Here is a 144,179-nt window from a genome sequence, read left to right on the forward strand (position 1 = left end):
CCAAGGACTTCGTGGAGAATTTGGTTACATTTCCCCCCTTTTTCATTATTTTTTAAATTCAAGCTGCGAACAATGGCCAATGACAAACCACATTGAAAAAAATTTACTTTTTACAGTTTGTTATTCTTTTGTTTCGAAAAACAAAAAAAGATAGTTAAAATACAAGTTAGGTTGCGCCGAACTCTCACCACCTCACATACATTATATTGTTTCAAAATTCAGGGAATCGCGTAATAAGCCATTTATGGGTAAAAGATAATAAATCATGGGGGATATATCAAAAATGGTACACACAAAAAAAAAAATGTTTGGGACATTTTTACGACAAACAAACTATTTTTATTATGAGTTTTTTCTTTTATTGTAAGCGTGTAACGTTTCAACATATAAAAAGTTAGCCATAAACGTAGAATTTTGTAATGTAGCTGACTTTGTTTGTTGTAAACCCTGTAGCAGCTTCGCCTACAGTTAAAGGACCTTTCTTTTGTTGTAGAACAAAAAATCTTTGATTGCAAAAGTGTTTCATTAGTCTCAAATGATTATTCCCTTGCCGGACCAAATAATATTCTCTTGTGTCTATCCTACTAGAGGGAAAGGTCGAGTTTTTGAACGTATAGACCAGTGATGGGCAAAAATACTCACACTATTGCACATTACTGTGTACGCACACAAGAAAATAATCGCAAGCAAGACCATAAGCTTGCACATAATTGCAAGCCAGTCAGGCCCATTGTGACACCCTATTAAGAAAAAGAAAAACAAGTTTTTTGCTTGTTTTTCTTTTAAGGGCGTTAAGATCGCCCTGGGCGAACTTTGGATACCCACCACCTCGGGTATATAAATATGTAAACCACCTTTCATCAAAATCCGGTGAAAATTGCACACCTTATGCCCCATAACAGTTATATCGAAATATGTTCCGATTTGAACAAAATACTAATAAGCACACTAGCTATATCTAAAAATAAACCGATCTGAACCATATACGACACGGATGTCGAAAAGCCTAACATAAGTCACTGTGTCAAAATCTAGTGAAATCGGATTATAAATCTGCCTTTTATGGGGATTATAAATCCGCTTTTAGACTTTCAATCAAGATATCAGTCTACATGGCAGCTATATCCAAATCTGGACCGATTTGAGCCAAGTTGCAGAAAAATGTCGAAGAGCCTAACACAAAGCACTGTCCCAAATTTCATCAAAATCGGACAATAAATGTGGCTTTTATGGGCCTAAAGCCCTAAATCGGAGAATCGGTCTATATGGCAGCTATATCCAAATCTGGACCGATCTGAGCCAAATTGACGAAAATGTCGAAGAGCCTTATTCAACTCATTGGCTTAAATTTCAGCAAAATCGGATAATAAATGTGGATTTTATGGGCCTAAGACCCTAAATCGGAGGATCGGTCTATATGGCAGCTATATCCAAATCTGAACCGATCGGAGCCAAATTGACGAAGAATGTTGAAGGGCATAACACAACTCACTGTCCCAAATTTCATCAAAATCGAATAATAAATGTGGCATTTATGGGCCTAAGACCCTAAATCGGCGGATTGGTCTATATGGCAGCTATATCCAAATCTGGACCGATCTGGGCCAAATTGACAAAGGATGTCAAGGGCTCAAGACAACTCACTGCCCCAATTTTCAGCAAAGTCAGATAATAAATGTGGCTTTTATGGGCCTAAGACTCTAAATCGGCGGATCGGTTTATATGGGGCCTATATCAAGATATAGTCCGATATAGCTCATCTTCGAACTGCTTGTGGACAAAAAAAGAAGCTGTGCAAGGTTTCAGCTCAATATCTCTATTTTTAAAGACTGTGGCGTGATTTCAACAGACAGACGGACGGACATCAAGATCATCTTAGATTTTTACGCTGATCAAGAATATATATACTTTATAGGGTTGGAAATGGATATTTCGATGTGTTGCAAACAGAATGACAAAATGAATATACCCCCACCCCTCAGTCTATTACCTGATATAGCTGCCATGTAATCCGATCTCCCGATTTGACTCTTTGAACTTCTAGATAGCGCAATTCTTATCCGATTTGGCTGAAATTTTGCAAGTAGAATTTTGTTTGTCAATAACTGTGCCTAGTATGGTTTAAATCGATTAATTACCTGATATAGCTGCCATATAAATCGTTTTCTAATTTGGCATTCAGAGCCTCTAGTGACCAAATTTATTACTCGATTTACCTGAAATTTTTGAGATGGTATTTTTCTATGACCTTTAACAGCCATGACAAGTACGGTCTATATCGCTCTATTACTTGTTAGAGCTCTAGTATATTTGAAAAGTCATTGAAGGACCATGTCCATACAATCCACAGAGAAAGATAGATAAGATTCGGCTTTTCCGAACTTGATGGGTTTGTTTAAGTTCACAATTTCAATACATTTTTCAATGGGAAACCATAGTGATTTCAGCAGGGCCGAACTTTGTGCGGTATAACTTCTTTTAACCCTGCTATACCGTTCATCCCCAATAAACTCACATGTCCCATTTTGTATGAGTTAGTACATAATAATGTGTTTCTTCAAAGTTCTTTAGTTCGCATTTTCATCACATGCCATGTCCAGCAAATTTTTTGAAATGTTTCTCTTAACTTGCCCTAGTTTTTCTGTCCTCCCGTTTTAAAGGCATGGCAAATTCCATTCATTGCGATGATGAAAACTTTTTTAATTCGTTACGAATATGTCGTGAGAGTTGGAGTCTGCATTTGTCCTTTTGCTGTAGAAAAATGCTTCTACATATAACACAAGAAACAAAACGCCATTGTTTTTGAAAGTCCGTTTTGTAAGTTTGTGAAAGAGTTTTTAGTAATCATATAACAAATATTTTCTTTATGGTCATTGAAACGAGGGTTGGTTTAGAATTTAAATCTAAACCGATGGCTACAATTTGAACAGACATCATCTCTGGTAATAAAAATAAATTTTTTCGGCGTAAAATTTCAATATGATAAAGGGAAAAGTACATAGTAGAGCTGGCAAAGTATCGGTAATCGCAAAATTCGATATATTCGATATTTCTAATAATAAATATCGATACTATCGCTAATTTCCCATCACCTACATATCAAATTAAAATGAGAAGTAAACAATTAAAAGCGTGCTAAGTTCGGCCGAGACGAATCTTATATACCCTCCACCATGGAGATCTTTGTCAAGTTCTTTGCGCCATATCTCTTTTTAGGCAAACCAAGCATAATGGATAATAATTGTTATGCTATTGGAGCTATATCAAGTTATAGTTCGATTCAAATTAATTGAATGTTGAATGTTGAAGATTGTAGTAGAAGCCATTGGATATTTTAGTCCATTCGGATAAGAATTGCGCCTTGACGCATAATCGGAAAATCGGTGTATAAGGAAGCAGTTTCAGGCTATAGATCGACTCAGACCATATTGGACACGTATGTTGAAGGTCATGGGAGAAGACCTTGTACAAAATCGGACAAGAATTGCGCCCTCTAGAGGCCTAAGAAGTCAATATCCCAGATCGGTTTTTATGACAGCTAAATCAGGTTATGTACCGATTTAAACCATACTTAGTATACTTGTTGCAATAACACAACAAAACACTATTTGCAAAATTTCAGTCAAATCGGATATGAATTGTTCTCTCTAGTGCAAAATCAGGCTAAATTAGACCGATTTCAACCATATTTAGCACATTTGTTGAAAGTCCTAACAAAACACCTCACGCAAAATTTCAGCCAAATCGGATGAAAATTGAGTCCTCTAGAGGATCAAGCAGTCAAGATCCATAATCGGTTTATATGGAGCTATAAAAGGTTACGGACCTATTTGAACCGTAGTCAGCACAGTTGTTGGAAGTCATAACAAAACACTTCATGCACAATTTCAGCCAAATCGGATAAGAATTGTGCTTTCTCAAGAAGTCAAGATCCAAGATTGGTTTACATGGCAGCTACATCAGTTTGTAAACCGATTTGAACCATATTTCGCACAGTTTGTGGAAGGCATAATAAAACGCTTAATGCAAAAATTTCAGCCAAATCGGATACAAATTGCACCCTCTAGAGGCCTAAGAAGTCAAGATCCCGGATAGTTTTATATGGCAACTATATCAGGTTATGTACCGATTTAAACCATACTAAGCATACTTGTTGTCATTACAGAACACTATAGGCAAAATGTCAGCCAAATCCGACTTTCCGACTGTTGGACCAAAAATGTTTTCCTTCCCTATTTTTGCATTAAAATCTCCCAGAACGATTTTAATATCATGGGCGGGGCAGCGGTCATATGCTCTCTCTAGGCGCTCGTAGAAAATATCCTTGGTCTGCTCGCCTTTGTCTTTCGTCGGGCCATGGGCACAAATAGGGCTGATGTTGAAGAATTTGGCTTTTATGCGGATTGTGGCTAGCCTCTCATCCACCGAAGTGAAGCTGGAGACAAGGTGTTTCAGTCTCCGACTAACCACAAATCCACAGCCAAATTCATGCCTCGTGTTATGGCAGCTATAGTATAGTTCGTCACCGTTTGGTGTTGCAGTGACGCCATTCCCAGTCCATCGCACTTCCTGTAAGGCGGTAATATCTGCCTTGTACTTCTCTAATACATCCGCCAGCGCGTATACTGAACCTTCTCTATAAAGAGGGCGGACATTCCTGGTGCAGATCCGCAAATCATGGTCCTTTTTTCGTTTGCGTGGTTCGTCAACGTTGGGGGGGTCCGTGGCGAGCCGCTTGCTCCATGATCCGACGCTCGCCGCCAGCCGCCCCTAACCTGGGAACAGACGATGATGTTGGCCATTGGTTATTTGAAGGCGCCAATAACTCGCCTTGTCATCTCGAGTATCATTGGCACTCAGTATTTAATTAAGAGCTAGTGCCACATGACTCCCCACTGCAACTCTCCTCTCGAAAATCGCTGACTGCCCGCGGCCGTATTTGCAGTTACTCCGCATAAAAACGGAGCTTTCAACCATCCGCAACCTGTGGACGCGCCTGATAGCTTTCAGCTAAGCTTCCCGTGGACACCACACAAGTCGGAGCTCAAAGTTAAAGCCTGTGTGGTGCTCATAGTTATCCCGTTTCGGCCGGGACTTAGCCCTTTCTCTCCTCATAAATCGCTTTAAACGGTTTTTATGTCTGCAAAATAGTTTCCAACTTGTCTCGGTGCTATTTTCAATAAAAGCCCTATAAGCCAATTCCCTATTTTGAGGTGTTACAAACGGAATGGCTAGATTAGTATAACCCCATCCTGTGGTGGCGGGTAAAAAACTAGAGATCGATATATATAGAAGCAATGTCTATGCACAGACCGAATAAAACCAAATTTAATAAAGTCAGTTGGAAGTCATAAGAGAAATCATTGCGCAAAATGTTGCCCAAATCGGATGAAAATAGCGCCCTCTATAGGCGCAATGTGTCTTATAGGATACATTCAGTGTCGGATCACTTATTTTTCTTAAATTTTTCAAAAAAATGTACTTGCCGATGGTATCGACAAGAAAAATATCAATCCATATTTAAACAAAAGATCGATAATATCGATAGTGCCATCGATATTTGCTAGCTCTACTACTTAGATTACAATTAAACATGTACAGATGGATAGACTGACTGTTATCCAAGCCTTTATATTTACCGCCAAATCGGACTATCGTTATAATTTTAGCCATATTGGATAAGAACTGTGACATACAAGTGGTCAATATGTCTATATTTTCTTGAGTAATTTGTACCATACTTGGCAAGCATGTTGATAGTCGCTACCATGCTGTAATGTTTTATTTTACTATAATTTTCATTCTGCCCTATTAATGTGTGGTGTCTTGCAGTCTTAACTGAACTTACATATACGAGTATGTGAAAGCATAAATTCGTATGAGTGAGTACGCTGACATGAAAGTCATCTAAGTCTGTGTTTGTGCATCCTGTTTCCGTAAACACATACATACACGCATCTTAGACGTCTTAGAGCTTATACTCGTACAGAGTTGATATTAAACCACAACATATGTTCTTCCTTTTGCTTAGTCATGCTTCACCAAGCCTTTTCTAACTTTACTACAAACGATGATGGCTATGAGGATGACGATGATGATGACGTTGCTACTGCTGCTGCCCATGGTTTGATGTTGGTCTTGTTATTGACGTCTCGGTCCTAATGCTCCTTTTCGTTTATGGTTACTATTATTCTTGTTATAATGCTCCTTGTTCTCTTAAAGATTTTGTGTTCAAGTGTACTGAAGTGTGAACGTATGCGTTTTCTCAGTAACATTTTAGTTTCATGTTGTTGCTTGCGCTTCACGTTGCTGATATGTTAGTTGGTCCTCATGCCTTTGTTGCCAGGGAAAATCCTGTGATGTTGAAGTAGTGGTAATGCTGTTGCTACTGTTTTCCATCGTCGTTGTGTTCCACACAGTAGTGCGGTTAGTATAGGATTTTTTTTTTCTATTCTTTGCGGTCTAAGTGTTTTCTTACTGACCAATAATGCTTATGGATACTTATTGGTTTTCATATGTAGTAGTTTTTGTTCTCTTTTTCCTTTACTCCTTCCGCTTGATTTCAAGCGTTTGAAGGAGTGGTTTTTTACTATGCCAAAGTTTAGATTCGTAAAATGTGGGTCAAAAATATTTTTAAATGGGTTTGCAATATTTCCTTATTCTCCCTTTTATGTTTTCCCTCTTTTGCTAGGAGTTTTGCCTGTTGCTTGTTGCCCACTTTAGAAAGTTACCCAAATAACAATGGAGCAAAATGGCAAAAGCTCTACATATTGAAAGTATAACAGCAAAATTTGGAAAGGATTTGAGTTGCATTAAAAGTTTTGTTATTTTCAATTTCAATCATTAAAGTTATCGTCAGATTTCGTGCAACCAAATTTAGTTTTGCGGAAAATTCCATTTCGACTACAATTTCAGTGTAAGTTGGGAGAAAATAGTGTGAGCATGGCATACTTTTGGGGTATGAATAAATCTAATGCTAGCATCTGGGCAAAATTTTAATACATATATAAAAATATTCTCACTTGGTTTAATTATCTAGAAATAAAAAGTTTTTAAATTAAATCTGAATTTTCTTATACACGCCATTGGTTGGGTGAAACTAAAGTCGTCATTCAATTTGTTCTCATCAAAATGTAGCCGTAAGACTCTGTAAAGTACATATTCTTCACGGTGATGATATCTAGTCATTTCTGTCTGTCTACAGCTAATTGCTCAAAATTGTGCACATATACTTAAAAAAAAAAAATACAAAATAGATCAAATGGTTCAAGGCTCCATATAGGTAGCTGGAATATGAATAGTTTTTCCGATTCGACTTCCTGATATTTGTAGGGCACAAATTCACTACGATGCACCACAACTATTCAGGCTATGGAAAACGAAAACTACATTGAATTTTTTAGGTCACTTCATAAAGTCATTTGATAATGGTAAATGTAGAGAAAACGGGGTTTTGTAGATTTTTCTTTGTTCCACAAAATATCTGTTCCCATAGTGAGACCTTATTCTGAAACGGAAACGGTTTGGTCTACACCGTATCTGAGACATTTGCGTAATGTTAAAAGTAGACTTTTCAGAAAATAAAGGAAATGCATTACTTCATTGAATTATACCAATTTTTGAAGAACGAGCGCTCTGTACAATACTGAGCATATCAGATGTTATGTTGATTATCTAGTCAGGATGAGGAATTGTCTTTACAGTAATCCCAATAGTTTTTATTAGTTTGTGAATTCTAAGAGGAAGGTTCGGGATTTCCCTAGTTGCATGAAGCTTGATTGTAGGAAATCGCTTAACGTTTCGCAAACTTGCAGCTATACCAAGTTGTCTTGCAATTCCATCTAAGCTTATGACATAAGTAGGTTAAATTATTCCAAAAGTTTATTCTTATATAGGATGAGGTGCTAAATGGTTTCAATTTATTGAAGAGTTCTAAGAATAGGCCGAAAGGTGTACCGGTGATATTTTTAAATCTTGTCACTAGCGGACATATTCAACGATTCACTATTTTCAGGATATTTTCCTCATTCCTGGAAGTCAAGTTTTATAACAGATGAATTTATGAGAATTATTGGGGTATTGCGAAATTAAGTTGATAGAACTGCTGGTTTCTCGAAGGATAACCCATCACGGCTTTGTAAGGCGGAGGTCTACTTTGACCAATCCATTGGAACTGAAGTGTCGTAGGTTTTGTAATTAGATTTCAAACAGATATAATTTACGTTGATTTAAATAAGGCTTGTAATACTGTTGGGCACTATTTATTACTGTTTGAACTTGATACGATAGGTTTAACTTCAGTTATCTTCTTATTTACAAGATCGTATACAGAAAGTTTACCTGAATCATATTCTTTCTAAGGATATAGATGCTTGTTCTGGTGTTCCACAGGGCAGCCATTTAGGTTCATTGCTTTTCGCTCTGTGCTTGAATGATCTTCCATCAGTTATTTAGTGTTCAAAGATTTTAATAATCGCAAATGATGTGAAACTGTTTTGTAATTTAGATTCTCCGGATCGGTCACTGTGCTTGCAGAGCTATCTGCACTCTCTGGAGGACTGGTGCAGTGTAAATGGCATGGCGCTTAATCTTAAGAAGTTATCTTATTGTCAGGGCTAAACCTGTTCCAGGTGACTATTATGTAGGTTCTTATGAATTGGATAACGTAGATTTCTTTACTAATCTTGGTGTTATTTTGAATGGAAGATAACGTTTTATTTTGCACTTTGAATCGAACGTCGTTGTTGGGTTTTATACAACGGTCACACCCTTATGTGACCAAGTGTTTGTTTGCCGGCATAGGCCGGCCTGCAGTGGAATACGTTTGTGTGATTTGGAACCCATTCTACAAGTGCTTTTTAGATAGGATTCAATTAGTACAGGTTCATTTTACCATGGAATTCTTCCTTCCTACGAAAACCGCTTGAAACTTATAGATTTACCAACGCTCGAAAGGAGACGCTGATGCTAAGAGTCGTAATTGTCGTGAAATTATTGCGTGTTCAGATTGATTCCCCATTCTTAACTGGCGAATAAAGTTTTAATATTCCTCTTCGAAATACTCGGCATTACATTCCTCTTAGATTATCATTAGTGAAATTTAATTACGAATTAAACAACCAGCTTCGCTCATTGTTTGATGCATATAACAAATTGTACGATAGTATATGCTTCACCGATCCTATATATGTAATAACAAATTATATCATTCGTCTGTAGAGAAAACTGTATATTTCATCATCCTTTCATTGTTGTTTAATGTCTATGTTGCTTTAGACAAACTGTGTACGAGTTTGTTGATCTAAATCTAGTGTTTAACTGGCTGTGAAATTTAGCCAGTATTACCCTAACCCTCCATAGTTCGAACATCCCTACGTAATTGTAGGTGGCCCCTATGGTGTGGTAACGAAGGATAACATAAAAAAATAGCCTCGTCTTCTCACGATCAGGTTCTTCTCATAAGATCTTCGTCATCCTAGCGATCGTTTCGGTTTTCCACTGAGTTACATGCGCGTCCACCCAAAAATCTTCGAGTCAACCAAGTTTATTGAGGGTAGTCCTCTAGTTTTCACTGCCAAATTGTCTGATCTTTCATTCCCCCTTACTCTGATATAGCCCAGCACCCAAACCAAGAGGATTGTGCCATCCTCACAGTGCGCGTTAATCACCTTCGCACAAACGGACACTGTTTGTGACCTTACCGTCTTTGTTGTTATCGCCCCGATGACCAGTTTACGTGCTTAAAGATATGCACACTCGACGTCCTTGCGATAACATTACATAATACGCATTCCGACCAGATCTCCGCCTGCAGGACCGTATTATAGTCAGGCAGTCGAAAATAGATCTCATAACCTGGGTTGTCCGATTCTCCCACTCTGTCCTTTAACTTATATATTATATATGAATAGTATTGATATTCCCATAAATAATTTCCCAAATGTAATATCCACCTTTATTAAAAAAAAAACGACAAAGGCCATGCGGACAGACGGACATTTCTAAGCTGAATCAAGAGAAATTTCGAACTACACATTTTAAGGTGAAGTTTGTGCTTTTATAACAATTTTCATATAAATGCGTACTTTGTTTTCCAATTTTATGCTAGAACTTAAAATACTTAACTGGATTCCTAAATCCAACTTTGGGCGTCTTAGTGGCACTGTTTATCGTTAACCGATCGTCATAATATTTCGTAGATTGCGTTTCACTTTTCCTCCTTATGAGATTGGACGGTCTAATGAATTTTGATTTCTTTTTCTATGAAAAACTTTTAATCAAGTTACTACAATCCATCCCAGGGTGGCTGAGTTAAAAAAATCCCTTTGGATGCTTTGCACATCAATTTGTGCACACGACATCCGTCTTTCCATTGCAGATTCAATTATTCTCAATACTTTGAAAGCGATTGCTTTTTATGTCAAATCATTCAGCAAATTTTTAAAATGCTTGTTTTACTTAAAACGTTAAAATATTCCTATTTTTAACGTTAATGTATATATTTTTAAGAAATTACTTGGTTGTCTTACGATGCCTTTCTGCCCATATTCCCCCTACAGACATTATCACGTTTATGCATTACACCCTCAGTGTCCCTGAAGCATAGAGTTACAACATGCAAATATTCTATATAACACAACTCGTGCATAAACCTTATCCCCGAAAAGTATTCAATAAAAACGTAACATCCTTAAAGTATGCAACATTAATGGCTTTGCAAAAAATCATAAACATTCCTGTAAATTCTAAAGAAGTACCAGTATACACAGGAATATTAAAATTGAAGCAATCTTCTCCCACGCACAACGATATCATTGTAATATTTTCAAACTCTTAAATATTCGCATCACACACTTGTTTCGCAAATATTTTATTAGAAATAATGCTTTTTTATTTGATTTCTTATGAGTTTTCTCAATTCCTTCAGGACAATTTGATTTTCCAGCAACACACAACAAAGCACACACAGTGGAGTATAATCTTATGTCATAACATCATAAAGTGTGTCATACATTAAATATGCATTAATATGATTATGGCTTTTTATGATCACTGTTCACGATTTCATTCGTTTTCATTTGTTTTAAGGTTTCTGGTTGGAATTTGCAAAACGCATAACCAAACGAGCCAAATGAAGAAAGCAAATATCAATTTTTGATGAAAATGGGCGATAATCTCGTATATGATGTGCAATGCATGTGAAAGAAAAGTATTATATATGTCCTTTCTCTTCTCTTGCCGCTTGCCGCATGACTAGTATCATGTTTGTTATTCCGCTGAAGCAGACCAAAACAATTTTCTTGGGGAGACACACAAATCAGAGGAGATAAGTATGGTGGTGCGTACGATGTTCATGCTGTTTTTGAGTTGGGCGGCGATGATATTTGCAGATAGCAAGCCAATGCATTTGAAATGCCAGCACTTGCTTCGATATTGGAATGACATCAATTGCTTGATTTTATGTCTTTCTTATAAGTATTTCTTGTATTTAAATATAAATTGGAAAATTTTTGGGCTTAAGAGCGTTTATTTTGTTTTTGGATTGGGATTTTGTTTATGCTTTGAGGGATTTCAAATGAGGTCCTTAGGATAAATCGTGATCTCATTAGAAACGTTTTTGTTTTTGGCAGTGACCCTGCAGCATGTTTTGTAGTTATTTGCCAGCCTAAAAGTAGGCTACTGTATGCATTGGCCCAATGAATGCCCGTTAAATATGCAATATGATGCCTAGACAAAACAAAATGCAATGAGAATTTTTATACGGAAATATATGCGAGTGATTTCAAAATTCGATTATCATATAAATTGGAATATTAAGGGTACCATGGGTATTAACTAAACGCATAGAGATGGAAGCAAAAATATTTTTGGAGGTTTATATTCAATTTCAATTTTTGTGGAAAGGCCCTCAAGGGAAATATTTGCCAAAGAATGTAGAACATATGGTTATAGTGTAGACATATCAAAACATGAGACCACAGTGGATTTTCTGCCATTCACATGCAGGTGAAAGCGTGCTTAGTTGGACAGGGCCGAATCCTATAAGCCCTCCACCATGGATCGCATTTGTCAAGTTCTTTGCCCGGTATCTCTTTATAGGCAAACAAAGGATAACGGATAAAAATTGCTATGCTATTGGAGCTGTATCAAGTAATGGACCGATTCGGACACACTTGATTATGATTTTGGAGACCATAGTAGAAGTCATTGTGCCAAAATCAAGAAGTCAAATCGGGGTGTCGATTTGTATGGTAGCTTTATCAGGTTATGGAGCGACCATATTTGGCACGTATGTTTATGTTGATAGACGAGGCCGTTGTATAAAATTTCAGCCGAATCGAGAGAAAGAGGCTCAAGAAGTATAATCGGGAGATCAGTTTATATGGGAGCTATATCAGGTTATAAACCGATTTCGACCATAATTAGTACAGTTGTTAGAAGTCGAAATAAAACACTTCATGCAAAACATGGACTGTTATAGCCCATTTACCAGCCCATTCCCAGCTGACCGATACTAACAAGAAGTATTTGTTCAAAATTTTAAGCGCCTAGCTTTACTCCTTCGAATGTTAGCGTGCTATATATACATATATATTCATATGTATTCTTTGTTAAAGTTCAGGTCATTATTTCGATGTGTTACAATCAGAATGACGAAATTAATATACAAATCGGGTAAGAAATGCGCATTCTAAAAGCTCAAGAAGTACATTCTGGTTCGGTTTATATGGGAGCTACATCATGTTATGGACATATTCAAACCATACTTAACACGACTGTTATGGAGGTTAAAGCATAAGTCATTGTGCGCAATTTCAGCTGAATCAAGTAAATATTGCGCACTATAGGGGCTCAGAAAGTACATTCGAAAGATCGGTTTATATGAAAGTAGATTAGGATATGGACGGATTCAAACCATACTTGGCATGAATATTGTACGAAATTTCAGCCAAATTGGGTAAGATTTTTGCCCTCCAGGAGCAAAGGAAGTCATATCGATGGATCGCTTTATATGGGAGCTATATCCAAAACTGAACCGATATGACCCATTCGCAATTCCCAATGAACTATTTCAATAAGAAGTATGTGTACAAAATAAGAAGTAGCTAGCATCACCGGTTTGACCGCAATCGTGATTTTCACAGACGAACGGACAAACGATCATGGCTAGATCGACTCATAATATCGAGTTGATCAAGAATATATACACTTTAGAGGGTTCCAGATCAATATTTCGAGGTGTTATAAACAGGATGAGTAGATAAGTATACACCCATCCAATACAGAAAAAAATAACTCTTAGAAAAAAAGTGAGACTTTGAAATTCTCAACGAATTTTAGCATTGCATCAAAGACATTATTTGTTGAAGTACGTAAGTAAGACTCTACAAGAGACTTCACAATCAAAATTAATGAAATTTTGTGGACTTTCAACAAATTCTTTAGTTGAGTTAGTTGTTAAAATAAGCGTACTACCATGTAGAGCACAAAAACACAAGTTCGAGTCAGCCGGTCGGCCAAACAAATTTTTATTTATTTTTTTGCTTTAGGTCGTTTGGATTCAAAATAAATTGTTGCAGGAAAATTAACAAATTTCGTACTCTTTTTTTAGACCAAATTTGTTGTTTCTCTAAATTTGTTTTATTTGTGTATGGTGGAAGGCTAAACAAGTAAAAGCGTGCTAAGTTCGGCCGGGCCGAGTCTTATATACCCTCCACCATGGATCAAATTTGTCGAGTTCTTTTCCCGGCATCTCTTCTTAGGCAAAAAAAGGATATAAGAAAAGATTTGCTCTGCTATTAGAGCGATATCAAGATATGGTCCGGTTTGGACCACAATTAAATTATATGTTGGAGACCTGTGTAAAATGTCAGCCAATTCGAATAAGAATTGCGCCCTTTGTGGGCTCAAGAAGTAAAATAGAGAGATCGATTTATATGGGAGCAGTATCGGCCTGTCGACCCATTCAGACCATAATAAACACGTATGTTAATGGCCATGAGAGAATCCGTCGTACAAAATTTCAGGCAAATCGGATAATAATTGCGACCTCTAGAGGCTCAAGAAGTCAAGATCCCAAATCGGTTTATATGGCAGCTATATCAGGTTATGAACCGACTTGTACTTTATTTGACATAGTTGTTGAAAGTAACAATAAAAAACGTCTTCCGAAATTTCAGCCAAATCGGATAGAAATTGGGCCCTCTAGAAGCTCAAGAAGTCAAGACCCAAGATCGGTTTATATGACAGTTATATAAGGTTATGAACCGATTTGAACCATACTTGCCACAGTTGTTGGATATCGTAACAAAACACGTCGTGCAAAATTTCATTCCAATCGGATAAGAATTGCGCCCTCTAGAGGCTCAAGAAGTCAAGACCCCAGATCGGTTTATATGGCAGCTATATCAGGTTATGAACCGATTTGAACCATACTTGGCACAGTTGTTGGATATCATAACAAAACACGTCGTGCAAAATTTCATTCTAATCGGATAAGAATTGCGCACTCTAGAGGCTCAAGAAATCAAGACCCAAGATCGGTTTATATGGCAGCTATATCAAAACATGGACCGATATGGCCCATTTACAATACCAACCGACCTACACTAATAAGAAGTATTTGTGCAAAATTTCAAGCGGCTAGCTTTACTCCTTCGGAAGTTAGCGTGCTTTCGACAGACAGACGGACGGACGGACGGACGGACGGACAGACGGACGGACATGGCTAGATCGACATAAAATTTCACGACGATCAAGAATATATATACTTTATGGGGTCTCAGACGAATATTTCGAGTAATTACAATCAGAATGACGAAATAAGGATACCCTCCATCTTATGGTGGAGGGTATAAAAACGATAAGAGATATGTATGTGAATATGTTGGATTAGAGCGTACAGAAATGTATTTTTACAACCCATACCATAGAAAAGAAGGTATATTGTCATATTATCATTACGTTTGCAGCACATCGATATATCCATTTCCGATCCCACAAAGTAATCGCCGTAAAATTCTAAGACGACATAGATGGCATGTAGACCCATCTCTCCATTAAGGCTCATAGGCTCATGAAAGCCGCATTTGTTGCTCGATTTCGCTGAAATTTGTAACAGTGAGTTGTTCTAGGGTCTGCAATGTCGGAACCGAATATATTTTGAATCGAATCATATAGACCTATCTGTGGGTTGGGGTCTTGATCCCATAACAGCCGCATTTATTGCCCGATTTCACTGATTTGGAACAGGGAGTTGCACTATGCTCCTCAATATGCGAACCGAATATGGTTCACATCGGACCATGTTTAGATATAGACCGATCTCACGATTTAGAGCCATAAGCTCATAAAAATCGCATTTGTTGTTCGATTTCTCAGAAATTTGGAATTGAGTTGTTCTCCTCAATGTACGAACCAATTATAGTTTGAATGAGACCATATTTAGGTTTAGAACGATATCTCGGTATGGGATCTTAAGCCCAAATAGACCGATCCCCGATTTAGGGTCTTTAACCTATAAAAGATGCATTTATTGCCCAATTTCACTGAAATTTGGAACCGTGAGTTGCACTAGGCTCCACAATGTCCAAACTGAATATGGTTCAAAGCGCACCATGTTTAAATATAGCTGCTGTTTAGATAAAAGTCGAATTTTATGCTCGATTTCGTTGAAATTTGGAACAGTGAGTTGTACCCCTCAAAGTTCCTCAATGTACAAATATGGTTTGAAAGGGACCATATTTAGGCATATAGATTGTTCTCTCGGTATGGGGTCTTAAGCCCATAACAGCCGCATTTACTGGCCGATTTTGCTGAAATTTAGAACCGTTACTTGGGCAAGACCCCCTGTTGTCCGAACCAAATGAGTTCCAGATCGGACGTAATTACAATATAGTTGCCATACAGACCCATCGCCCCGTTTAGGGTTTTAAGCTTATAAAAGCCGTATTAGTTGCTCGATTTCGCTGACATTTGCAATAGTAAGTTTCGCTAGGCCTCCCAATATCCAACAAATGCGGACAAATATGATTCCGTTCGGACAATAGTAAAATGCTACATAGACCGATCATCCTATTAAGGCTTTTTATCCCACAAATAGGGGATTTGTTACCGGATTTCGCTGAAATTTGAATAGTAAAAAGGAGACCCCTTTCCATTGAGCTTAAAACTTGAATCGGACTGCACTCGTTGATATGTGAGAAGTTTGCCCCAGTTCTTTAGTGGAATGTTCATGGGTAAAATTTGCATATATTGTCAGAACTTTACTTAAAACGCAACTACAATATGTTTTCTGTACAAAAAAGAAAGAAAAAGTTTAGGTATTTTAGCAATTTAAAGGTGATTTTTTAAGAGCTATAGAAAAGTTTTAAAAAAAAAAATCTAGAAAAATGCATGAAATCTTTATTTCCACCGATAGTACGGCCCATATTATATAGTGTTTGAAAATTATTTCATGCAAATGTTGACCATAACTGCGCCTCAAATGGTCCGCTAAGTCCAATTTTTCAGCCGGTATCTCACGGATATATGTTTCATTGTTGTCTTCCAATGCGACAATTGAAGCGTGTATAGACATGAGCTTTAACATTAAGCGCCTCACGATGGCGCTTACCATTCACAGTTACGTTACGATTTGCATCATCTTTGAAGAAGTACGGTCCAATGATACTACCAGCCCATAAACCGCACCAAACAGTGACTTTTTCTGGATGCATTGGTAGCTTTTGCAATGCTTTTGGCTGAATGTCACTCCAAAATCGACTATTCCACTATACCCATTGAGCCAAAAATGAGCTTCGTCATTAAATAGCCGCTTCAGTGGGTTGATTAAACTGACCATTAAATGGAAGAAGCGCTCGATGAACTTTCTTAAAAGAGCACGCATTTCGATAATAAAATTCAATAATTTGCAAGCGATGTTCGGTTGTAAGACGATTCATAGCTAAAGACAGTGAAACAAAACACGAAACGAATGTGAATTGTTTAAACCAGCGTTGCCAAAAAGATAATAGCTAGAAAATCACACTTTACATGCAAATTGCAAATTTGTCCATGAACATTCCTTTAAGGAGTAGGGGCAAACTTCTCACATGTCACTGAGTGCTGTCCGATTCAAATTTTAATCTCAATGATAGGGGGCCTCCTTTTTATATCCGATTTCGAACGGCGTGCCGCAATGCGACACCTCTTCAGACAGAAGTTTTAACATGGCATAGTACCTCACAAATGTCGCCAGCATTAGGGGAGGATACCCACCGCTGAAAATTCTTTCTGATGTTCTCGCCATCATTCGAAACCAGGCGTTCAGCGTCCTAGGCGGACATGCTAACCTCTGCGCTACGGTGGCCAACCACAATTAATATGTCCCTACTAAAAGCAAATCTCATACAAAATATCCTACTCTCGGAGTTAATCATATTTAGAGAAGAGAAATTCAGTCGCTGTGCTTTATATTAGCAATATTTTTGCCTGCTCCTAAACGCTAGAATTGTTGCCCAGTTTTAGTTAACCTTTATCTCGTACATTGTTCATTGATAATGGCCTGGAACCGACCGTGTAACATGCATTTAATATACTTTGTGATGTTTTTTTTTTTCTCAATATTTCAACATGATTCTTACTATTTGAAGTAGATTATAATCTTTTGTAACAAATTGCCAACCAATATCATAATTTTCTGCTAAAAAAAAGAAAATAACGAGCTCAACAGTTTGAAACTGCTTTTGTTTTTTTTTTGTATGGATACTTTTTTGGCCTCTCCCGCCCCATATACCATTTGATGTCTCATGAAAGAATGTTTCTTGCAAATCATGGTGGAAAATATTGCTCTATTTAAACATGGTGATAAGTTAACTCTGCCTCTTACCTTTCGCCAGCACCTATAGCAATACCACCACATCTCCATCAAGAGTTTGGTGAGTTTCGCAACCACGATAAGAGGTACTATGGGCTACCCAGAACCACTCTACACGTAGCACTTAAACAACATAAATGGGAACATAACTTTAGTTACTTTCTTGGCAACATCTAAAAAGTTTAGAAAAAAAGTAGAAACAAGTGGTGCCTCAAGAGAAAAAGAATGACGTACAGAGAACGCGGAAAAAATAACAAAAAAAACCTTCAAGAACTAGAGAAAGTATGCGAATAAAATGCCATTATCAACTAAAATAAACTAAAGATGGTATACACCGGCCCAAACACTCTGCAACACACATACAGAGCAGGGCATAGCCAGGATTCTCATACTTTCAACATTGTGAAGATACCAAGCAAAGCGAGTGGAGCGAGAGTGAGTATCGTCAGCACGAGTAAGTAGTAAATTTTCTACTTCAAATGCCATTAATAAAAATTTCAAAAGTAAGATAAATGATGCTTAAAATGGCAAATGCAAGTTGAGAACATAATTGAAATTATGACAAGAACCTACAGATTGTCAATGACTGAATGAATAAAAGTATAATACTACTGCTCACAAAATTTGTGTGTGTGTGGGTGCTGGGTACTCCTTAAGAGCAAATGCTTTGCCAAAGAAGTTGTTACACCCATGGCAAATTATTGCTGAAAGCTACCAAAGCTCATAGATATGTGCCTCCATAGAGGACAGCAGTGATGGGCAAAGTAAAAAAAAACATAAATTCTGGGAAATTTGAGATTACATTTCTTCATTGTCATAGCTCGCTCATGGCATTTTACAATAATGATGACTCAGTACTGAGCACTAACATTTCATTTTGTTCTCTGCTATGTTATTCTTCATCCTTCACTAAATCAACATCTCAGTACCTGTTCACTGGAAATGGTTGTGCAAGGTAAGAGTAGAAGATGATAGTAATAGCACCTACCTAGGAATTCAGTTGAATTACTGTCACTTACATCAGACAGTGGGTTACGTTGTATAAAAAGTCGCCTTAACACCTGTGCCAATTACATTCCAAATGGGACGATATTTGGCTATAGGAGATATAAAATCCAATCTCCAGATGGAACTTCTAGAGTTCATTTAATGCTTATTTTACCCAATTTCGTTTAAATGTGGCGCAGTGGGTTGTGCTTAACCCCTCTACGCCAATTTATTGTATTCGAACTCTTATATAAAGCTATCTCCGACTTGAACTTCCTTAAACCCAAGATGGCCCCATTATCATTGGCTGAAATTTGGTACACCGTCTTCAGTGGTGACTGTAAACATCCTTGGATAGTATAATCTTAACTCGTATCTAAATCCCCTCTTTGGATAAATGTTTTACGACCCTACGAGAGGGCACAGTTCTTATTCGATTTGGCAAAAATTTTATGATGACTTCTTCGATGAACTCCAAGATATTTATAAAGTACTAGCATACTCCAGCTTCCTTCGCTGCCCCCGATGGTAAGCCCAATGTCAAGGTGTAACTGTATCTCAATCTAATCCGTAAAGAATGTAACATTTTGTAAGCTTGAGTGCCCAAAAGGCTACCATTGAATCTTTAGTTCTTAGCGACGGAAGAAGAAAAACAATTAGACTACTCTTTGCATGAATACAGGCTCTGTGTCTCCCATTCGCCGTACCCTTGAGTAGTTTAAATCCCGGAATTCTTAGTCCACGAACCATTCATTTCTTCCCACACTTATGGCTGCTGCATAAGAGCCACGTCAAATGCCCCTGACATCAGGAGGACCTTAAGTGCCGCCGAAGCGACCAACAATGGTATAGATTTATCTGTGAAAACCGGACCAAAATCAGGATTGCGTTCCTCATCTTCTGATTCCGCCGGGAGTTCATCCTCACAAGATTCGTTAGATCTTGTCATGATGACCTTCTGTACGCATCCAGGGGCAGGTGGAAAAGAAGCGCAACCACTCTTCCTTTGGACACTGAACACTTGCGGTGTAGACGATTCCTCCTTAGATGCTTCACCAGCTGCTGCTGTCGAAGTACTTTTTGAGTTCCGTCCTTCCCCTCTGGCGCAAACCTTGAGCTCAGTTCAACCGGATGAGCCACCCACGCGGGGCTTATTTGGTCCCATTTCGAAGCCATCCCCCCTGTCACGATTGTGGCAGTGGGAACTTTCTGTCTCCTGCAATTCGCCAAACGTAAGTGATATGGTCGAGTGTGGCCTTCGGGCAAGTGTTCAGCAGCAACTGCTGAGTCGTCTCCTGATTTCCCAACCCCGCCGTTTTTATAGACCTTCAGTTTGAACTTGTAGAATCCGTAGGATACAACCCCTTCAGACTAGTTGAGGTCTGCGAGACAGCCGGAGTTGAGTACGAATACTGCATGTCTCCGGCCACCATCAGCCTCATTTAAGTATCGATTCGGGATCAAAGGGTATTCCATGGTATCCAAGCATTCACCATTGGTCGAGAAGGAATATCTTCCTTCTTCACTAAATCTAGTGTGCACAACGATACCCTTCAATTGAGCGTTGACCTCCGAAGGCAATTAGTTTGTATCGGCCCAATACCAGCCTGCATCGTCACAAACTGGAAGAGACCCAGGAAATGCCGCCAGGAAATAGGAGTATACTAATGACAGTTCATTGACTTTCCCACTCCAATTATTCTCCTAGGTATGCAGCCCTGTTCTTCTCCCTTGTCAACAACTGCCATAACCAAACTGTCCCTAGCGACATTAGCAAAGGTTGTGGGACCCATCTTGCTATTGTTAGCCCTAGTTCTTTTAGGCATGGGATGACCTCCAGGTGACCGCAGCCTTTTGGCTGACTCCGGTGTCGTTTCCGAATCTAGAGCGATGCGTATTCTATTATTCCAACCGCTTAAAGACCGTGTTGGTTTGCCGGGGAAAGCCGATGGCCTAGACAAATTACAGGCATGCAAAGAAGGAATAGGTTCGGCCTTGTCCTTTAGACTCGAACCAGTTGTCTTCGTCAAAAGCCCCTGCTGACCAGTCGTCTTTCGGCTAGTGGAACCTGGAGCAGCCGCTCCACCAGTCGAGGTTTTAATAGCAGACAGCATGCTACGGCTTGACACCAAAACCGCAGATGTTGGGTCTTTGGAGTCCATTCTAAGCCTGCTCCCGGGCTCTAGATAGGCCGCTCCACTGGAAACAGACGCAGATCATCAACCTCCAAATGGATACCTCTATCGCAGCTATCCTTGGGTGAATTAGCCACTGTAAGGGTATTTATTGACCAATCTTCCCAAAACTTCATACAAGGCTTTACTTTACGACTTCCTCAGTGTCTATGAAACTTGCTTGAAATCGGTTCAGATTTACATATAGCTCCCATATATGTTCGCCCGATTTGCAGTAATAATGCAATGAAATGGTCATTTGTTAACCGATTCTCTCAAAATTTGGCAGGAAGGGTTTTCTTATGACTCTCGACATTGCTTGTGAATTTCATGGAATTCGGTTAAGATAAAGATATAGTTCTCATATGTATATATCGCCCGATGCTCGAAATCGATTCAGAATAAGATATAATTAATTTGTAATTTGCAACTATAATCTGGTACCAAAATGTACGAATTTTGAAAAAATAATTTAGTCACCCATGTACCAAAAGATACGAATTTTGAAAAAAAAATATTTCATCACCCATCATATATATATTTCCTAATTGTAACTATACGCTAAATTTCAGAGCTCTAGCTCTATCAGTAAACAAAATACCAAATGCTGTGCTAAACGTACGTTTTCTGTCGTTTCGAGAACAGCTCACATTTTTTCCCAGAATTTGGAAATTATAGCTCTATCCGTTTACCTTGTTCAAAGATTCCCCATTTCGTACATTTTTGGTTCCTAAATGGATAAATTTCCAAAAACTCATATAATCACCCAACTTTTATTGCTATAGTGTACCTAAGTACCAAAGTTCAAAGCAATAGCTGAATTCGTAAAGAGGGTACCAAATAGTACCAATTGCGGCACTATTCGTACTATTTCTCCCACTTTTGGTACTATTTTGCGAAACTTTTTTCACCAAGTCTTATTTTTTCGAGACGTCTTTAACCCAAGACGCCCAAAATTTGTTCTACTAGTCCTTTCCGTTCGCTCTCTAGAAACATTCACTATTTCGTACTATTCGGTACTTTCTAGTATGAATATCACAAATTTCCGCCTACGATCTAAGACGCACATTCATGCCAAGTTTCATGGTTCTAGCTTTAGCCGTTTGGGCTGGGCGTCTGTCAGTCACGGAGCTCTTTTATATATATAGAAGAAGAAGATAATCTGAATGGGTCAATAACCTGATATAATGTTATAGGAGTTGTCTCCCAATTATATTTCTTGGGCTTCTGCAAAACGAAATTCCAAAATACGTTGCAATTTGAATAGTTAAGAACCTATATTATCATTTTTATACCCTCCACCATAAGATGGGGGGTATACTAATTTCGTCATTCTGTTTGTAACTACTCGAAATATTCGTCTGAGACCCCATAAAGTATATATATTCTTGATCGTCGCGACATTTTATGTCGATCTAGCCATGTCCGTCCGTCTGTCCGTCCGTCCGTCCGTCCGTCCGTCCGTCCGTCCGTCCGTCCGTCTGTCTGTCGAAAGCACGCTAACTTCCGAAGGAGTAAAGCTAGCCGCTTGAAATTTTGCACAAATACTTCTTATTAGTGTAGGTCGGTTGGTATTGTAAATGGGCCATATCGGTCCATGTTTTGATATAGCTGCCATATAAACCGATCTTGGGTCTTGACTTCTTGAGCCTCTAGAGTGCGCAATTCTTATCCGATCAGAATGAAATTTTGCACGACGTGTTTTGTTATGATATCCAACAACTGTGCCAAGTATGGTTCAAATCGGTCCATAACCTGACATAGCTGCCATATAAACCGATCTTGGGTCTTGACTTCTTGAGCCTCTAGCGTGCGCAATTCTTATCCGATCAGAATGAAATTTTGCACGACGTGTTTTGTTATGACTTCCAACAACTGTGCCAAGTATGGTTCAAATCGGTCCATAACCTGATATAGCTGCCATATAAACCGATCTTGGGTCTTGACTTCTTGAGCCTCTAGAGTGCGCAATTCTTATCCGATTGAAATGAAATTTTGCACGACGTGTTTTGTTATTATATCCAACATCTGTGCCAAGTATGGTTCAAATCGGCCCATAACTTGATATAGCTGCCATATAAACCGATCTTGGGTCTTGACTTCTTGAGCCTCTAGAGGGCGCAATTCTTATCCGAATGGAATGAAATTTTGCACGACGTGTTTTGTTATGATACCCAACAACTGTGCCAAGTATGGTTTAAATCGGTCCATAACCTGATATAGCTGCCATATAAACCGATCTTGGGTCTTGATTTCTTCAGCCTCTAGAGGGCACAATTCTTATCCGATTTGAATGAATTTTTGCACCAAGTATTTCGTTATGATATCCAACAACTGTGCCTAGTATGGTTCAAATCGGTCCATAACCTGATATAGCTGTCATATAAACAGATCTGGTGATTTGACTTCTTGAGCTTCTAGAGGGCACAATTCCTATCCGATTTGGCTGAAATTTTGCATGACGTATTTTATTTTTACTTTCAACAACTGTGTCAAATAAGGTTCAAATCGGTTCATAACCTGATATAGCTGCCATATAAACCGATCTAGGATCTTGACTTCTTGACTCCTAGAGGTCGCAATTATTATCCGATATGCCTGAAATTTTGTACGACGGATCCTCTCATGACCATCAACAAACGTGTTTATTATGGTCTGAATCGGTCTATAGCCCTACACAGATCCCATATAAATCGTTCTCTCTATTTTATTTCGTGAGCCCCAATGGGCGCAATTCTTATACGAATTGGCTGAAATTTTACACAGGTCTCCAACATATAATTTAATTGTGGTCCGAACCGGACCATATCTTGATATCGTTTTAATAGCAAAGCAAGTCTTTTCTTATATCCTTTTTTGCCTAAGAAGAGATGCCGGGAAAAGAACTCGGCAAATGCGATCCATGGTGGAGGGTATATAAGATTCGGCCCGGCCGAACTTAGCACGCTTTTACTTGTTCGATTTGCTCCCTTCAAAATTATCCTTATTTGATACTTCAAATGATCATCTTTGGCTCGTTGTTTTTCGCACTGTACCTTGTGTGAAAGGTTTCGACTTGACTTCTACCATCTTTCTTAGACATCTACAAAAGCCAAGCACAAACAATGCATTCAGCTTTATAAATATTCTTGCTTTCTGTAAGTCATTCTGTGGTAGGTATAAACTTGAGGATTTGTCATCATCATTCCACTTGTCGTCCTTGTCATCGCTATGACCATTATTGTATAATCACTGGATCCTCCTTTTGTATATTTCCTGTACTCCTATGGCACACAGTCTGTCACTGGTAGAGTGTGCAGTTACTTACTTTACTTACCTAACTCATGGTTTGCTATTATTAATGTTGTTTTTGTGCGAAATCACTGGAATATGTAGGAAAAGGTTGTCATTATAGAGACACTTAAAAGTGAAGTGAAATTTTCTTCTCAGGTTTTCAAATCTCTTTCTGGTAATAATAGTTTGTCTCGTTTGCAATTTGTGCCTTGTGTTATTTTATGAAAGGATTTATTGAAAAGTATTGCGTCTCTAGGAAACCATAGTAAGAAAAGGATTATAAAAATGATTTTTTTAATGTGGTCGGTTCGTAATTGGGTTCTAATTTTATATCATTTTTTTCAGAGAGATCGATGAAGCTATAGAATTTATTATATTCAACAAAGGGTCGACGTAAAGGGTCGTTGATTGTATAGTATGATGTAAAATAATTTATTTCAAGCAGCTAATAATTACCCGATGATCTTAAGGGAAGATTTATGTTAATTCTATTCAAAATGAAATCGGAGATTATTTTGCCTTGCATTATATTGAGAAAGAAAGTTATATTTAGCATTATTCGACGGCTTAATAATGTCGGTAATTTCCTTAAATTTAATCTGCACTTATACGACGGAGAACCGCAAGATCCCAGCTTCGCCCCTAGAGGCAAAATAACAGAAATTGTTTCTGTATATACTCAGTCGCATTTGACTGAGTGGAATAGACTGGATCTCATATTCCAAAGTAAAACGTACAAATAAAATATATAATTGTGTCGTTACTAAGGGATCTGAAAAATCTTTACTTCAATGTTTGATAAATCCCAGACTTCTATATGATTTATTCTTAATTAAAGAAATATGTTTTCTGAAATCTAACCCTTGGTCCAGTAGAATACACAAATCATGAATAGAGTCCACATTCTCCACCATAAAATCATTCAAATAATAGCTTGTATCAATCTTCCTCAGCCGAAAGAACGGCATATGTTTACATCCCTAACCAGATAGTATTGCACCATTTATACAATGGATGGTGGCTGAACTGTTTAAGACCGGTGGCGACACGCTGCATCAGCTCGTCTGCGTCGTTGTTTGGAGTATTTTGATTGGAATCCCAGCATTCTATGTCCCGTACACAAGAAAGGGCAGAATATAGTATGCGCCAAGTATATAGGAATAAGTCCCCTCCCCATTGCAATCAAGATCCTATCGAGCGTGCTGTGTAAAAGATAAAAGTTGTTTGGCATTGAACGTTTCGGAGGAGAGTGGTTCAGCGAGCGTGGTCTTGCAAAGTCGTATCTGTTTTGCAGGGATACCAAACTCACCGTAGCGTAGAGGTTAGCATGTCCGCTTATAACGTTCAACACCTAGGTGCGAATCCTGGCGAGACCATCAGAAAAAATTGTCAGTGGTGGTTTTCTTCTCCTAATGCTGATAACATTTGTGAGGTACTATGCCATGTAAAACTTCTCTCCAAAGAGGTGTCGCACTGCGACACGCCGTTCGGACTTGGCTATAAAAAGGAGGCCTCTTATCATTGAGATCGTACTGCACTCATTGATATGTGAGAAGTTTGCTCCATAGTGGAACAGGGGATTTACGGTTCAAATCGGTCTATAACCTGATATAGCTTTCATATAAATCGATCTCCCGATTTGACCTCTTGAGCTCCTGGAAGCAACAATTTTTGTCCGATTTGGCTTAATTTGCACGTGATTTTCTATTATGACTTCCAAAAACGTGAGCCAAGTACGGTCCAAATCGGTCTATAACCTGATATAGCTTCCGTATTAACCGATCTCCCGATTTGAATTCTGGAAGCCGCAATTTTTGTCCGATATGGTTGAAATTTTGTACGTGATGTTCTATTATGACTTTCAACAAGTGTGTCAAGTACGGTTCAAATCGGTCTATAACCTGATATAGCTCCCATATAAACCGATCTCCCGATTTGACTTCTTGAGCCCCGGGAAGCCGCAATTTTTGTCCGATTTGGCTGAAATTCTGCACGTGATGTTCTATTATGAGTTCCAAAAACATGTGCCAAGTACGGTCCAAATCGGTCTGTAACCTGATATAGCTTCCGTATAAATCGATCTCCCGATTTGAATTCTTGGGTCCCTGAAAGCCGCAATTTTTGTCCGATTTGGTTGAAATTTTGCACATGATGTTCTATTATGACTTTCAACAAGTGTGTCAAGTACGGTTCAAATCGGTCTATAACCTGATTTAGCTCCCATATAAACCGATTTCTCGATTCCAACAAGTGTGTCAAGTACGGTCCAAATCGGTCTATAATCGATTTGAATTCTTGAGCCACTGGAAGCAACAATTTTTGTCCGATTTGGCTGAAATTTTGGACGTGGTGTTATTCTATGACTTCCAACAAGTGTGTCAAGTATGGTCCAATAATATAGCTTCCAAATAAACCGATCTCCCGATTCCAACAAGTGTGTCAAGTACGGTCCAAATCGGTCTATAACCTAATATAGCTTCCAAATAAACCGATCTCCCGATTTGACTTTTTGAGCTACTGGAAGCCAAAATGTTTTGTCCGATTTGGCTTAAATTTTGCATGTAATGTTCTTTTATGAACGTTACATGTCAAGTATGATCTAAATCGGTCTTTAACCTGATATAGCTCCTATATAAACCGATCTCCAGATTTGCCTTCTTGACTTTTTGACTATTAAAACAAACAGCACTTTGTCTCGCTTGCTTTAAAATTTACTCTGACGGAGAAATCTACCCATCTGTAATCCGCCTCCTGTATCCAATCTCATTGCGACCTGGCCTATGGTCGAATGAATATGAATGACAGAGATTATTGTCATCCGCAAATGTGTAGATTGTATTCGAAGTCTGACTCAGTTGTCAATGAATATAAGAAAAAGAGAGGGAGAAAGGGCAGAGGCTTTGTTACACCTGTTGTTAATTTGTATTTACCACAAGAGAACCAATCTACTACAACTCGAATAGTACGATTCTCTAGAAAGATCGATGTAAATCGGGCGAACTTATTACCGACACCAAATGCGATAAGCTTTACTAGGAGTGAACCGTGTCAGACTCTATCAAATGCTTTGCCACGACTTTACTCTCACTAAACTGGTGCATAGATTGATTTCACCATTCCGACAGAAATGCAATCAGGTGCCCGTGGAGCGATTTCTGCGGACCTCATATTGTCGGCCAGTAAGAAGGTCATTGGACTCTAAATACATTACAAGATGGTGGTTGACCATGGTCTCCATAACCTTGGAAAGCGCGGAGCATATCGCGATTATTTATAATCCACTATGTCTATAGCTATATCCAAATATGGGCCGATTTGGATCAGCCTATGGGCGAAAGAATATGAATGACAGAGATTACTTTCATCCGAAAATGAGAATGAATGAGGATTCGAAGTCTGACTCAGTTGATCGTCAATGAAAATAAGAAAAAGAGAGACAGAAGAGGCAGAGGCTTGTGTTAAACCTGCGGTTAATTTGTATTCATCAGTAATTGGATTCATCTAGAAAGATCGATGTAAATCCAGTGCCACGACCTGACTCTCACCAAAACGGGTGTATAGATAGACATCACCGTTTCGGCAGAAATGCTATCAGGTCGCCCGTGGAGCTATTTCTGCGGACCTTATATTGTCGGCCAGTAAGAAGGCTATTGGACTGTAAATACATCACAAGATGGTGGTTAACCATGCTCTCCATAATTTTGGAAGGCGCGGAGCATATCGTCATTATTAATAATCCATTATGTGTATAGCTATATCCAAATATGGACCGATTGGGATCATATTCGGTTTAGATGCCGATATCCTAGTTTCAAATTTCAGCCAAAACTGGTACCAAATGCGCCTGTAATGGGATTAAGACCCCAAATTGGCTGATTGGTCTATATGACAGCTATATCTAAATGGAGCCCGATCTGGACTATATTCGGTTTGGATATCGGGATGCTCAATACATCTCAATGTTTCAAATTTCAGCGAAATAGGGTAATAAATGCGACTGTTATGCCTTTAAGCACTATATCAGAAGATCGGTGCATATAGTCCGATGGGGGCCATATTTGCCATGGATGTCAAGAGGTCTAATAGAACTCACTGGTTCATCAAAATCGATTAATAAATGCGCTTTTTATCAGCTTAAAGCCCCAAAATCGGTAGATCGGTCGATATGGCAGCTATGTCTAATTAAAGTCGTATGACGATTATACTCGGTCCGCGTATTGAGAGGCCTAGTGCAATTCACTTTCTCAAATTTCAGCGAATTCGGGTTTGATATGCACCTGTTATGGCCTTAAGAACCTATGTCTGGAAATCGGTCTATATGGCTGTTATATATAAATATAGTTCGAACCAGTCCATATTTGGTATGGATGTCAAGGGCTCTAACAGAACCCACTGTTCCGAATTTCAAGTCTATAAAAAGACTTTTATAGGCTTGAGACCCAAAATCGCCATATCGGTCTATTTGGCAGCTATATCCAAATATAGTCCGTTATGAACCCTATTCGTTTTGGATTTCGAGAGTTCTAATAACACTTTCTGTTTCAAATTTTAGCGAAATCGGGTTAGAATTGCGCATGTTATGGCCTTAAGACCATATACCGGCAGATCGTTCTATAATGCAGATATACATTGTCCGAACGGGACAATGGCAGGTATGTCGAGAGGCTTAGATGAACCCACCGAAGAACCTGCATATGGAAGAAATACCAATTTGTGCCAAATTTCAGCTCAATATCTCAATTTTTGAAAATTGTAGCCTGATTACTATACTAGGATACCAACACGAAAAGACGGACGGATAAACAGACGGGCAGGCACTCCGACATAATTAAATCGCTTTAGAATTTTACGACGATCAAGAATATATATGCTTTGTTGGATCGGAAATTTATATTGTGATGTGTGCCAACGGAATGACTAAATGAATAAACCCCTAGAAAAATGCGTATTTAAAAGGTTTTTATTTTGTCAGAGCAGATTTTGAGATTGAAAACCGCTCCACTCCCGCTCCGCTCCGGGTTCAAGAAATGTCGCTCCCGCTCCGGCAAAATTAGGTCTGCTCAGCTCCGCTCCACGTTTCACTTCGAATCCCTGGTTACTACGAAAGTCAACGAATATGAAAGAAATTGCAAAATTAAAACACATAAAATGTAATTCAAAAATGCAAATTTTGCCCATGAACAGGGGCAAACTTCTTACAGATCAATGAGTGCAGTCCGATTCAAGTTTAAGCTCAATGATAAGGGGTCTCTTTTTTATAGCCGAGTCTGAACAGTACGACACCTCTTTGGAGAGAAGTTTTACATGGGAGAGATGTTTTCACAGCACCTCACAAAGTCGCCAGCATTAGGAGCGGATAACCACCGCTGAAATTTCAGCGTTCAGCGTCATAGGCGGACATGCTAACCTTTGCGCTACGGTGGCCTATAATTCTACATTATGAAATTTTTTAATTTTGTAATATGTTATATCCAAAACATTGTGGGTGATCTACTCCCTGCTCATCTTTATCCAATAGCTTTCTCTTATATTAAACTATCCCAAATACTATTCAATTTGAATGAAAAATCAATTAAAAGATTTCTACGACATTATAAATAAAAAAAACTTCCATGCTCTTTTAACATTCATCACTAATGGTATTTTAACAAATTTTTCTTCTACAAATTCCTCAAACTTATGAAATATCCCTTGGGAGTTTTAGCCCAGTTAATGCTTAGAAATGTGATTATTGCTAAATTCTTTGCCAAAAATTCTGCGAAATATTCTTCTACGATGGATGGGCTCAAAGCAGTTGCTTAAATGGATGGGACATCCTCCTTAACAGACCACATTCTACGGTCGTCTCCTCCCTCCATTTTCTTTAATAAATTTTGACCATTAAAACTTTTTTGTATTCACAAACAACATTTCCCCATTGATTTTATGGCATCTAAAGCGATTGAAATATTTTAACAATTCTAGACATTTTATATGTGACCCCTCCAACCAATCTGAAGAGCATTCTGAAGGGCATCACATATGATAAGAAATGCTTGGTTTTTTTTTGCAATATTTATTTAAAAATTTCAACATGGATTTTTCTTGGGGACAAAGTATTTGTAAGTTAAAACTACAATTTGAGACAACATTTGGTGGCTATGATGTCATATAAAGATTTTCATTGCAATATGTGGACCACAACATAGCAAGCAAGTGGTCCCAAAAGAACCTTCTCGGTGGGGGTTGGAGAGCATCCCCCTTTTCTTGCTGCGGAGAGCTGACAAGAAAAATAAAAACGTACATCATCGAAGCCAATATGATATTGATAAGTATCGCTTACTGTTGATTATCACTTCAGTGATGATACCCATACCCCCACATGCCAGCTCACACTTTGGGGTCGGTGGGGAGAAGGGGGGCTTAGGCCTTGACGTTTGTGTTCTACTTCTTTGGGGGTTGCTACCAAGGAATGAAAACGAAAGCCCGGAAGCCGGAAATGCATGATGTTCTTTATTTGATACGCATTAAAGTGACATATTTAAACATTTTTTGCGGCTTATGGTGCAAATAAGCAAGCGTAGCAAACACGAGGGTGGCTGCCATGACAAAACTTAAAGCTTTTGTGGGACTTTGCCTTTGATGGTAGCGATGCTGCTTCTTAAGGAGGGTTGCATTTTCCTCGAATGGCCTGTATCTTGTTTAGCTTTCATGCAACCCCCCTTTGGCATGGATGTTTCTAATAATGCCGATGGCCTTGGCTTTTTGTTGTGTTTTTTTTTCTTTCATGGTCTTGGATTTTCATTATTAGAAGATGTTAAAGAAAAATGGTTGGGGGGAGTTGGAGGCTTATAACCACTGTATATAATGAATTGGATTTTGATATCTAAATTAAATCTGCGAGTTGTAGACGCAGACAAAAGGAAACTTTCTTCGAACTCTGATAGATGAAAAGGAGTTCTAAGCCAACAATAGAGTTAACAAATTTTTGCAGAGTACAACCTAAGCCCCCTGACCAGTTTCTGTAGTGTGAAGAATAGAATGTTGGTTCAACTTCATGAGGTATAGAAACATAGAGTTTTAGGAACTTTTACGCAAACAGTACCCAAAATATCACATACTCATATGTCCTTGCAGAATTGCCTGGGCCTCTGCAAGCCTGTGACGATGCAGGATGCTTTCGGGTATCAACACTCATTTGAGGTGTATCGTGATGCGCTCTAAAATAATCGGTGAGATGTGGCCAGGGACAACACTGGATTGTGTCAAGAAGGAAGATATTCCTTCTCGATCCATGGCACATGGATATCAAGGATTCCCTCAGAACCTGAATCCATACTTGGGAGACTAAGGTACTGTAATCTCAATTTTTTTAACCAGCGACTGGAAGTTTTAATGAGGGTAATGGCGATCGGAGACATGCAGTATCTATATAAAACTGCGATTGTTTCGGAAACTTCCACAAGTCTGAAGGAGTCGTTTCATATCGATTCAACATGTTGAAGCTGAAGGTCTACAGAAGCAGTGGGGTTGGGGAAACAGGAGACGACTCAGCAGTTATTGTTGAACACTTGTCTGAGGAACTATTGACTACACCTCTGAAGTCTGGAGAATTGCAGGGGCCTGAAAATCCCCCTGTCACGATCAGAAGAGGGAAGGCGACGAGACGAGATTGACAAGCCTTGTGTGGGTGGGTAATCCGGTAGGATTGGGCTCAAAGTATGTACCAGCGCGGAAAGACGGAACTAAAAAGTATATCGACAGCAGCAGCTACTGAAGCATCTAAGGAGGAATCATCCACACCGCAAGTGTCCAATGTCCTGCTTTCTCAACTGCCCCTGGATGAGTAAGGGAATCATGACAAGATCGAGCGAATCTTATAGGGATGAACTTCAGTAGGATTCAGAAGACGAGGGTAACGCAACTGTGATATAAAATCAGCATCCTGTCTAAGGGCCGGTTTTTTCACATAAATCACCATCTTTGTAAGACCGCTTCAGCGGCACTAAAGGTCCTTCTGATGGCAGGATATGGCATACCTTAATGGGATGCCATACCTCCATGGGTGTTTGGAGGTATGGTTCCTGGGCAAAGAATTCCTGGTTTTAAACTATTCAAGGCTACGGGACATTTGACGTTGTTCCATGGACGTATGGAGGAATGGTTAGCGGACTATTCAAGGATACGAAGAATGAAAGACACAGAGACTGTATTCATGTGAAGAGTAGCCTTAATGTTTTTCTTCTTCCGTCCCTAATCCCTGAAGTTTCAGTCGCAGCCAGTCCTTGATGACTTGCCCGTAGACTAAGGAAGGTCCTATACACGAAATTTATTACTGTGGGATATACTCAGAAGTCAGAGAATGTATAGACAATGTCTAGTGAGGAAACACTAGAACTACTCGCCGACAAACATTTCCCGTAAAACTCTTCCACGAACAACGTTCTCACTGATATGCAATTGTCGGAAATAGGGGAAATTGTATCTGACCCTAAAATGCTTTGGGCGATGAAAAATTTGGACTACTTTAAATAGCCAGGCCCTTATGATGTATCACCGATTGAACTGAAAGCTGTGATGATCGCTGTGTCCGATAGAGTGGTGTCTTGGCTTAAGGAGATATACTCTGCTTGTATCAGCATGTCGGCCATGTTCATTCCAAGCTAGGATAGACCTTCCCACAACGGCGAAAGTCTGTCATCTTTTATGCAAAAGACTCTAGCGAGTTCGAAAGAAACATATTTTTGGGCAAAAATCCCTGATGATCGCCTCTCGCGGCAACAGCATCAGAAGGGCAAGTCCCCTGAAAGTTGGGGTGGTTTAAACCGCGTTTAATACACTGAATGCATATTGCAGTTGCCGCACCTTTAATGCTCTATGGTGTTCTGGTCTGGTGAATAGCGATTCACGAGTCCACTTTCTGTTCAATACTGAGCCGGATTCAAAGGATAATTGTGCATCACAGCCACATTGAAGGCTACACCATCTGATGCATTAAATTTAATGTTCTACTTTTTTGGCCATGCGGAAAAACTTTTTCTTTGCTCGGGCGGCTATAGATACTCTGCTATACTTGATACAAAGCCCGCAGCTTCTGCCAATGTGGATTACAAGTTACCTGAGCCGCTCTTTGATAAAAAGTACTGTACCCCTATTCCTCATAGAAAAGATTGCAACAACAATATTCCTGATGATATAAGTTGTATAGACTTCTTTTTTAATAGACCTCTGAAGAACTAGCACCGGCCATAACGAGAAGGATTCCCGACCACTATAGTTTGTATCAAGCAAAAATCCTAGCAATTTAAGAAGTGGTGGAATGGCTAAGATATAATGTCGTAACGACGGTTGGCATGAATATTTTCTCATTTAGGAATTCAAGAACTGCCCTCGACTGTCGACGTGATTGCGAGACTGGGAACTTCCTTACACATTCCAGAGGAACTGGAATCTGTGGGTATGCCTCTAGCGACATGTTAGCTTAGTCTTCAGGATCAGGTCTGAAGGAGAACGAATGGCAGATGATCACAAAGTGTGGGTTGTGAACACTCCAAAATTATGTGGCACAATCTGCTGTCACTGGCTAGAACAGATCACTCAGTCAATGTGTCCTTCATGACAGGCCACCAACAGGAACTAGAAGGAATATTCCTTCCTAAGAAAGATGCCTTAGAAACTAATAGGCATCTTCCCCCTCCTGTTCCTATGGCATCGCAATGCACCGAAACGTGTATGTGTGTCTGATGGCAGCATGACATTAAAACCTAACCTATATGAACGATCCATAGACCAAATCCGAGTCCTTGATAAAGCCGAACTTTAGATATGCCGTTCTGCTAGCACTTACTGGCCATTTCAGAATGAGGTCGATTAATCAGAGTAGATTGCAATGCACGTACGTCGCAGTATATTCTAAAGCCTTATGAATGATTTGCTGACTCTCTACAATCGTCCCTATCGATCGATGCTATGGATATTGAGCAGTTAAACGCTCTTGAAATTCTGGTTATAAACGTGCAAAGTGATGGTATGAAGTGACGAATGAGGCATCCAAGTGTTTGGGCTTTCTTTAGCTATTAAGCTTTCTTTGGCTATAGCTATGTGTGCAGGTAGAGGTTTCTGATCGTATGCCTAAGATAACTGTTGCCAGCGGAACAGTCTTGGTTTAACGCAACGCTGGTATTGCCATCTGGTAGTCTACACGGATGGATCAGAGCCAGAGGATAGAATAGGTCTGGTCGTCTTCATTGCGGACCCAGATATTGAGCTCTATATGCGGCTTCCTGACCATAACACGGTCCTGCAGGCGGACTTGGAAGGATTGACTTGGAGCTTCAGGAAAATCAAGAACATTTAAGCTGTATAGGGTTTCAGGTTCATATTTCAATGTATTACAAGCGCAATGACTTAATTAGAACACTAACCATCCTATGATGGTATTGACAAGTGTGGTACTCAGATCGTCCCGATGAACCATTTGTGAATCGCATCAAGCGTTTTTAACCACGTTTAATAATTAAAAGATTATTAAAAATTGTAATTTGAATTCTAATTTCATCTCTACCACAATGCACCCTAAAAAGCTTAACCACGAAAAGTATGCAATACATTTCAAGCTTATGGTATATTTATTTTTTGAATTTTTTTTCCATAGAAGCTCTAATCATCATTTCATGTTATTCTGTGAACATTTATAATTATTTTTTTAGTTGAAACCGCAATCATGGTTACCTCAATACATGTTTTCAATATTTCGTTATGGGTTTTCTAACAACAACCACTTTTTGTTGTTGAGGTTGGAAATAAAATTAAAAACAATTTTACTAAAATGTACCAAGTAGGTCAAAAGTCAAATAAATATTACAATTCTATGAATCTCATTGTAATACATTTTTATACCCACCACCGTAGGATAGGGGGTATATTCATTTAGTCATACCGTTTGCAACACATCGAAATAACAATTTCCGACCCTGCAAAGTAAGATATATACTTTGTTTCGGATCGTCGTAAAATTCTAAGACGGTTGAACGATGTCCGTGTGTCTGCCTGTCCGTCCGTCTGTTGTAATCACTCTACAGCCTTCAAAAATTGAGATATTGAGCTGAAATTTGCATATTTGGTTAAGTTCTTGAACGGGCCAAATGGGAACATATTTGGATTTAGCTACTATATAGACCGATCTGCCGATAACGGGTCTAGGCCCCCAGGCATCTGACCCAAGTATGGTTCAGATAGGACTATATTTAGATATAGCTGTGATATAGACCGATTTCCCGACAAAGGGTCTGAAACCTATAAAGGCTTTATTTATTACCCGATTTCGCTGAAATTTGAAACAGTGAGTAGGTAAAGACCTCCCAAAATCCTACCTAAATATGGTTCAGATCGGACTATATTTAGATATAGCTGCCATATAGACCGATCTGTCGAAAAGGGTCTGAAACCCATAAAAGCTTTATTTATTACTAGATTTCGCTAAAATTTGAAGCAGTGGGTTATTTTAAGCCTCCCGACATACGACTTAGATATAGTTCAGATCGGACTATATTTAGATATAACTGCCATGTTGAACGATCTCCCGATTAAGGGTCTGAAGCCCATAAAAGCTTTACTTATTACTAGATTTCGCTGAAATTTTAAGCAGTGGGTTATTTTGAGCCTCCCGACATCCGACTTAGATATGGTTCAGATCGGACTATATTTAGATATAGCTGCCATATAGACTGATCTGCCGATAAGGGTTCTGAAGCCCATAAAAGCTTTATTTATTACCCGATTTCGCTGAAATCTGAAACGTTTAGAAGTTTTAGGTCTCGCAATATAGGACCCATATATGGTTCAGATCGGACTTAATTTAGATATAGCTGCCAAATAGACCGATCTTCCGATTAAGGGCCTGAAGACTTTATTTTTTAACCGCTTCCGCAGAAATTTGAAACAGTGGGTTATTTCAAGTCTGCTGACATTGGCCTAAATATCGTATAGATCGGACTATATTTAGATATAGCTGCCATATAGACGATCTCCCCGATTAAGGGTCTCAAGCCCATAAAAGGTTTATTTTTGAACCGATTTCGCTGAAATTCGAAAAAGTGAATAGTTTTACGCCTCCCGATATCCGACCCAAATATGGTTCAGATCGGACTATATTTATATATAGCTGTCATATAGACCGATCTGCTGATAAATAGTCTGAAGCCCATAAAAGCTTTATTTTTCATTTGATTTCGCTGAAATTTATATCAGTGAGTAGTTATTTTAAAAATCGGACTGTATTTATATATAGCTGTCATATAGACCGATATGCTGGTTAAGGTTCTTAAGTTCATAAAATCTTTATTTATTACCCGATTTTGTTGAAATTTGAAATACAAAATGTCGGTGCCGAATTTGGGTGCTTAAGTTATCCAATTTTCACCGGATTTAGACAAGGCGGTGGGTATCATATATACCCGAGGTGGTGGATATCCAAAGTTCGGCCCTGCCGAACTTAATGACTTTTTACTTGTTTTTATGTAAAATAGCTTTGGCTATTTTTAGAACAAAATCCAATTTGTTCAAGGGCGAGTAAAACAAATATTAAATATTTCTGTGCCAGTGTTTGAGAGACGGGACAACTCTGCAAAATAAGTTGCTAGTGTTGCCTGGAAAATTCTTATGAAATCAAAATAAACACTGCAAAACACTTGTCTATCACAAAAAGCTGTTTCTCATAGTAGGCTATCTTTCAAGTTGCAGTCACTCTTATAGTTATAAGAAGGGAGCAGGAAAAAAGGCACACAAACATAGAGCAATTTCATAGGAAGTCAGTTAAGTGACTGTTTGTTAGGGTGGAAACCAAAAGTTACTGGAAAAGAAATACTTCCAGTTATTACAAAAAGTATAACAAACAACATTATTGTAACCTTTTGTATTTCTTATTTGTTGTTAAATTGTAACACTTCTTTAAGAATTTCTCTTAACTTTTCGCGAAATATCTACAAGTTGCCAAAGGTTTGAAATACACCCTAATGCTATTACTTGAGCCTGTCTGCCTGAAAACCTAGCCATTGCGCTATGAATGCTATTACTTCCGTTTAAACACATTATACATATGTGCAACACTACCACTTCCGCCGGAAGTCGAAAACGAAACACGACAAAAATAGAATACAACAAACATTCAAACCACAAAATTCTTTGTACGCCTGTATCGCAGATGACCAGTCTGAAGAAAATTTCTTTTCTTTTCAGTGAGTAATAAAGCGGTTGGCGGTAAGGCGGTTGTGGGAGATATTTATCTCGCAAATACCCTCCCCTCGTCAAAAAGGATTTTGGCGGTTGTAGGTCGTTCAAATGACAAGACCTGAGGGAGAAGAGAAAATTTAACGAACTTGTGTCGGGATATGTGTAAAGATTCTGCAAGAAATGACATTTCATCGTCTCTGTCATTTAACGAAATTGAACTTGTCAAGAAGTGAATGTGCATTATTTGCCATATTCAATACAATTGATGTATATACACTGCCAACTAAGCAAACATTGGGGTGTAACGGAAAAGCTTGTGTTTTGTACCTTCCATTTAAATTTACGAAATATTAATGCAAGAGGTCGGTTCTTTATAGAAGGTGAGGTAAGAAATTTCTTGGGTTACCTGCATTCTTTTAAAGATTTTTTCTAACCCTTCACTAAAGGATGGAATATATAGGGTAGCTGACACGAAGTGTTACCAATTCAAACGGCAACATTTGATTTGTGTGGAAAATATTTTTTATTGATTCTAATGAAAAATATGTGTGTAAATAATCTAAATTTCAGAATCTGCCGGCATTCATACTAGAATATTTGTACACACTCCTCCGAAGGACAACACATCGAAATATTCATTTCCCACCCTATAAAATATATATATTCTCGATCTAGCCATGTCCGGCTTTCCGTCTGCCTGTTGAAATCACGCTACAGACTTTAAAAATAGAGCTGAAACTTTGCACCGCTTCTTTTTTATACCCGGCAACGATTGATGGGGGCATATTCTCAGATTTTTCTTTCTTTGTACAGTTTTTTTTTTTATTTTGCCCATAGGGAGGTTAAGTTCAAAATTGGGACTATATCTTGATATAGCCCCATATAAATCGATCAGCCGATTAAAGGTCTTAGGGCCATAAAGGGTACATTTATTTTCCGATTTTGCTGAAACTTGGCACATCGAGTTGTGTTAGGCCTGTCGACATCCTTGTTCAATAAGGCCCAAATCGGTCCAGATTTAGATATAGCTTCTATGTAGACCGATCCCTCGATTTAAGGTCTTGAGCCCATAAAAGACGCATTTGTTGTCTGATTTTGCCAAAATTTGGGACTTTGAATGTGCTAGGGCCTTTGATATTCCTCTTCAATTTGACCCAGATCGGAAATTTGCCACAATGTGTTGCGTTATGCTCCTCGACATTCGTATCGATTATGGTAAATATCTGGTTATATTTGGATATAGCTGCCATACAGACCGATCTCCCTATTAAAAGTCTTGGACCTATAAAAGGCGCATTTATTATCCGATTTCGCTGAATTTTGGCATATCTTAGGCTTTTCGACATCCGTGCCCTATGTGGTTCCGAGCTGTGTATATATTTGCATATCGCTGTCATATATATCCAATTCCGTTGTACCAACTTGAACAGTGAATTTTATTTATTAGACCACTCGACGTCCGTAGTGAGTTCGGTCCAAATCGGACCATATTTCGATATTAGTGCTATGGGTTCATTAAAGATGCATTTTACCCTGATGATGACGAAAGGTATTAAACATATATATCCATATTGCCTTTTTACTACTTTAGACCTTATCTTACTCGCTAAATGGCCCAAGTAGATAAGTCCATCGGATTATCATCTAGCGAATTGGTTAGGGTTATTTTGGGATTTTGTGAATTGTGCAATTGGGAAAATTATTCCGCCAGAGAACATGATGTGTGAAAATCTAAGTTTGTGCAAACAATGCCGCACAGTAACACCTTTGCTGCAAGTTGAGCCCTTGTTATACCCTACACAACTACTGTGATATACGGTTGTTGTTGTACCCATATGTCTATATGTGGAGGTGGCGATGAGGAAGCTCGTTCGGGTCCAAAGAATCGATCGCTGCGGGAGCATTATGACCATTGGTTATTTAAAGGCGCCAACAACTCGCCTTGTCATATCGAGCATCATAGGCACTCTGTATTTATGCAAGAGCAGGCGCCACCCGACCTCTCACTGAAACTCTCCGCTCCATACCGCAGATTATCTGCCACTGCAATTGCAGTTACTCCGTATGGAGCATTCCACTATTCGCAACCTGTGCACGTGCCCGGAAGTTCGCAGCTAAGCTTCTCATGATAACAATGAACACCACGCAGATCGGATTTTAAAACTTAGTGTAGTTTTTTCTAACACCCAGAAGAAAGAGAGAAGAACTATACCGATCGGCTCAGAATCTGTCTGTCCGTCTGTCTGTCTTTCCATGTTATACACAATTTATCATGGCAATTTTCATCCGATGGTCTTCAAATTTGATAGAGGTTTTTTTTGGCCTAGAGATGAAGCCTATTGAAATTGGAAGAAATCGATTCAGATTAGGATATAGCCCTCATATATATGTTCGTTCGATTTTGATTAATACTGCAATACTAATTAATTTCCATGAACATTTTATTAAGGAACAGGGGATACTTCTCTCATATCAATGAGTGCAGTCCGATTAATGTTTAAGTTCAATGATAAGGGGCCTCCTTTTTCATGCCGAGTCCTAATGTAGTGAGGGCATAACCACCGCTGATAAAAAATGTTGTTCTGATGTTCGCGCTCGGATTTGAACCCAGGCGCTCAGCGTCATAGGCGGTTATGCTAGCCTCTGCACCACGGTGACCTCCAATATTGCAATAGTGGCTTCATTTGTCAACCGATTCTCAAGAAATAGGGCTTTTGTTGTGACTTTTGACATTACTGATGAATTTGATAGAAATCTGTTCAACTTTAAACCATACGTATAAAATCGGTATTTTCACTTTTACAGCGTTTATCACCTTTCTTCTGAATTGATTTTCTCAAAATTTTGTACAATGTCTTATTTTTGTACTTTTATTATGTGTACGGATTTTGGTATTAATCGGTTCAGATTTATATAAAGAGTTTGACCAATATCGCCATAATTTTGATATTTGTTAACTGATCCTCAAAAAATTCGCCATGAAAGCTTCTTTTATGTCCCTTTTGATCACTGGTGAATTTCTTAGAAATCGGTTCAGATTTAGATATAGCTCCCATATATAAGTTTAGGGCCTTTACAAACGCATTTATAAACCGATCATCTCAAAAGTTTGCACAGCGGTTTCCTATATGACTACCACAATATGTACAGATTTAGGTCGAAATTCCACATTTACAATTAAAAAAAAAAACTATTTAATTTCGATGAGTTAGCCTGCATAGCGAGTGTGGTGGAGGGTATCAAAAGGTTGACTTTGTCCTACTTTACCCCGTCCTTGTTCTTATTGTTGGTGGTAGCTTGAGACTTAGATACTTTCTTATTTTGCTATGACAGTATATTTGTTCCACTTACCGAACTTAGTATAGATTTCCAGGCTACTCGATCTTCTGCGCTCCTTCTCCAATATATGTCACCTAGTTTCGAGATGTGTTTCTCTACCTGAACTTTCCATTGAAAGTGTGGTCTTCCCTTTTGGCTTTTACTTGTGATATCACAGACACAGGAGAGGAAGATGTCTTCTAGTTTCCACTATTGAACCAGCCGTAAAGCTTTAGAAAGCCTAATTACTTCCGGATGTTCATTTCCAGTAAGTTTTACAAGTCCTCAAAGGTATAGGAACCTGCCTGAAAGACAGGTTTCAATGTACTTTCTCGTACCAATTTCCCGCTTCGATGGAGTTGGTATTTGACCTCTGATTTCATCTAGTACCTGAAAGAAAAAAGATTTAGGTATCCTATTACTGCTTTGGGAAAATTCAGGGCATTGTCATAGGAAATGAAAACAATCCAGTGTATCGTTTATATCGTGACATCAACGGTATATATATTGCATTATAATGCCTATGCGAGACATGTGTTTACTTAGCTTATTGTGTCAAATTATGATCCCAATGATCGCATTTAAATGCGTCTTCACCATTGACAATAGAGCGTCTATGTTCTGCTTTGAGCGTTAGTGCCACAACAGTTATGTTTGGTCCAAGTTTTTTGTAGCGCTCGTTGAGACCATAAACCAGTAAGGAAAGGCAAAAGTCGGGCGGTGCCGACTTTATAATACACCTATCCTATAATTACAAATGTGGGAGCTGTATCTAATTCTGAACCAATTTTGACGGACCTCGGCGGATGTTTTCAGATAGGTTATTAGAATCCTCGTATCAAATTACGAGCAAAGTAAATATGTTCAAAATGTAATAACCACGGATGACAAATGACAACAAATTACCCAAAATATGACCAACATATATATGTTAATCAGATTTTACATAGAAATCTAAATCGATTTTGACCATACTTTTTATACTCTACACCACCAGTGTGGTACAGGGTATTATAGATTTGGGCATTTGTTTGCAACGCTAAGAAGGAGAAGAGCTAGACCCATTGATAAGTATACCGATCGACTCAGAATCACTTTCTGATTCGATTTAGCTATGTCCGTCAATCCGTCTGTCTATCCGTCTGTTTGTCCGTTTTTCTATGTTAATTTGTGTGCAAAGTAAAGGTCGCAATTTTCATTCGATCGGTTCAAAAATTGATACAGGCATGTTTTTCGGCCTAGAGACAAAGCCTATTAAAACCGAAAAAAATCGGTTCAGATTTGGACATAGCTCCCATATATATTTTCGTCCGATTTGCAGTAATAATGCAATAAAATGATCATTTGTTAACCGATTCTCTCGAAATTTGGCAGGAGGGATTTTCCTATGACTCTTGACATTACTGCTTGACATTTTATAGAAATCGGTTCAGATTTAGATTTAGCTCTCATATATATATCCGATTTTTACTCCTACGGCCACTGCAATCGCATTTATTGACCAATCTTCCCAAAACTTCGTACAACGCTTTGCTCAACGACTGTCACAGTATGTGAGAAGTTTGCTCGAAATCAATTCAGATTAAGATAGAGCTCCCATATATATGCTCATCCGATTTGCAGTAGTATTGCAATAAAATGGTCTTTTGCAAATCGATTCTCTCAAAATTTGGCAGAAAGGATTTCCTTTTGACTCTCGACACTGCTTGTGAATTTCATGGAATTCGGTTCAGATTTATATATAGCTCTCATATACATATATCGCCCGATTTTAACTTCTGGAGTCATAGTAAACGAATTTCATAGAAATCGGCCCAGATTTAGATATAGCTGTCATATATGTATATAGACTAATTTTCACCCCAAGAGCTACTGCAAGCGCATTGTTTGACCAATCTTGCCAAAATTTTGTACAAGGCTTTCCTCGACGACTACCACATTATCTGAGAAGTTTGCTCGAAATCGGTTCAGAATTAGATATAGCTCCTATATATATGTTCGTCAGATTTTGGGCAATTTTCGATAATGTTGTCATTTGCCAACCGTAGTTATAACAGTGTGAACATATTTGCTCGCCGAGGTTCATCAAAATTGGTTCAGAATTGGATATAACTGTACTTTTAGGGTAGGTGTAGGTCACCAGCCCGCCTTCTGTCCTTCCTTACTGGTTTTTTAGTTAATCTCAGAAGCCAATTTCATTTTGTCATTATGCATTCACCTTCGGCACATTCTAATATGTCGATATTCGTAAACACATACTGACTGAACATAGCCAAAGAAAATATATTGAGTGAGTTTTTTTTCCCCAACATTTATGATTTTTTCCAGCCTTGTTAGAGCTTCGAAACTGCTGTGCTTTTGCATCCTCTATCTTCCATTCCATTGAGATTGGTTTGATTTAATGTGAAAGTTTGCCCCAATTCACGATAGCAGCGGAATTGCTCACTTATAAATACACGGTGACGATACACGTTCATATTTCGCAGTTTTTCCGTCCGTTTCCAGTGGGATGATTGACATGTTGGTGATTGCTTGTCAGTTGCGTGTACTTGCAACTTGTCATATGTGACATGCGTGCTTTATTAGAGATTTCTTCTGCCACTGCTGCTGTGTAGTCAGTTGTTTTTTCCCCTTGCGATACTGGAAAAGCCTCATCCGAAAAAGAAAATTCATAGAAACGAGGAACTACCAATTTGTTGTTGTTGCTGCTCTTGCCAGCTTTGTTGGGAGTTTACATATAAAACAGCAAATAAAACTGTCAAAAAGTTGCTTTCAAATTATAACTTTACATTGATAGGATATGACAGCGGTAGAAATGATGAAAAGCATAGTTCACCACGATGAGGGTGGAGATGATGATGATAGAGATTGTAATGATTATAATTGAAATAATGTAAGTGATATTTATGATTGAATGGGTAATTTGAAAAATATATTCTGAGGGAAAATAAACCAATGAAAATCAGCGGAATGCTTCTTTTAAGTTTATCGATCTGACACATAGAAGAATATTTGGTTTTATGAAAATTATGAATAACTCGCCAATCGACTCCTTATAAAAGTGATAACTAATGGATAGATTGTACTAATGTACCGCCTGAACTGATTTTGTAAGTCTTTGTAAGTAACCAAAAGACGAAATTCTTATCCGAATAGCGTGGTGTTTATAACCAAGCCCGGCAAAGCAAGTTATGCGACACCAAAGGCCTATAGACATATAAGCCTTACGTCCTTTCTACTCAAAACCATGAAAGATACTGTGGACACGATGATAAAGAGTAAGAGATCCAGCGAATTGCTCAAATACAAACAGCATGCCTATGTCAAGGAAAGGTTGGTGGAGATTGCCCTGCACAGGGTTGTGCATAAAATAGAAGAATCCTTCGATGCCAAAACGTACACCCTGGCATCGAGGGGGCTTTTAACAATGTGCGGACCGACACACTGATCCAATCCTTAGACCAGTACCAGTCTAGGTGGATAAATTGTGTGTCCCATGGCATAAATATAAGGGAGAAAGTGGCACAATGCAAGCCACAGGGGAGCATTTTATGACCACCATAAATGACCTATTGCGGATGCTGATTGAGGAGGGATTTGAAGGGGGTAAGGTTCTGAACGAGCTATGCAGAAGGGCCGAAAGGGTCTTGCATATGGCATATGACTGGTCTAGACCCCAAGGTCTCAATGTTAACCCAGAGAAGATTGAAATATGCCTGAACAAAAAACCTTCGTTTTCCTCTTGTTCAGGCATATTTCAATCTTCTCTGGGTTAACATTGAGACCTTGGGGTCTAGACCAGTCATATGCCATATGCAAGACCCTTTCGGCCCTTCTGCATAGCTCGTTCAGAACCTTACCCCCTTCAAATCCCTCCTCAATCAGCATCCGCAATAGGTCATTTATGGTGGTCATAAAATGCTCCCCTGTGGCTTGCATTGTGCCACTTTCTCCCTTCGTTTATCGCCACTCTTATGGGTGACCACCATAAATAACCTTTAACGGATGCTAACGGAGGAGGGATTTGAACCTGTCTGCTATACAGACGATGTTATAATTCTTCTGAGTTGTAAGTATCCGAACCAGCTATGGAAAAGGGCCGAAAGGGTCTTGAATATGGCATATGACTAGGCTAGACCCAGAGGTCTCAATGTTAACCCAGAGAAGACTAAAATGTGCCTACTCACGAGGAAGACGAAACTGGGCCAATTCGACGCACCACATTTCTTCAATAGAACAATTTCGATATCTGACAAGGTTAAATATTTAGATGTGATCTTGGACAGGAAACTTAATTGGAAGTGTCACATTCCGGAGCGTACTGAGAAGGCTCACAGATGTTGGGCACTATGTAGACGGGCTCTAGGCTCGAAATGGCGCCTAAATCCTGAGATAGTCCACTGGCTCTACAAAAGCGTGATAAGACCAATAGACTGCTATGGAGAAAAAGTGCAACATAAGGACCATACAACAGGTTCTGAGAACATGTTGTCTTGGCATAGGCGGAACGATGAGGACCACGCCCACTAGGGCACTGGAGATTATTTTAGATATCCGACCCATTGACATACAGATTAAGTGTGAGACAGCCACTGCGGCTATGAGACTTAAGGCGATGGAAGAATGGATTGATGATGGGAGCAGGTCATATCATCGCGGTATAATCGAGGCGACGATAGGAAATCTGCAAGGAAGGGAAGAGGTTTCCGATCGGATATCTGAGATGAACCTTGTAGTCAAGTGCAAGGCACTACTGCTGGAAGATCGTGTTATACGGATGGATCAAAGCTAGAGGACAGAGTGGGTCTGGGGGTTTACATTGAGAACTCAGGGACTGATAACTGTTTTAGACTGCCTGACCATAATACGGAGATCCAGAAGATCACGGAATGCGTGAAGTGGTGTGGTGCTTATGCTAGGAGATCGAGTTTTAACATCTTCACCGACACTAAAATTGCCATAATTGCAATAACTACCAGGGCGGTAAGGTGACGAACAGTCTTGAAGTGTAAAAAGGCGATTAACATCTTCTTTTAGGTGCCGGGCCATAACGGAGTGAGGGGAAACGAAAGGGCAGACGATTTGGCGGTGAAGACCAGAGAACTGCCGTCAATAATCTTGGTTAACCCGAAGCCTTTCAGGTCGACGCAGTCCGAGTTAAGGGAGTGGGCGACGAATGCGTATGCAACCCTGTGGAACAGCGAAACGGTCGGTAGGACGGCGAAAATCCTATGGCGGGATCCAGATCGTGAGAAGACGAGGGCATTACTGAAAGAAAGTAAGAAGAAGGTCAGTATAGCTTTCGGTATCATAACGGGACACATAGGACTACGAGCTCACTTATGTAAAATCGGTGCGGCAAGTGCTAACATGTGTAGAGCATGCGGGGAAGATGATTGGACGTTGGAGCATTTCCTTCGTCATTGCCCGGCTTTCGCGTCTAACAGATACCGGCCCTTAGGTGAAGACACAATACCAGACATAAACCAACTAAGGGGAGTGCTATTGAAAACAATTAAGGTTTTTGTAAGTGGCACGGAATACCTAACTTAAAATTTTCTTTTTAGAGGTTACTTCATAGTTTTTAGAGCGCACAACAAGCCGATTATTGGTTTAGGTGTATGTCCATAGTGGTATGGGGCAGATTAATATCTGCATCCTCTTTTCAACCTAACTTAAACTAATCTGTCCGAATATTAAAACAAGTAAAAAGGCATTAAGTTCGGCCGGGCCGAACTTTGGATACCCATTACCTCGGGTATATATATAAAGTCCCTTTGGTCACAATCCGATGAAAATTGGATAACTTATGCCCCCAAATTCGGCACGGACATTGAGTGGTCTTATAAATGTAAGTCACTGTTGAATTTTTGTATTTCAAATTTCAATAAAATCGGGTAAAAAATAAATCATTTATGAACTTCAGACCCTTAACCGGCATATCGGTCTATATGACAGCTATATCTACATACAGTTCTATTTCTACCATATTTGGGTCGGATGGCGGGTGGCTTAAAACTATTCACTGTTTCAAATTTAAGTGAAATTGGATAAATAATAATGCTTTTATGGGCTTCAGACCCTTTATCGGGAGATCAGTCTATATGGAAGCTAAATCTAAATATAGTCCGATCCAAACCATATTTGGGGCGGATGTCGGGAGACCTAAAACTACCCACTGTTTCAAATCGGATAATAAATACGGCTTTTATTGGCTTCATACATGGTCCAATTTGGCCCGTCCAAGAACTTAACCAGCGTGCATCAAAAAGACGTATCTGTGCAAAATTTCAGCGCAATATCTTCATCTTTGAAGCCTTTAGAGTGATTACAACAGACGGACGGATGAACAGACGGATAGACGGACAGACACACGGACATCGTTAAATCGTCTTAGTATTTTACGACGATCCGAAATATATATACTTTGTAGGGTCGGAAATTGATGATGAATATACCCCCTATCCTACGGTGGTAGGTATAAAAACGCATGTGAACATCTCCTTTGATCTCCAATCATAATCTTCTGCGTACCTCGAAAAATTGTTCATGGAACTGGACTGTTAAGATTCAGCGCGGATGAATTTAGTATAGCTTAGGTTGAATGAGGATGATACCAGACATCCGGTTCCAAATGTGACCCATCGAAATTCCTCAATTGTTTTTCTCTCTACGATCTACGTAGATTAAATGCACACTCCACTGATTCTCTCGTACCACTCGTTCGATCTGGGTAGATTAACTGGCGCAGTCAATGATTGCTACACAATTCATCATTGTACCCTCTCGTACAACTTTGATGATAGAACAAAAGATTTTAACTGTGGAGACTGTTAAGATTCAGCGCGTATGAATTTAGTTTAGCTTAGGTTGAATGAGGATGATACCAGACATCCGGGTCCAAATGTGGCCCATCGAAATTCATCAATTGTTTTTCTCTCTCCGATCTACGTAGATTAACTGGCCACGCCACTGATTGCTGCACAATTCATCAATCTTCCCTCTCGTACCACTGCTTCAATCAGGGTAGATTAACTGGCGCAGTCCTTGATTGTCACACAATTCATCATTGAACCCTCTCGTACCACTTTGATGAGAGGACAAAAGATTTCAAACTTTTTGGATTCAGTGCTCTTAACTCCTCCAATGATGAATTTGGCGTTCGTTAACTTGTTTCAGTTATGTTTATATGAATTCAAACCAGAGCACCATAACTATATTTTATTTAACAATAAATGTATTTCCATTCAGTATCGTAAGTTGCAGTTGTGCTGCATTGAATATTTTAACGGATTTATATTTAATTCCAGCATTCTTCAGGGATTCATAACACTTATCACGAGAAAACATGTTACGCAAGTTTAACATGCAGTCCAAGCGTAAAAACTCATTAATGTGTATTAAGTGAACTACTTTTCGTTGGCCTATAATCGAAAATCGATTTATAAATGTAAATTTTATTTAATTGACATTTTCTGACGAGCTTTCACTTTGTTTTCAATATGAATGCGCATAATGAGGACTCATTTTATATTGAAGAATAGAACGTGTATTGCCATTCAATTTTCTCTTTCAATAATTAAAAGACCCTTTCAGATTTGCATTATCTGCATTGAATGGATTGACTCTTATTGTATTGCATTGTATTTTTATTGTAAATGCAGAAACCGACATGTTAATAGTAATGCCAGTTATTTCTCTTTGTGGATACAATTGTGATTTTATTTTTGTGCAGTAATCACAATATGGATTTACGGTATCGTTATTTAATTAAGTGAATCATCAATAGTCATTGATAAATTAATTAACAGAACATTTTCTCAAATCTAGAATGTAAACAAAGGATTGTGACTTGATCGATATGCGTTTAATTGTTAACAAGTATGAAATGAAACAAAAAAAAAAAATCACAATAATAATAAACAATAAGCAAAATCGGGAGATAGGCTTATATGGGAGCTGTATCAAGCTATTGAGAAGTCGTTGTACAAAATATCTGCCAAATCGGATGAGAATTGCGACCTCTAGAGGGTCAAGAAGTCAAGATCCCAGATCGGTTTATATGACAGCTATATCAGGTTATGTACCGATTTTCCCCATACTTAGCACAGTTATTGGAAGCCATAAAAAAAACCTCATGAAAAATTGCAGCCAGATCGTATGAGAATTGCGCGCTCTATTGGCTCAAGAAGTCAAGATCCAAGTTCGAATTATATGACAGCTAAACCAGATTATGAACCGATTTGAACCATACTTAACACAGTAGTTGGAGTTATAATAAAATTCTTCGTGCAAAATTCTAGCCAAATCGGATAAGAATTGCATCCTCTAGTGGCTCAAGAAGTCAAGACCCAAAATCGGTTTATATGTCAGTTATATCAAGCTATAAACCGATTTGAGTCATACTTAGCACAGTTATTGGAAGTGAAACCAAAACTCCACGTGCAAAATATCTGCCAAATCGGACGATAATTCCGCCTTCTAGAGGCAGAAGAAATCAAGACCGTATATGGCAGCTATATCAAAACCTCAACCGATATGGCCCATTTAAAATCCCAACCGACCTACACTAATAAAAAGTATCTGTGCAAAATTGTAAGCGGCTAGCTTTACTCCTTCGAAAGTTAGAGTGCTTTCGACAGACAGACGGACGGACAGAGGGACGGACATGGCTAGATCGACTTCAGATGACATGACGATCAAGAATATATATACTTTATGGGGTCTCAGACGCATATTTCGAGGTGTTACAAACAGAATGACGGGTATACACCCCCATCCTATGGTGGAGGGTATAAAAAAGTCGGTTACTTATATGTCCAATAAAATGTGATGTTCTACTTGGGTTTTAACATTCAGAGTAACACTAGTTTAAAGTTGTCTAGGTAATATAAACCATTTCAAGCATTAATTCCATTACAAGTACAAGGGTTAAGTAAACGGGAATGAGGAAACTTTTGCAACAAACCATATTGGCTTTTTGCATTTAAACTTTTTCCTAATAACTGCCCTTTACGAAAATACAAAGAAATGATTCTCTCTTAACTGCAGAAGTATACAAAGTCTTATAGCAAATAGAAAATTATTAAGAAAATTTTGGAAATTTTCGACAAAAATTCAAAACGTCTACTTTTTGCAAAATTCGACTTCGATAAAGTCGAAAAGTCGTCTTTTTGCAACAATAAGTAGAAAAATCGACTTTTGTTATTTTGATAAAAGGCGAAGAGTCTACAAGTCCACTTTTCGACCCAACTTGAGATCCTAAGTACGGTCTGGCCAAACTTTGGATACCCACCATCTCGAATACACACATTTACACCATTACGTCAAGTTTAGGGCAAAATACACTGTTTATACAACCTTAGCATCTTCACTCATAGAAAAAAGTCTGCTGAAAATAGCAAACACTGTCTGCTGAATATTAGTATTTAATTGTGCTGCTATTGCAGCAGTAGTTCTGCTATTACAGCAGTAGTTTTGCAAATTCAGAGCAGCAGGCTTACGGTAGAAAAATCTGCTGCTTAATTATGAAGAGTATATTAGAAGAAAATATAAAATACAAATATAAAAGTGTGTCTTAGTGCATGTGTTTATAATCACCAGTGAATGTATACTCTCCATAATCTAAGCCATGTCAGTCATGAACAAATTTAAAGAGCAAAAAAAAAAAAAATGCGAGCGAGCTCAGCCACATTTCGAACGGAAATATGTTTTCGCAAGCTCTAACAGTGGCCTTTCTTATAAGGTGTGGTAGTATCTGGAGGAATCCTTGGATTGCCTCCAGGAGCACTGCCCGTAATCCTGTCCAGGATTCTTTCAAACTATTTTTTTAAAGACAGGAATTTATATGTTTTAAAAATCAGTAACTGTGGGCTCTCTAACAAGCTATGGTAGTACCTTGGGGGATCTTCGGATTGCCTCCAGGAGCACAGCTTATAATCCTGTCCAGCGTTTTTTTTTTTGATTTTTTAAACAGGAATATAAGAAAACGAAATGATCGAATAAAAATATGTTTTGGGAAGCTCTAACTGGGGGCTTTCCAACAAGGGACTTTGATATTTTATTGGGCGGTCTTGGTTCAAAGCATATATACTAAGCTCCAGGTTGTGGTGTGCTTTTATACCCACAACCATAGGATGGGGGTATACTAATCTAGTCATTCCATTTGCAAACCTAAGACCCCATAATGTACTTACATTCTTGATCGTCTCGTCATTCTGAATCGATTTAGCCATGTCCGTCCGTCTGTCGATATCACGATAGAGGTCGAACGCATAAATCTAGCAGCTTGAAATTTTGCACAGCTACTTTCTATTGCTGTAGGTCGTTGGGGATTGGAAATCAGCTACATCGGTTCAGATTTAGATAAAGCTCCCATATAAACCGATTTCCAGATTAGACTTCTTGAGCACCTGTAAGTCACAATTTTTGTTCGATTTGGTTGAAATTTTGCACGTAGTGTTCCGTCGTGAATCCGTCAATCGGTCTATACCTGATTAGCTCCGATATTAACCAATCCCACGATTTGACTTCTTGAGCCCCTGGAAGCCGCAATTTTTATCCGATCTGGCTGAAATTTTGCATGTTGTTTTCTGTTATGACTTCTAAAAACTGTGCCAAGAACGGTTCAAATCGGTCTATAACCTGGTTAAGCTCCCATATGAACCGATCTCACGATTTGACTTGTTGAACCCCCTTCTTATCCCTTATCCTTTTTTGAGAGATATAGAGATATCGGGCAAAAAACTTTAAGTTATCATGTTTAATCATATATGTTATTTCATGGTTAAAAGCCAAAAGGCAAATACAGTAAATTTACAACTGGTCTCGTTAGATTCGCAATTTCACACACATCAATTGTGGCACTTTGCCATGAAGCTGCCTTGCCTTCGATGGTTCAATGGGTGTTTGAGAGTTTGGCTCTTTGCTATTACCATAGCGGTCTGCATATTACATCCACACACAGACAACTGATGATTTAAGTCCTCATGCCACCCGTTGATTACAAATGGATTTTCATAAACGTTTTCATTGTCTCATCACCATCAGATTCTTGGGCAAATCTTGCAGATATTCTCTAGTCATAATTTGCCCAAGCCGCCTGGGCTTGGTTGCTGATGATGACGATGAGAATGCTGTAAGACATACGATGCGGCTTGTAGCAATTAAACTATACCTGCCTTTCTGTCTGGCTGCCAGAGTACACATAACCGTCCATAGGCTTACTTTTCAAGGCAGTAGTTGTGAAGTAATGACCATGGATATGAAGCCCTTCCACTGATGAAAGCGCTCAATACCTCGGCCTCATGTGTGGTTGCTGTTATGACAGCACTGATTCCTAATGCTGCTGGTCCGTTGGTTAGTGCGAAGCCAAAAAGGTAGAGGTCAAGGATTACCATCTTTCATGGATGATGTGTCTCTGGCGAGACTTGTGCATAGGTTAATTCGGGATGCCTTAATTAAAGACTATGTTACTAATTGGATTATATTGGCCTTAGAGGGGTGAATTGATGAGGTACGACGATAATGCATGTTTATCATAAATAACTAGGAAATATATAGACGAAGGAAGCTATTTAAAGTTTTTACTATACAAGAGCTATAGACTCCTTTAAGGGTGAACAATTTCTTGATTTCATTTCAATATTTAAAGTGTCAATGTCTCCATTATAAAAGAAAAAGCTATGGCTGCTTAAAAATTCTAACCAAGCACAAAGTTGTTGTCATCAAGCTTTTGTTGTTCTACGTGTTTTAGCCATGTTGTTGTTCTTGCCTAGCCCCACTTTTAGTTGCAATCAACATCTATTATTTGGGCAAACATAAAGTTGAAGTTAGATTTGTCATCGAGGGGTATCATGGCCGCTGGCACATTGCATTATTTCTAATACGATTGGATTTGTACGCAAATTTGCTATCCTGATTTCGCTAAAATGGCATTGAGTGAGGTTACTACATGAATAGAATATTTAAAAATAGGAAAAATGTGCTAAGTTTGGCCGAGTCGAATCTTGGGAACCCACCACCATAGATTCTGCAAAAAATGTTCACATATCAACTATGTTGATTACCGAACTTCTGTCCAATCAGGCACAAATTGTAGATTTTAGGGGCCATAGTAAAAGTTGTTTCGGGAGATTGGTTTATATGGAAGCCATATCAGGTTATAGACCGATTTGGAACGAACTTGAAACAAAACACTACGTGCAAAGTTGCAGTGAAAAAAATAACAACCGCGACTTTCAGCTATATCCGGTTATTGACTTATTTGGACTTGACTTGACTATTTTGCACGATTGTTGAATGTCGTAACAAAACACTACGTGAAAAGTTTCAGCCAAATCGGATAACAAATGCGGCTTCCAGGGGCTCAGTAAGTCAAATCAGGAGATCAGTTTATAAGGGAGCTATATCCCAATCCGAACCGATATTGCTCATTTGCAATCCCCAAAGTCCTACTTTATGCGGATATCTTCATACGTTTGAAAGCTATGGTGATTTCGAAAGACAGATGGATGGGCGGTTATGTATAGACCCAGTCAAAATGGCGAGACGATCAAGTATATAAAGGGTGATTTTTAAGAGCTAAAGGAAAATTAAAGAAAAAAACACATGAAAATCAGAAAAATGAATGACATCTTTATTTGAATACAGTCCATATAATGAAGTTAATTTCACGCAAATGTTGACAGTGACTGCGCCTCAACTGGTCCATCCGCTTAGTCCAATTTTGGCATACCCTTTCTAACATTTCGGCCGGTATCTTATGAATAAATGCTTCAATGTTGTCTTCCAATGCGTCAATTGAAGCGGGCTTGCCGGTATAGATATGAGTTTTAACATAGCCCCACAAAAAATAGTCTAAAGGCGTTAAATCGAACGAGCGAGGTGGTCAATTGACGGATTCCGAACGCGAAATAAAATGTTCACCGAACTCGCCTCTCAATAAGTTCATTATTACGCGTGCTGTGTGGCATGTGGCGCCGTCTTGCTAAAACCACATGTCATGCAAGTCAAGCTTTTGCATTTTGGGCAAAAAAAGTTGAATATCATCTCACGATAGCGCTCACCATTTATAGTTACGTTACGATTCGCATCATCTTTGCAGAAGTACGGTCCAATGATGCCACCAGCCCATAAACCGCATCAAACTGTGACTTTCCGGATGCATTGGTAGCTCTTGCAAAATTCAATAATTTGTAAGCGTTTTTCTTTTGTAAGACAATTCAAGGTTAAATTATAGACCAAACTGAAAATGATTGACAGTGCAACAAAACACGAAACGTGCGTGAGCTGTTTAAAACAGTGTTGCCAAAAAGTTAATAGCTAAAAAATCACCCTTTATATACTTCATAGGGTTCCAGATCAATATTTCGATGTTTTATTAGTATACCCCCGCTCTGGTAGCCGAGTTGGTAGCGTGCTTGGATTACCAGTGCAGGGGTCGTGGGTTCGATTCCCGCCAGAAATCCTGGTCTGTTACTACTAAGGTATCACAATGGACTTAAAATTTTCTAAGTGAGTCTGTAAAGGACTGCCACTCTTAACTTAACCTACCCTAACCTAGTATACAAACATATTATGGTGATGGGTATGTAAAACAACAAGTAAAAGCGTGCTAAGTTCGGCCGGTCCGAATCTTAGGATCCCACCACCATGTATTCAGCTAAAATATGGGAGCTATGTCTGGTTATAAACTGATTTGGACCGTACTTGGCACAGACGTTGAGAGGTATAACAGAACACTGTGCGCAAAATTGAAGCCAACTCGGATAATAATGTAGGCTTCCAGGGGCTCAAGAAGTCAAATCGGTTTATATGGGGCTCAAAGAGTTAAATCGGGAAATCGGTTTATATGGGTCAGGTTCTGGACCGATTTGAACCCTATTTGGCACAGTTGTTGTAAATCACAACGGAACACTATGCGTAAAATTTCAGCCAAATATGAAAAAGTAGGCTTCCTGGAGCTCAAGAAGTCAAATCGGGAGATCGGTTTATATAGGAGGTATGTCAGGTTTATATGGGACCTATATCGGGTTCTTGGATAAAAATGTAGGCTTCCAAGGGTTCGAGAAGTCAAATAGCTCCCTATCGGTTTATATGGGAGCTATATCAGGTTCTTAGATGAAAATGTAGGCTTCCAGGGACTCAAGAAGTCAAATCGAGAAATCGGTTTATATGGAAGCTAAATCAGGTTCTTGATCAATTTAAACCGTACTTGACACATTTGTTGGAAAACACAACGGAATTTCAACCAAATCAAGAAATCAAATCGGGAGATCGGTTTAAATGGGAGTTGTATCAGGTTCATGACCGATTTGGACTGTACTTACCACAGTTGTTGGAAGTCATAAAAATGAAAAATTTATTAAACACAAATATTGGTCGAAACCCTATAAAGTTTGTATATATGTATATTCTTCACCATCTTGAGATTCCAAATCTGCATCGTATTGAGTTTCCGACCGCCTTCACTTCTGTCGAAATTACGATAGTTTGGGAACTAATGAAGTTAACCGCTTGAAGTTTTACACATCAACTTTTTATTGATGTAGGTCGTTGGGGATTGCAAATTGTCAAAATCGGTTCATATTGGGATATAAGGGTCGATTTCGTTGCTGTTATCTTTTTGGAATCACCGGCTTAAACAGCTCACGCACGTTTCGCGTCTTGTTTTACTGTCAAATGTCTTCAGTTTGGTTTATAATTTATCCATGAATCGTCTTATTATTGATTTCTATTTTAACTTCCATATAGAACACGTTCTTTCAACTTAACTTCTGAAGACCTTAGATTAGTTTGAAAAGGGGGTGCGGATATTAATCTGACCAATGCCTGGGCATACACATAAACCAGTATTCTTAAGGTCTTAGAATCTTTAAATTTCATCGAATTGAGCTGAAATTTCCAACATATACGTTTGATTAGTTCATATATAAACTATTCTCCCATTTCTTCTCTTGAGCCCATTGGATCTATAATTTCCATCTCATTCGGCTGAAATTTGATACACTTTTGCCCTCAAATGCTCACTCCAAATATCACCCAACAAGGCTGTACATGTTTTGAGCAGATTCCATGGTAGTGGTTACTCCAAGATTCAGCATGCCCAATCTTAGAATTTGTAGATTTTAACCATAAATGTGGTAACCCACTTTGTTTCTTATGCTCCAATCGTGTATTCATGCACATGCATGAATAGAAGAGGGTATTGCAGCCAAATACATGCAAGGATAAATAAATAAGGATATTTCTAGTTTTGAGAAAAAAAAAAAAAAACAAATCGCACAGTGGTTGCCAGAAGTTGGCACTCTTTTGATTTAGTTTTCTATACTTTTTCAATGGCTGATATACCATTCACCAAAGAATGGGGGTATATTAATGTCATTCCGTTTGCAACACCTAGAAATTTTGGTATAGGACTTTATGAGTAACTACCTACCTGTCTACCTCCCACCTATACACCTGCAGGAGAGCCGTTTGCAAAAGTTGGGGGTTTAGATCGCGTATCATGCAAAAAAATGCATGCATTGGATATATACTACACTTGTCAGACCTATAATGCTATATGGTGCTGTGTTATGGTGGACGGCGCTTCAAATGTTCACCTACTGCTCAATACTTAACCGGAGCCGAAGGATTGCTTGTTTGGGCATCACAGCCGCGCTGAGGACGACACCATCTGATGCACTGAATTTAATGCAACAACTTTTACCTCTGGCCATTGTGGCTACCCAAATTGCTGCGACCACTGGCGTGAGGTTAAAGGAGCTAAAGGATGGCTTGTTTGGGCATCACAGCCGCGCTGAGGACGACACCATCTGATGCACTGAATTTAATGCAACAACTTTTACCTCTGGCCATTGTGGCTACCCAAATTGCTGCGACCACTGGCGTGAGGTTAAGGGAGCTTTCTCATTAGTCATATGGCGGCTACGGACACTGTGTTATCCTTGATACAATATTCGATGTTCCAGGCAGTGTGGATTACGCTCTACCTGAGCCGCTTCTTGATAGAAACTACTGTACCACTATTCCTGATAGAACCGATTGGAACTACGATATCCCTGGTAACAGAAGTTATATAGACTTCTATACGGATGGTTTCAAACAAAAAGACCAGGTGGGCTTTGTGGTGTACTCTAAAGATCTAGAACTGGTCATATCGAAGAGGTTACCCAACCACTGCAGTGTGTATTAAGCAGAGATCCTTGCAATTAAGGAAGTGGTGGAATGGCTAAGATATAATGTCATTACGACGATTGGCATAAATAACTTCTTAGACAGCCAGACATATATCTCAGACAGCCAGGCAGCCATTTAATCCCTGGAGAACGTATTTCTGAACACAAAAACCGCCATCGACTGTCGCTGATCTCTCAACGAAATAGCTGAACAGTTCAAAATTCACCTGTTCTTGATGCTGGGCCACAGAGATATCACAGGAAATTGTAAAGCGGACGAGCTTGAGAGACTAGGAACTACCTTACACATTCCAGGGAAACTGGAATCTATGGATATGCCTCTAGTGATATGTAGCTAAGTTTTCAGGACCAGGCCCGAAGGATAACGAATGATAGATAGTCGCAAAGAGGGGGCTGCGAGCATTCCAAAACTGTGTGGCCTTATCTAGTCTTGAAGAGGTCTACCGCTTTGATGTCATTGGCTAGAACATACGTCTCACTCATTGTGTCCGTCATGACAGGTCACAGTCTAATCGGAAAACATGCTGACTGACTGAAGGTTGCCAGCAACGACTTTCGCAGAAGCTGAGGTCATCGAAGAAGAAGAGACTACAGAATACCTTCTGTGTGTGTGTCCCGTAGGGGCAAATCAGTCGATTTTTTCAGTTTTACTCTTCGAGAATTAAATATGAAGTATAACAGACCTTCTAGTCGATTAATGTTACGACTACTTTTCGAAGTACAAACCAGTAAGAAAAGGCAAAAGTTTAAACCACCGAGCCTCATACCTAGTATGAAACCTGGTCATCCAGGATTCTTCTTGCGCTGATTTCCTTTCTCGAATAGGACAACTATCTTCGAAAGACCCACTATTGCAGTCGTAAATTTTTTGACATTGTAGTCAATGTCTTCTATGCTTTGACCATACAAAGTATCTTGCCCAAGTCGTCCTCTGAGTAGTCTTACAAATTTTGTTCGGTTGGTTTTCAACTTATTCCGGATGCTTATGGGATGTGGCGCTGGCCGTGCTGTTGCAAACCTAATGGAGCGATGGTCCGAGAAGGAGTGCTGTACGGAGATTCTTCAGTCCTGAACCTCATCGGTTAGCATTTCCGAGCATATTGTCACATTTAAAAAAAAGGTAACCGTGTTCCCAATATTATGTATTATTATTAGGTCGTTAGTATTCAAGAATTCTGTCAGGGCTTGGCATCGCTTACTAATATTGGTACTATCCCACGAAATGAGGTAAGAGTTCGCAGATGTTGAGGTAGTTATAGTTCCAAACAAGAAATTGTACTAAGTTCGGCTGGGCCGAATCTATGTACCCTCCACCATGGATACCATTTTCAAGTTCTTTGCTCGATATCATTTTATAGGCAAACAAAGGATAATGTATAAGAATATATATGATAAGAGTTGGTGCTATATCGGGTTATGGATCAATTCGGGCTATACATGATTTGGTTGATGGAGACCATAGTAGAAGTAATTGTCCAAAATTTCAGGGCTTAAAATGTATAATCGGGAAATCGGTTTATATGGGACCTACACCAGATTATGGACCGATTCAGATTCAAAAAAGTAGTAGTAGTTTCCGCCAAATCAGTAAATTCAGCACGTATGTTGAAGGTCATAGGAAAAGCCATTGAGCAAAGTTTCAGCCAAATCGGACAATTGGGCCCTTGAGAGCCTCAAGAAGTTAAATCGGGAGATTAGTTTATATGGGAGCTATATCAGGTTATGGACCAAATTAGATAAAACCTAACTCTGTTGTTGGAAAACATAGCAAAACGCCAAGTGCAAAATTTCAGTCAGATCGGATAAAAATTGCGCCCTCTATCTAGATGCTCAAGAAGTCATGATCTGAGATCGGTTTATTTATTATAATTAAAAATTACAATAAACATTACAAAATTCAGCACTATCGAATAAAGCTGTCGGAGATAGGTTTATATTGCAGCTAACATGAACCGATTAAAGACCTTTCAGCTTATTATTTGTAGTGTGGTTACAATTGTTAGGGGATAGACGGACAGGCATGTGCTTGCAACATAATCGTTTTTATACTCACCCCCATCTTGGGGGTATACTAATTTAGTCATTCCGTTTGTAACACCTCGAAATAATGATCTAGGACCCATAAAGTATCCAAGTCCGTCCGTCTGTCGAAATCACGATAGTGGCCGAACGCGTACAGCTAGCCGCTTGAAATTTTGCACAAAATTGGACTAAGCAGATGGACCATTTTTCTGAATTTTATGTTTTTTTTTCAACTTTCCTATAGCTCTTAAAACACCACCCAAAGCATAGACAGGAAACTAACTATTTTGAAAACGGTCGATCTTTCAACTTCAGCCCACGATTTTAAAGTTTCTACTCCCTTTTCCTTTACCAGAAACCACTGTCTTTTGCCCTTCAAAACAAAATCAGATATGCAATCTATGGATAAAACTAAATTCCGTAATGTATGAATGATGTTATGTGGCAAAAGCAGAACTAAAGTTTGAAGCTGAATTTTCCACAGATTTGTGTGGAAATATCTACAAGTATGTGTGTAAAAATTTTGCGACTCTTTATTTTTTGCAACGATGCATGGTACATTTTTGGTTGGCTGGAAGTTTGGCTAGCTGCTTTCTTGTTATAGCCAAACCCGGATATAAGCATTTTGTTAACTACATGGTTTAAATACATGCATGAGGATATTTTAAGTTACAAAACGTGGTTTACCAAACCACAAAAGGATTTGCTTGCAATCGCCCATACACTCCAATGGGCCCATACCATTCACTAGTCCTCTTGCTTTTCGATGGCTTACTTGCTTTTTACGCTTATCTGAATAACAACAGCAACAAAGGGCCAACAACAACAACAACACATGAAGCTGAACTACATTAGCAGAAGTTTTACACTTTTGCAAATTCAGAAGGTCGCCCAGTCTCCGGAGACCCCCAAACGATTGCATGCGCTTTGTGGCTAAACCCCCCCCCCCCCCCCCAAAAAAAAAAAAGTATTCTCTAAAGTGATTTGTGATGTTTTGTTTGGGGAATTATGAGCCATAATGGAATGGTTGTGCGTTACGCCATTGTAATGTGTATATGTGTGTGTGTGTGAAAATGCCAAAAACTGAAACGATTAACATTTTGTTGGCTATTGGGTTTGAAATTGAATGGAGATATTTAATGCTTGCTGTATGACATATTCCAAAGGATTTAAATATTTGGGTGTCCAAATAAATGTTTAAGGGTGTCCTTAAAATTTGCGGAAGAAATGAGTAGGGAATATATTTTGATCCGACTTTTACCTGTAGATAAAGCGGCACGAAGGGTAGAATACAAAAAAGATGCTGATGCTAATGCAATGATCGGAGTTTCCAAGAGGTGCAAGTACATTAACTTCGTATTTTTCAGGATGGGAAGTTAAGAAAAGATCAAGAGTTGCCTTCGACACACGGAATATGTGTCGGATCATTCACTAGCTTGAACACCTCGGAATATTGATCTGCGACTGTGAATATTGATCTGCGACTGTTCTAGATCGTCTCGACATTCTGAGTCAATCTACTAGCCATGTCCATCCATGTCCGTCTATCGAAATTACGATAGCGATCGAACGCGTAAAGTTAGTCTCTTTAAATTTTGCACAAATTTTAGCAAATGGGCCACATCGGTTCAAATTTGAATATAGCCCCCATATAACCCGATTCTCCGATTTGACTTCTTAATCCCTTTGTAACCTAAATTTTTTATCCGATTTGGATGAAATTTGGAACAGAGACTTGTGTTATGACTTGCAACATCCGTGTCAAGTATGATCCGAATCAGTCTATAAATATATATATCCCCCATATAAACCTATCCCCGGAGTTGACTTCTAGAGCTCATAGAAGCCTCAATTTTCATATGATTTGGCTGAAATTTGGAGCAAGCACTTGAGTTATGACTTTCAAAATCCATGCTAAGCATGATCTGAATCGGTCTATAAACAGATATAGCCCCCATATAAACCGATCCGCCGGATTTGACTCTTCAGACCATAGAAACCTAAATGTTCACCTGATTTGGATGAAATTTGGTACAAAACCCTATTTTATAACATCAATGCCAAGTTTTATCCGAATCGGCCAATATGGCGATATAGGCCCTCCTAAGTACCAAAATAATGAAATTACAAATTCAATTAATAAGAGAACATTTTAAGCCAAATCCATGGTAGTTGTTACCCAAGATTCAGCCCGATCGAACTAAGCACGCTTTTACTTCCTCAATCTCTTCGCGTTTTTCTATTTATATAAAAATCTTCTTATTTTTAATTCTTACTCACGTTCCACATTTAATACAATTATTGCATAAGCTTTCTAGCAATCCTATTCGATTTATGTATACATTCACAAAATTTTAGGATTTATTAGCTTCTGTACAAATTATATGCTCAATTACAATTGCTAGTCGATTTTTATTTTTTTACTTAGACTGCAAATTCCGTATTTATCCTATTTCAATCAAAAATCAATTACCTTCCAACTTCTTACTAAGAGTAAACCACTGAATGTTGTTGTTGTTGTGGCTATTGTTCAAATAGTGGGTTTTGTTTGTTACCAGAAAATTGAAATAGGATTTCAAATGTGAAGCATGTCGACGACTAGAAATGAAATATAGGACAACAACAACATTTATGAAACCTAGGAAGAACTTTGTATCAGATTTGAAAAATAATATCTCTTCATAAAAACGGATTTGGTTTTTTTTTTGTTTTGATTAGGTTGATTTTCAAATTACAATAGAGCATTGGATGGAATAGAGTCAAGTCGACCATTTGAAGAACTACATCTATAAAACGAAATAAGTAAAAGCGTGCTAGGTTCGGCCGGGCCGAATCTTATATATCCTCCACCATGGATCGCATTTGTCGAGCCCTTGCCACGGCATCTCGTTTAAGGGAAACAAAGGAAAAAATAATATTGAATATTGAAGTCATTGGAACAATATCAACATTGGAACAATATCAAGTTATGGTTCATTTCGGACCATAATTGAATTGATACCATAGGAGAAGTCATTGTGTAAAATTTCAGCCAAATCTAGTAAGAATTGCGCACTTTAGTGGCTGAAGAAGTGAAATAGGGAGATAAGTTAATAGGGGAGCTGTATTAGGCTATAAACCGATTCATGCCATATTCGACACGTATGTTATGTTCTCATGATAGAAGCCGTTGTACAGAATTTCAGGCAAATCGGATAACAATTGCGCCCTCTAGTGGCTCAAGAAGTCAATATCACATATCGTGTTATATGGCAGCTATATCAGTTTATGGACCGATTTGAACCATTGTTAATACAGTTGTTTGAAGTCATAACAAAACACGTCATGCAATATTTCAGCCAAATCGAATAGGAATTGCTTCCTGTAGAGGCTCAAGAAGTCAAGACCCCAGATCGGTTTATATAGCGGCTATATCAGGTTATGGACCGATTTGAATTATTCTTAACATAGTTGCTGGAAGTCATAACAAAACACTTCGTACAAAATTTCAGCCAAATCGGATAGGAATTGCGCACTCTAGACGCTCAAGAAGTCAAGACCCCAGATAGGTTTATATGACAGCTATATCAGATAATGGACCCATTTCAACCATACTCAGCACAGTTGTTGGAAGTCATAATAAAACACCTCGTGCAAAATTTCAGCCAAATCGGATAAGAATTGTGCCCTCTAGGGGCTCAACAAATCAAGATCCCAGATCGGTTTATATGGCAGCTATAAAAACGTGGACCGATATAGCCCATTTCCAATCCCAACCGACCTATATTAATAAGAAGTATTTGTGCAAAATTTCAAGAGGCTAGCTTTACTCCTTCGAAAGTTAAAGTGCTTCGACAGACAGACAGACGTACATGGCTAGTTCGACTTAAAATGTCATGACGATCAAGAATATATATACTTTATGGGATCTTAGACGAATATTTCGAGTAGTTACAAACAGACCCCTATCCTATGGTAACTTTCTTTTATTTATTCAAATGTTTGCTAAGGCAATAGTTTTGGTCTGCCGAAAATGGGAGAGCGGACATGATTGTTGTTTCAGCAAACAAAGGCCTGCCGATTTCCGTCTGCTATTTTAACGAAAAAATTCAAAATTGTAAATACAAAATCTAAAATATTGAACAGGCAGCCTGCTGGTCTGAAATTGTAAACATTTTGCAATGATAGTAGAACTAATGGTATAATAGCTTAAAAATTAACTACCTAAAGTCAGCAGATAACGTCTGCTATTATCAGCAGACTTTTTTCTATGAGTGTAGAGTTTCATTGTTGTCATTTTTGAATCTTTCCTTTAGAAAAAGATTGTGCCCACAGTCTTTTTTTCCCCGCCATTTCTTTTTCCTTTGAAATGCATCAAACGAATGCCTAAAAATTAAAGGTCCTGTAGCAAAGTAGTGTTATAGGTTCATAAGCCTGCCACTCCAAAAATAGCAATTGCAGAAAAGCTATGATTTAATTATTGTTGTGCGGTAATCGATAAATACTCAAACATTTATACGGACTTAAGCTGTTTCTAGGACGTACTATTGTTCCAGTTCCCCAATGCTGCCGATCACTTGGCTTGTTGGCCAAAATTTTCTATTCTCTTAAGTATCTTAAGGTTTATTTTTTTATTCCCTTGTCGTTCGAGCAATGGGGGTATGTATGGCAGTGGGTGTATATTTAAGATACTTATTGTCAGTAGCCTACAGTTTTCAAGTTACTTTGAATGGAGGGGGGCAGACGCTTAGGCAGAGGCAAAGAGGAAAATAATGCTATTCTATGATAAAGAGCTAAACTAAGCCCAATGATGCTGATGCCGATGATGGTGACGATGATGATGATAATGCTGATGTCGAATCAACTTTTCCTGCTGTCGATTTTCAAACAATGAGGACAAGGAGAATGATTGTCAGGTCATCAGCTTTGCTGCTTGATATATTTCGGCTTCATTAAATTTTGAAGGCTGGTACAGTGGCAACCTGGGCCAATTGTTTGCAGCCAGCCACCCTCCCTCATCCAACTATCCATCATACGAAAAGTCATTCACTTGCATTGAAGTGTTCTTGGGCAGAAAGTGAAGAGATTTTGTGTTGTTAAGCACAAATCAATCGTACTTGATTGTCAGTTACCAACATACAAATCCACTTAATTGTCCAAAAGTCACAAACATCCAAGGCAACGCTAAAGGCTCTAACAGCCTAAAACTCTGCTCGCAGGCCTAGAATCATTATAACAACAATGGCAAAAATTGAAGTTTTAGTTGCCGTAACCATAATCTTTTGCTGAAACTATAAGAGTCTTAATTCGAAATTGTTAAAAGTAGGCGAAATGACTGAAGAAGTCTTGAAAAGCTCCTTGAGAGCATGTTTGTGGTGATGGCAGATTCAATAATTGGTCAAACTACGTGAGAGGCCACCAAAAGTTTGCCAAACTCATAGAGTACGAGGCTTTGAGGTAAAGAGGACTTCAAATGTCAAGCAAGAAGTAACAACACATACAAGCAAAAGCGCAAATTTATAGAAAATCATAGAATCATGATTTTTCATAGACCATTTTGATGATTCGTAAAAATTGGAAATTATTAAAAAAAAAATTAAAATTTGATTTTCGAGTCTGGTTTTGGCCAAAAATTTTGAACAATTTTATGACGATAATCGTCAGAAATTGCAAGGGGTACCTCCCTCCTATACAAAAGAAACTTGTAAGGCTTACAAAGAGAGGTGTAAGACTTTTAAAGAGAGGTGAAAGTAGGCTACGTTTTATAAAAAGGGGATTGATTACGCTCTACTCCTGTCGCAACTCCATATATAGGAGATGGAGGTTTTCGCCGTGAAAGGTAATTATTGCACAAAGTTTTGAGTCTATCGGATGAAAATTGTGCCCTCTAAAGGCGCAATGTATCTTCAAGGATACATTCATTGTCGGATCGGTTATTTTTGTTCAAATTAACTATGCCGATAGGAAAAATATCAATCGATACATAGACAAAAATTAAAATATCGATAGTGCCATCGATATTTTGCTAGCTCTATGTTAAATGCGGTTGTTTTGCCGATCTTTAATGGATGACTGTTGGAACATTGGACTGTTACCTTGCCCACCACAGGATGAACGAGAAGGTACAGGGTACTGCGGCTGTGCTGATCTCCAGAGCAAGGTGGAGTGCCTTTAGGGACCCCAAAATGCCATTCTTGATCTTTGTTATTTCCACCTGTGTGTTGGGTGTGTGGCAACAAAGATCGCTTCAAGACTGAGATATTGAGGTCAATGGCGTTCTTCTGTGCTCCTGGGAGATGGAGGTGAGTCGCGAGTCGGTTTTGACGTCTTTTTCGAGAATAGGGATTTCTGGGCTGAGTGTACACCACCATTTCTGGAACTTTCTTTATACCCCAATTGATTTAAATTCAATGGGAATCCGTGGCAGAAGCCTCTAAAGAATTCCTTGGGATCAGGGAATCATAGAGGCTCTTGGATGGGCAAAAAATGAATTTTTTCGTTAATACATGGTTTGGTCGTCTGGCCAATCAATTACAAACGGGTGTGAGTTCCTGGCAAGTCTTGTATTCCTGGTGAACATCCTAACGTCAGTGATAAGAAGGCGAATATCCCTGGAACACACGTCATGGAAATAACGATAGAGCAATACAATACTGCCCACATTCCGACGAAGTTCAAGAGAATTAATAGAGTTGGATACTCTACTGTCTCCAATTAACACCATCGCTCTCCATTGAACCCGGTGAAGTAGCTTCAAGGATGATTTTCGAGCTCCTGCCAATATATGAGAGATATATTCCATTCTCGGCCTGATGTAGGTAAGACAGATATTGAGAAGATCAATATATACCGATTTGGCGATTAAGGATCTTAAACGCATAAATACCAATACCAGATTTCGTTGAAATTTAAAACAGGAATTTTAAAAGGTTTCTCGGCATCTAAATCAAATATGGATATAACTTTGAATTTAATAATGAAGTTATAATAGAATAGCACTTCTGAATTTATCCAGGCTGGTGGGTATCTAAAGTTCAGCATGGCCAAACTGAATCCGCTTTTACTTATTCAAAATTATTATTTCACTTGTGTGTCATAATACCCGAATTCTATTTTTCCCTAATAACTTCCAAAAAATGTTTCTTGCCTTTGAAAAATTATGCCTATTTTCAAATTTCGTCACGTGCAAACTTAACAATTCATTGTGGCTCTTAATGTAAATCACTGACAAAAACAACGAATACATTGACATGACAACATCTCACTTGAATATGGGCAACAGGAACAGCAGATGACAAATCTTAAAAAATCACACCCACTCGCCTCGGGGAGGGTAATTGTAATAATCTCAACAAATAAATGTAATCATTTCATATTTAAGGCAAATCCTTGAGGTGTAACTAAAATGTGATGCCCAAACTCCCTGCACATGTTTCTGAATCAGAGTTTTTGGCAGGATGGCAGGACAACAGCACATATCCTTCTGTGAGAGTCTGTGTGCATCTCTTGGAGTATTGTCAAAGTCAAAAGTAAATGTTAAGTAATCAGAGCCTTAGCAATGTTTGCAACAACACATACATCCTGAACATACCCTTAAATTTTATTTGTGGACTCACCTCTACAAGAAGGGGGAAGTATACTTATCTCATCATTATGTTTGTCTAAATGATATGAAGTTTTCATATGGACCTATTTTTTTATAGTTTGGAATATCAATTTGGTTTTTTGTATCAATTTCCAATAACACAAAGTTCATAATCTCAATTGTCGTAAAGTTCTGTAACGAATTAAAGATGTCGTATGTCCATATGTCCGTCTGAACGTTTTAAAATTGGAATTATGACAAATCATGTAAAAATAGAGATAAAGTTAAAATCTTCCGTATCGACTCAAAAACGGCTGAACCGATTTCCTTGAAATTTTCACAGATTATGTAGGTTGGTCTGGAAGGAAACATAGGCTTTATAATTTTTTGATATCGGGAGGGGAGCGGACCCTCCCCCTTACCACCAAAGTTCAACCCAAAAGTAAAAGTTGACCGATCGGGACAATATGGGATTTAAATGAAAGGTATTCAAGAGTAGAGTACGAATTTCAGTTGGGTCCAAGTACCTGGGGGGCCGCCCCAAGCCCAAAACCCCTAAAAATAGAGTTACTTGACGATCATGACAATATGGGACTCGAATGAATGGTATTCGGGAGTAGATTACGAATATGCTCAGGAAGTGAAAAAAGACTTTATAATTTAATGATATCGGAAGGGGGCGGACCCTCCACCGTTACCCAAAAAACACCACCCAAAATCAAAAATGGACTGATAAGGACAATATGGTTATCAAATGAAAAGTATGCAGGAGTAGATAACGAACCTGACATACAAATTCATGTCGAAGTATAAGGGGTCACCACACCCCCACAAAAAACGTCCAAATGGGCACATTAGCCAATCACGGATATATGGGACTCGGTTTGTTTGTTCCGTATAGACTGAAAAACGGTCAAACCTATTTATTTCGAAATTTTTTCATATTGTGTAGGTTGGTCTGGAAAGAAACATAGGCTTTATACTTTTTCGGTATCGGAAGGGGGACGGACCCTCCCTCTCATGCCAAAAACACAACCCAAAATCAAAAGTGGACCCATCGGGACAATATAGGGGTCAAATGAAAGGTATTGGGGAGTAGAATATCAATATGTTATTAAAATTTCAGTCTTAGTACCCATCGGGCCGCCCTAACCCAAAAACTTCCCCAAACAGACATATTTGACGTTCATTTCAATATGGGGCTCAAATGAAAGGTATTCGGGAGTAGATTTCGAATCTGGCATACAAATTCAGAGCGAAGTATAGGGGGCCAGCCCTATATGATGCTTGGCTGAACCGATTTTCTTAAAATTTTCGTAGATTGTGAACGTATGTCTGGAAGGAAACATAGGCTATATAATTTTTAGATATCGGGTGGAGGCGAAAAAACCGATAAGGGGCGAATTCTCACACATCAATGAGTGTTTTCCGATTGAAGTTTAAACTCAATGATAAGGGACCTTTTTTATAGCCGAGTCCGAACGGCGTCCCGCAGTGCTACACCTCTTTGGGGAAAATGTTTTAAATGACCATGCATGGCATTCTGGCTCGCAAATGTCGCTAACATTAAGAGGGGATAAACACCGCTTTGCTCAATGTTCTCGCCAGGATTCGAACGCGTTCAGCGTCATAGGCTACAATGGCACGAATTCGATATCCGCATTTAGGGCGAAGTGTCCCCATCCTAAAAAGATATAAGAGAATTAAAGAAGGCGCAGCGGAGTGGGCTCGGTTCGGCTAGTTTAGAATAGAAATCCTTATATTTTATATTTTCAGTTTTGTTGAGGCCAAAATAATTCCTATCAGAATACAGCTGCCATATATAGCGATCTTCATATTTGAGTCTTTAACCCATTAAACGCTCACTTATTACCACTTAACCTAAACATTTCTATTCCAATACTTAGTTTGGCTATTCCAAGTGGTGTAGGGTACAAAATATTCATCTTCATCCGGCTCTTTCTCATACCTAACTTTTCTTTTTGTTTTGCGAAATCGCGAGGGTGAATTTTCTCTTGTGGGTGGGTGGATGTTAGTTTTAGTTATACTTTCAAATGTCACATGTGTATATGTGCGATTCCCCCCTCAAAGCTGCTGCCATTTGCAACGGTGTTAAGTTTGCAACGTGTCCTTCATTTATAAGGATTAGAATGGACGACAACACAACTTATAAACATACTTTTATAAGCCAAGAGGCAGACGAAGAGAAATGTCAAACAACAAATAAAAATTATTTGCACTAAATGCATTTCTAGGGCTGTGAGAATAATTGCCTGAAAAGCTTATGAGAAGTTCAAGACAGTTGGGGTGAGTTTCAGCAAAGGAAATGCACAAGGGTGGGTGCTTGGCCATGTTTTTGTTCTATTGCTTGCAGCCAACAACAAATGTAGAACATATCATAGCTCTAGCATCTGAAAGACTTAATACTTTATTTTCATTATTTTTTATGATTTTTATTACTTTGGCCTAAATGAGCAGGACACGCACACACACTCACCGACAATAAAACATAGATTTTCCATTATACCATCGTTGGTTTGTTATCAAAACATGACAAAGTAGATATTATTTATGGTAGTATGAGAAGAAAAATTAGAGCACTTTTGAAGTATACGAATAGGGTGTTTCTAAATGAAGCAAAAGTTTATGGTCGCAAGTAAACGAAACTAAGTTGACGGATTGCCCAAGTCATCAACTAATGCTTTAAGACAGATAAAGCTATGAATGCGAAATTCGAAATAAAAGAAATGTATCTAAATCCGCTTAAAACTAGACCATAAAACTATATTGATTAGCTCCCATATGAAAATAAGAAGTCCCAAATTTTGGATCTTTCGACTTTCTAATAATAATTTGATGGTATATTGGAAGCGGAGGCGATTTTTTTTTTTGAGTTTTTATATGGTAAACAAAATATTGCTACATGTGTGTTTTAGACATAAGATAGATGATGTTCCTCCTCTTCTTCCAGATTTAGAATTTAGAATAAGTTAAACAATTATTAATAAAATTTTTTCTATATTTTATACCCCTACAAAAGAACTTTTGGAAAATAATTGAGGATATAAACCGAGTATTAGATAAGAATATACATTAACCATATTAGAGTTTTAACTTAAAAAATTGGTTAAACTTAATATGAGGATGGCACGTGAGGAAGATGATGAGACATTGGAGCATTTCCTATATCATTGCCTAGCATTAGTGGCTAACAGACACCTGTACTTGGGTGGGGACACAATACCAGACATGAACAGTCTTAGGGAGTGTTATGGAAAACAATTAAGGATTTTGTAAGTAGCACGGAGTTCCTAACTTAAATTTTCTGTTTCGAGGTTAGTTTATAATATATAGAGCGCATAACAAGCCAAATACTGGCTTAGGTGTATAGCAATAGTGGCATGGGCGGATTAATACCCACACCTTCTTTTCAACCTAATCTAATGTGAGGATGACGGATTTTCTTATATTTTAAAGAAATATGCCCCGTGTTTTATAATTTTTATACCCTCCACCATAGGATGGGGGGTATAGTAATTTCGTCATTCTGTTTGTAACTACTCGAAATACTCGTCTGAGACCCCATAAAGTATATATATTCTTGATCGTCGCGACATTTTATGTCCATCTAGCCATGTCCGTCCGTCTGTCTGTCGAAAGCAAGCTAACTTCCGAAGGAGCAAAGCTAGCCGCTTGAAATTTTGCACAAATACTTCTTATTAGTGTAGGTCGTTTGGTATTGTAAATGGGCCATATCGTGTATTGTAATGGGCCATGTTTTGATATAGCTGCCATATAAACCGGTCTTGGGTCTTGACTTCTTGAGCCTCAAGAGTGCGCAATTCTTATCCGATTGGAATGAAATTTTGCACGACGTGTTTTGTTATGATATCCAACAACTGTGCCAAGTATGGTTCAAATCGGTCCATAACCTGATATAGCTGCCATATAAACCGATCTTGGGTCTTGACTTCTTGAGCCTCTAGAGTGCGAAATTCTTACCCGATTTGGCTGAAATTTAGCATGACGTATTTTATTCTTACTTTCAACAACTGTGTCAAATAAGGTTCAAATCGGTCCATAACCTGATATAGCTGCCATATTAACCGATCTGGGATCTTGACTTCTTGAGTCTCTAGAGGTCGCAATTATTATCCGATTTGCCTGAAATTTTGTACGACGGATTCTCTCATGACCATCAACATACGTGTTTATTATGGTCTGAATCGGGCTGTAGCCCGATAAAGCTCCCATATAAATCGATCTCTCTATTTTACTTCTTGAGCCCCCAAAGGGCGCAATTCTCGAATTGGTAGACATTTTACACAGGTCTCCAACATATAATTTAATTGTGGTCCAAACCGGACCATATCTTTATATCGCTCTAATAGCAGAGAAAATCTTTTCTTATATCGTTTTTTGCCTGAGAAGAAATGCCGGGAAAAGAACTCGACAAATGCGATCCATGGTGGAGGGTATATAAGATTCGGCCCGGCCGAACTTAGCACGCTTTTACTTGTTTTACTTAGGTTAGGTTACATTGAAAAGAGGGTGCAGATATTAATCTGCCCCATTTCACCATAGATTTACACTTAAGTCAGTAATCTGCTTGTTGTGCACTCTAAATACAAAAAACATAACCTCGAAAAAGAAAATTCTAAGTTAGGAACTCCGTGCTCCACTTCCCTAAATTGGTTCATGTATGGTATTGTGTCCCTACCTAAGTGCCGATGTCTGTTGGACACGAAAGCCGGGCAATGACATGTGAAATGCCCCAACGTCTCATCATCTTCCCCACAGGACCTACACATGATATCACTTGCCGCACCGATTTTGCATTTGTGAGCTCGTATCCCTATATGTCCCGTTATGACACCAAAAGCTATACTGACCTCCTTCTTACTTTCTTTCAGTAATAGCCTCGTACCCTCACGTTCAGGATCACCCCATAGGATGTTCGCCTTCTTACCAACTGTTTCGCTGTTCCACAGTTTTACATGCGCGTTCGTCTCCCACGCCCTTAACTCGGACTGCGTCGACCCGAAAGGCTTCGAGTTAACCAAGTTTATCAACAGCATTTCTCTGGCCTTCACTGTCAAATTGTCTGCCCTTTAATTCCCTCTTACTCCGTTATGGCCCGCCAGCCAAACGATGCGGATTTTGCCATCCTCAGAGAAGGCATTAATCTCCTCTTTACACTGCAAGACTGGTTGTGACCTTACCGTCCTGGTTGTTATTGCCCTTATGGTAATTTTACTGTCGATAAAGATGTTTATACTCGACGTGTTAGCACCACACCACTTCACGCATTCCGTGATCACCCGTTTCTCCGCCTGCAGGATCGTATTATGGTCAGGCAGTCTAAAACAGATCTCAGTCCTTGGGTTTTCAATGTAAACCCCCAGGCCCACTCTGTTCTATACTAGGGTTCCGTCAATCCAAGACTGTGCCGTTGGCAGCAGTGCCTCGCACTCGACTTCAAGATTAATTTCAGGCATCCGATCGGAAACTCCTCCTTTCCTTCTAGGTTTCCTAGGTTTCCTATCGTCGCCTCGATTATACCGCGATGGTGTGAGCTGCTCCCATCGTCCGATCGCCTTAAGTCTCACAGCCGCAATGGCTGCCTCCTACTTAATCTGTATCGCAATGGGTCGGATATCTAGAATAGTCTCCAGTGCTCTAGTGGGCGTGGTCTTCTTCTCAGATATTGTGGTAGTCGTCGCGGAAAGCGTTGTGCAAAATTTTGGCAAGATTGGACAATAAATGCGCTTGCAGTGGATCTAGAAGTGAGAATCGGGCAGTATGCACATATGACGGCTATATCTAAATCTAGACCGACTTCTATGAAATTCACTAGCAATATTAAGAGACATAAGGAAAATCCTTCCTGCCAAATTACGAGAGAATCGGTTAATAAATGACCAAACTCTATAGATATTTTGGTATTCTTCGAGGAAAGCGTTGTGCAAATTTTTGGAAAGATTGGTCAATTGGTCAATCATATAAACCAATTCCAGGAATAGACTTCTTGAGCCCCTACCCTCCAAACATTTGGGAGTTAATTTCTCACTCCCTCTCTGGAGTGACACTTTTTATGATTTAAAAACACAAAATACATTACCATCGGCATTCTATCATTCATGTTTCATTTTATAGTTTCATATCATCGACTGTTATTGGTGCAAATCTAAAAATAGGTTTTTTGTTGTTGCTTGTGACGTTAGCTCAAAAATCCCTACACATAAGTGAATGTATGGTTACATAGCCTTCTCTAATCAAGTAAGGCGTGTAGCACATTCGGCTATCTATCGGAAGTTGACTGTTCAAATCCCAGTCGGGATGAACCATTTCAAAAAAAATCTTCGATCATTAAGATCGACAAGAAAAATAAAATAAATAAAGAAATGAAATAAAAATAGAAATGGAAATATTTATAAAAATTATCTTCGCCCTAACAGCCGAAAAAAAACTCGGAAAAAAGAAAATTTACTCTTTACTTTAATTTTTTATGACGCACTTAATCGAATTTTTAACCTTTTTGTAAACCATGTTTAGTCTCTCGTTGGAATATATCGCCAAGTGGCACGTTTTCTCCCGTACCTGGACACTAACTAGACTTCCTTGAGTGCAGATTTAGTGACTCGTACGATAGAAAATGTTTGCAGGGTAGAAACCTAAATTATTGTTGTTGTAGCCACATATTCATGAGAAGGTGGCGATCCTCGTCCTGCTCCTGTAGTTGAGCAAGCTCGTTTCGTTCCAAAGAACAGAGGCCTCAATTTTCATGTAATTTGTCTTAAATTTGGCTTAAAGTCTTCTGCTGTGACTACATCCGTGTGAAGAATGTTCTGAATCGGTCTATATACTGATATAGCCCCCATATAAACCGATCCCAGGAATTGACTTGTTGAGCCCCCAGAAACCTAAATTGTTGTTATTGTAATCACATTTTCATGTCGATGTGGCGATCCTTGTCCTGCTCCTGTAGGTGAGCAAGCTGGTTCCGGTCCAAAGAAACGATGGCCGCAGGAACAGGGTGGCCATTGGTTATTTAAAGGCGCTAATAACTCGCCTTGTCATATTGAGCATCATAGGCACTCAGTATTTGTGCAAGAGCCGATGATGCCCGACCTCTCTCTCCGCTCGATATCGCTGATTGTCCACGACTGCCGTTGCAGCTTCTCCCTATGGAGCATTCCACTATCCGCAACCGATGGACGCGCCCTGTAGCTCGCATCTAAGCTTCTCGTGGCAACAGATCGGACTTTAATGTTCCAACCTGTGTGGTGCTCACGCCTATTCCGTGACCCTTCATTTAGCTGCAATTAGGCACCAAGACTTCTGTTCCGACTTTTAACATTCATGCCAAGTATGAACCTAATCTGTATATAAGTTTTTATAGCCCCCATAGATAGCCCCATTTATAACCCCAAATAGGTTCATAAATTTATAAAGCAATTCAAATGCAAATTTAACCATGAAAATTCCATAATGGAACAGAGGCAAACTTCTCACATATCATTGAGTGATGTCCGATTTAAGTTTAAGCTCAATGTCAATCAATAAGTTTAAGGTGAAATTTATTTAGCCTCCAAATTCGCATAACGAATTCCACCACAATAGGTTTATAAATAGATATTCAAATTCGCCAATGAACATTTCATTAAGGAACAGGGGAAAACTTCTTATGTATCAATGAGTGCTGTCCGATTCGAGTTGAAGCTCAATGATAGAGGGCCTCCTTTCCATAGCCGAGTCCGGACGGCGTGCCGCAGTGCGACATCTCTTTGTGGAGGAGTCTTTACATGGTTGCCATACCAAATGGTACAGTACCTCACAAATGTCGCCAGCATTAGGAGGGTATAACTACTGCTCAATATTTATACCCTACACCACTACTGTGGTACAGGATATTATAAGTTAGTGAATTAGTTTGTAACACTCAAAAGGAAGAGAGATAGACCCATTGATAAGTATACCGATCGACTTAGAATCACTTTATGATTCGATTTAGCTGTGTCCGTCTGTCTGTCCTTCTGTCCATATTAATTTCTGTACAAAGTACAGGTCGCAGTTTTCATCCGATCGTCTTAAATATTCGGCCTAGAGACGAAGCCTATTGAAATTGGAAAAAATCGGTCCAGATCTGGATATAGCTTCCATATATATGTTCGTCAGATTTTCAGCAATAATGCAATAAAATGGCCATTTGTTAACCGATTCTCTCGAAATTTGGCAGGAAGGATTTTTTACGAATGTCGACATTTCTGGTGACATTCATGGAAATCGGTTCATATTTAGATATAGCTCTCATACATATTGGGTTGCCCAAAAAGTAATTGCGGATTTTTCATATAGTCGGCATTGACAAATTTTTTCACAGCTTGTGACTCTGTAATTGCATTCTTTCTTCTGTCAGTTATCAGCTGTGACTTTTAGCTTGCTTTAGAAAAAAAGTGTAAAAAAGTATATTTGATTCAAGTTCATTCTAAGTTTTATTAAAACTGCATTTACTTTCTTTTGAAAAATCCGCAATTACTTTTTGGGCAACCCAATTTCCCGATTTCCACTCCTAGAGCCACTGCAAGCACATTTATTGATCAATCTTGCCAAAATATTGCACAACGCTTTGCTCAATGACTACCACAATATACTTAGAGTTTGGTCAAAATCGGTTCAGATTTAGATATAGCTCCCATATATATGTTCGTGCGATTTGCAGTAATATTGCAATAAAGTGGTCGAAATTCGGCGGGATAGATTTTCTCTTGACTCTCAATATTACTGGTGAATTTCATGGAAATCGGTTCAGTTTTAGATATAGCTCTCATATATTGGGTTGCCCAAAAAGTAATTGCGGATTTTTCATATAGTCGGCGTTGACAAATTTTTTCACAGCTTGTGACTCTGTAATTGCATTCTTTCTTCTGTCAGTTATCAGCTGTGACTTTTAGCTTGCTTTAGAAAAAAAAGTGTAAAAAAAGTATATTTGATTCAAGTTCATTCTTAGTATTATTAAAAATGCATTTACTTTCTTTTAAAAAATCTGCAATTACTTTTTGGGCAACCCAATTTCCCGATTTCCACTCCTAGAGCCACTGCAAGCACATTTATTGATCAATCTTGCCAAAATATTGCACAACGCTTTGCTCAATGACTACCACAATATACTTAGAGTTTGGTCAAAATCGGTTCAGATTTAGATATAGCTCCCATATATATGTTCGTGCGATTTGCAGTAATATTGCAATAAAGTGGTCGAAATTCGGCGGGGTAGATTTTCTCTTGACTCTCAATATTACTGGTGAATTTCATGGAAATCGGTTCAGTTTTAGATATAGCTCTCATATATTGGGTTGCCCAAAAAGTAATTGCGGATTTTTCATATAGTCGGCGTTGACAAATTTTTTCACATCTTGTGACTCTGTAATTGCATTCTTTCTTCTGTCAGTTATCAGCTGTTACTTTTAGCTTGCTTTAGAAAAAAAGTGTAAAAAAAGTATATCTGATTAAAGTTCATTCTAAGTTTTATTAAAAATGCATTTACTTTCTTTTAAAAAATCCGCAATTACTTTTTGGGCAACCCAATTTATATATCGCCCGATATTAACTTCTAGAGTCATTGCTAGCGCATTTATTGACCCAAAATTTTGCAAAACGCTCTCCTCGACGACTACCACAGTATCTGAGAAGTTTGCTCGAAATCGGTTCAGATTTAGGTATAGCTCTCATATATATGTTCCTCCGATTTAGAGAAATATTGCAAGAAAATTCTCATTTTTTAACAGATTCTCTCGAAATTTTGCAGGAAGGCTTTTCTTATGAATGTCGATATTACTGGTGAATTTCAAAGAAATCGGACCAGATTTAGATATAACTGTCATATATGTATGTTGCCAGATTTTCACCCTAAGAGCCACTGCAAGCGCATTGTTTGACCAATCTTGCCAAAATTTTGCACAGCGCTTTTCTCGACAACTACTACATTATTTAAGAAGTTCGCTTGAAAACGGTTCAAAATTAAATATAGCTCCCATATATACGTTCGTCAGATTTTGGGTAATTTGCCATAATGTTGCCATTTTTCAACCTAGTTTTTACAGTTTGAACATATTTGCCCGCCGAGGTCCATCAAAATTGGTTCAGAATTGGATATAGGTCTCACATTGTACTTATAGGGTAGGTGTAGGGTATTTTACAGTCAGCACCGCCCGACTTTTGCCCTTCCTTACTGGTTTTCTGATGTTCTCGCCAGGTTTCAAACACAGGCGTTCAGCGTCATAGACGTACATGCTAACCGTTGCGCTACGGTGGCCTCTTCTCTTAAAAACCGATACCGCGATATGACTTCTTGAGCTCATAGAGGCCTCAATCAATACACAATTAAATTGTTTCAAAAACAAACTGAGCGTATTTTTAGCAGAATCAATGGTGTCGGGTAGCCAATGTTCGGCCCGACCCGACTGAGCATACTTGTTATATTTTAGTAAACACTTTTGTTTGTAACATTTTGTACCCAATAACACTTTAATTGAAATATTTAAAAATTTACATAAATTCTTTCGGTGAAGAGTATTGTGTTCATATATTTGCTTTTTTGCCAAACCACAAATTATTTTGTGACATTGATGGCAAAATGAAAACCACAGACACATTACTTTGCCAATATATCCTTTTTAGTGTATACCGGAATGTGTTTGTGGGCTTACATACATATTACATACATATACAAATTATTTTGTTACACATACTTGGTCGCATATGACTATGAAGGACTCTGAGTGGCGTATGCAGACGCAAATACACGTTGCCAAGCAGACAAGTTAATTGGTCGTCGAGAGTGCCAACAACTTTTACTTATCATTTCACATTCTGCCAATTAGTATGCGGGTATAATTTCATTTTAACACTTTCGGAGAGTCTGAGGGAAAATTATTTATTTCCACGAACATCGGTAATTGTAACAAGAGAGGAAAATGAGCCTTCTCGGAATTTTATTACGCTAAGCAATCGGTGATTTTTAAATTCCACAGAAATTTTGTAATTGAAGAAATGGATGGATCAAGTAATGAATTATAAGGAAATGGCTTGATAAGAATTTAATTTTCATTATTAGCATTATCAGTGACAGTGACATTATGATATGTACACAAAAGTTTCCAATTAATTTAATTTCCTGTATGGTTTACATGCAATTTGCCCCGAAAGGGTTAAAGGAAAACTAAATTGGCTATGGGACACTCAAGCCAACTTGGAGCTGGCCCTTTTTCGCTTATGTAATTGGAGTGCAAATTCATGGGGAATGAGTGCGGCGTTTAAGGAGATAGTCTGTGGCAAGTGTGTCTGAAATTGTCGCTAATTTACGTTAACATCTTGCTTTGGTTCCACTCTAACAATTTTAATTGCATTCTAAAGGATACCACAAGGATGTATGAATGTTGAAAAAAAATCAAAAACATTATGTTTTGGCAGTCTATGTTGCTGCTTGTGCTGTTTGTTGTTGTTCTGTTTTTTGTGACATTCCAACTTTGCTGTGTGCCAAACTTTAGCCTTATTATCTTTCTTTTGTCTTCTGCTAACAAAACAAGAACATTGGAGCATGATTCCTGCTGCAAAGGAACTCTGCAAACTTGTACCATTTTAAATTAGCCTTTTCTTTTTTTTATTAGGGAGTTTGTTATATAGACCTGCTTCCCATTGGCTCATTGGATACGAGTTCTGGCATGGAGCTTCTTATGCTTGTTTCCTGTCACTGTCTCGGTTTCCGTCTCCTGGTATTTGTGTGCGTCTATGTGTCAAATACATTCTCTCTAAGCCATTCTCTTTGACTATTTTTTGCTTTTCATTATTAGTGTTCTTTTGTGGTTAATTAGCGTTTCCATTTTCGCACCATAAGGTTGTTGTCTTTATTCTTCCTGTTCGAGTCCTTCCATGGAGTCGTCCTATGCCTCGTTTTTGTCTGTGGTGTTTGGTATTCATTGTTTTATGGCTTTATTCCATTACCAGCCCGTAGTACGCTTTTGTGTAGTTTAGCGAAGCATCCTTTAAGTGTGAATAAGCTTTTCCATTTCCGTGCTTTTTGGTGGTGGCATAATAGTTGTGTTTCCTGTCTCTTTGTGTGAGTTTTCGTATTTGCAATGGAATAATTATTTTGGCATCATGCAAATCTTGAAATAATTGCCCAAAGGCTTGCCAATATTGCAAAGCGTCTGTGGAAATGCATCCCAATGATAGATAAAGATATGCTGAGATTTTGGAAAATATATAAGCCACGAAAGCTTCAAACAATTCAAAATCGTATTACAATTTGGCATCTATTGCATAAAAATGAAATATAACAAGTAAAAGCGTGCTTAGTTCGGCCGGGCCGAATCTTACATACCCTCCACCATGGATCGCATTTGCCAAGTTCTTTGCCCCATATATCTTCATAGGCAAACAAAGGATAATGGATAAGAATTGCTATGCTAATGGAGCTATACCAAGTTACAAACCGATTGGGACCATACTTGTTTTCCCTATAGGAGACCAAAGTAGAAGTCATAGTTTAATATTTCAACAAAATCGTATAAGAATTGCGCCCTCTATAGGCTAAAGAAGTATAAACGGGAGATCATTTTGCCCCCTCTATAGGCTCAAGAAGTATAAACGGGAGATCGATTTATATGGTAGCTGTATCAGGTTATGAACCGACCATACTTGACGCAGTTGTTGGAAGTCATAACAAAACACCTCCTGCAAAATTTAAGCCAAATCGGGTAATAATTGCGCCCTCTACCGGCTCAAGAAGTCAAGATCCGAGATTTGTTAATATGGGAGCTATATCAGGTAATTTACCGATTTGGACCATACTTGGCACATTTGTTGGAAGTTTAAACAAAACACTTTATGCTAGATTTCAGTCAAATCGGATGAGAATTGCGCCATCTAGTGGCTCATTAAGTCAATATCCAAGATCGGTTTACATGGCAGCTTATCAAAACATGGACCGATATGGCCCATTTAAAATACCAACCGACCTACACAAATAGGAAGAATTTGTGCAAAATTGCAAGCGCCTAGCTTTACTGCTTCGAAAGTTAGCGTGCTTTCGACAGACAGACGGATGGACGGACGGACATGGTTAGATCGACTTAAAATGTCATGACGATCAAGAATATATATACTTTATGGGGTCTTAGACGAATATTTCGAGGTGTTATAAACCGAAAGGCGAAATTAGTATACCCCAATCTATGGTGGAGGGTATAAAAATGCGCATTATTAGTTTGTTTAGCGGACTCTGCCCCCAACCTTCAAAAACGCCTGATCTCGGAAATGGCTGCATTGATTTAAGTGAAATTTTGTATGCCGCCTTATGGTACAAAACTGTGGGGTGAAATAACAGTGGGACACATGACCTACCCCAAAACCCACCCAAACGGACAGGTTTGCACATTGGGACAATATGGGTTTCAAATAAACTGTATTAAAGAGTTGAGAACAAACTTGATATAAAAATTCGACCTCACGTTTACCGAATGGGGCAATATGGGTATCAAATGAAAAGTAAGTGGAAGAGAAGGGTGATTTTTTGGCTATTATCTCTTTGGAAACACCAACTTAAACAGCTCACGTACGATTCGTGTTTTTGTTCTACTATCAAACATCTTTCGTTTGGTCTATAATTTAACCATGAATCGTCTTACAAACGAACAATGGTTGCAAATTATTCAACTTTATTATCAAAATGCGTACTTTGTTAAGAAAGTTCATCGCGCGCTTCTTCCATTTTAAGTCGAAGGTCCGGTTGGGCACAATGGGTAAATAAATTAGCAGAATTGTTGATTTTGGAGTGAAGATCAGCCAGAAGCATCAGAAGAGCTACCAATGCATCCAGAAAAAGTCACAGTTTGTTGCGGTTTATGGGCTGGTGGCATCATTGGACTTCTTCAAAGATGATGCGAATCGTAACGTAACTGTGAATGGCGAGCGCTGCCGTGAGATGATATCTAACTTTTTTTTGCCCAAAAAGCAAGAGCTTGGCTTGCATGACATGTGGTTTCAACAAGACGGTGTCACATGTCACACAGCACGCATAACAATGGACTTATTGAAAGGCGAGTTCGGTGAACATTTTATTTCACACTCGGGACCGGTCAATCGGCCACCTAGATCGTGCGATTTTACATCTTTAGAATATTTTTTTGTGGGGTTATGTTAAAGCTGATATCTATACAGGCAAGCCCGTTTCAATTGACGCGTTGGAAGACAGCATTTATTCTTGAGATACGGGCCGAAATGTTGGAAAGAGTATACCAAAATTAGACTAAGCGGATATATCATTAAATTATATGGACCGTAATATCGACTTAAATAAAGATTTCATGCATTTTTCTGAATTTTATGTGTTTTTTTTTTCTTTGAAAAACTTTAAACCATACTTAGCACAGTTGTTGAAAGTCATAAAAAAAACTTGATTAAAATTTTATCCAAATCGGATAACAATTGCGCTCTCTATTGGCTCCAGAAGTCAAATCGGGAGATCGGTTTATATAGCAGTCATATCAAAACATAGACCGATTTGGCCATTTACAGGCCCAACCGACCTACACTAATAGGAATTATTTGTGCAAAATTTCAAATGCCTTGGTTTATTCCTTCGAAAGTAAGCATGCTTTCGACAGATTGACGGACAGACGGATGGACATGGCTAAATCGACTGAGAATGGAAAGGCGATCAATAATATATACAGTGTGCCGGGTTTAAAATCAATTTTTGCTATAATTTAAAAACAGAATGATGATATCAGTATACCCACATCCTATGGTCGACGATAGATTAAGTTGAAAAGAGGGTGCGGACATATAACTAAGTCAGTAATCGGCTTATTGTTCGCTTTAAATGCTAAAAAGTATCCTCGAAAAAGAAAATCGAAGTGAGGAATTCCATGGTACTTACAAAACCCTAACCATACCACACCCCTTACTTGGTTCATGTCTGGTAATGTGTCCCGGTAAGTGCCGGTGGCTACTAGCCTTGAAAGCCGTGCAATGACATAGCAAATTCTACATCACCTCATTATATTCCTTAAATGCCATAGACATGCAATCACTTGCTGCACCTATTTTGCATAGGTGAGCCCGAAGTCCTATGTGTTCCGTTATGATACCGAAAGCTATAGTGATCTCCTTCTTACTTCCTTTCAGTAATAGCCACATCTTCTCATGATCTGTATCTCCCCATAGTGTTTTCGTTGTCCCATCGATCGCCCAGGTCCTTAACTCGGTCTGCGTCGACCAAAAAGGCTTCGGATTAACCAGGTTAATTGACGGCAGTTCTCTAGACTTCAATGCAAAATGATATGCGGAGTAAGGGGGTACTCCGCTTTGCCCCGTCACTCAAACAATGCGAATCATGCCATTCTCATAAAAGCCGTTAATCTCCTTTTTACACTGTTCGTGACCTTGCTGTTCTATTGCCCTGATAGCCAGGTAACACCACACAGGACCGTATTATAATGAGGCAATCGAAAGCAGATCTAAGTGCCTGGGTTCTCAATATAGAATACCAAGCCCACTCTGTCCTATAGATTTTATCCATTTGTGCAGCCTGAACTTCCAGATGGGAATACAAGAGTTCCGTCAATCCAAGACTTTCCAGGTTTCCCATCGTTTCCTCTATTATACCGCGATGATGTGGCCTGTTCCTACTCTCTATCCAAACTCCCATCACCTTTAGTCTTTTAGCTTTTGTGGCTACGTCACACTTAATCTGTATGTCAATGGACCGGATTTTTAGAATAGTCTCCAGCACCCTAGTTGGCGTGGTCTTCATAGCTCTGCCTTCATCTTCCTTGTGAACAGACAGATCTTAGTCTTCTCTGGGTTAACAATGACACCACTAGGTCTAGCTCAGTCGTGTGCCATCTGCTAAGCCCTTTCGGACCTTAGAAGTATTATAACATTGCTGCTTAGTAGTCGTGTTCCACTCTCTCCTCAGTCGGCATCCATAATAGATTATTTATGGTGGTCACCAATGGGAGTGGCCTACTCGTGCCACCTTCTCTCTTATATTTATGTCATAGGACTCATAAGAAAAAGGTGGTGTTTCTTAGCATATGTTATATCTAGTCCCTAAGGACCCGTTTCATCCGGTACTGGTCTAAGAATTGGATCTATTCCATTTTATGCAAAACCTCGGGTAGGGCAGTCTTCACCGATCTTCCCTTGACATAGGCATGTTGTTTGTATTTGAGCAGTTCGCGGGATGTCCTACTCTTTTACTTGGTATCCGCCATAAGTTCCATGGTTTTTGGTAGAAAGGAGGGTATAAAAAGGGAGAACTAGTTTCAGTGAGCCTTTGGTTTAAGGGTCGGAAAAATAAGTCAACACAATGAAATGAATTGGGGGTGCAAGGTCGGACGTTCTGGCACTGTACGGTAGCTGGACGCTAATGAGGTGCATATGCTACAGATTGCAATAACATACTCCAATCGACTGAACCTATTGCTTAAAGGCGGCACTCCTTGTACCTATTACTGCTAGGGGGTTGTTATGGTTGTGCTCACCAAAAAAACACAAACTTTATTAAACAAACATTAGAGAAGGTGATCTCTAATGTTTGTTTAATAAACAGGAATTCACGTTTTAAGATATTCATCCCCAACTTATATTTTATGTTCACTATCCAGCATTTCCAAAGTAACGCTTGATGAATACATTTTGTTATATCTCCCAACACTTGCACTCAACAGAACACTTCAAACGAAGTCATTTTCAACTAAAAGCACATTTGAATGTAAAGTACTTGAGACAAATGGAATAGACAAACGGAACGGTATAACTAAAAGACTCATGTGTGTGATATATTTTTCTCTAGATGATGCACAGTGAAAAATAGGTTTTAGTTTTGTTAGTGCATTAAACCATGTGGGATGACGAACCAACGCTGACGAATAACTAGTCAGCGTTGGTTAACAGCTGACAAATGCAGGCGAAACTTTCGTTTTTGACACACACAAACGAACCACTTAAGAAATTGTTTTATGGTGACTGATTTTCTCACCAGGATTGTTTGTGTAAAATGCCGCTGCCACTATATATAGTGTGATATACAAATCTGTTACTATTGTCAATAATTGGACTGTGACATTTTCTGAATGCATTTGTAGCTCTTGCAATGCTTCCGGCTGATTTTAACTCGAAAATCGATAATTCTGCTTATTTACGTACCCATTGAGCCAAAAATTGGCTTCATCCCTCAATGGAAGAAGCACGCGATGAAGTTTTTAATAGAGCACGCAAGCATTGTTCGGTTGTAAGACGATGCATGGTTAAATTATAGACCAAACTGAAGATGTTTGACAATGAAACAAAACACAAAACGTGCGTGAGCTGTTTAAACCAGTGTTTACAAAAAGAAAATAGCTAAAAACTCACCCTTTAATTTTTACTGCTTGGTTACTTACAGTGAGGAATCTTCTCTTAGCTCAATAATTAGGGATCTAATTTTGTTTACCTGCAAGTAAAAAAAAATAAAACGTTTGAGAAATTTTTGCGAGAAACAAAATACTTTTATTATGAAGTTTTTCTTTTGTTGTAACTATGTAACGATTCGCTTTAACATATCTAACGTTAGCCATAAGCATAGTATTATTGAAGGTAACTTTCTGTGTTTATTGCAAACTCATTAGCAGCTTCGTCCACGGTAAAAGGACCCTCTTTTAGTTGTAAAACAAAAAACTCTTTAATTGCAAAAGTGCTTCGATAGTCGCAAACGATTATTCGTGTGCCAGGCCAATAATTATTCTTTTGTGTCTTTCCTACTAGAGAGAAAGGGTGAGTATTTGAGCGTATAAATCCGTGGTTAGCAAAAATACTCATTCTATTGCACGTTTCTTTGTACGTACATAAGAAAATAATCCCAAGTAGAACCATAGGCTTGCAAATAATTGCAACTGTGTGCTCGTCACATTCTCACACTCAACATTTTAGCTTTCTTGTTTTGACTGAGCAAAGAGCAGTTGGAATGTTGAGCAGCTCGGTCGAGTGCGGATGTTAAACTCAGAAAGTGTCAGTAAAACAAGTAAGAGTGTGATAAGTTCGGCCGGGCTGAATCTTATATACTCTGCACCATGGATCGAATTGGTCGAGTTCTTTGCGCGGTATCTCTTTTTAGGAAAACAAAGAAAAATAATTAGGAACTGTTATGCTATTGAAGCTTTATCAAGTTACTGTCCGATTCGGACTATGAATGAATTGAATGCTGAACAAGGTAGAAGTCATTGTGTAATATTTCAGTCCACTCGGATAAGAATTGCGCCTTGTGGAGGCTCAAGAATCGGGATATCGGTTTATATGGGAGCCGTATTAAGCTATAGATCGATTCAGATCATATTTGAAACGTATGTTGAAGGTCATGGGCGAAGCAGTTGTACAAAATTCTTACCAAATCGGATGAGATTTGCGCCCTCAAGCGGCTCAAGAAGTCAAAATTCCAGATCGGTATGGCAGCTATACTAGGTTATCAACCGATTTGGACCATACTCCGTACAGTTGTTGGAAGTTATGCTATTGGATCTTTATTAAGTTATTGTCCGATTCGGACTATAAATAAATTTAATGTTGAACATTGTGGAAGTCATTGTGCAATATTTCAGTCCATTCGGATAAAATCGGGATATAGGTTTATATGGGAGCTGTATTAAGATATAGATCGATTCAGACCATATTGGAAACGTATGTTGAAGGTCATGGGAGAAGCTGATGTACAACATATCGGCCAAATCGGATGACAAGTCTATCCATATTAATTTGTGTACCAACCACAGGTCGCAGTTTTCATCCGATCGTCTTAAAATTTGGTACAGGTATATTTTTCGGTCTAGAGACGAAGCCTATTGGAAAAAATTGGTTCTGATTTAGATATAGTTTCAATATATATGTTCGTCTGATTTGCTGTTATAATGCAATAAAAAGGTCATTGCCATCCGATTCTCTTGAAATTTGGCAGGAAACATTTTTTAATGACTTTCGACACAACTGGAGAATTTGATAGAAATCGGTTCAGATTTAGATATAGCTCTCATATATATGTTCATCCGATTTGCAATAATAATGTAATAAAATGGTAATTTGTTAACCGATTCTCCCGAAACTTGGCAGGAATGATTTTCTAATGATTCGCGACATTACTGGGGTATCTCATAGATATCGTTTCAGACTTAGATATAGCTCTCATATATAAATATCGCCCGATTTTTATTCCTAGAGCCATTGCAAGCGCATTAATTGACCAATCTTCTCAAAACTTTGTACAACGCTTTCCTTGACGATTTCCAAGGTTCAGATTTAGATATATCTCTCATATATATGTTCGTCCGATTTGTAGTAATAGTGCAATAAAATGGTCATTTGTTAACCGATTCTCTTGAAATTTGGTAGGAAGGATTTTGTAATGACTCTCGAAATTACTTGTGAATTTCATAGAAATCGCTTCAGATTTAGATATAGCTCTCATATATATATATATATATATATCGGCCGATTTTCACTTCCATTGTCTCTGCAAGCCCATTTATTGACCAATCTTGCCAAAATTGTGTGCAGCGCTTTCCCCGACGATCCGACTAAGAAGTTTGATATAAATCGGTTCAGATTTAGATATATTGGGTTGCACAAAAAGTAATTGCGGATTTTTCATATAGTCGGCGTTGTCAAATTTTTTCACAGCTTGTGACTCTGTAATTGCTTTGCTTCTTCTGTCAGTTATCAGCTGTTACATTTTGCTTGCTTTAGAAAAAAGTGTAAAAAAAGTATATTTGATTAAATTTCATTCTAAGTTTTATTAAAAATGCATTTATTTTCTTTTAAAAAATCCGCAATTACTTTTTGGGCAACCCAATATATGTTCGTCAGATTTGCAACAATTTTGTCATTTGTCCCCCGTATTTATTACAGTTTTAACATATTTGCTCGAAATTTAATACGGATTGTTTAATAACCCATCTGAAAACATCCGCTGTGGTCCATCAAAATTGGTTAAGAATTAGATATAGCTCCCACTTTATATCTATAGTGTAGTATATTATTATAAAGTCGGAACCGCCCGACTTTTGCCTTTCTTTATTGGCTTTCTGATTTTTATACCCACCACCGAAGGATGGGGGTATATTCATTTTGTCATTCCGTTTGCAACACATCGAAATATCCATTTCCGACCCTATAAAGTATATATATTCTTGATCAGCGTAAAAATCTAAGACGATCTAGACATGTCCGTCCGTCTGTCCGTCTGTCTGTTGAAATCACGCTACAGCCTTTAAAAATTGAGATATTGAGCTGAAACTTTGCACAGATTCTTTTTTTGTTCATAAGCAGGTTAAGTTCGAAGATGGGCTATATCGGACTAGACCGATCGGCCGATTTAGGGTCTTAGGCCCATATTTTTTTTTTTTTTTATTTTTTTTTTTATTTATTTGATAAAAATGTAATGATAGTACAACAAGCATTACTTATAAATTACAGTACTATCCGATATATGTCAATAACTAATAGTTTCACAAAAATAATACTATTACATAGGTATTTAAGTATAAACAAAGAAATTAATGATTAAAGAATTATACAGAAGATAAATAATTATTAGTGTAATTTGATGTATATATTAATAAATGTGAGCTAATATTTAAAGGGTCAAAATTAAATTACTTCCTAAGTGAGATGATGTTTTAGCTTAAGTTTAAAGTTCTTTTCATTAGGACTATTTCTTAAATTGATTGGGAGGGCGTTCCAGAGACGAATGGTGTAAACAAAAAATTGTCTGTCACATACCAAGTAGTTACTTTGCAGTGGAACCATGCAATTGGTTCGTGAAGATCGTGAGATTTCCAACCGGTCGTAAAGATATTTGGGTTCATGTGTATAAATTAAGCGATGCATGAAAGTCAGTGCACGAAATTTCAAAAAATTTTCAAATTCCATCCCATAAAACTGTCTAGAAGCCGATGATATACTATCCGCACGTCTGATACTATAAACAAATCGTGTAATGTCATTCGAAACTACTTTTAATTTACGCTTATGGACGTAGTCACATTCTGCGTATATCTCACAACAATACAAAAGTTTAGGTAGTAAATAGGCATGAGCAATTGCGTGACGCACACTGAATGGAATATATTGGTGAATAGACCAAAGAGTCCGTAACATACCATAAATATGTCCTATAGCCAACTCAATATGCCTATTCCAGGACAGAGTATTGTCAAATAATACCCCTAAATTCCTTGCAGTCTGCACATACTCTATGGTCGTGTCACCTAAGGCAAGCCTAGGCAAAGACAATGTATCTATAGACTTTCTCGAGATAACAATGCACTTCGTCTTATCAGGATTCAACTTCAAGCCATTCTTGGTTGCCCAATCACTGATGGCAATTAACTGCAAATTAATCCACGCCACATATGACCTTGTATCACTCGTCCTGCAAGAGAAACACAATTGCACATCATCAGCGTATATGTGCATGTCATATCCATCAGGTATGCTTGCAATATCATTGACATATAATGAAAATAATAGTGGTCCCAGCACAGAACCCTGAGGAATACCACGAGTAAGCTCCAAGAAATCAGACATCATACCGTTAGAGTAAACAGCCTGTGTGCGCCTGTCCAGATATGATGCAATAAACCGAACTGCTGTGTCGTCAAAATTAAACAAGGTTGTAAGTTTAGATGCCAATATCGTGTGATCCACGGAATCGAATGCCTTAGAGTGGTCTAATAGGACAAGAAAGCTTACGTGGTTATCATTGATATTGCGTCTAAACATTTATTATCCGATTTTGCTGAAATTTGGGACAGTGAGTTGTGTTAGGCCCTCCCATGTCCTCTGTGAATTTGGCTCAGATCGGTCCAGATTTAGATATAGCTGCCATATAGACCGATCCTCCGATTTGGGGTCTTAGGCCCATAAAACACGCATTTATTGTCCGATGTCGCCGAAATTTGGGATAGTGAGTTAAGTTAAGCCCCTTGACATACTTCTGCATTATCGCACTGATCGGTCCAGATTTGGATATAGCTGCAATATAGACCGATCTCCCGGTTTTAGGTTTTGTGGCCATAAAAAGCGCATTTATTGTCCGATGTTGCCGAAATTTGGGACAAAGAGTTAAGTTAATTTCCACATATTTCTGCTATGGGACATAAGTTATGAGTTTTGCACGGGATTGTGACGAAAGGTGGTTTACATATATAGCCGAGGTGGTGAGTATCCAAAGTTCGGCCCGGCCGAACTTAACGCCTTTTTACTTGTTTTCTTATATATTTTAGTAGCCACTCCGCGTCACAGGTGAACATGATAAGCTGTGTGCCTCGGAGCCCTCTTAGTATGTAATTCAATTTTTATACACACCATGAATCGGCCCGTAAAATAATTTACCCCGCATGTAACCCTAATCCGGATTTGATTTCTTGAGCGCCAAGAAGCCTAAATTGTCACCCTATGAGGCTGAAATTTAGCACGGTGTGTTTTGTTTCGACTTTCAATAGCTGTGTCAAGTGCGGTCTAAATCGGTCTAAAACGACTGTGTCAAATGAGGTTTAAATCGATCTGTTAACTTATATAGTTCCCTTATAAACCGATCTCCCGATTAGTTTCTACGGGCCCAATAAGCTTGTGGCTGAATTGGCAGAAATATGGTACAAAGAGTTGAAGAAAAGCTTGAATTTTTAGCTGATTTAGCTGAAATTTGGCACATAGAGTATACACATGTCCTTCTACTATGTTCGTACTTGTTTCTATATTATTAATTTTCTCAGTGTGCATGAACGACATCTTGCGCTAAGATACATTATGCATCAGTTCCTGTGAAATGATATTAAGTCATGATATATGCAACTTCCTTCATTAATGTGGTATGGCTTAAGGTCCTGCCAGCACTCGCATTGAAATATAAATGACAACAACCAAAGACATCAGCAAATAATGCTCGTGCAATGGTCGTTTAATTAAAGCTTGAATATGTTATTATATTTACTTTTCATTAAGTGGCAACGTCAGAATGCATCAACAGAAAGAGAAAGGATCTCAGAGCATTTGTCCTTTTTCGTGTTTGCTGATGCCAAAGAAAATGACTACCAACGACGACGACAACGATTGACTTTGAATGGTAAATGGTAATGGCTGGTCTCATTGCACAAAGCTGTTTACAATACAACTGCAAAGTGTACGCCACCACTATTCATTAAGTACGCTGGAAAAGGGAATAATTAAATTAAAATAAACAATTTCGAAAAAAAAAACCTTTAGAAAAGACATTCAAAATTAAAATTTAATATGCAGAAAACTTAACTGAGTACTGTATGCGAGGAGCATGAGGCTGGAGTACCAAGTACATATTGGCTAGACGAAATGTTTTCAAAAACCTTAATTTATGTTCTTATTCTGCTCTTGATTAAATTTTAATAATGATTGTCACAAACCCCGACATTGCATTTTTTACAAAGTACAAGAATAAAAGGGCCGAACCGGGCCCACTCCGCTGCACTATGTTTAATTCTCTAATATATTTTTATGGTGGGGGCACTTTGCGCTGAACGTGGATATTGAATTCGTGCCACAGTAGCCTATGACGCTGAAGGCCTGCGGTGGTTATCCCCTCTCAATGCTAGAGGTACTATGTTTTAGTTTTGGTGACTGTGAGAGTGTAAAACAATTTCGAATGAATCGCATTATCAAACTCCGAGAATTTTTGGGTCATGAGAAATGCTTTTTAGAGGAGAGATGGCACCTTTTGGCAGACATTTCGCCTCAAATATGTATATCAATTTGAGCTCCATATTGACGTGGTGGGTAAATATGAACCGTTTGGGGGGGTGTTTTGGGGATGAGGCGTCCACCGGCTCTCTGCCCTGAAGAGAGATATCAAATTCGTTCTTTACTCCCAAATATCGTTGATTTGAACTCAATATTGCCATGGTCGGTAATGAAGTTCAGTTTAGGGGGTGCTTTAGGGCGTACTAATACTGTCCAAAATTGAATATCAAAATTCGTTTTCAACTCTCAAATATCTTTCATTTAAGTCCCACTTTGTCATAACGGGTTAATTAAGCTATTTGACGTATTTTTAGTAGGAAAAGCGTAACCTAGACTTAAGCGCAAAGTTTAATGCCATATTTGTAATCTACTCCTATCTACCTTTAATATGATTCCCATACAGGCATGGTCGGTTAATATGCCCATTTGGATGTATTTGGGGGTGAGGCGACCTCCGATTACTTGGACCTAATTTTTTTTATGTCACATTTGTTATCTACTGCCGAATACTTCTCATTTGCGTCCCATATTGACTTAAACGTCGAATATATCCGTTTAGGGAGCTTTTCTGCGGGGGAGGCCTACTGGGTACATAGACCCAAAATTTTATACGATATTCGTTTTCTAGTCTCCAATACCTTTCATTTGATATCCATATTATGCCTATCGGTCCAATTTTGGTTTTTGGTGGCGTTTTTCCGACATCTAAATGTTATAAGACCTATGTTTCCCTCCAGACAAACCTACACAACCTGTGAAATCGGTTCTGCCGTTTTTGATTCTACGGAACAAACACACAAAGAAACCGAGTCCCATATAGTTATTATGGGTCATATGCCCATTTGGAGCGTTTAAGGGGTGGGGTGACCCCCTTTACTTCGATCTGATTTTGTAAGCCAGATTAGTAATCCACTCCCAAGTTCCTTTCATTTGAGTCCCATATTTATTAACGTTCAATATGTCTGTTTGAGGGAGTTTTAGTCAAGATCGATCCACTTTTGATTATGGGTGGTGTTGTTGACATAAGGGGAAGGGTTCGTTCCCCTTCCAATATCAAAAAAATATATGGCCTATGTTTCCTTCCAGACCAACCCACACAATCTGTGAAAATTTCAAGGTAATCGGTTCAGCCGTTTTCGAGCTTATATGGAACAAATCAACAACCCGACAAACACAAATTGATTTTTATACCCCGCATCACTACTATGATACAGGGTATTATAACTTAGTGCATTTGTTTGTAACACCCTAAAAGAAGAAAGATAAGTATACCGATGGACTCAGAATCACTTTATGATTCGATGTCCGCCTGTCTATCTTTCTGTACGTCTGTTTGTCTGTCTATCCGTCCGTCCGTGTTAATTTGTGTACAAACTACAGGTCGCAATTATCATCCGATCGTCTTAAAATTTGGTACGGGCATGTTTTTCGACCAAGAGACAAAGCCCATTGAAATTGAAAAAATCGGTTCAGATTTAGATATACCTCTCTCAACCGTTCGTCCGATTTGCTGTAATAATGACATTACATCTCAACCATTTCACCACTTCTTTAATTGCAAGGATCTCCGCTTAATACACACTGCAGTGGTCGGGCAGCCTTCTCGATATGATCAATCCAAGTTCTTCAGAGCAGACCCCCAAAGCCCACTTGGCCATCTTGTTTGGAATCATCCGTATGTAACTTCTATTACCAGGGATATTGTAGTTCCAATGGGTTCTATCACGAATAGTGGTACAGTACTTTTTATTAAAAAGCGGCTCAGTTAGGGTGTAATCCATACTGCCTGGGATATCGGCCATTGTGTCAAGAATAATACAATGTCCGTAGATGCCACATCACAAAAGGGAAAGCACCCTTAGCCTCACAGCAATGGTTGCAGAAATTTGTATAGCCACGATGCGAAGAGGCATAAGGTGTAGCACTAAATTCAAAGCATCAGATGGTGTTGTCCTCAGTGCGGCTGTGATGCACAAACAAGCCATCCTTCGGATCCGGTTGAGTATTGAACAGTAGGTGGATGAACATTAGGTGGATTTTTGAAGCGCCGTTCACCCGATCACAACACCTTATTGCATAATAGGTCTGGTAACTGCAGTATATACCCAGTGCATGACTCGCCGTTTAAGCCCCCAACATTTGCCAATGGCTCTCTTGCAGGTGTATAGGCAAGAGTGGCCTTTCTTGCCCTTTCTAAAATGTTGGATTTGAAGTTAAATTTTCTGTCCAGCCAGACACCCAGGTATTTTTCGTTTTCAGTAAACGGAACATTCTCTACTTCCAAGGAGACAGGTGCCTTTGTAGGTAACTTGTATCTCCTGCTGAAAAGAAATTCTTCTGTCTTGCACTAATTTTCGCTTAGACCACTTTCGGTAGGCAAATTCGCTGTTGCACTTAGAGCTTCCTGAAGCATATCTCTAAGAGTGCTTGGAAATATTCCCTCAACCGCAGGAGCTACGTCATTAGTATACGCGACCACTTTTACATCTTTTTTATACCCTCCACCATAAGATGGGGGGTATACTAATTTCGTCATTCTGATTGTAACTACTCGAAATATTCGTCTGAGACCCCGTAAAGTATATATATTCTTGATCGTCGTGAAATTTTATGTCGATCTAGCTATGTCCGTCCGTCTGTCCGTCCGTCCGTCCGTCCGTCCGTCCGTCTGTCTGTCGAAAGCACGCTAACTTCCGAAGGAGTAAAGCTAGCCGCTTGAAATTTTGCACAAATACTTCTTATTAGTGTAGGTCGGTTGGTATTGTAAATGGGCCATATCGGTCCATGTTTTGATATAGCTGCCATATAAACCGATCTTGGGTCTTGACTTCTTGAGCCTCTGGAGTGCGCAATTCTTATGCGATTGAAATGAAATTTTGCACGACGTGTTTTGTTATGATATTCAACAACTGTGCCAAGTATGGTTCAAATCGGTTCATAACCTGATATAGCTGCCGTATAAACCGATTTTGGGTCTTGATTTCTTGAGCCTCTAGAGTGCGCAATTCTTATCCAATTTGAATGAATTTTGGCACGTAATATTTTGTTATGATATCCAACAACTGTGGTAAATATGGTTCAAATCGGTTCATAACCTGATATAGCTGTCATATAAACAGATCTGGGGACTTGACTTCTTGAGCTTCTAGAGGGCTCAATTTCTATCCGATTTGGCTGAAATTTCGCAAGACGTTTTTTATTGTTACTTTCAACAACTATGTCGAATAAAGTACAAGTCGGTTCATAACCTGATATAGCTGTCATATAAACCGATCTGGGATCTTGACTTCTTGAGCCTCTAGAGGTCGCAATTATTATCCGATTTGCCTGAAATTTTGTACGACGGATTCTCTCATGACCATTAACATACGTGTTTATTATGATCTTAATCGGTCTATAGCCCGATACAGCTCGCATATAAATCGATCTCCAGTTTACTTCTTGAGCCCCCTAAGGGCGCAATTATTATTCGAATTGGCTGACATTTTACACAGGTCTCCAACATGTAATTTAATTGTGGTCCAAGCCGGACCATATCTTGATATTGCTCTAATAGCAGAGCAAATCTTTTCTTATATCCATTTTTGCCTTAGAAGAGATGACGGGAAAAGAACTCGACAAATGCGATCCATGGTGGAGGGTATATAAGATTCGGCCCGGCCGAACTTAGCACGCTTTTACTTGTTTTTGTTAATGGCTACACTCCAGAGCAGAGGAGGCAGTACACCTTCATAAGATGTGGCTCTGCTGGCCCATCAATTAAGACCCAGCCCGCTCATGATTGACGTCGGTTTTGCATTAGTGAAAGCGCCCTCAATGTCAAGAAATGCTTCCATTGTGTATTGCTTGACAGCGAGAGAGCCTTCGATGTAGCCGACTAGGTCTAGAAAGGCTGTTTCAATGGACTTGCCTATATGTATGCTGTTGGCGAGACAGACGACCTCAAGGGATATTTGCCTGTTCCTGGTAATAAAGTTTGGCTTATTCCCTTTTGAAGAAATATCTTCCTTCTTGACTAAATATCGCCATGTGTTTTTAGGGCGCAACGATACATTTCAATGGGGCGTTCCCCAAAAGCAATTAGTTTGTATCGGCCCAATACCAGCCTGCATTGCCATCAACTGGAGGAGGCTGAGGCATTATCGCAAGGACGATAGACTTTTGATGATCCCACTCCAATTGTTCCTAGGTATGCAGCTCTGTTCTTCTGCCTTGTCGACAACTATCATTACCAAGCTGTTCTCAGCGACATTAGGGGATGTGATGTCCTCCAAGTGATCGTAGCCTTTTGGTGACCTGTGAAACGAATCTCCGAGCCCAATTAAGAAAGTCTCTCTCCTTATCGGTGAGGGGTTTAGCATCATTCGCACTAATCCTCTCAATAAACCTGAGAGCTAAATGCCTTTTTGATTCCAACCTCTTAATGATCCTATTGTTTTGCCGAGGGTGCCGTTGGCCTAGGCAAATTATACGCATGCGAAGATAAAGTAGGTTCGGCTTTGTTCTCAAGACTTGAACCAAATGTTGTTTGTCGTCTAGTGGGGCCTAGAGCAGCCGCTCCACCAGTCGATGTCTCAGTAGCCGACAACCAAACCTCGCGGAAATTCAAAACTATTGTTGGACTAACCCTTTGATATCCGAACTAGGATTGGTTAACTTCGGACAATATTAAGATATAGCTAATATATGCACCGATCTGGTGATTAAGGGTCTTATGCCCATAACAGCAGCATTTGTTGTCCGACTTCCTTGAAATTTCGAACAGTGTGGCGCATTGGGGCATCGAGATGCCTTAAAACCCCTCGATTTTCTTGCAAATATTATTCAAATTGAACTTGATGTGGATATAGCTGTCATATAAACCTATCTCGCGATTCAAGATCTTTTATATAATATTATCCGATATCGATAAGATTTCGAACAGGGAGTTGTTTTAGACATTAGTGCTGAGATCGGATTTTATTTGTCGCACCCTATTTAAGGCCTTCGGCTCCCAAATTTGGCCTAGATCGCACTATATTTAGTTGGAAATACCGATGCTCAAAAAAAATTTAAATTCACAAATGTTAACGAAATTGGAATAAAATAAATATCCATGGTAGTTGGTATCCTAAGTTAAGCAGGCTCGAACTTAATGTGTTTTTAGTTGTATTATATTGATCATTGACCATAAGATAGCAACATTTTTTAAATTCATTGGTTAACGAGAACTCTTCTGCAACTTACGTGGACGGTGCTTCACGTATCACAGGCCAAACTATTAATTTCCTGTCCTATTAGTTTCTAGACACTTCTGAATAGCAACTGCCCAATATTATAGTCACTGATAACTACCTACTTTTTTATGGTATAAAATACATTCTGCACTTTTTTTCTCCTTCTGCTGAGTTATAACGTTTTTCCAATTTCATTGTAATGTCATTTCGATTTCGTTTAATTGAACATTTTAAAAGCTTTGCCATATATCTTAGCATCTTTGCGAAAAGGATAGGGTGAGAGGAGGCAAAAGGCCACAGGACATGATGTTTAGAAAATGAATATGGTGATAAAATTTAATTGATGGTCATTGTTGTTATCTGCCAAACAAATAAATATATATTTTCCGTTTTTCTATTACATTGACCTCAACACAATAATTCTTTATTTACTGCACCATACCGAAGAGAAAGAGAGGGTGCGAGAAATAGGACATGACTTTGGCAAACCGCAAAAAGCCATAAAAAATTATTACTTCTTGCCAAACATTACAAAACTTTAGTCTACTTGTTAGAATTCCAATAATGTTTTCTTAACAAGAAAAACATGGCCACAAGGAGTAAATGTTTGCAAGAACCTTTTAAAAGACATTAATAGACATCAAGCAGAAGTAGGCACAAGCTTCTGTGGCCATCAGCATCAGTATCAGCATTATCATTGGTACTCCTTTGACTTACAAGTTTAGCAGGCAGCAGGTAGGCCACCTTGTGGCTGGTCTCCTAAAATTTTATGTGGTTGCCTCTATGAAAAACATTAGTTGTTTATTTGATTTCATTAACTAAATGTACACCTTAACCACCTTTGGGCCATCGCTAACCAGCCCCTTCTACATCCTTCTTTTGGGTTTCCAAGGAGTTTTGGCCAAAGGTTCGTTAAGACGTAAGTTACTCTATTAACTGTGATAATGTTCGTCTTCTTAGAGCGAACCTAGGAATTTCTGGTATGTTGCCTAGGCGCTTGTTTAGCATTTCATTTACTGTAGCCTATCTTAAGGAGACATTTCCCATTGCCGTGTAGATTTTATTGTAGTTCTTGTCTTGCGTTGCTGTTCTAATTTCTTTATCTCTTGGTTAATAACTGTTGCTCGAACTGTCCGTCTGCCTTCTTTGCGTTTTCTTGCTTGGTTAGGCTGGTTCCTTTGGTTTGTGTTTTTGTGGCATAACCATTATGGGCCAAATAGTTAAGGTTGATTTATGTCTCTATACATACAGGTAAGTTGGTCTAGCAAGAATGCCTTCGCTTTGTTGTTGTTGTTGTGGCAAAAGTTTTAATTTAATTTTTGCCAAAGTTGGCAAAAAATTTTTACCCCGAAAGCCAAAGCAATGACAACAACGTAATCAACCATCCCACAAAACTTTTTGCTACAGTAATGAACATAAAATCATTTAATTATTACAATCAAATTAACACACCAAAACTGTGTTAGTCGTAGCAGTAGCAGCAGCGGCAGTATCACAATCTGTAGTAGTAGTTGTAGTAGTAAACAAATATAAATTAGTTCAGTTTTTTTGTCTATTCTCAACTTCTGTAGGAGTTGCATTTGAAAAAAAAACATGTTTGTTGAAGCTTCATTAGTGATCGAATTAGTTATAATGATGTTTGATTATCAATCATTATTGCATATCATGTCTATGACAGCGAGTATTTTAAAATGCAGAAAAAAGATTATATTTGGGTCATAGATGTTCTTTTTAATGAAGTTCTCTAACCAGCATAGATAGTAGTATGTAAAAACAAGTCATTGATATCATTAGAATACATATATAGAGGATACATATTGGGTATTTGTCTACATGAAGTGGGGATTACTTTGGTAATACTTGCAGTGTGTCATATGTAGAGAGCGGATATATATGCACTTTTTGTTTATGGACCGATTTTGACCAAAATTTGTATCACATCTGATATATGCAAATAATATGCAAAAAATATGCAAAACATATGCAAAATGTACGAGTCAAAATAGATACGTTTAGAACATCAAATGATTTAATGGTTTGGGTTCTAAGTACTTTTGTGGGTATAAATGTCCTCTTTAAACCCATTTTCCTCCAATAGTATTCTAAGAACCTACTAGGTCCGAATTTATACCGGTCTGCGGAGTTAGGGACTCATAAACGCCACATTTATTATCCGATTTTCCCGACCAATATAAACCAATTCCCGATTTAGGGTCTTAGCTCTATAACAGCCACATTTATTATCCGATTTGGCACAACGAATTTCGTTAAGATTCAGATTGGTCTATATCTTAGTATAGCTCCCATATAGACCGACTTCCCGATTTAAGGTTTTAAGCCTTTAAAAGCCGTATTTATTACCCGATTTGGCTGAAATATGGCACAACGAGTTGTGTTAAGATCTCAGATATCTGTGCCGAATATGGTTCAGATCGGTTTATATCTTAGCATAGTTCTCATATAGACCGAACTCCCGATTTAGGGTCTTAGTCCCTTAAAAGCCGTATTTATTTCCCGATTTCGCTGAAAATTGGCTGAGTTTAGACTTTTGATATCTGTGTATAGCTCCCATAAACACTGATCTTGTTATTTAAGTTGATCAGATTTTCAAAAATTTGCCTTCCGCATTCAATGAAATTTGTCAACGCACTCTTACATTAATCATCGATGTGTCACCTTCAATTTATTCAACATTTTCATCATTCATGGTAAAGAACATGAACAAACAAAGTATGCAAATTACAAAAATTTACTACCGAAAAAGAGCGTCAACTTCTAATTGACAAAGCTCATTTTTGGCTCAATGGGTTCGACAATAAGTAAAATACGAGTTATAGGTCAGATGAAAAATCCACATATGCTTCACGAATCAATACTTCATCCACAAAAAATAACTGTTTGGTGGGGATTGCATGCCGGCGTCGTCATTTGACCATACTCTTTCGTCGACGATGTCAATCGTCACGTCACCGTGCATGGAAAAACGCTACCGCACCATGCTCCCTAATTATTTTCGGCATGAATTGGAAGATATGGACCTGGATGACATGCTGTTTCAACAGGACGGAGCCACAAGCCACACAGCATACGTTAGGTTAGGTTAGGTTAAAACCAGTAAGGAAGGGGAAAAGTCGGGCGGTGCCAACTGTATAATACCCTACACCTACCTTTTAAGTGAAGTGTGGGACCTATATCCAATTCTGAACCAATTTTGATGGACCTCGGCGAGCAAATATTTTCAAACAGTAAAAATTACGGTTGACAAATGACAACATTATGGCAAATTACCCAAAATCTGACGAACGTATATATGGGAGCTATATCAAATTCTGATCCGATTCCAAGCAAACTTCTCAGATAATGTGGTAGTCGCCGAGAAAAGCGTTGTGCAAAATGTTTGCAAGATTGGTCAATAAATGTGCTTGCAGTGGCTCTTAAAGTGAAAATCGCGCTATAAATATATATGACAGCTATATCTAAATCTAGGCCGATTTCTATGAAATTCACCAGTAATATTGAGAGTCATAAGAAAATCCTTCCTGCAAAATTTCGACAGAATCGAATAACAAATGTTCACTTTTCTGCAATATTTCTCAAAATCGGACGAACATATATATGAGAGCTATATCTGAATCTGAATCGATTTAGAGCAAATTCCTCAGATACTGTAGCAGTAGCCGAGGAAAGCGTTTTGCAAAATTTTAGCAAGATGGATCAATAAATGCGCTTGCTGTGACTCTAGAAGTTAAAATCGGGCAATAAATATATATGAGAGCTATATCTAAATCCGAATCGACATCCTTGACATTCACCAGTAATATCTAGAGTCATTAGAAAATCCTTCCTTCCAAATTTCGAGAGAATCGATTACCAAATGGCAATTTTATTGCAATATTAGTGGAAATCGGACGAACATATATATGGAAGCTATATCTAAATCTGAACCGATTTTGACAAAACTCTATTTATATTGTGGTAGTCATCGAGAAAATCGTTGAACGAAGTTTTGGGAAGATTGGTCAATAAATGCGCTTGCAGTGGCTCTAGGAGTGAAAATTGGGCGATCTCTATATATGAGAGCTATATCCAAATCTGGACCGATTTCCATGAAATTCACCAGTAATATCGAAAGTCATAAAAAATTTCTTCCTGCTAAATGAGCATTTTATTGCATTATTACTGAAAATTTAACGAACATATATATGGGAGCTATATCCAAATCTGAACCGATTTTTTTCCAATTTCAACAGGCTTCGTCTCTAGACCGAAGAACATGCCTGTACCAAATTTGAAGACGATCGGATGAAAACTGCGGCCTGTACTTTGTAAACAAATTAACATGGACAGACAGACAGACGGACGGACAAACAGACAGACAGACAGAAGGACAATAAGACAGACGGACATAGCTAAATCGAATCAGAAAGTGATTCTGAGTCGATCGGTATACTTATCAATGAGTCTATCTCTCTTCCTTTTGGGTGTTACAAAAAATTCACTAAGTTATAATACCCTGTACAACAGTACTGGTGTAGGGTGTAAAAATTTATTACCGAAATTCGGGGACGATTACCGCTACTTAAGACCGTTATCTTCAATTTGGACAAAGCTGATTTTTGGCTAAATGGGTTCGACAATAAGCTAGATATGCATTATTTGTCAGGCAAAAGTCCACATGGGCTTTAAGAATTAACACTTTATTTATGGTTGCCCAAAAAGTAATTGCGGATTTTTTAAAAGAAAGTAAATGCATTTTTAATACTACTTAGAATGAACTTTAATCAAATATACTTTTTTTTACACTTTTTTCCTAAAGCAAGCTAAAAGTAACAGCTGATAACTGACAGAAGAAAGAATGCAATTACAGAGTCACAAGCTGTAAACAATTTGTCAACGCCGACTATATGAAAAATCCGCAATTACTTTTTGGGCAACCCAATACAAAAAATATGCGGACTGCATGCCGTCGTCGTCATTGGACCATACTCCTTCGTCGACCATCCACGTTACCGTGAATGGACAACGCTACCGTTCCATGCTCACTGATTATTTTTGGCCCGACTTGCAAGATATGGAACTGGACGATATGTAGTTTCAACAGGACGGTGGCACAAGCCACACAGCACGCTTTACAATCGATTTATTGAAGAATAAGTTTGATGAGCGTGTTATCTCAAGAAATGGGCTAGTCGATTGGCTACCTAGTTGGCGCGATTTTACGTCTCTAGACTATTTTATTGGTCTATGCCAACAAGCCGACCACGCATAGTGGGATAGAGACAAACAAAAAACAAGTAAAAGCGATCTTGGGAACCCACCACCATTGATTCTGCTAAAAACGTATACAAACTAAATTTAGTTGAAAAGCATAATTTTATTCTACATACCAAACTTCTGTCAAACCAACAAAAAATAAAGCTTCTAGGAACCGAACAAGAACGGGCGAGAGACCAGTTTAAATGGGAGCTATATCAGGTTATAGACTGATTTAGACCATACTGGCGCAGTTGTTTGAAGTAATAGCAGAACAACGCATGCAAAATTTCAGCCACAGCGAACAAAAATTACGGCTTCCAGGGGCAAGAAGTCAAATCGGGAGATCGGTTTATATAGGAGCTATATCAGGTTATAGACCGATTTAGACTGTATTTGGCACAATTGTTAGAAGTCATAACGGACCACCAGATGCAGTGATGAAGTGGCTCAAGGAGTCAAATTGGGAGATCGGTTTATTTGGGAGCTATATCTAAATCTGAACCGGTATGGCCCATTCGCAGTTCCCAACGACCTTCATCAAGTGTTTGTGCAAAATTTCAAGCGGCTAGCGTTCGACCGCTATCGTGATTTCGACAGACGGACGGACATGGTTAGATCGACTCAGAACGGCGAGAAGATAAAGAATATATATACTTTATGGGGTCTTAGACGAATTCTTTGAGGTGTTACAAACAGACGAATAGAGTTAACTCTTTCAAAAGTGAAACGGTTAAAATCGACATGAAGAGATATCTTAACAATTCATTTGGAATGTTTGTTAATGAAAGTGTCCTTAAAAGATCAAAAATAAATTCTGCCGATTTTTTTTACAAAAATCCCCAAAATATACATTTCGTTAAAAGTTACTTACTTACTTAAATTGGCAATGACAGAACATTTGTGCCATTAGCAGAACGTAGAAAAGCGTTCCAAGCACCACAAATGCTTTCGTAAATCGCAAAATAAGAAGCCAATCTAGGCCAAAATTACAAAACATAAAAATTAAAAGTCGAATAATCACAAAAGAGGACTTTTTTGTAGAAAATTTTGAGCACTTAAAGAATTTTGAAAATCGGACCACAAATTTGGAAGACCGAAAATTTTTTCGAAATACCGAGGTGGCTAACTTTAGGGCCCTGTTAAGAGGCGCCAGGACTACCTAGATTCTTGACCTTATGCAAACGATCGCGATAACACAGCAGCTCCAACCATTTTAAATTTCAAAGAGTTATCTCTATCCAAATGACATACTTTTTTTACTGTTTTTTTTTATTCTATCCCACTGTGCGATGTGGACCAAACCTGTCTTGTTTAATGGAAGCCATTCGAAAGTTAGATTGCTCACGACAAAAAGATACATCTTCCAAATATGGTTCGATTTGAAAATCGGGAAGATATATTAAGATGAAGAGACCGCCGTAGCGCATAGACGTGAATATCAGAAAAAATTTTCAGCGGCTGCAGACCGAAGGGTTCTCTGTTTCTATTAAAATTGAAAAACAAAAACCCTTATATTTTTAGCTAGGCAGAAAATGTATTTGCTGTGTAACAGAAGTTGACTGGATTGATAAATTGCTATTTCATTTAACACCACACCAAAGTCATCAGTAAGATCTGTCATTCCCTTAAAAATGCTGACGACATATATGAGGTACTATGCGATTCATATAAGCCATTGAAAAAAACTTTTTCCCAAAGAGGTATCGAACTGCGGTACGCCGTTTGATCTCGGCCATCGTAAGGATGTTTCTTATCGTTGAGCTAAAACTTGAATCAGACAGCATTCACTAAAGTTTGAGAAGATTTCCCGATTCCTTAATGGATTCATTTCCAAATTTGAGCTCAAGATTCATGGAAAATTTTGAATGACTTCCATATAAGATATTCCTAACTAGATGAGGAAGTAGCAATTGCATTAATTTAAAATAACATAAGGCAAAGCATTTTATTTTTTACAACCATTATTTGCACCTGCTTTGTCCAAAAAAAGCAACTGTCTGATTGGCAATGGCAAAATCACTGCTGCCATAAATACATATTGCACTTGATACGGCTAATGAATGATGTCGAATTTATCACTCCTTGTTAAGCAATAGCGAAAGCAATGAAAAAATGATGTTCGCCTCCATGCACAAGAAGGCCAAGTTTTGGACGCATTGACATATGCGCTGTAAAGCTCTGCCCGCCAATAATAATTTATGACACTCATTAATATGTCTCGCAGCAATATTTTATAACCCCATTTGACTGTGTCCATAATTCCCCAATACCGCTTTAACATTTAACCAAGGGAAAATCCTAAAAAAAAGACGACCACAAAGGGGATGAAGAAAATCTTAAAGGCAAATGCCCAACAAAATTGCAATAAAAAGTCAAATAGTCAATAGACAGACAAAAAACTAGACCAACCCCCATAAAAGAGAATGAAATGGTTATACCCCAGTGGCCAGATAACCACGTTATCATGCGTTCATATTTTTTTACGATAGAAATCATTTGAAATTCTCCTCACAATTGCAAATGTGTCAAAACAATCTGGTTGTTGCAGATTTCACCAAATCTTTCAGGAAATATTTTCAGTTTTTTATGGTCTTTTGCCTTAGTAGACGAATATTGAACACGTCCGTACTTGAGATGCGGAAATTGCATATGACGGTCCCCGAGGAAGTATAAATTGGCAACAATGGTTGCTAAGCATGCTGTTAGCATATGTGGTCACTTGCTTCTGATCTCTGTTGTTTAACAACAATTAGTGACGGTGTTGTTATTAATTTGGTAAAAAAATATATAATTTGGTGCAACAATTAAAAACACATATGGCGAGAATGGCAACATGTTAAGGAATATATAAATGTTGGTATTTTCGTGGAAGGCATAACAAATCAACGAGTGTTGCACATTTATATGAGGGATAAAAATCTTCCAGATAGCAAAAGTTTTTTAATAATTTTCTATGAAGGCACATTAAATTTATTTTGTCTATAGCAATATGGTTTGATCATAACTCGTTGCAACAGATGCTGTCCACTTGGATAGTGATAGTGTGAGGAAGCTACAAATAGATCTGTAACAGCAGTGTTTAACTAATACTCATATGAAACTAATGAAATATTTGAAATTCCGCCGAGAAATGGTAAAAAAAAATCGTATATACTTATAACACGTAAATGAGAGCTGGTCCACCATGGACCGCATTTATCAAGTATTAGCCGAACCGCTGCGACTTCTTTAACTCCCTTATATCTTTTTAGGGGGGGACATTTCGCCCTGAATGCGGATATCGAATTCGTGCCATTGTAGCCTATGACGCTGAACGCGTTCGAGTCCTTGCGAGAACATCGGACGAAGCATTTTTATCCCCTCTTAATGTTGGCGACATTTGCGAAGTACCATTACATGCATGGTCATTTTAAAAAATTTCCCCAAGGAGGTGTCGCACTGCGGGAAGCCGTTCAGACTCGGTTATAAAAAAGGTCCCTCATCACTGAGTTTAAATTTGAATTGGAAAGCACTCATAGATGTGTGGGAATTTGCTCCTTCTCGGTTCCTGGTGGTAATGTTCTTCGTTAGGGTAATGTTATCATTATACATATATATATAAACATGGCAGCTATATATAAATCTGAACCGATTTCCATGAAATGCACCAGTAATGTTGCGAGACATAAGAAAATCCTTTCTGCCAAAATTCAAGACTATTGACCATTTTATTGCATTATTACTGCAAATCGGACGAACATATATATGGGAACTATATCCAAATCTGAACCGATTTTTTTCGAATTTCAATAGGCTTCGTTACTAGGTCGAAAAACATGCCATTACCAAATTTGAAGACGATCGGATGAAAATGGCGACCTGTACTTTTTACACAAATAAACATGGACAGACAGATATTCAGACGGAGAAACAGACAAGATAGCTTATAAAAATCGGAAAGTGCTTTTAAGTCGATCGGTATGCTTATCAATGGGTCTATCTCTCTTCCTTCTATGTGTTATAAATAAATACACTAATAAAAACACTAAGATATTACTATCCTGTACCACAGTAGTGGGGTTAGGTATAAAAAACCATTTAAAGAACTTGTCACATACGATCGACTGTGGCATGTGTGGTCCGTGGGTCCTATATACCCTCCTCCGGAGCGCTTGGCCACGAATTTTATACCCTCCACCATAGTATGGGGATATACACATTTCGTCATTCTGTTTGTAACTCCTCGTCTAAGAATATATATTCTTGATCGATCGTCTATATATATTCTTGATCGACATGACATTTTACGCTTTGACAGAAGTTTGGTATGTAGAATAAAACGATGTCCTTCAAGTAAATTCAGTTTTTAACAGAATCCATGGTGGTTGGTTCCCAAGATTTGGTCCGGCTGAACTTAGCTCGCATTTACTTGTTTCCAATTTCAATGGTCTTTGTTTATTCCAAAAAATATGACTGTGCCAAACATAAAGACGATCGGATAAAAATTGCGACCGTTACTTTGCACATACATTTTTATGGACAGATGGACGGACATAGCTAAATGTTATTAGAAAGTGATGAGTCGATCAGTATACTTATCAATAGATCTATTTCTTTTCCTTTTTGGTGTTACAAGCAAAATATTTCAACTCCGACTCCAGCAAAATTCTACGACTCCGCAGCCCTGGTCTAAGGCACGTGCATCTTTTTTTTTCAAACCCCCAACGTATAAAAAATTAATTTCTGTTAAAATAATTCCAACAATGCGATTCTCCTCAAAGGTCTCCTTTAAATGGAAATTTTCTTAAAGTTTTTTAATTAAAACAAATGCAAGGCAACAAGCCAAAAAAAAGGGGTTCCTTAATATCCTGGGCAAGGAAACAAACACTTGAAGCGTAAAACATAATTAAAAATATACAAGCATGCAATTTTAATCAATACTTTCAACTTAAGGAAGTGCAATGACAGCAAGAACACCGGCAGTAAACACCCTCCATGCACATAAGGAGGGCATGGCAACAACAAAAGATGGCAAAAAGTGCGTCATATTGCAAGGCATTGCATTTCATTAAATCCGTTTTCATTGTTGCTGACAATTCTGGGCAATAATAAAATGCATTAGTCCCCAGTCAGTCAAGCAGACAACCCCATTTCAGTTTTGAGTCCCTTTTATATGCAAACATGCCGCATTTCATACTCCTGGCAACATGCAACTGTGTGTGCTGCTCTTCAACTGCTACTCTTCTACCATCTTCAATTTCAACTTTAAAAACGAATGTGATGATGATGTATGGACTCATATTAGTAGTAAATGAAGTGCGTGCAATCCCATCTGGGTGAGCGAGAGAAAATAAAATGTGGCATGTGGCAAACGAAGACATACCAACATTTTATTCTTTAGAGGGTTCTGTAAGCTTAAAAAATTAAGCAAGAAAAAAAAATTTGCTCCTGAAATAACAATAGCTGATTTTGCATTGCTTGCACTAAGGCCTTCCATTTGCAGAGGGCCAAATTTGCACTCGGCTTCTTTGTTGTGCTGTTGCCTTCTTTGCAACACATTGCACTTTACGCATTAAAAGCACAATTCCCCAATTTCTTTTTATGAACGACCGAGCGACACATTTACTGTCACTGCAGCACAACATCAACATTTCCATAATACTTTCCATTCGTCCTTCAACAAAGCCAGTCAAAATATTGCCTGGTTTTTCTTCCAAGTCGTCCTTTTTTTAATTTTTTCATTTGCTTCTGTTTGCTCTGCGCAATTCGAGTTTTGTCCCCAATTGTTTGCGTTTGTGCATAATGCCATATGCATTTCAGTAGTCATCATTATCATCATTGGCAGCTGCAACTGGCTTCCCAAGATCTACTTTAGAGAGTTGAAACTCGTTTATATGGCATGGGATCTAAGTGAAAGAGTTCATTAACCACCAATCGATACCCTATATGAGGCATAGAGGCATATTCATTACTTGAGGTTAATAAATTATAATTTAAGATTAAAAATCTCCGATCTCTGAAACAAACAAATTCGATCTCTTGGAAGTTTAATGATAAAATCAACTCCAATCATCTACAAATGATTGAAAGTTCATGGAAAACTCATTCTTACTAAAATCTCTACATCAATACTTAGACTACGGATATCTGTGGATCATATACTGTAGAGGTATTGAAAGAACAGCGCAATACAATCCAAATTCCTATTATGATCGTGTGTAGAGTCCTTACTAACTCCAATCAATACTATCACCGTAGTAGCTCAAAGGAACAATTCAGATGCAATTGCAGAGCAGAGGGGCATGCAATAATTGAAACTACTTCATTCATTCCACAAGAACGGTAATCTGTAAGTATGTTACTAGCGATGTGTAATTCTTCGAGATAAACGCGGCAAGTCAACGAATGGCAGATGGTCACGAAGTGGGGGGACTGTGAACGCTCTAAGATTATGTGGTCCAATCTATATTTGAAAAATCTGCCGCTTTACTGTCGTTGGCTAGAACAGAAGTCTCATCGAGTTGGTCATGACAGTTCACTGTCTGTTTGACAAAAAAAGTTGAAAGACTGAAGGTTGCCAATAACTATTACTACAGAAGCTGTGAGGACTTTGAGGAAGAGAAAACTATATCATCTGTTGTGTGCCTTTCCTGCACTGGTAAGCGAAATAAGTTGCACTTTGGCTTCTTATTTTCGCGGCACAAATGTTTGCATGTTCGCCCTAGAAACCTAACGCCTGAGTTCTAATCTTGGCGAGAATATCCAGAGGTGGATATTATCCGTTTGCAAGGTATTATGTTAGATTAGACTACAAAGAGAGTGCGGATATTAATCCACCCCACTCCACTATGAACGTATACCTATCCCAGTAAACGGCTTGTTGTGAGCTCTTAATACTAAAAAACTAACCTCGAAACAGAAAATCTATATCAGGAATTTAGTGCCTCTTACAAAACCACTAATTGTTTTCCATATCACCCCCCTAAGTTGGTTCATGGTATGGTATTGTGCCCCATCTTAGTAGTGGTGTGGCGAAAGCAGGCAATGACGAGGGAATGCTCTAACATCTCATCATCTTTCCCACATGCCCTACATATGCTATAACTTGCCGCACTAATTTTGGTTAAGTGAGCTCGTAGTTCTGTGTCTCCTTCTTCCCTTTAGTTACGGCCTCGTCTTCTCATGATCTGGATCTCCTCATATAATTTTCGGTATACTACCGATCATTTCGTCGTTATACAGTGTAATCTCGGACTGCGTCGAAAGCCTTCGGATTAACCAAGCCAATTGACGGCTGTCCTCTGGCCTTCACTAGCAAATCGTCTGCTCTTTCATTACCCCTTAATTCGCTATGGCCCGACACCCAACGATGTGGATTGTGTCATCCTTAGAGAAGACTTTAAACTCCTTCCTACACTCCAATAATGTTCGTGACCTTATTGTTCTGGTTTGTATTGCCCTGATGGCCAATTTACTGTCCTTAAAGATGTTAACGCTCCACCACACGACCTCACGCATATTGTTATCGCCCTGATTTCCGCCTGCAGGACTGTATTATTGTCAGGCACTCGAAAACAGATATCAGAGCCTCTCTGTCCTTTAGCTTTGATCCACATGTGCAGCATGAACTTCCAAATGGCAGTATCAGGGTCCCGTCAATCCAAGTGATCAACCATAGGAGCGAGGATAAAATGCCCCCTTGATATTTATGTCATGGGGCCCACAATGTTTGCACCTGTTCCTTAGTATGTGGTTTCTCCAGTCTGTAAGAACCCAGTTCACCCGGTTCGGTTCTAAAAATGTTGGTCCATACATTGTTTAAAAGGTTATTTATTTTAAACACAACTTCGTGCAGGGCAGTCTCCGCCGACTTTCCATTAACATAGGCATGCTGATTGTATTTGCACTGTTCGCTGGATGTCCCACTCTTTATCATGGTATGCGCAATACGATCCATGGTTTTGAATAGAAAGGACGTAAGGCTTAGAGGTCCGCAGGCCTATGGTGTCTCATAGCTTGCCTTGCCGGGCACACTTTCCTCCTGTCTGGCTTTCGGAATACATACCAGTCCTAGGCACATTGTGAAAATAGTGGCCACCCTATCTGGCCTGATAGTGGCATGCAATGGGCAATATTGGATCAGATTTGGATATGGCTCCAATATCAAAAGTCTTTGTCTCTAGGCCGAAAAACATGCCTGTACCAAATTTTAAGACGATCGAATGAAAACTGCGACCTGTACTTTGTACACAAATTAACATAGACAGACGAACAGATAGAAATACGGACAAAGCTAAATCGAATCAGAAGGTGATTCTAAGTCGATCGGTATACTTATCAATGGGTCTATCTTTCTTCCTACTGAGTGTTACAAACAAATTCACTAAGTTATAATACCTTGAACTACAGTAGTGGTATCGGGTATAAAAAAATTGTAAAAAATAAGCTATTTGAGAACGGATAGTGATGGCTCTTTGAAATTTATAATGGTTAAAGCTGAGGTGTATCAAGGCCGTAGGTGGTCGAAGTACCTTTTGACAGGTCACTAAGGATTGCAAAATAGAGATAACTTTTTGAAATTTGAGATGGATAGAAGCCCTAGATCTTCCTGGTGACTCTTTTTGGAACCTTAAGTTGGTCATCTTGGCATTTCAAAATATTGTTCAGGCTGCTAAATCTTTATTTGTGGCCTGATTTTCAAAGTTTTTTTGCTGGATAGTATCAAAAAATCCAGTTGAGGTATACAATAACTCCACTGGTTTCGGGGATATACGAGTTTTAATTTTTATTTCTTGAAGTTTTGGCCGAGATTGGCCACGTATTTGAAATTCCAAATCTATCGCACTTCCTGAATATCAACTGTAAACTTCTATAGTACAACCACCACTTTGTAAACTCCTCTTTGACTATAGAAAATTCGGGATGCAGTTTTGGAAATAGCGGCCCTAAAACCAGTTGTATGATTGTAAACCTTAGGCTAATCGTATTCGCATATCCTTGGTTTTGCCAAATAACCCAGGATGCTAACCCGACCCTTAACTTACAAACACTGTGTGCTGAGTGTTAGTAGTTAATGTTGCTGCTATTATAGCAGTAGTTCTGATACTACAGCAGTAGTTCAGCAGCCTTACTGTTAAAAAGCCTGTTAATTGCTAAAGATGACTGCTGCTTAATTATAATCAGGATGTTAGAAGAAAAAAAAAAAACATTAATGTAAATGTGAATCTCAGTGGATGTTTATAAACACCACTGAATGTATACTTTCCATAATCTTTTTCTTTTCTAGTAGCTTTACAAATTAGAATCATCTCTTCCAACAAAATTTCTAAAAAAAAATGCCTCAAGTAATCAAAACAAGTAGCAGGAAACCATAAAAGGTAGCATACACATTTTTTCCGCAGACTCATGTATTCGAAACGGCAGATTTAGTTTGCTGATTTGTTTGTTGACCTATGATTGCTGAAACAGCAGTATATCTGCTTTGCAATTTTCAACAGACAAAAACTGCTGTTTTAGCAAACATTTTAACTGTTGAATAACAAATTTGGTTGGGTGTTTGATAAGATCAGTGTGTGATTTAAGATTATTCCGTTTAGGCACAGCCAGAGCTTCGCTTGTGAGAAACAGGCCATATGAACAAGTAATAGCTTGTAATACCTATCATTTTCCCATTCAACCAAGCTTTACTTCTTACTATTTATAAAGTATTGGGTTGCCGAAAAAGTAATTGCGGATTTTTCATATAGTCGGCGTTGACAAATTTTTTCACAGCTTGTGACTCTGTAATTGCATTCTTTCTTCTGTCAGTTATCAGATGTTACTTTTAGCTTGCTTTAGAAAAAAAGTGTAAAAAAGTATATTTGATTAAAGTTCATTCTAAGTTTTATTAAAAATGCATTTACTTTCTTTTAAAAAATCCGCAATTACTTTTTGGGCAACCCAATATATATGTAAAATATAATGGTTTTAAAGGACAAATGACTTTAAATATTTATCAAACATGTTTTCTTTACGAACAAAGCTTTAATTACATCTTTTTAATAATAAATAATTGCTTTCGTATTGTTTTCCATGTCAGCTTTAGTAGCAACTATTAGAAGAATATACATAAAAGTGAGTCTTTGACATATATTGCAATAACCTTCAATAGGATCTAGTATAGGGCATCCACTCATATGCTAGAATGGAAATCGGTTGCGAGTACAACAGGCTTCTTGTTTGCATAAAAGCGCTCTCTGCCTCTGCAGACCTTCTTTCTTCTCCGACGATTTATGACGACGCTGAAGTGTAGAACAAATGCATAATTTATTAAAAAAAAATAAACTTTTGTTTTCCATTCAATATACAAATGCATATGTTGACGCACTCATCGCCTTCATCATCATCATCATCAACTTTATATCCTTTAAAGCATTCATTGTTTGAATTGCATTCCCTGTTGAGAGTTGATGTTCATGCATATATGGATGGCACACTGTAATCATCATCTGTCGCTGCGACCCAAAAAAGCAAATAAATTATTTTTATTTGAAATTCTCCAAGAAGTAGAAGCAGCAGAATGCTTTAATGGTGCATGGGGGATTTTAAATTAAAATGGGGGTAAAAATCGAAAGTTCTTTGCTGGAGATGCACTTTTTTATGCACACAAATGCATGTTGTATGTGCATTCGCATTTGCCTTCATTCAGACAATGAATGCCATCAACCAAAGAAAAGGATTCTACTTTGATGACAAAAGAAAGTCAGGGTTTTGTTGAAGAATATAGTATATATGCATATAATCACGAAAGAGTGCATATGCATAAAGGAAATGTAAGGCATAAATAGACTATTGCTTTGAACTACAGCATAATATAGAAATATAAGAGTTTATATTAATTTTTAAAAAGTTTAATGGTAATCTTTTGTATTCTTAAAGAAATACGATAATTGCGATTCAATATTAATCCTATGCTCTTACACCTTCAATGTTATTATACAAAAATTTTGAAAAGGTTTGTTATACCCACATCTTTGGTGAACAGTGATAATAAATAAATTACTTACTGTATTTTAAGTAGGAAATCTGATACATAAGTGTTGTTTATTGAAGAATCAAAAAATGTTTGGCATAATTTAATCGATATTGATCTTATAATTTAGAATATATATGAGTGACTCTGAAGGAATAACAAGAACATTCGGGTAATTGTTTTTAAATTGGCGTTAAATCCTTTTATGAATCTATATCACCCGTTTTTAATGTGATGGCCTATCAGAACTTCATGTACAATATCATGGCAATATCAGAACTTCATGTACCAATGCGTCCCATCGAGTCCAAAATGAATAGTTTAGAATCTTAAAACATATTTTGGACCATCAGTTTACATAGGAGCTATACATGAACCGCTTTGATCCGCTCCAAATGATCTACATCCCGGATTTTAATCGTCCTACCGACCATTTCTTTGTTCAACAACATTATGTTCTTAATTTGGTCTGCATCGACCCGAAAGGTTAACGAAGTCGATTGACGGCATTCCTCTGGCCTTCATCGCCAAATCGTCTGCTCTTTCATTCCCCCTTACTCCGCTATGGCTCGGCAGCCAAAAAATGCGGATCTTGCCATCCGCAGAGAAGGCGTTATTCTCCTTCTTACACTCGACGACTGTTTGTGACCTTACCATCCTGGTTGTTATTGCCCTGATGGCCAGTTTACTGTCTGTAAAGATGTTCATACTCGACGTTAACACTACATCACCTCAAGCATAACGCGATCGCCCGGATCTTCGCCTGCATATTATGGTCAGGTAGCCAACAACAGATATCAGCTGCTGGGCTACTAATGTAGACCCCAAGCCCACTCTGTCCTATAGCTTTGATTCATCTGTGTAGTATGATGGCAATATCAGAGTTCCGTCAATCCAAGACTATGTCGCTGGCAGCAGTGCCTCGAACTCGACCTCAAGTGTCGTCTCAGGTATCCTACCTTACAGGTTTCCTATATTTTTATACCCTTCACCATAAGATGGGGGGTATACTAATTTCGTCATTCTGTTTGTAACTACTCGAAATATTCGTCTGAGACCCCATAAAGTGTATATATTCTTGATCGTCGTGACATTTTATGTCGATCTAGCCATGTCCGTCCGTCTGTCCGTCCGTCCGTCCGTCTGTCTGTCGAAAGCACACTAACATCCGAAGGAGTAAAGCTAGCCGCTTGAAATTTTGCACAAATACTTCTTATTAGTGTAGGTCGGTTGGTATTGTAAATGGGCCATATCGGTCCATGTTTTGATATAGCTGCCATATAAACCGATCTTGGGTCTTGACTTCTTGAGCCTCTAGAGTGCGCAATTCTTATCCGATTCGAATGAAATTTTGTACGGCGTGTTTTGTTATGATATCCAACAACTGTGCCAAGTATGGTTCAAATCGGTCCATAACCTGATATAGCTGCCATATAAACCGATCTTGGGTCTTGACTTCTTGAGCCTCTAGAGTGCGCAATTCTTATCCGATTGAAATGAAATTTCGCACGACGTGTTTTGTTATGATACCCAACAACTGTGCTAAGTATAGTTTAAATCGGTCCATAACCTGATATAGCTGCCATATAAACCGATCTTTGGGTCTTGACTTCTTGAGCTTCTAGAGTGCGCAATTCTTATCCGATTGGAATGAATTTTTGGCACCAAGTATTTCGTTATGATATCCAACAACTGTGCCAAGTATGGTTGAAATCGGTCCATAACCTGATATAGCTGTCATATAAACATATCTGGGGATTTGACTTCTTGAGCTTCTAGAGGGCGCAATTTCTATCCGATTTGGCTGAAATTTTGCATGACGTATTTTATTTTTACTTTCAACAACTGTGTCAAATAAGGTTCAAATCGGTCCATAACCTGATATAGCTGCCATATAAACCGATCTGGGATCTTGACTTCTTGACCCCTAGAAGTCGCAATTATTATTACCGATATGCCTGAAATTTTGTACGACGGATCCTCTCATGACCATCAACAAACGTGTTTATTATGGTCTGAATCGGTCTATAGCCCGATATAGATCTCATATAAATCGTTCTCTCTATTTTACTTCGTGAGCCCCAATGGGCGCAATTCTTATACGAATTGGCTGAAATTTTACACAGGTCTCCAACATATAATTTAATTGTGGTCCGAACCGGACCATATCTTGATATCGTTTTAATAGCAGAGCAACTCTTTTCTTATATCCCTTTTTGCCTAAGAAGAGAAGCCGGGAAAAGAACTCGACAAATGCGATTCATGGTGGAGGGTATATAAGATTCGGCCCGGCCGAACTTAGCACGCTTTTACTTGTTCTCTATGATATGGCGATGGTGTGATCAAAGCCACAGAGACTGCCTCACAATTAATCTAGAATAGTCTCCAGTGGCCTAGAAGGCGTGGTTCTTAACGCCCCTCCCGCCTACCAAGACAACATGTTTTCTGAACCCGTTGTATTACCCTTACGTTGCAATTTTTCTCCATCTCTGTTCATCAAGTTATTGAGGAATAAATTAGTACACATTGGTCTAATCATGCTCTTGTACAGTCAGTGGACTATCCTCGGATTCAGTCCACATTTCTAGCCAACGGCTCGTCTACATACTGCCCAATATCTGTGAAATTTCTTGGCACGCTCCTGAATGTGACAGTTCCAATTCAGTTTCCTGTCCAAGATAACTGCTAAGTACCTTTGACCTTTTTGCATATCGCAATCGTTCTATTGAGGAAACGTGCTGCGCCAAATAAGCCCATTTTCGTCTTCCTCGTTAATAAACAGATTTCAGCCTTCTCTGGGTTAATATTACGACCCCTCGGTCTTGAACAGTAGTATGTCATCTTCAAGACCCTTCCGGACCTATTGGATAGCTGATTTGGATCCCTACCCGTCACAAGTATTACAACATCGTCTAGCAAATGGGTTTAAGTCCCCCCTTAGTCAGCTTTCGTAATAGGTTATGTATGATCGAACTATTTTTGGATATAGTTGCCATATATACCGATTTAAGGTCCCAGGCCCATACAATTTGCATTTTAAGCCTTATTTCGCTAATTTGGTGAAATGAGTTCTATTAGGCTTCTCGGCATCCGTACAGAATAAAGTTTGGATCGAACTTTATTTGAATATATCCGCCTTATATACCGATCTCCCGATTTCAGGTCGTAGGCCCAAAAAAGCTGCAGGTCCCTCGAAATCCGTACAGTGCTCAGACTATTGCCAGAGTCAGTTTTGTGAGGGCTCTCGGTATCCGTACCCAATATGGTTCAGAAGGGAATATATTTCGATATGGCTGCCATATATACCCATCTTACGATTTAAGATCGTAGGCCCAAAAAAGCCGCAGGCTCAACGACATTCGTACCTAGTAAGGTCCAGATCGGACTATATTTGGATATAGTTGTCATTTATACCGATCTTTCGATTTAGGGTTGTAGACCCATAAAAGCTGCATTGTTTGCTCGATTTCGCTAATTTGGCGAAAAGAATTGTGTTAGACTTCTCGACATTCTTACCGAGAATAGTTTAGATTGGACTATATTTGGATATAGCTGCCACAGTTGTTGGAACACACAGAACATAACATGCAAAATTTCAGCCAAATCGGACAAATATTGCTCAAGAAGCCAAATCGGGAGATCTGCTTATAGACCGATTCGGAACGTACTTGACATAGTTATTGTAAATCATAACGGAACACAATGTGCCAAATTAAAGCAAAATCTGAAGAAAATAGGGGCTTGTAAGGGCTAAAGAAGTCAAATTGAGAGATCGGTTTATATGGAAGCTATGGTTGCCCAAAAACTAATTGCGGATTTTTTAAAAGAAAGTAAATGCATTTTTAATAAAACTTAGAATGAACTTTAATCAAATATACTTCATTTACACTTTTTTCTAAAGCAAGCTAAAAGTAACAGCTGATAACTGACAGAAGAAACAATGCAATTACAATGTCACAAGCTGTGAAAAAATTTGTCAACGCCGACTATATGAAAAATCCGCAATTACTTTTTGGGCAACCCAATATATCAGCCTATAGATCGATTTGAACCGTACTTGGCACAGTTGTTGGAAGTCATAACGGTTGGAATCGGAGAAAAAATAGCGGCTACCAGGGGCTCAAGAAGTCAAATCAAGAGATCGGATTGCAAAATTTAAGCCAAGCCGGCCAAAAATTGCGGCTTCCAGGGGCTCAAGAATTCAAACCAAGAGATCGGATTATATGGGAGCAATATCAGGTAATAGATCGATTTTGAACGTGTTTAGCACACGTGGCTTTCGAGTGTTATAGACGTTAAATTGGGAGATCGGTTTATATGTAAGCTACATCAGGTTATAGACCGATTTGGCCAAATAGGAATAAAATTACGGCTTTCAGGGGCTCAAGAAATCAAATCGGGGGATCGGTTTATTTGCTAGCTATATCCAAATCTAAACCGATATGACCCTATTGCAATCCCCAATGACATACATCAATAGTTAGTATCTGTGCAAAATTTCAAGCGGCTAGCTTTACGCGGACGACGGACGACCGATCGATTCAGAATGTTGATACGATCCAGAATATATACACTTTATGGGGTAGCAGATCAATATATCGAGGTGTTACAAACATAATGACTAGATTGCTACACCCCGATCCTGTGGTGGTTGGTATAAAAAACAAAAATTTGGTATCCAAATATCGGGTGCGGCGCTTAGAGGGGCCGACTCCCCCTAACTACAAAACACCCTCCAACGAGGACTTATTTACTGACCATGGCAACATGGGGCTCAAATAAAAGGTATTTGAGTGTTGACTACGAATCTGATATCCAAATGTGAGACAAAATATTTGGCGGGCGCCCCTCCCCAAAACATCCCAAAGAGAGCAAATTTACGACCGTAGCAATATGGAGTTTAAATGAAACGTATAAGAGAGTAGAGCACGAATCTGATACCAATATTCGGAAAAAAATGTCTATACCCACAAACAGGTATTATTGTATTTACTGGGCATGACAATATGGTGCTCAAATTAAAGGAATAGGAGAAAAGAGTACGATTCAGAAATCCAAATGTTAGATCTTACCAAAATACCTCCCAAGAGGACAAATTAACCGACAATGGAAATACGTGACTTAAACGAATTTGACATTCAATTTTGGTGCCAAGTGCTTGGGAGGGAAGGAAGTGGCGGGAGTTTATGGGATGAGGCGTCCTTTATAAACTCCCCTTAAACCAATGAAAATATGGGGTTTAACTGAATGATATTTGAGAGTAGAGCACGGTGCTGATATTCAGGAAAAGTATCTGGGGGACCACCTAAACCCCCAAAACACCCCAAAATCGGACAAACATATATGCCGAACATAGCAATATGGGGCTCCAATGAAAGGTATTTGGGAGTAAAGCACGAAATTGATACCCACTTTTACTACAATGGAGTACATGTAACATTCAAACTGAAAGGACTCTTACCCTCGGAGCGAATTCATAGACCAATAAAGATCATATGGTATTCTGATAAAGGTATTTATATTGTTATACTGTTAGTCAAGTGGGAAACATATACCATTTTCGTGGCATGGTTTTTCACCAAAAGCTCTTTAATTATCGAAAAAAATATAAAGATAATTTAGGTAAATTAGTTTTGTTATAAAATTATATACAATTTTAAAATAAGTTTAAAGTTTATTGCAAAATACCTCTGCATTTTCCACATAATAGATCGAAAAATTTCGATTTTGCATAAAAACTTGGACTCTGGTTATGACATTCGTAATGCGTGTCCTAGGTTTACTCGGCCATTTGGATTGAACTACAACAAGCAGTTCTTTTATCATTACGCTATATTCTAAGGTCATAAAAGTTGATGAGTTTAAAGAGAATTTAAAATAATCTTTTTTTTTCATACTCAACATATGAAGTCTTAGTTAAGCTTGATGAAATCATCTCCCTTATTTTGCTCTTTATAAAAGGACAACATTTTAAGCTTGCTCTCATACATCTTCCAAGCTAACATCCCTGAATTTGACAAGCTTAAAATATTTATTTGAAAAATCCTTTCAAGATTAGAACACATCACTCTTCCGTTTCTCCTATGGATGAATGAATTCTACATAACTAATGAGTACCTGAAAAATTTTGGCATTAAATAAATACAGATTATTTGAAATGAGTTTAATTAAAATGTTCTCGTAAAAATGGATAAAAGAAACAGCGCATTAAAGGAACACCTTTTGTCGGCCTCAAAAACAAGAAATCCCCGACCTTTTGCCTAACTCCTACAAAAGTCCCTTCCGGTAAAATATTACACTCTATTAAGTATTTTAAAAAAAAAAAATTGAGCCTTTATTTTTCCGGGTGCTGTTGTTTTTGCCTTTTCCTTTGAAGTCGGATCCCTTAACTAATTAAAATAAATATGCTCATTAAGTTTTACTTTAGAAAATTTTAAACATCCAGCCAGCCAAGCAACCAATGTCTGAAGAAGAAAAAAGTATGCCAAAATTTTATAGAAAATGAATGGACTTTTCATTTTCACACCTGAGGAGTTTATCTTTTTGTCAGCTTATTGTAATAATACTAATATTGTTCCATACCAGACAAAATGAATATTAGCAACAACAACGGTGGCAGCAGCAGCAGCAACACCAACATTTGCCGTCATCCACCATGAAGCTGTTTTGCTTCACACAGTTCCTATTCTGATTGTGGCCCATTCTGGTGGCTTCCTTAATTTGCCTTCGAGTTGCCAACATTAACACCACACCTAAAGATGGTTACAACGGCAAATGTTAAGCTGCCATTACAACCTGTTGCCTGTCTATCATTCATTAAAAATTTTGAACACATAATACCAGCCTGTATCCCTTTCTCCGGCTCCTACCTACACTCTGCGATTTTTTCATGCCTTCATATTAATATGACCTGAGGCATCCTCAAAAGCGGGGATATTTAGTAGAAGGTATAGGTGTTGGGATCTATTTTGGCGATGCTCTACTGCTCAAGTGTGGGGCTGGTGGGCGCTGGGTGTGAGTGGCTATGTGTTTTGTTTTTAAATAATTTCTTGAATGAGAAAAAAGGGAAATCTCATGGTTAATTTATAAACATTAAAAAACATCTAAAGAGGAGATCCTGGCGGAAGCCTCTAACTGAAAGGAAAATGAAATATCTTTTTCTTTTTTTCCCCCGTCTACGGAAATATAACAAAATTTTTGACGTTTTGTTGAAATGAGAATGTGGAGTACTTTTTCCTCATCTTATTAGTTTTTTTTTATGATTTTGGAGTGATGAAAAATCCAAATTTCAGTTAAGTGTATGTCATACTTCTTACTTCCTTTCAGTAATAACCTCGTCTTCTTATGATTCGAATGTCCACATAGGATTTTTGTTGTCCTATTAACCGTTTCGCTATTCCGAATTCGTTGCGCAAGACCTTAACTCGGATTGCGTCGACTCGAAAGGCTGCGGGTTAAGCAAGTTTGTAGACGGTAGTCCTCTGGCCTTCACTGCCAAATCGTCTACTCTCTCATTCCCCCTTACTCCGTTGTGGCCAGTCCAGGACTGTTCGTGACCTTACTGTCCTTGTTGTTACTGCCTTGATGGCCAGATAACTATCATAAAGAAGTTCACACTCGACGTCCTTTCGTTAATACCACACCACCTCACGCATTCCGTGATCGCCCGTGATATCCGCCAGCACTACCGTATTATGGTTAGGCATTCGAAAATAGACCTTTGTCCCTGGGATCTAAATGAAGACTCCCAAACCAAATCTATTCTCTAGCTTTGAACCGTGATAGTGTGATCAGCTCCTACCCAGCCTAACCTACACTCCAAGACTGTTCGCGACCTAACGATCTGGTTTATTCTCTAGCTTTGAACCGTGATAGTGTGATCAGCTCCTACCCAACCTAACCTACACTCCAACCAGACCTAACGATCTGGTTTTTATAGCTCTGACGCACGTTCCTTAGTATATGGTTTATCAACAATCTAAGAATTCGCTCCACCCGAATACATACCGACGATATGTACGTCTTGGCATCGAAGGATTCGTCTATTTATTGCAGAACCTCATGCAGGGCAGGGCCGACCTTGCCATGACATCTTAGACCAAAAGATTGGATCAATGTCTCGGTCCGCACATTGTTAAGACTAGGCTATTGCTGAAAGGAAGTACGAAGGAGGTCAGTATAGCTATTGTTATCACAACGGCACACATAGGACTACGAGCCTACTTATGTAAAATCGGTGCGGCAATGGGGCGAATTAACATCTGCACCCTCTTTTCAACCTAACCTAACCTGGTAGTTGCTTTTTTCTTATAGTAAATTTTTTCTGTGTATAAAATGATATAGCCCCCATAAAAACCGATCCGCAATTGTAATCCAATTTCAGATATCCCTTCGGTATAGGTCCGTCACTTACAGGTCAAAAGATTGCATGAGGTTTTGAATCTATTATATAAAAATTAAATTGTTTTTGGTTCAAATAACCTTGGGGAACGCCCCATCCCAAAACTCACCCGAACGGACATGTTTACCGTTTGGGACAAAGTGGGTATCAAATGAAAGGTATTTAAGAGCAGAGTACGAACTTCGTATACAAATTTCGCCCTAAGTGTTCGAAATCCCCAATAGGATTCTTTTACCGCTTTGAGCAATATGGGTATGAAATGAAAGGCATTTAAAAGTAGAGCACAAATCTGACGAAATGTTTTTTCCTTGGTGTCTGAGGGACCACCCCACCCCCAAAAACTACCGCAGGGCATATTTACCAATTGGGACAATATGGATATCAAATGAAACGTATTTAAAAGTAAAGTAAGAATCTGATATAAACATTTATTCCTTGGTAGCGCCTCCCCACCCTCAAAACCCCCAGAAGGGCTTATTTACCAATTGGGAATATATGGATATCACATGAAAGGTGTTTGGAAGTTGAGTACACATCTGTTATAAGAATTTGGTCCAAGGTGTATTCGGGACCTCCCCTAACCCCAAAACCCCTTAAACGGGCATGAATGTCCGACGTCACAAAATGGGTATCAAATAAAAGGTCTTTTGTAGTAGAGTACACTTTTTACCCTCAAATTGTGATTGACTCAGGAGGACGTGCGGATCTTTAAAAATGTGGTATTCCAAGTGGTAGCTATCTAGGGGACCGCGCCACCTCCAAAACCCGCCAAATGGAAATATATACCAATAATGACAATATGGGCTCGAATGAAAAGTATTTGAGAATAGATCACGAATCTAATATATGGACGTCCACCTCACTCCAAAAATACCCCCATACCGGATATATTTACCGAACACACCAATAAAAGACTTAAATAAAAGGTATTTGGGAGTAGAGTATGAAAATGATTTCCACATTGGGGTGTTATACCTTAAAGACCGTACCAGCTCCCCAAAACAGGGCATACTTTCTGCCCGTGTCAGTATAGGCCTGAGATAAAATTAGAGAGTGAAAGAAGGCGCAGCGGAGCGGGCTCTGTTCAGCTAGATAGGATATATATCTGACATATATTTGTCCAATTTGCAGTTGCGCATAAAATATTCTGGAAATTTTTAATTTTTTCTTTTCATTTTCCCATTTTCTACAAATGTTTGCTGTATCTCATAATACCACAATCAACACCCTTTTGTTGCAGTACAATTTGTCTATGGCGTCTTTTTTTCATGCTATTGTGGATGTTCACATCTCAACTCTTATCACATCTAATTTGCTTAATTTAAAATTCACAACGTATAATGTTGGAAATTTTTCACCTTCTCAACACACAAGTACGCCGAAAACAGTAACAATGCGACAACAACACCGGAACACAATACGACCTGACAGCATAACCTTTTCCCCATACTTAAGGATTTTACTTTTCCGTTTCCTGCAAATATTTTCAACACCCTCGAGTTAGTCATGCATGGATGTGCGGCTGCCAATGTGAGTTGGCGTTGACGCTGGTCCTCGTACGGGCTCCAGCAATGAAGATAGTGGTGATGGTGGTGGTAGTGGCTGTTTGTGTATCCTGGATAATATATTACCAGTTTTTAATACCATCACCTTAACTTGTCTTATTTATTTGGCTGGTCGCTCTTTCGCATGCAGGCTTGCTACACGCAGAAAAGAAAGAAATATCCGATACGAATTTTAAATACGTTGAGGACGATATGTACATGTATGGGTATTGAGTTAGGTTCACAATGGTGTGACATCGTATAAGTAAATGTGAAAAAACTTTGGCTATGGCGAATTTTCTACAACCTTTTTAAGCGTTTTATATGGGACTTCGAGGTTACTTTTTTTAATACCCTCCAGCATGGGGTGGATGGGGCTTATACTAATTTCGTCATTCTGTTTGTAACTACTCGAAATATTCATCTGAGTTCCCATAAAGTATATATATTCTTGATCGTCGTGACATTTTATGTCGATCTGGCCATGTCCGTCCGTTCGTCTGTCCGTTCGTCTGTCCGTCCGTCTGTCTGTCGAAAGCACACTAGTTTACGAAAACTAGCCGCTTGAAATTTTGCACAAATACTTTTTATTAGTGTAGGTTGGTTGGGTCATATCGGTACATGTTATGATATAGCTGCTATATAAACCGATCTTGGGTCTTTACTTCTACAGGGCGCAATTCCTTTCCGATTAAAATGAAATTTTGCACAACGTGTTTTGTTATGATATCCAACAACTGTGCCAAGTATGGCTCAAATCGGTTTATAAACCGATCTTGGGTCTTGACTTCTTGAGCCACTAGAGGGCGCTATTCTCATCCGATTTGAATGAAATTTTGCACAACGTGTTTTGTTATGATATCCAACAACTGTGCCAATTATGTTTCAAATCGGTCCATAACCTGATATTGCTGCCATATAAACAGATCTTTGGTCTTGACTTCTTGAGCCTCTAGAGGGCGCAATTCTAATCCGATTGGAATGAAATTTTGCACAACGTGTTTTGTTATGATATCCAACAACTGTGCCAAGTATAGCACAAATCGATTCATAACCTGATATAGCTGCCATATAAACCGATCTTGGGTCTTGACTTCTTGAGCCTCTAGAGGGCGCAATTGTCATCCGATTGGAATGAAATTTTGCACGACGTATTTTTTGTTATGATTTCCAACAACTTCATCAAGTACGGGTGAAATCGGTTAATAATCTGATACAGCTGTCGTATAAACCGATCTGGGGTCTTGACTTCTTAAGCCTTTAGGGGGCGCAAATCCTATCCGAATTCGCTAACATTTTGCACGACATGTTTCGTTATGACTTTCAACAACTGTGCAAAGTATGGTTCAAATCGGTTCAAAACCTGATATAGCTGCCATATAAACCGATCTGGGATCTTGACTTCTTGAGAATCTATAGGGCGCAATTGTTATATGATTTATGTGAAATTTTGTACAACGGCTTCTCCAATGACCTTCATACGGTCTGAAGCGATCTATAATCTAATACAGCTCCCCTATAAAACGATCTCCCTATTTTACTTTTTGGGCCCCTAAAGGGCGGAATCCTTATTCGGTTTAGCTGAAATTTTTCACAATGACTTCTACTGTGGTCTCCAAAATTCATTCCGCTATGATCCGAATCGGACAATAACTTGACATAGCTCCAATAGCATTGCAATTCTTTGTTTTATCCTTTACACCGGAAAAAGAACTCGACAAATGCGATCCATGGCGGAGGGTATATATGATTCGGCCCGGCCGAACTTAGAATGCTTTTACTTGTTTGTATTTAGAGCGCACAACAAGCCGATTGCTGGCTTAGGTGAATGTGGTGGCACTATATATCCATAGTGGCATGGGGTGGATTAATATCTGCACCCTCTTTTCAACCTAACCTAACCAACATATATGGGAAACCGAGCTCCGTTTTCGCTCTAGCCATTTCATTCACTAGGTTCAGAATTTCGATAAATGAGAAGTATGTGAGGCTGCTCACTAAAACAAGGACCAGGGGGCTCTTGCTAATTCAAAAATTCAACCTGCTTGCCTCTATTTTCCCAATACCTTGTCGATTTGGTAAGAATCTTGGCACATTAACTAACCCAAATTTGTTGCCCACGTTGAAGTTCATCAAAAACAGTACAGATTTTAATTTCTATGTCACATTCCGAATTATATTTAGGGACAATTTTGCTCTTTCATGTAGGAGATCAATAGGTTGGTTTTGTTTTACTTGCTTTAAAAAAAGTTTTTACTTTATTTCTTTAAGTGCATCTGTGAGTTGCTTGTTGTTGTGCAAAAACCTTCAAACAGAGACAAGGTTTCGCATTACATTGTAAATATTGTGTCATATGAGACAAAAACGGAAACTTCGTATAAAATTTAAATATGTTGTGCTTAGCACGCTCAGCTTACGGCACTGGGAATAAGACCCCTTTTTGTATTGCGCCACGTCCTTCATGTTGTTGGTGCAGCAGTATGGGGGTGGCGCAGCACAGCGACATGCTGGCACGGTTGGTTGGTAGAAAATTAAGTCACGTTTACTAATTATCGCAATATTGCAATTTGATATGTACATATTAATTATGAGATTTTTTTTTTCTCCATCAAATACTTTCTCTTCCACAATGGGGTATGTGTAATGCGAACGTACTCTCTAATCAAGATAAATATTCAGTTATTTTCAAATATTTTACGAAAATTGGCACTCTATCCAGGGAGATGTTTGGTTTTTGTTCACAAGGACTAGAGATGTGCCTTGCAATAAGTGTTACAAAATGTGTACTATAAATAAAAGAATGGATTTGAAAATGAAAGCTAATTGGGTTCGTAATGAGTTTGCATGGAAAACCTGCCTAGAATTCAAGGATGAAATTAAGAACGACTTGGTGTCATAAATTAAGTGTTATAATAAAACTTGAGACTTAGAGAGTCATTTTTACCTGGTAGATGCTAGTTTAAGAGATAGATGAAGAAGTTGTGGGGTTTTCTCTTTTAAATAACTTGTGACAAGAATTCAAAGTCAGACAAGCAATAAGAATTTAATTCCAGTGCTTTCTTTGTTATATAGCAGAGGAGGCCAAATAACTAAAATATAGCAAATGCAAAATTTGCCCATGAACATTACACTGAGAAACAGGGGCAAACTTCCACATATTAATGAGTGCAGTCTGATTCAAGTTTAATCTCAATGATAAGGGGCCTCCTTTTTTCCACATGCATATTTTGCCACTGAAATTTTGGCTCTCACTTCAAATACACTGCTTTGTTTTAACTAAAGCCTTAAGAAAATCGGTACAGGTTTACACAAGGATCCTACAAACTTATATTCCTTTGACTTCTCTAATGGTCTATCCTTAAATTTTTTTTTTTAATAAAACATTTTCAATTTTAAACGAATTTATGTGTACACATGAGTACTAAATATATCTTCCTACGCATTTTATTGCATTTTTTTTTATACGAAACCATAGCGAACCTCTTAAAATAATTGAAAATGTCTGGCACATTTTCTTATCCCACGCCTTTGCTTAAATTATACAGCAAAATACTTTATATTGTTGAAAATCCATTTGTAATGAAGAGACATTTTACTCCTCATTAAACTTGAAAGGAAACCGAGAGCCTTTTTACAATCAAAACTAAATCCACTCGTAGGCTACCAAGGGCTTTTGAAGTAATTCAACCTTCAAATCACGCACATAACATGTGTATTTTTTATTGGCAAAATTTCATATTGTATTAATACAAATGAAAGAGAAATGCTTTATCTAATTTAATATGTTGTCCCAACACTTACACACGACTGACCTTTGTCCAGGCCAAGACGGTTCGAAAATTCCGCAATTTCAGTTCAAGTATGGGGATGGATCATCACCAGCATGAAAATGAAATTCTTGTCCTCTCTCTCTCGCATTAACTAACAACTGTCCTCCCTTGGGCCATCACTTTTAATATAGAAAAAATCTATCCAAAAAAGAAGAGAACTCATGCTCACACATTCTCATGAGTCGCTGAAAGGATATATAAATAAAAAAATCCAAGCACGATTTGCTGCAAAAAGGATTTCATTAAGGACTCTTTTCATTGCCAGTGATTTTTCTGCATCATAAAGTTGATTTGGTATGAAAAGTGGCCAAAAGGGTTTTCATATTAGAGTGGGCTTTGTGCAATATTATATTATTGAGTGAAGATAGGACGAAAAACATTTAAGAAAACAATGGATTTGTCTGAAAATATATACGAGAACCATATTTGAATCTGAAAAGACTTCGACCAAAATCCGCACTTTTGTGGTAGTCGTAGAAGAAAGCATAGTGCAAAGTTTTAAGAAGATCGGTTTTTACATGCGCTTGCACAGGCTCTAGAAGTTGAAATCGGGCGATAGATATATATGGGAGCTATATCTGTATCTGAACCGATATATATGAAATTCACCAGTAATGTTGAGACTCATAAGAGTCTCCCTTTGCCAAATTTCGTGAGAATCGGTTGACAAATAGTATCGTCAGAACAAATCTGTCGAACATAAATATGGGATGTTTTCCTAGGCCAAAAAAGATGTCAGTTCCAAACTTAAAGACGATCGGATGAAAATTGCAAATTATTCTTTCTGCACACGGACATAGCTAAATCGAATCAGACAATAATTCTGAGTCGATCGGTATGCTTATCAATGGGTCCAGCTCTCTTCCTTCTCGGTGTTACCAAAAATTTCACTAAGTTATAATGCCGTGTATTACAGTAGTGGTGATGGGTACAACAAGTGGATACGTGATAAATTCGGACGGGCAGAATCGTGGATTCTGGTAAAAAAATCTTCTTGCGAAACCAGGCATATGTGAAAGCTATATCAAACTATACACAGATTTGAACCTTACTTGATACGATAGTTGGAAGTCATAACAGATCACTATGTGCAAAATTTCAGATGAAACGAATAAAAATTGCTGCTTTTAGGGACTCAAGACATCAAATCAGGCGTTTTGTTTATAAGGGAGCTATATCAGCTTATAACCCGATTTGAACAATAATTGGCAGGGTCATTGAATATACAACAGAATATACCGCGCAAAATTTTAGACCAATCGAATAAAATTTGCGTCTTTAATGGGCTCAAGATATCCAATATGGCGATAGTTTTATATGGGAGCCACATTAGGTTATAGACCTATTCGATCCGTACTTGACAGGATAGTTTGAAATTGTAAAAGAACACCTGATCCCAAATTTCGGCTCAATCGGGTGATAACTGCAGCTTTTATGCCTATAGAGAATATAAAGTCGAACTACCACTTTATATGGCAGCTACTTCAAAATCTGAACCCTTATGGCCGATTTGCAATCCTTAACGACCTACATCAGTTAGAAATATCTGTGCAAAATTTTGAGCAGCTGGCTTAACGAGTTCTACCGCTATCGGGATTTCCACAAGCGGACGGCCATGCCTAAACCGACTTAGAATGTCACTTCGCTCAAGAGTATGTACTTTATAGAATAGCAAATCACTATTTCGAGCTATTACAAACGAATTAATAGATTAGTATACCCCTCATCCTATGTTAGTTGGCATAATAAAATTTACTTTTCTTTTTCATTCTTCTTTATTTGCTAATTCGATTTTCAGATCATTCGCTCAGAAGTCTGTCCGAGTCTCTAATGATTGAATATCGTTAAGCCAGTTTGTTTTTTCTTCCTTTTACAAGAATTCCGGGAATATTTGTCCGCATTATATTTTGGAACATTTTGTATTTGGGATTCCGCATAAAATGCACCTGGTATGATGTCTTTTTCCTTTTTATGGTAGTTGGTAGCTCTCTTTCACAATACATCTTTCTTAGAACTTCTACATTGGACAGATTCATGATATTTTTAATAAGCCTATAGACACAGATTTCGAACGACTCCAACTTCTTTAAATGCGCTGATTATATGATCCATGTCTCCACTGCAAACAGTAAAACAGACCCTATAGACGCCTTTATGAAACGTAACGTCGTTCAGAGATTTATATCGTGGCTCGTCATACCCTACACAACAACTGTGGTGCAGGGTATTATAACTTAGTGTTTTTGTTTGCAACACCCAGAAGGAAGAGAGATGGACCCATTGATAAGTATACAGATTGACTAAGAATCACTTTCTGATTCGATTTAACTATGACCGTTTGTCTGTCTGTCCGTCTGTCCATGTTAATTTGCGTATAAACTACAGGTCGCAATTTTCATCCGAACATCTTCCAATTTGGTATGGACATGTTTTTCGGCCTAGAGACGAAGCGTACTGAAATTGGAAAAAAATTGGTTCAGAATTGGATATAGCTCCCATACATATGTTCGTCCGATTTGCAGTAATAATGCAATAAAATGGTCATTTGTCAGCAGATTTTTTTTGAAATTTGGCAGAAAGGATTTTCTTATAACTCTCGACATTACTGGTGAATTTCATGCAAATCGGTTAAGATTTGGATGTAGCTCTTACTTGCGATATATATCGCCCGATTATTACTCCTATTGTAGATCCACTACAAGCGCATTTATTGACCAATCTTTCCAAAATTGTGTACAACGCTTTCCTCGATGACTTACACAATGTCTATTAAGTTTTCTAGAAATCGGTTCAGATTTAGACATAGCCCCCACATATATGTTCGTCCGATTTGCAGTAATACTGCAATCAAATGGTCATGGTCGACAATCGATTCTCTCGAAATACGGCAGGAAGTATTTTCCGTTGATTCTTGACGTTATGGATGAATTTCATAGAAATCGGAAGAAACCCATCTTGCCAACTTTTTTGAGAAGTTTGCTCGAAATCGGTTCAGATTTAGGTATAGCTCCCAAATATATGTTCGTCCGATTTTCTCGAACTTTAGCAGGAATTATTTTCTTATGACTCTATATATTACTGGTGAATTTAATAGAAATCGGCCCAGATTTAGATATAGCTGTCATAAATGTATATCGCCTTCTAGAGCCACTGCAAGCACATTAATTGACCAATCTTTCCTCGACGACTACCACTATAATTAATAACATATCTGGAAAACATCCGGCGAGGTCTATCAATATATATATATATATATATATATATATATATATATATATATATATATATATATATATATATATATATATATATATATATATATATATATATATATATATGGTAATAAAATTCAATGATTTGCAAGCGTTGCTAGTTAGTAAGTCTATTCATGATGAAATGTCAAAGCATACTGAGCATCTTTCTCTTTGACACCATGTCTGAAATCCCACGTGATCTGTCAAATACTAATGCATGAAAATCCTAACCTCAAAAAAATCACCCTTTAGCTTCCACATAAACTGGTCTCCCGATTTGACTTCTTCAGCCCTTGGAAGTCACAATTTTTGTCCGATTTTGCTAAATTTTTTCATATAGTGCTCTGTTATGACTTCCAAATAAAATCGGTCTATAACCTCATATAGCTGCCATATAAACCAGTTTCTCGATTATCCTTGGTCGGTTCCTAGAAGATTTAATTTTTTGCTGGTTTGACAGAAGTTTGGTATGTTTGGTATGGTATGTTCGGCCCGGACGAACTTAGCACTCGTTTACTTGTCAAAGTCTCATCTTTTAGTTTTTCGATATTTATTTTCTCATTTGGCTCTTTCCCCTTGATTGCCTTGAGTGTGGTACAAAATTTAGAGATAAAATTAAAATAAAACTTTCTTTGAAGACGAAATTTCAACAGAATTAATCTGAAGAGATAATTCAATAAAATTTTCTTTAAATCTTCAGATTCCCTGCAAATTTTTCCAAACACAAAACTTCAATAAAAGTTTCTCTCAAGACATAATTTAAATACATTCTCTTAAACCAAAATGTCAACTAATATTTTTCTGAAAGCTAAATTTCAAGCAAATGATTTCCAAAAACTAAAATTCAGTGAAATAATTTTTGACGAAAAAAATTTCATTGAAACTTTCTCCAAACTAACATTTTTATAATTTTTTTTTTTCCCAAAGAAAAATTTCAATTAAATTTCCTCTAGTCCCTTATATTTTTAAATAAACTGTAACGGCATTCATTTACTGAATGAAAATTCCATTGAAGAAACAGTTTATATAGCAAAAGTTCTTGACTCATTTGCCTATTTGACCTTTCTCAATGACCAACAATAGCTCGCTGCTTATGGGCTGTACTTTACCGACTCTCGAACCATGTGTACGCCCACAATTTTTCCAATCGAAACTTAATGCTTGTGTTACATTATAATTTTGTAGGATTTCTTGATAAGAAAACAAACCAAGAACTTTTATTGTACAAGTGTGCCCCTCAACATGGGGCATACATCCGCCATTCAAATTCATGTCCAAATAGACATGTATTCCAAGGAATAAAGCATTTGAGTATGTCATTTGATGATTAGAAATATAGTGGGCGTTAAAACTTGGTTGATTATGACCGTCATATCCAGCTGTGTAGGTGTATGAGAGTTTGTGAATGCGTGAATCGTAATAACCCAATAACCGAAACATTTCATTCTGCTTATGACAACAATGCGGGAAACGGAAAACGGAAACAATGTCTAAGAGTTACTTTTTGTTTCCTTTGTTACAATTGTTGGCAAACTCTTACGAAAATGGGTGGTTTGTTGTTGACGTTTTGACGAATTTGGTCCTATTGTTAATGATGACTTAAAGTAATTTTGAATGTGAATGCATTAGGGATTGAATGCATCAACCGGTTTGAGGCAACATTTTACCTCTCGCCCCAGCACGTGTCCATTGACGACAATTATATTTAAAACATAATGTAATGGCATTGTGGAAAGAGTCAAAAGGGTGCTTTGTAAAAATATGTTATTAAAAGATTGGAAAAAGCTTGAAAAGAAAAGGTCCACGCCGTTTGATAATCGTAGCAATCTTAATATGATTGTGTAGAGTGTGCCAAAGTCAGAATGTATATATCTAAGCTTATCATGTAGTATATACCAGGGAATAACAACCTTAAGTGTGTGTGGGGGGTGTGAAGCAACTTTTTTTTTGTTTATCCGGAACTCTGAAGAGGTTCCACCCATACAGATAATGAGCTGCAAGTATTGAGGGAACATCCTTATGCTGCACTTTGCGTCAGCAGAATATATTGACATCGTCTAAAATCTCGTTAGAAGTAGCGACACTCTCTTAGGCACAAAGGTCGACCTGGTGAGAAGAAGAGACATCCCCCAGCTCACAAAGGCAACGATCTTTAATAAGTGATGGGGCTGCAAATTCGCGATGGAACGCATGTTGGAATTCTTGGGCAAGCAAAACCAAGGTATGGTTACGGAGAAATGGGAGGTTTTACACAGAGAGGAGAAGGAGGAAGTAACTCTCCTCATGGTGGAAATTGATCTAGTCCCCGTGACGAGTTTGGCTAAGAACAGAGGCATGGCATACTATGGGCGCAAGGCTGTCTTTTTCACGATTGGGAAAACTAGGATCTTCATATTGAGACATCAGGCCGTGTTTTGGCACATAACTCAATACATCCTAACCATCACCGAGTATCTCAATATTGGGAGGGCTAGAATAAGCAAAGAACCTAATATTAAAACATCAGGCAGGGCAGCGATGAGAAACTCAATACAGCCTAACAACCAGGGACTCGACGATGGAATCATCACCGACTCTCTCTGGGTTAGGAAGACTAGGATATGCAACGATTCTAATATTGAAACATCAGGCAGTGCTCTGACGGGAAACTCAATGCCACCTAGCGCACAAGGAGCAGACGATTACACCATGACCTACATTCAAGATAAATGGGCTTTCTGAATGTAGGTCATGGTCTAATCGTCAAGATTTGGAAGACTAGTATAGGCAAAGATCCTACTATTGGAACATCAGGCAGTGCAGGGACGATAGACTTAAAACAGCCTAACAAATAGGGACCCGACGATGGAACCATTATCGACTGTCTCAAGATTCGAAGTACTAGGTTAGGAAAATATCCTAGTAAGGATAATACAACAGGTTCAGAGAACAAGTTGTCTTGGCATAGGCTGAGCGATGAGGACCTCACCCACTAGGTCACTGGAGACTATTCTATATATTCGACCCATAAAGATACAGATTAAGTGTGAGGCGGCCACTCCGGCTATTAGACTAAAGACCATAGGAGAATCGATAATTAATAATCGAGGCAACGATGGAAAAGTTTTCCGATCGGATACCTAAGACGAATCTTTAGGTCGAGTGCGTTGCACCGCTGTTAGCGGCATAATCTTGGATTGACGGAACTCTGGTATTTCCATCTGGAAGTTCATGCTAAACGGATAGATCAAAGCTAAAGGACAAAGTGTACATGGGGGTCTCCATTGAGAACCCAGGGACTGCGATATGTTTTCGGCTGCTTGACCATAATATGGTCCTGCAGGCGGAGATCCGGGTGATCACGGATTGCGAATATCTTTACGGACAGTAAACTGGCCAGCAAGGCAATAACAACCAGGACGGTAAGTTTACGAGCAGTCTTGAAGTTTAAGAAGGAGATTAACACCTTCTGGCCAAAGCAAGGTAAGGGGAATGAAATTTAAAAAGGCGATTAACGCCTTCTGACATTATCAGCATTGTTTGAGTATCGGGCTATAGCAAGGTAAGAGGGAATGAAAGCGTAGACGATTTGGTAGTGAAGGCCAGGGGACTGTCGGTTTATGAACTTATATGTACTAAAAACTAAATTGTCCATGATTGTACCATTATGGAACAGGAGATATGTGTCTCACATCAATGAGTGCGGTCCGATTAAAGTTTAAGCTCAATGATAATGGGCTTCATTGATTTAAGGCCGAGTCCGAACGGCGTACCGCATAGCGATACTGCTCGGTATAAAAGTTTTCACATGTCAGGATACCCCACAAATGTAGTCAGCATTAATAAGGGGATAACCGCTGAAAAATTGTTTCCAATGTTCACGCCGGGACTCGAACCCAGGCGTTCGGCGTCAAAGGCGGACATGATAACATCTGCATGACTGTGGCGACAAATGAATGCGTATGTAACACTATAAAAAAAGCGCAACAGTCGGTGGAACGACGAAAATGCTTTCTGGAAACAGAGACAGTGGGAGAAAAAGGATATTACTGAAGTAAGAAGGAGGTCAGTGTAGGTGCCGCAAGTGATAGCATGTCCAGGGCATGTGGAGAAGATGATGAGATGTGGCAAAAAAAAATCAAAAAAATTGGTATTTGGTTTCTGAGAAACCACTTCGATCATAAAAACTATGGCCATTTCAAACAATAAAAACATTTCAATAATATCTTCTACAAACTTTTTTTTTTTTGCGGGATAAGATTGGAAATGATTTACGCACCTAATGGTTATGTTCACCGCGATACCAGTGAACACCCGTTTAAACGAAGGTATCGACTAGAGATCCACCCTTTATCACCCCGCGCTGATGTGTAATTGGGCTCATTTGCAAAGTTTCAAGGACCTAGGTGGTCCGGGCGCCTCTAGGCGAGGCCCTATACTTGGTCACTTCGGCATTTCGAAAAATTGTTCGGGCTGCCAAATCCTCATTGTGGCCCGATTTCTAGACCCCCATTTGGGCCTATGTTTTTTTACTTCATATGTCCGCTTTGTAGGGATTTTAAGAATTTTGATACAAATAAAAATTTGGCAGCCCGAATAATTTTTCCTGAAGGTAAATAAAGGACGGACACAGGAGAGCTTCAGTTGGAAACACCATACCTTAAGGTTAGGTAAGGTTAGAGAGGATAATGCCAATACATTGTCTTCATGTTCGCTGGGGCCCGATGTAACCCATTGTGATACCTCAATCTTTTCTCTCCCCTTCAGCAAAGAGTTTACATTCTGTTCGATTCTCTGGCACCTCGTGCTCGTGGGATAGCGTGAGTTTAATCGCAAATGGGGACGACATCGTGCTAACGATAAGAGATAGGTTTTTGCCGACAGGGAAATTATATATAGGTCACTAAGAAGACTGTAGAGATGGTTTATGAGAAGTGGTTACATAACTTACCTTACGAAAACGAAGCTAGTGTTCTTCACTTGTAGATATAAGACAACATATTTTAGACTCCCGTCCCTGGGAAGTGTGGCACCAAGGTGAGCTCGGAAAGCTGAAGGAGGTCGGGTACGGCCACAATTTTATTCTAGGCATTATGGATGCGGCCTGAGGAATATCTCACACTACTCAGCACCGGCGCCGAGTCAGTATATGATATTTGGGATTTGCTTTCCCTGAAAAGCTGATTGTTAGACAGATGCTGTGTTTGAGCAGGATAGCTGATAACTTCAAGATAGAGTTAGGGAGTCAAGGGGTTTGCCGTGAATAAGTCCTGAAAAAAAAAAATAGTAAGCATATGTTATTATTTGTAGTAAAGGGTGATTTTTTTGAGGTTAGGATTTTCATGCATTAGTATTTGACAGATCACGTGGGATTTCAGACATGGTGTCAAAGAGAAAGATGCTCAGTATGCTTTGACATTTCATCATGAATAGACTTACTAACGAGCAACGCTTGCAAATCATTGAATTTTATTACCAAAATCAGTGTTCGGTTCGAAATGTGTTCATTCACCGTTCAGCGATGAGGCTCATTTCTGGTTGAATGGCTACGTAAATAAGCAAAATTGCCGCATTTGGAATGAAGAGCAACCAGAAGCCGTTCAAGAACTGCCCATGCATCCCGAAAAATGCACTGTTTGGTGTGGTTTGTACGCTGGTGGAATCATTGGACCGTATTTTTTCAAAGATGCTGTTGGACGCAACGTTACGGTGAATGAACACATTTCGAACCGAACACTGATTTTGGTAATAAAATTCAATGATGTGCAAGCGTTGCTCGTTAGTAAGTCTATTCATGATGAAATGTCAAAGCATACTGAGCATCTTTCTCTTTGACACCATGTCTGAAATCCCACGTGATCTGTCAAATACTAATGCATGAAAATCCTAACCTCAAAAAAATCACCCTTTATAACCGTTCAGATGTACATCATTAAACTCAGCATTAAGTGCATAAGAGAGCAAATTATAACAAAACAAGTAAAAGTGTGTTAAGTTCAGCCGGACCGAAATTTGGAAACCCACCACTATGGGTTCTGCTAAAAGTTTACGCAACATTAACTTAGTGTAAAGGCATAGTTGTAGATCGGCTTATATGACATTGGACTGATTTGGACAATACTTACCATGGATGTTGGAAGTCTTAACAACAATTGCGATTTCCAGGTACTGAAGACTTCAACTCTGGTGATTGGTATATATGCGAGCTATATCATACTATACACCGATTTGAACCAAACTTGTCACGAATATTGGAAGTCATGATAGAATATTAGGCACAATATTTAAGCCAAATCGGATAAAAATTGGGGTTTCTTGGTCTCAAGATGTCAAATTGGGAGATGGGTTTGGATGGGAGGTATATTAATCTACCTATCTTCCATACCATTCCCCCAGCCGGCATTGAACTCGTATCATATGCGGACGATTGTACGATCATGGCATCAGGCCGCTGACCCATTGATGACACCTGCGATAGGTTGAACGTTTACCTCGTATTTCGCTGCAAGAAATTTGATAAAATATGGCACTAAATCTTCACTACAAATATGCGTGAGGTGAATACTGAGCTGAAACTGATGGAGAAACGATTCCGATCATCAGGTGTCCCAAAATACTTGGCGTTACATTTGACACCTCTTATACTTTTTTTCCACATGCCACAGCAATTTGCGATAAAGTCAAAAGTAGAAACAAGATCCCAAGTGACTTGCCGGCAGCACTTGGGGTGCTGATAAATAAGCCTTGTTGACCACGTACAAAGCAATTGGCCGGTCTGTGATAAATTATGCAGCGCCAGTTTGGTCTCGTCAACTCTGTGACATGCAGTGGCATAATATTCAGATTTGTCAGAATGCCGCCTTTCGAACTGCGACGGGCTGTCTCCTCAGTTCTCATGTAGAACATCTCCATCAGGAGACAAAGATCCTACCAGTGCGTAGACTTAACTACATGCTGTCTAAGCAATACCTTTTGGACTGTTATCGCAGAGACCATCCAAATCATCATGTTGTGGAAAGGTATCCACCGCCCTGAAGCCTTAAGGTAGATCTACGTGATCTAAAGCTTGAGGTGCAGCGCTACAAGAGAGAACCTCCAGATCAAGCGGCATATCAAGCGTGTCTAGATAACATTCATGAAGACATGGTAGCAGATGCGCTATTTGCCGCATCCGGGTGAATATTGTCCTTAGAGAACAACCGCCTCCCGTTGCACGTGAAGAAATTGACCTCCCCCGGCAAACCAAAGTAGTTCTACTCAATTACATTCCGGCTGATGCAGCCGCCTCAACTCCTACAGAACAAGGATTGATGCCAACGAGCAAGATGTATGTCTCGATTGTAACCAGGGACCACACGACGCAAGCCACCTGTTGAACTGCCCAGCCAGACCTAGATCCCTATGGGTGCACCCCATCTAAGTCGCAGAGTTTCTGGATCTGAACACTCAACAGACTCAAGCAGACGAAAGATAGAACACAAGAAACTGCTACAACAATAACAGCCTACATCGATAAGAAGTATCAGTGCCAAATTTCGAGCGGCTAGCTTTAAGAGTTCTACCCCTATCGCGATGACGAACGCACATGGCTATATCTACTCAGATTGCAGAGACGATAAAGAATATATATACTTTATGGGAGGATACGACGGGACTCACGAAGACAACGGAATCTTGCAATAATGACGTTGCTCGAAGGTTTATAATTACGAAATTTATGGTGAAGGAATCCTTGCGGAGCTTCAAACCATTTAAGTCACCCGGACCTGATGGAAATTTCTGGCATTACTACAAAAAAAAAGGAAGACTATCTGGCGCCTCATCTGGCCAAAATTTTCAGAGCGTGCCTAGGACTTGCGTATAATCCAAAAGCCTGGCAGGAAGCAAGGGTGGTGCTTATATCCAAGCCTGGCAAGGCAAGTTATGCGACACCAAAGGCCTACAGACCCATAAGCCTTTCGTCCTTTCTACTGAAAACCATGGAACGTATTGTGGACACCTTGATAAAGAGTATGACATCTTGCGAACTGCTCAAATATAAACAGCACAGCTATGTCAAGGGATGGTCGATGGAGACTGCACTGTATGAGGTTGTGCATAAAATTGAGAAATCCTTCGATGCCAAAACGTACACCCTGGCGGTATGCATTGACATCGAGGGGGCTTATAACAATGTGCGAACCGACACACTGATGCAATCCTCAGACCAGTACCGGACCCAGTCCTTAGAGATTGGATAAACCATATGGTATGGAACAGGTGGATAAATTGTGTGTCCCATGGTATACATATAAGGGAGAAAGTGGCACAAGGCACGCCACAGGTGGCATTTCGTCGTCACTCCTAGGGGTGACCACCATAAATGACCTATTACGGATGCTGACTGAGGAGGGATTTGAACCCGTCTGCTACGATGTTATCATACTTCTAAGGGGTAAGGATCCGAACGAGCTATGCAGAAGGGCCGAAAGGCTCTTGCATATGGCATATGACTGGGCTAGATCCAGGGATCTCAATGTTAACCCAGAGGAGACTAAAATATGCCTGTTCAGGAGGAAGATGAAGGTGGGGCCATTTAACTCACCACGTTTCCTCAATAAAACGATTTCGATATCTGACAAGGTCAAATACTTAGGTGTGATCTTGGACAGGAAATTGATTTGGAAGTGTCACATTCAGGAGCGTACTGAGAAGGCTCACAGATGTTGGGCACTATGTACACAGCCCGTAGGCTCGAAATGGTGTCTGAATCCTAGGATAGTCCATTGGCTCTACAGGAGCGTGATTAGACCAATACTTACTTACGCCATAGTAGTTTGGTGGACTGCTTTGGAGAAAAAGTGCAACATAAGGACCATACAACAGTTTCAGAGAACATGTTGTCTTGGCATAGGCGGAGCAATGAGGACCACGCCCACTAGGGCACTGGAGACTATTCTAGATATCCGACCCATGAACATACAGATTAAGTGTGAGGCAGCCACTGCGGCTATGAGACTTAAGGCGATGGGAGAATGGATTGCGGATGAGAGGAGCTCATACCATCGCGGTATTATCGAGGCGACGATAGGAAACCTGGAAGGAAGTGAAGAGGTTTCCGATCGGATATCTGAGATGGACCTTGAATTCGAGTGCAAGGCCCTACTGCCATCGGCACAATCTTGGATTGACTGAGCCCTAGTATTGCCATCTGAAAGATCATGTTACACGGATGGATCAAAGCTAGAGGACAGAGTGGGCCTGGGGGTCTACATTGCGAACCCAGGGACTGAGATCTGTTTTAGACTGCCTGGCCATAATATGGTCCTGCAGGCGGAGATCTGGGCGATCACGAAATGCATGAAGTGGTGTGGTGCTAAGGCGAGGACGTCGAGTGTGAACATCTTTACCGGCAGCAAAATTGCCATAAGGGCAATAACAACCAGGACGGTAAGGTCACGAACAGTCTTGCAATGTAAGAAGAAGATTAAGGCTTTCTCTGAGGAGGCAAATGAGGCAAAATTCGCATCGTTTGGGTTCTGCGCCATAACGGAGTAAGGGGAAATGAAAGGGCAGACGATTTGGCGGTGAAGGCCAGAGGACTACCGTCAATAAACTTGTTTAACCCGGATCCTTTCGGGTCGACGCAGTCCGAGTTAAGGGCATGGGCGATGAATGCGTATGCAACATTGTGGCATATCGAAATGGTTGGTAGGACGGCGAAAATCCTATGGGGGGATCCAGATCGTGAGAAGACGAGGCTATTACTGAAAGGTAGTAAGAAGGAGGTCAGTATAGCTATTGGTATCATAACGGGACACATATGATTACGAGCTCACTTATGTTAAATCGGTGCGGCAAGTCATAGCATGTGTAGGACTTGTGGGGAAGATGATGAGACGTTGGAGCATTTCCTATGTCATTGCCCGGCTTTCGCGTCTAACAGATAACGGCACATAGGTGCAGACACAATACCAGACATGTACCAACTTCGGGAGTGGTGGTATTGAAAACAATCAAGGATTTTGTAAGTAGCACGGAATTCTTTACTTAAAATTTTCTTTTTAGAGCTTACTTTATAGTTTTTAGAGCGCACAACAAGCCGATTACTGATTTAGGTGTATGTCCATAGTGGCATGGGGCGGATTAATATCTGCAACCTCTTTTCAACCTAACCTAATCTACTTTATGGGACCGTAGATCAATAATTCAGGTTGTATAACGACAGAATGGCTAGTATGCCCAATGGTTGTGGGTATAAAAATGGATGTATTGAGCTGATAATATGCACATATAATCCTTGCCGGTCATGACTCAGCTTCTCTGGATTTAGCTGTCATTAAATCTCCGAGTTAAGGTTCTTTGCCCATAGGCATACCACTACCTACCCACAGAGGTGAAGGTTATACAGAATTCGTCCAGGCTAAACTAAATGCTTTTTCCTTGTTTTTATTTTTCTGTGGCTTACATCTCTTTCTTAGTAGGTTGTCATAGTGGACCAATATTGTCCTTCGAGTGAACTCACCTTTAATGTAGCCTAAATATGCACACCCACTCATTGTTATATACAGGATCTAAAAATATTATTGGGGTAGTTCTCAGTTACCCATGCATTATTATTCAATAGACCAATTATACTAAATGTCACCCAACGCTCAAACTTTTGGTTTTTGTTTTATTTGAGTGTACCTGCAGCGTCTTAAATTAATTAATTTAAAAGTCATATAAAAATCCCCATAAACTTGAAGTAGCTCGGGTTTATTGCCATTTCATTAGTTCATCTCCCTGAGAGTATGACACTTTAAAGGTCATTAAGCTGATTTGTCCTACATATAATCTTTACCAACAATTCCATTTATAATTTCAAAAAAAAAGTTACTCCGCTCAACGCTAGCCAGAGAATTTGCTAGCTACACAAAAGAAATGAAATGAAAAGCAGTTCATGGCCACATGCATTCTAACCTTAAATGGTAGACAGTGTTTAAACAAAATGAATTGCTTCAAATCCGCATCACACGCTTCGCAATTCATTTGAGAAACAATAGGACATCATCATTCTCATTCGCATCCACATCCGTTTCCGCATTATCATTGTCATCTCTAACGCTGTCGGCAATGTCTCCATTGTCATCAGTTGAAACGCCAACCGTGTTATAGCCGCCCATTAAGCCATACTAAACAATGGACGCCGCCCCAGCCACACCACGTAGCAAAGGTAAACCAAGAAATTACGAGCGCACATCTACACGCTTGCCGTTAACGGCAAACGAAATCAAGAAGGAAGAAGAAAAACGCAAATAAAACAGGGCAAAACACCCCAATTGATAATAATGAAATTAATGAGTCACATTACAACAATTGCTGCAACAAAGCCCTACAAACAATCCTGATGCTCTCCATGGGCTCCTTGGTGGCCCTGGACGGGCTCACAATCAAATTTGAGTAATTTTTATTTTACACGGGATTTCCCCTGTCCGCTACTTTACGTTTTTTTTTTTGAGTCATTTCCCCCACAATATCCATTTTATTTGGCCGTTGTCAACCATTCACGGGTGGGGGGAAATTTTTTATTGACTTTTTGGCCGCATTGTTGAAATATCGCTGCCATTATGTCTCTTGCAGCATAAACAGCTCGCGCCACATTATTTTCTTCGGTCCACACGAGACTTCAGCTGTATAAGCGTTTATTCACTTGCCATAGCCGCCGCCAGGGCATACGCGCGCACACTTCTACAGACAAAATGAATTTGACCCACGTGTGCATGCGACAGATAGAGCTCGACGGGATGTTAATATGTGCCAATGCGCGAGTCAGCTAAACGAAGCTGGTGTTTACTTCTGGGCCACCAGTGCTTACCGCAGTGATCTCCTGTGGATTTGTCGTATACTGCATCATGGGTCATGGGATATGCACGTGTCGGCTGCTTCTCTGCCCTGCTCTTATAGAGTGTGCTGGTGTTTGGCAGCCATTGCCACTATGACCACTGCGAAAACATTTTTGACTTTGATAGCCAGCGTTGCTTGGCTTGGCTGATGGACAATTATGAAGGACATGCAAGGATAAATGACAATAGCAAGTGCTCACCTCAGCAGCGATTCTATCAAGAGTTTGTTTTTCAACTACGAACAAGCCACAGCAGTCAGTTGTTATTAGCAGTAAGCCTTTAGATTTATTCTTAAATTCTTTTTTACAGAACTGATATGCAGCATGATAGGAGCTGTATGAGTGTCAAATGAAAAACTTTTCGGAGTAAATAAACGAATCTGAAAAAAAAATCTGGGGCCAATTATAGTCGTTGCCGATCAATCCCCAAAAATCTCTTTAAGAGAATATATATATAAAGGCCTATCGAAACAAAATGGAACTCATATGAATGGTTTATAATTTCGTCCACACCCGTTCACATTTTGACAACGTCTTGGGCACAGTTGTTTAAAATATTGTCAACAGTTTTAGTGTGCTGCTGAGTATCGAACCTGTGTTCCATCCATCCTATTGAAGGTTTACAAACGCCTTACCACATTGCACCACAGCCGGCTATGAATTCACAATGTTTTTAGACTCATTTAAACTTCAAGTTGGTATACATACACAAGGGATGATGTTCATAATGGTCGGTGCATAAAACAATAACGCGTGTTCACAAAATCATATACGCTTGGTGACAATACTTTCTACAACGTCTGTGTATGACAATGACATCATTGGTGCCTGATTTTGCACCATTTTCTTCTTATCAGTGTATAGTTCTAACCGATATATCAATGCAAGAACCCGGCAAGGATCTATAGGTCCCCGAAAATGTTATACTATCAGGACAAACCAGAACAATATGGAACATAAAACAAGTAAAAGCGTGCCAAATTTGGCCGGGCTAAATTTTATATACGCTCCACAATGGATCGCATTTGTCGAGCTCTATCCACGGTATCTCTTTTTAGACAAACAAAGGATAAAAGAATATTGAATATTGGAGACCAAAGTAGAAGCCAGTGTGTAAAATTTCAGTCATATTCGACAGGTATGTTAAAGGTCATTGGAGAAGCCGTTGTAAAAAATTTCAGCCAAATCAGATAATACTTGCGGCCTTTAGAGGCTCAAGATGTCAAGATCCCATATCGGTTTATATGGCAGCTATATCAGGTTATAGACCGATTTAAACTATCCTTAGCACAGTTGTTGAATGTCATAACAAAACACCTCCTATATCGGATAAAAATTGCGCCGTCTAGTGGCTCAAGAAGTCAAGACCCCAGATCAGTTTATATGGCAGCTATATCAGGTTATGGACCGATTTGAACAATTCTTAGGAAACAAGTTGTTGAAAGTTATAACAAAACACCTCATGCAAAATTTCAGCTAAATCGGATGGCAATTGCGCCCTCTAGTGGCTCAAGAAGTCAAGACTCCAGATCGGTTTTTATGGCAGCTATATCAGGTTATGGACCGATTTGAACCATCCTTAATAAAGTTGTTGAAAGTCATAACAAAACACATCGAGCAAAATTTCAGTAAAATCGGATAGGAATTGCGCACTCTAAACGCTCAAGAAGTCATGACTCCAGATAGGTTTATGTGACAGCTGTATCAGGTTATGAACCGATTTCAACCATACTCAGCACAATTGTTGGGAGTCATAATAAAACACCTCATGCAAAATTTCTGCCAAATCGAATAAGAATTGTGCCCTCTAGCGTCTCAAAAGGTCAAGGTCCCAGATCGGTTTATATGGCAGCTATATCAAAACGTGGACCGATGTAGCCCATTTACAATCCCAACCGACCTGCACTAATAGGAAGCATTTGTGAAAAATTTCAAGGGGCTAGCTTTACTCCTTCGAAAGTTAGCGCGCTTTCGACAGACAGACGGACGGACAGACGGACGGGCGGACAGGCAGACGGACAATCACCGACTCTCTCAATATTGACAAAACTAGGATAAGCAAAGACCCTAACACTAAGATATCAGGCAGTTAAGGGCGAGAGGCCCAACACAGCCTAAAGAACAGGGACCCGTCAATGGTACCATCAACGACTTTATCGAGATTAGGAAGATTAGGATGGCTCCTAACGCACAGGATGCCTCCTAACGCACAGGATGCGTTAATGATGAGACCATGATCTACTCTAAAGAAGCCCATCTACTGAAATTTGGAAGTCTATTATAGACAAAGATCTTAATACTGGAACATCAGGCTGTGCAGGGACGGTAGACTCAATACAACCTAACGAACAGGGATCCGATGGAGGAATCATTACCGACTTTCTCAAGATTCGGAAGACTAGTATAGGCAAAGATTCTAATATCAGGCAGTGTAATGACGGGAAACTCAATGCAGCCTAAAGTAGAGGGAGACAATGAGACCATGAGACGATGAGACCCGGAACATAGTTTCTGAACTCAACTATATCAACTAAAAATTGTTCCATGCTAACATTGGTACTAGGCCGTGGACCTGCGTTATTTGTCATAAAAATTTTGGATATGTATTTCCCCAGAATTGTCAACGTCGGATGCAACAGTGATGAGACAGGGAGACTGTGGAGCATACCTGGTATAACTTTATCTGCCTTTCGACTCTCCGACGCTAATAGGGTGCGGTGCGAACTCACACCACATTTCGTGGGGTAGTATTAACACTAATAAGCGGGGCCAAGCCCTGGCAGAGTTCTTGAATACTAACGATCTAATAACACTTAATATTGGTAACACCGCTATTTTTGTTAATAGGAGTAGGGAGGAGGAGGAGGTTTATATGTGACAATATATTCGGAAAATTTCATCAATGAGGTTCAGAATTGAAGGGTCTCCATGTAGCATTCCTTCCCAGCGCCCTGTCCGATAAGCTGCCGTAATAAGTTGAAAACCAACTGGACAAAATTCGGAAGACTACTCAGAAGAAAACTAAAGATACTTTAGATTGTCCAACTATAGAAGGCATTGACGAAAATGTGAACAGGATTACGACTGCACTAGTGGAGTCCTTCGAAGATAGTTGTCCTCTTCAGGAAAGGAAATCAGTCCAAGAAAAACCCTGGATGACCGGGGAGATTCGCAATATTGGGAAAGAGGTCTGCAGACTTAATAACAGAGAAAGTCGTAAAGAAGCCGAAGTTTACTGAGATGTGTAATACACACGGCTCAAGCAATACAATAAGATTACCAGAGCTGCATAACGTGCCTCCTGGAAGCTTTTCGCCGAACTGGTCGATAGACTAAATGACGTCGCCAAGATAAAAAACTTTCTCTCAAAAACCCATGTTCAAACTGAAACAATAGTAGACCACATGGGAGTGAGAGCAGACACCACGGAGGACA

This window comes from Stomoxys calcitrans, chromosome 5 (genome assembly GCF_963082655.1).
Source record: "Stomoxys calcitrans chromosome 5, idStoCalc2.1, whole genome shotgun sequence".
NCBI lineage: Eukaryota > Metazoa > Arthropoda > Insecta > Diptera > Muscidae > Stomoxys > Stomoxys calcitrans.